At 38.8% G+C, this 112,249-nt stretch overlaps 3 protein-coding genes across 3 annotated transcripts; 1 reads left to right on the plus strand and 2 right to left on the minus strand.

Annotated features, from left to right (window-relative positions):
• The first annotated feature begins 11,260 nt into the window (after positions 1 to 11,260).
• On the plus strand, positions 11,261 to 12,007 carry LOC108981650. Its single transcript, XM_018952883.2, has one exon. The coding sequence runs from the start codon at positions 11,261 to 11,263 to the stop codon at positions 12,005 to 12,007; it is 747 nt and encodes a 248-aa protein (XP_018808428.2).
• Positions 12,008 to 19,334: 7,327 nt separating this feature from the next.
• Positions 19,335 to 19,733, minus strand: LOC108981657. Its single transcript, XM_018952892.1, has one exon. It carries the CDS (start codon positions 19,731 to 19,733, stop codon positions 19,335 to 19,337), a length of 399 nt encoding a protein of 132 aa, XP_018808437.1.
• Positions 19,734 to 31,973: 12,240 nt separating this feature from the next.
• LOC108981803 (14-3-3-like protein D) lies at positions 31,974 to 51,256 on the minus strand. The gene is made up of 7 exons (XM_018953054.2): positions 51,078 to 51,256; positions 50,051 to 50,357; positions 49,874 to 49,961; positions 48,457 to 48,566; positions 48,219 to 48,367; positions 32,480 to 32,541; positions 31,974 to 32,349 (listed from the first exon to the last, which is right to left on the minus strand). The coding sequence occupies exons 1-7, from the start codon at positions 51,139 to 51,141 to the stop codon at positions 32,347 to 32,349; spliced, it is 783 nt and encodes a 260-aa protein (XP_018808599.1). The 5' UTR covers positions 51,142 to 51,256; the 3' UTR covers positions 31,974 to 32,346.
• Between the last annotated feature and the right edge of the window lie 60,993 nt (positions 51,257 to 112,249).

Below are 112,249 nucleotides of genomic sequence, written 5' to 3' on the forward strand. Positions count from 1 at the left end.
ATAAGGTGATATGTGACTGGAAAGAATGGTCTTTAGCCTATTAGCTAGGATTTTTGCAATAATCTTATAGCTAACATTAGAAAGACCGATGGGTCAAAAGTGATGAACTACATGCGGATTTTCAATTTTGGGAACAAGAGTAATATTCGTGTGGTTCATTTCTTTTAGAATTTTTCCATGAATGAATAAGTTTTTGATGGCTTCTTAAAGATCATCCTTTATAATGGTCCAATAATGCTTATAGAAGAGGCCAGTGAAACAATCGGGACCAGGGGCCTTTGTGGAAGGGATTTGTTTGATTGTGTTTAAAATTTCCTCCTCAGTAGGTATTTTGCAAAGAAATTCATTTTTTGTTTCAGAAATTTTGCTAAGTAAGAGGGTTTCAAAGAATATCAGGATTAATGGGGCTATAGATCCTTGAAAATGATTGCAGAATTTTTCCCTAATAATAGAGAGATCCGAGGTCCAATGACTATCTTCTAATTTCAGAAAATTGATATTATCTTTCTTTGCCGAATGATAGTGGAATTATAGAAATACTTGGTGTTAAGGTCAGAAGTTGTTAACCAAGTGTTTCTAGATTTTTGGCACCAAAGGGATTCTTCTCTCTAAGTTGCTCATTAATGTTCTCTTTGGTGATCTCTTCCATGATGATATTATTAGGAGTTGGTTGCACATTTTGAAGGTCATTGAGTTTTAAGGTGAGACTCTTGATGGCAGCTTGGATGTGACCAAAACAATTAATGTTCCAATTTTTCAATGCAAGTTTCTTGGCTTTGACTTTTTTGGTAAGAATGAAAGCAGGAGAACCAGTCACATGTGTTGACCAAGCTGATTTTACCACTTCAAAACTGGAATTGTCTCTAATCCAAAACTCTTCAAATTTGAAAGACTTTTTTCCTTGGTGGTTGTTTGATGTGTCTAGTAAAATAGGAGGATGATCAGAGGAAAGCCTAGGAAGGGTTTTGATGTTTGCATTCGGGAAGAGATTATTCCAATGAATATTAGCAACACCATGATCAAGTCTTTCTCTAATGTTATTAAGGCCATGTCTGTTATTAGTCCAAGTGTAAAGGGGACCAGTGTGACCTAAGTCAACCATGCCTTGTTGCTCCATGTATAAAGGCAGATCATTGAGAGACGAAGTTGTTGCACAAGGCCTTCCTCTTGATTTTTCATATTGTTTTAGGATTGAGTTAAAATCACCAATGGAAAGCAAGGGTCCAGGATAATTTTCAGAGAGAGTGTTCAAGATGTTCCAGAAGTTAGGTTTAGGGCAGGTTTGGGACACAAAACAAAACACAAAATTCTCATCTCATCTCATCTCATCATTACACCTTTTTCAAATCTCCATACAAAATATAATAAACAATTCAACTTTTTCAAATCTCAATACACCTTTTTCAAATCCCAAAACAATAATAATATTAAAACATAATATTTTAAACTTTAAAACAAAACACAAAATTCTGATCTCACCCCCCAAACCTGCCCTTATACTTTTCTGAGCTGGGCAGTAAACTAAAGTGAGTAACCATGGAGTATGAGAGGGGTCAGAGTAGACTAACATAGCTATTACATTGCTGGAAATAAAAACAGTTTCAACATCTACACCATCATGCCTTATAAACAAAAGCCCACCCCATTTCCCAATAGGGGGATTATAAACAAAATGGGAAAATCCTAATCTATAAACAACAATAGCAGTATTTACATCATGTAAGAGGGTTTCAGACATAAATATTGCATCAAGATTATGGGTCCTGATATTGGCCTTAGATTTCTAATTGCACGAGGTCGACCAATACCCCTGCAATTCCAAGTGAGGATCTCCATATTTGTTCTGAGGGCAATTTTGACCTTGCCTCTTCGGTCATTGGATTTCAAGGGAAGAGATTCATGACTGGAGAGTTGAAGGACTTACCTTATTGTTCTACGTCTTCTAGAAAGTAAGGGGAGAATCTGTGCTTCTTTGGGACCTTTCGAGATACCCACATATTTGCTCCAGTTTTCTTGCTTGGCTAAACCAAGGGGGCTTCAGTGCCATCATCCAGTAGCTGGTTTCTTTGTCAAGAACCCAATTATAGAATTGCAGCAGAATTGTGAAACAAGAGAAACAAGAAAGAATATGATGCAAGATGATAGAAAGAAAGAATATAACTCTGGTTTTCAAGGAACCAGTACCTCCAAGAATGCAGAAATTGCATAAAACTCTTCAATGCCTCTTTCATTACTTCCGTATGCTTTTTATACACGTAAAGCTAAACTAATTCTGTTAAATCTGGTATTTCTGTTACAATAAGGGCATCACAGTAATTTCTCACTTAATGACCACATGCTCCTCACATGTACAATTAAAGCCTCTTACGCTACTTCAACTTCCAACTCCTTTCTTCATTCTGCTTCAACACCCTTTACATACCCTTCTCCTTCAAAAGACCTTGCCCACAAGGTCAGGGTATAGACATCTCAATTGCTCCATAGGGACCCATGATGAATCCTCCTCTGGTGCACCCTTCCATTTAACAAGCAATTCAATATGAGGTTTGTTATTCAATGCACGCATCCTCCTTTGCAAAATTAACTCAGGCTCAGTTCTGAATCCTCCATGGGAATCTAACATGGGCAATGCAGATGATAACACAGATGTTGATCCCACATGTTTCTTCAAGGAAGATACATGAAATACTGGGTGGACTGAAGCACTTGAAGGCAATTCTAACTTGTATGCTACATCACCAATACGCTGTAAAACTTTAAATGGGCCAAAAAATCTTGGTGCCAACTTGTAATTAACAGGATAAGCCACACTATGTTGCTTGTATTTATGAAGTCTCAAATAAACCATATCACCAACTTGAAATTCTCGGGGTGTATGTTTTTTATCATATTGTTGCTTCATAACTCCTTGTGCTGCCAACAAATTTTTCCTCAACAAATTAATGATCTCTTCTTGAGATCTCAACTGAAAATCCACTTCAGCATTCTGAGTAGTACCAGTGAACTGAGTAGTACAAATTAATGGAAGAGAGCGTGTTCTGCTGCCCGATGGAGTTTCCTTCCTCTTCTTTGGAACTTTTTTCTTTGAGAGGTGAGGGTTGGCTAGGGTTTTTTCATTTGGGAATTCTGTGAATGATCATTGGGTTGTTTGGGTTTTGTTTGCGAAGCTAGTTTCACTTGACCATTGCTGATCTGCTTGAAAAATTGTTGGGCCATTGAAGGTGTCTTGGGCCATTGGGGTAAAACGCTAGTATGTTGTGGAGCTATTGTTTCGTCGGAGGCACTGGGCTGGAAAGGGGTTTGGGTCGGCTTGTTGTGGGCTGAAGGCGAGACATGCACTGCCTGAGGGACTGAGCAGTAGTGATATTTTTGGGCTTTGGGCTTTATTTGCATGCAAGCTTACACACGCTTTACTTTATTTACATGCTTTACACGATAAAACAGAAACTTTAGAAAGAAAATTCTAAAAAAAATCTGAGAGCCCAAAAACTTTAGAAAGAAACCCAATCCAAAGAGAAATGAACAAGCCAATGAAAACCTGGAAAATAGAAGCACATGAGAGCAATGAAAGGTCAAGCCCTCCACAAGTCCCTCTCTGGCACTCTCTCGCTCTCTAAAGAAAATATCGAATGACGGATTTCACCTTGGCTCCGTGACAGAAACTTCAATCCGAAGTTTTGTGAGTAATTAATAATTTCTTTCTTCTTCTTATGCCTCTTCTTAGATGTTAAATTCTCTCAAACTTCCCATTTGGGTCGTCTTCATTGGGTGGTAATATTTTTCTCTTCAAAATGCATGCCTTTTTAATTTCCTTTCCAATATAAGTTCTAGGTTCTAAATCTTTCAGTCATTCTATGTTAATTTTAGATTATTTCTATTTTTCTTTATAGGTGTCTGAGGTAGTCGATTGGTGATTGATCGGTGTTTGCTCAGAGGTTCCTAGATTGGAGTAGAAAAATATGGGAAGATTTTTTGCTGGGTGGAGTCGAATTCGGAGGTAAGAGTTGGATCGTGTGGGATCCAGTTGTATCGGAGGACCATTTTGTCTAGTTCGGCTTACCAAGTTTTTCATTTTTGGAACTAATTTCCAGTGAACTTGGGTTAAAATCCAAATGACGTCTTCCAATCAGTTAACTAGGTAACCCAAATGCATGAAAAAATAACTGATTGAAAGAATAACGGTCTTTCAGGACACCGATTGAGAAAAAAAAAAATAAACCATATATATCTTGAAAAATTACTTTTCTTTCTTTCACTTTCTTCTCTGCTCACTCTCTCTCAAATCAATGCCACTTCGACCATGAGGCCAAGCCACTGTATATTTCTGCATTAAACTGTGGTTCGGGTGTGGAAGTGTTGTGACCAATTTTTGTTTCAGATGCTGTAATAGTTAGTGATTTATTGTTTCCCAGAATGTTAATTTTGGTTACTTACAAATGCATTGGTATGCATTGATATATGGCAATCATCATACATAGACGGTGATAGTTTAGACATATTGTAAAATCTACTACTTTACTTTTATTCATGTTAATTTATTCTAGGACTTGGTGTGCGAAGTTTAAATGATTTTTTCTAATCCATTTGAAATATGAATGTAGAACACCTTTCACACAGGCAAGATGATTTTGCATTATGTATCGTGCCCCAAGATTGTGGTATTTTACTGTGATTTTTTTAACTTTAATGGCTCACAATGCCCTTTATGAAGTAGTATGTTATGAAATGAACTCCATGTTATTGGATTTTTAATCCTGCTTGAGAAGTATTAAAGTAGTAAATAGTTAGAAATGCAATAAATAGTCAGAAATCAATTTTGTCTTCTGCAATTTTGTCTTTTGAAATCATAGGTTTTGTCTTTTCGAAATGGTTCCCTAGTTCCTTCTTTCAAATAATACATGCAAATTGTTGAAATTGTCCCCAAACATGGGGTGAATGAACAAAGTAGATTGGCTTTTTGTTTCTATTTGTTGGTTTTCTTTTTCTATTCATTGCTTTTGTTATTTAAACATTTTTTTAAAATTATAATTTTTTTTTTTTTTTTTTTTATGTTAGATGGGTTTTTTTTTCCTTTGGGTTTGCATGTTGTGAGGTTTGTCATGGGGTCTTCTCTTTTCAAGATTTTCTTCTGTTCTGCTTCCCTCCTATCAAACAACACCAGTGTTTTACATTTTATTTTTATTATCATTAGCAAACTGTAGAGCTTTTCAACACGTTGAGAGATGGGTAATGGTATCTTTATAATTATTTTATAACCATTTATAATTCATATTATTCTAAAGTACGCTCAATTTGATAGAGACGTTGAAAACTAATTGTAATTTGATCAATTATATTAATTTATGGTCTATACCAATTAATCTTATTAGAGGCAATGTGCCCTTTATGTCTGGATCAATGTCGTCAATACCATATATCTTAAAACTTGCATTTACATGTGTAACACATATCTACAAGTCTATCTTAATGCATTAGGTACAACTTCCTACTATCTTATATCATATTTTCATTCCTAAACAAAGAAGAATAAGAAACCGTAAACAACAAATATCCTTCAAACATATTACAGTTCACTATCATTTTGAGCCTTTTGGAAATTACCCAGTTTACTAATTTTTTGGAAAAAATAAAATAAGTAAAAAAAATTATTTATTAGTACTACATGTAATTTTTAAATATATTATTTGACACTCTTCCATTTTGTTCAAATAAAATATATATTGAAGAAAAAATTATCTTTAATGTGCCTAAATCTCTGACAACGTTGGTGCAACATAAGCCGGTGCAGAAAAAAAGTGTCGTTCGACAATCAGTCGTTCGACAAATTATATAGGCAATAGGGATTCTCCAAGAAATATCTATTGATAAAATGAACTCTTTTATATACGCATTTTACATTTTATATATATTTCATATACATTTTTTTAATAGTTGTAGTAGTGATTATATATAATCAACTATTTAGATTTATAAAATTTAGTATAAATAACAATCAGAGCATTGCGTGGGTTATAGGCTCGTATAGTTTAATGGAGATGAACATTCTATTGATCTGAACCCCAGCGATTACTAAATTTGATAACCAAGATGGAATTTTTTGCTCTTTCCCCAAGTTTTTCAAGAAACCAAGAAACTACAACAATTTTGCTTTATGATTTATCAAAGAGCACGGTGGAATACCATCTTGAGAAGGGCTCCCATTTTCTTATGCTTTGGTGGGGTTCTAGCAACCATTTTGTAGTACTGAAGAAAACCCGAAGTGGATCATAAAGATCTCTCTCTCTCTCTCTCTCTCTCTCTTTTTCTCTACGTTTGTTTTCGAAGTGAACTAGTCAAAAGCTCCCCGGTGAAGAGGGTAGGGGGCATTGAACATGAACTTTTGGTAATAGATCTATTTTGTTCCAACAGTCGACTGTATTATGGGAAAACGAATGTCTAATGGCCTTGGGCAGAGCTGCTAGGGTTCAAAATTTGGGAGAATGAGAGGGGCAGAGGCGAGCGATTGCAATAATTTGAAGGAAAATGAGAGGGCTTGGTGTTCGAGAGAAATGGAGGCGAGCTCTAGGGTTTGAACTTTGAGAGAAAATGAGAGGGATGGGACGGGAGGGAAGGGATTTGCCAACAGAGAAGGGAAATTTTTTTCTTTTTTTAGAAAAAAGGCCTCGTGGCTGGAGCCATGTAAGTCAGGATCTGCCCTCAGGACCAAACGTTTGTGGCATTAGCATTTTCCTTACTTCTAATATAATATATGAGAACAAATAATCTATATTAAGAATAGAATTGATAACTATTAACCTTCAAGAAAAGAAGGAATCTGGTAAAAAAAAAAAAAAATTAGTTTCATATATATCTTGTGTATTTAACTAAAGTAGTATCTTTTATAGATTTTCTTTTTCTTTTTCTCGTTTTACAATGATGAGAGATTGTATAAAACTATTCTTGAGAGAGAAGATAGCTTGAAGAAAATATTTTTGACAACCAAACAAAGAGTGGGTTGACCATCGACACTTGGACTTCTACCTAAAACATTAATTACATGTGTGTCATGGCTTACTTTATTGATAGTAATTGGAAGTTACATAAGTGGATCGTTACATTTACTCGGGTTAGCGGTCACAAGGGGTAACGATTGGGAAAGAGTTAGAGGAGTGTATGCTTGACTGGGACATTGACAAAATTCTTACAATTACGGTGGATAATGCTACATCTAACGACTCTGCTATTGATTGGTTGAGAACAAGGAAAATAGAAAGTGAGACGTGTGTTGCAAATCACGAGTTTATTCACATGAGGTATATTGCACACATTTTAAACCTTGTTGTGAGTGAATGTTTAAAAGATATTGATGACTCAATATTAAGGGTTCTCAATTAGATTAAGTATGTGAAATCTTTTCCCCAAAGACTTGACACTTTCAAGTCTTATGTTGATAGGTCAAAAGCTCCATATTCTAGTTTCCTGTATTTTGACATGCCTACTAGATAGAACTCAACTTATCTTATGTTGTATGTGGTTGAGAAGTATATAAAAGCCTTCTAAGTCTTGCTTGATGAGGATCCTTACTCATGAGTTTATTTGTCTTAAGATGTGTCTAGAAAAAGGGTTTTGGAGCCCCTGGGTCTAATGATTAGGAGACTATTAGAAACTTTATGAAGGTTCTTCATGTATTTTATAATGTCACATTGCATATATATGGTATACAATATGTCACATCGAATTTGTATTTTCAAAAGCTTATTAATACTCATGCAAACTTAAATAGTTTTTTACAATAGTAATCGATGCTTGAGTTCAATGGCTTTTAGAATGAAAACAAAGTATGATAAATATTGGGCGGATCTTGAAAAGATAAACAGGTTATTGTTTATTGCGGTCATATTTTATCCATGGTACAAATTGGTTACTCAAGTATATTGGTTCAATTAAACACTGGGCAATGGGAGGGGTGAGGAATTTGTTGAACTCCTCAAGAGGGATATGGAGTTGTTGTATGAAAAATATGTTACGTTCGGTGGTAGGCGCAAGTGGGTCTACAAATCAACTACAACTCACACTCAAAATGAGAGTAGTACATTAATGGGTAGTAGTTGTACAATTGATCCATTGGCCTTTTTGAGAAACTTTCATAAAGAGCAGAAATCAGAAACCTTATGGACTGTAAGTCGAAGTTTGAACTGTATTTGTTAGAAGATGTTGAGGTTCCTATGGAGAGTTTCAACATTTTGATTTGATGGAGGGTCAACTCCACTAAATATCCGGTTCTTGCTCTAATGACAAGAGATATCTTGGCCATTCAGATCACCACCTTAACATCTAAGTCAGTATTTATCACTGGAGGCCTTGTCCTGGATTCGTTTTGGAGTTCTTTGGCTCCTAGAACTGTAGAGGCTCTTGTATGTGCACAAAACTGGTTGATGTCCACTCCTACATGCTTGATTCAAAGTTATTCGGATACAATTGATGATGCAAACATTAATAAGTTAGACTTTGGTATTATATTTAAAGATTTTTTTTAAGATTTGTTATAATCTTGATTTTTTCATTTTGTGATATAAATTTCTTATATTTTCACATCTTATTTTGTTGAACTAACCACTAGCATTGCGAGTATACTACATGAAGATGGCTGAGGTTTGAGGTGCATTTGTAAAATTGTGTAGTTGTTGTTTGTTCAATTTTGTTTATTATTTTTATAAATTTATGTGGATGTATTTTATTTCCTCACTAACCTTGTCCTCTTTTCTTTAGGCACAACTTGGAATGGCACTTGGAGTTTGGTTCTTTTTTGTTAACTTGTTGGAAATTTGAAATGGGAACATTTAATTTGGTTGGCACAAAAAAAAATTATTTTGTTGTTGGAATGGGAACTTATAAATGTGGGTTGTTGTAGTTGGAAAGAAATAACATTATGATGGATGATGGGTTGGTTGGATAATTTGGGAGACTAGTTATGTTTTAGCACAACTTGGAATAGGAAGAAGCCCCCAATATTTGATTTTGTTTGTTGTTGGGATGAGAACATGTAAATGATTTTAATTTGTGTTGTTGATTATGTAACTTATGTTTTAGTTCTGGCTTTTATTAAAGCATGTCATGATATATTAGTATAAATAGGAGAGAGAGAGGGAGGGAGAGAGAGAGAGAGAGAGAGAGTCATGCGGGCATTAAACCAAGCAAGCATTGCTTGGCTAGCATTAAACCAAACGTGTTACAAGCCCTATAGCTAAGCAAGCATTGCTCGACCAAGCCCTAAAATCAAGTATGCCACAAGCACAAAGCTGAGTATGACATAAGCATTAAACCGAGCATGTCATAAGCATTACACCGAGTAAACATGGTGATAGGCAAGGAATAGTGACAACCAAGAGACTTAGACGACCCAAGAGACCCATGCATAAAACATAGCACGCATAATGATTAATGATTTAAAAAGTTTACATAATTATCTAAATTATTATAGGTTCGGTTGAAAGGTTTGGAGAAATGCACGATTAGCTTAAATTGCACAATGACCGAGGTAAGTGACTATGGTTATGTTCTTCTACACAGTGCTTTATGGTAAACTATAAAGTCTCTTCTCAAATGTATATATATGTAGTAAATGTTTTCAAATGTATTTGTATGTATGTAGGGGTGATACCCACATTGCTTAAGTATAACTATTATATTACATTGACCTCCTATATAAAGGTTGGCCTAGGAGGTCAAGGCAATCCAGTAACTTGAATACAATTTTAAATTTTTAACAAATTGTAAATATCTATGTACAATATATTTATTTAATAAATATTTACATAAATATTTAAATTTAATTTTTTATATATGGGGAGGCAGGGCGGGGCCTCGCTGGGGTCAGCCAGCCCCTATTGGGTATTCTTCCTACGGGGCGGGGGGCCCTGCCCCCCCGCATGGGAGGTGTGAGGCTGTCTGCCAGCCCATGCAGGGGCGAGCCCCCACTGCCCACCCTTATATGCATGGTTACCTACCCCTCGTACATGACAGATAAGATGCGATGCACCTACTGATAACTAACAGTATACAGTATATCATAGCAGAAAGTCAACTTAAGTCAATTTAAAGGAAATATTAGTCATGGTACCGAAACATAAGATCCCAATACTTTTGCATAATTCCAAATAGTCATCATAGTTTATATAAGTTTCTAAAGAACTTCCAAAACAAGGGACCAAACGCTTAAAAATTTAAACAGACAATCCTTTCTCAAAAGTGGAATCGGTTAGAGCTAGGGTCCCATCCTCAAGTAGATGTAAGAATATTCCCCTAGACGAACGAACGTCTATATCAAACCCAATTTCGTGGCTACCTCCATAGCCTCTACAGTATAATTCTTAGCTTGTTCTAAATGTCTTGACACAAAACTCATATCCTGCTTGAACCTAAACATCTTCTGAGGGTCTAGTGACGAAATACCAACATCGAACTCATTGATAACCTTAACTGATATCCTGCTTGAACCTAAACTTAACAATGAATGCAGGGACATGAACTTATACGTATGCACTTAATCTTTCAAAGACTTCGTATAAAAACACAACATTTGATAACCTTAACTTTCATAAACATGCTTTCATCATTTCATACTTATGAGCTCGTATTGTTTCTTGACTTATAACAAAACATAACATGACATTGGATACCTCACGGCTCCACTATGCACCATGTGTTCCCTGCTAGTTACCGCATCAACCACTGGCCACTTTGACCAAGGTGACTACGTCTTGACTTTCATATATGGCAGCTCGCATTTCACCTTCACCGTAGGTGCACCCACTAGCTTTAGGTGCGATCTCGCTCCGGTATCCTTTTCTTTTAGGTACCATTCGAGATCCACCGATAGTACTTCGTCGACTCATGGGTATCCCTCCATTTTAAACACTCCTAAGAGGTCAGAGGAGTTCCACTAGGACATTCCTCCGTCCCAGCATTCAGGGTGGTGATAAAAACCTTATTTTTTTAAAATTACTCTTTTCCTTTCAAAAAGGGTTTTTACAATCCCAATGCATAAGACCTAACAATGGACCTTAAAATTTTCATGAGACATATGAAATACCACAATGCTTCATCATGACCATGAGTGATGAAATGCTCATCATAAAATAAAACATTCATACATGGATTTTTTTGAAAAAGATTGTCGCAATTACATCGATAAGGTGGTGAGAGAGTGAATTAGCGAAAAACGTGGAGAGAGGTTGTAGCGATCCACATTTCCTGTTCGGGGTTGGCCTAGGGCGAGCCCATGGCGGTGCCCTCTACCCTTCCTTCATCGGAAGGGCCTGCTGGAGGAGATGGAGGGGCTTTGTCTTATGTTCAGATTGTTTCAAAGGTGGGGACACCTTCAGCGTTTAAGGTCCCTATGAGATACCCTGTGGATGTGGACGGGGAGCCTGGTTTCGTTTTTACGGAGCCAGAGATGTCGAAGGCTGCAGAGGATTTTCATTTTGCTATTGTTCTGAAGTTTGTGCGGATGAGGCCTACGATTGATGATATACGATTGGCGATTATTAAGTCATGGGGTTTACTGGAGATTCCAACGGTGAGTCTGATGGATGACTATCACGTTTTGGTGAAGATGCAGACTGAAAGGGATTACTTGCATGGTTGGGCACGAGAGGGACAGTTGATTGCTAGATCGGTTTTCAGATTATTTCGATGGACAAAGGATTTTGATTTGCGGAAAGAATCAAAGCTAGCGCCCCAGTGGATTTTTCTGCCAGGCTTGCCTCTTCATATGTATCGGGCGGATTTTCTACAAATTCTAGCAACAAGGTTTGGTCGGTTTTTGGGGATTGATAATGCTACGCTGCATAGAACCAGAGCTTCGGGGGCTAGAATGTGTGTGGAAATAGATTTGACAGATGAACCGGTTCAAAGTTTTCCTATTGTAATGGCTAACAAAAAAATTTGGCAGGAGGTTCGGTATGAAAGACCTGGATTCTATTGCACCAAGTGCTGCCGTCAGGGTCATACGTCAGTTGTATGTTGAGCTAGTGAAGAAGTTGTGCGTAAGGGACGTGATGTGACAAAAGGGGTGGGGAGAAAAATATGGCAAGAGATTCCTAAACAAAAGAGCTTGCAGGCGGTTCTAGGAGATGGGTCGAAGGAAGTCCAGAAGGAAGATGGGGGTTGCAATGGAAGTAGTGAATGGGAAAGAGGTAGTAGTTCCTAGGGAGGAAACAAAGAGAATTTTTAGAGGAGAGCGAGTGAATATTGACATGAAAATGGTGGAGGAGCCCTGTGAGAAGGAGGAGGTGGTAGAGCAACCTTCAATCCAAATGCTGCGGGAGGTTGAGGCTGCTCGGGGGGATGGTTCTGATATGGACTTGATTCTAGTTGATGCTTATAAATCGCCGCGTAGTGGGGGTCGTGGTCAAGCTGAGATGGTCTCTGCGGTGCTTGATATGGAGTGTCATCTACAGCCGGTTACAGTAGAAGAGCCACCAGATTCGTATGGTACTGATGTGGAAGAGGAAGCGAATGTTCTTGATTTGGCCAAAACTAAAGGATATGATTCTGACTCTGTTTCGCAACAGGGTGAAGCTAGCAAAAAAATATATATATATATTGTGCTTCTGTAATCTCAGCGGGTATCCTCCCGTCTCAATAAACTTAATCTATGACTGAGTCCATCATTGCATGGAATATAAGGGGGTTGGGCAGTTCTCGGCGTGTGCTGCGTAGTTTGATTCGAAAAAATAATGGATATATTGTTGCTCTTTTTGAGCCTTTTGCGAGATTAGATAAACTTCAGTGTTTAGTTAGTTCATTGGGTTTTGATGGTTTTTATTCTAATGAGGGTGCAGGGGCAAAATCTGGATTTTGTGGAGAGCTCCATATGATTTTGAGGTTGTTAGTGTGTCAACGCAGATGGTTACGGGGTGGTTTGTGTTAGATGGGACACAGACGTTGGTTTCTTTCGTTTACGCTAAATGTACTCAGTTGGATCGAAGAGAGTTATGGGAGCAGCTGGTTGGTTGTAGGGCTGCTGGAGATCCATGGATTGTTATGGGGGATTTTAACATTATACGAGAGGACCGGGAACGTGTGGGGGGTTGTCCCCGAGCTGCTCAAGCTATGGGTGATTTTAACTTGTGTATTGATCAATGTGGTCTAGTGGAGCTGAATTATCATGGTAACCCTCTTTCATGGTGTAATGGGCAGGAGGGGGTTGCATGAAAGTGGGCGAGGCTTGACCGCGTTCTTATGAATGTGGCCTTCTCAGATCGTTTTAATTTGGCGCAGATGGAGTATATTAAACGCAAGACATATGACCATAGTCCTATGGTGATTCGTTTAACCCTTGTTAATACTAGGTACGGGCCTTCTCCGTTCCGGTTCCAAAAAATGTGGTGTTCTCATGGTTCATTCAAAAGTTGGTAGAGGAGATATGGAAACAACCTACGATGGGATCGGGAATGGTTAAGCTGGCTGCAAAATTGAAGCCACTTAAGATGGAGCTGAGGATATGGAATAAATCGGTGTCTGGGAGAGTGGATACTAATATATAGGAGCTAGAAGCGAGGATGGCAGTACTAGAAGCCCAATTGCAGTCCGGTTTTTCGGAAGAAATTGAAGCCGATTATATTGTCACTAAATTGGAGATTGATATTTGGGAGAAGAGGGAGGAGAGTCGTCTAGCCCAATTAGCAAAGAATAAGTGTTTAAAAGAAGGTGATCAGAATTCCAAGTTTTTCCATGTGGTTGTATCACAGCGTAGGCGTGGTTCGGTTATTTCGCATATGAGGTTGGCAAATGGGACTATGTTGGATTCAGCAGATAAGGTGCACTTGGGGGCAGTGGAATATTTCACTAATTTCCTTACAGATATGCCGCAGATTGAACATGCAGATCTTTCTCCTCTTGTGGGATTGGAAGTCTCCGAGGAAGATAATTCCAGTTTGTGCCGCAGGCCTTCAGAAGAGGAAGTGAAGGAGGCCGTTTTCTCGATTCCAGAACATAGTAGCTCTGGTCCGGATAGGTATGGTTCTTCTTTTTATATTTCTTGTTGGCATATTGTGAAAGAAGAGGTGGTCGAGGCCGCAAGGGTTTTTTTTGCGGGTTCTCTGTTACCAAGGTTCTATACTTCATCTTATATTGTTTTAATTCCGAAAGTGTTGGATCCCAAGAGTTTTGAGAAATTCAGGCCAATAAGTCTATGTTCTGTGGCTTACAAGATTGTTTCGAAAATCTTGGTGAAGCAGTTGACGGGTTTTCTGCCTAAATTAATTTCAACTGAACAGGGGGGCATTTATTCCGGGTTGTAGTATTTTTGAAAACATAACTCTTGCTCAAGAAATGGTTCATGCGTTGAAGAGGAAGACAGCTGGAGGTAATGTGATTGTAAAGTTGGATATGGCAAAGGTATATGATAGGGTGCATTGGGATTTTTTATTAAATGTTCTGTCTAGCTTTGGCTTTTCAAAAAAATTTTGTAGCTTGGTGAAGGAATGTGTGGCGTCCCCTTGGTATTCGGTGATGATGAATGGGGCTTATAAAGGTTTTTTCAAGTCCAAGAGAGGCCTACGACAAGGTGACCCTTTGTCGCCTTATTTATTTATTTTGATGCAAGAAGTGTTCTCAAGGCTTCTTCGGAAAGAATTTGACGAGGGTCGTATTGGGAAGTATTATCATCCTAGAGGGGCACCGTTGGTGTCTCATCTGTTATATGCGGATGATATTCTGATTTTTTTGAATGGCGAAAAACGATCTCTAAGACGGCTGGGGCATACTTTAGCATGTTACGAGCGTTGGTCTGGCCAGCGGGTTAGTAAAGAGAAGTCGGCAATTTTTTTCTCGCCAAAAATTGGTGATGCGAGGCAGCGTGGGTTGGTACGTCTTACGGGGTTTGCATCTGGGAGTTTTCCCATTATGTATTTAGGGGTGCCGCTGATTTGTGGACGTTTAAAAGCTGTTCACCTTGATCACTTGGTTGCAAAATTTCGGGCTAAGGTGGCGGGGTGGAAGGCAAGGCTTCTGTCGCAAGGGGGACGTTTGGTTCTACTTAAACATGTTCTTACTAGTATGGCGTCCCATTGTTTGGCTGTGATGAACGTCCCTCAAGTTGTGCTTAAAAAAATTAATTCAATTCTAGCCACTTTTTTTTGGGGAGAGAAGAATGGGAAAGCAAAAATGAAGTGGTGTGCGTGGTCTTGGATAAGCAAGCCAACGGAAGAGGGTGGGTTGGGTTTGAGGAATTTTCTGGAAATTCTCCTAGCTTGACAGCGTCGACACCATAACTTCCAAGTAATAACACTTGGTAACAGGCCCACTAAAATACCCTTCTGCATTCCTCATTTAGCACACGCCATCCAAGCTTCCACCCGGTGCGCCCAAGTCTTGGATTGTACACCAATGCCCAGCGCTAGTGAAGCACAACGCCAAACCTGCTCTGCAATCTCCCCAGTAGCAAGCACATGATCTAGAGTTTCGGTCTGTGGAAGATGACAGCAATTACACTTTAAAGCCATAACAACTCCACGGATCTGCACCTTAGTGTCTGTTGCTAATAAATTAAATCGTGCCCTCCACATACAAACTGAAATTTTCTTTGGCAAATATTTACTTCATATCCAATCCATCCAACCATGATAAACTCCTCTCACACGAATTAACTCCCATGCGCTAGCTATTGTAAACTCTCCCCCCACAGCAGGTTTCCAGATCAAGATATCTTGCCCAGTGCGCCCTGCACCAATTTCCCTCATCACCTCCTCCACCAACTCCTCACCAATTAGCTGCTGAAGCCTGTCACCGTCCCAATTATTCCCAACCCATACATCTTTAATTTTTAATGAAGGTGTATCAACTACCCCCACCAAATTGCACAAAGTGCCATTTGAAAACCACCTATCAAACCAGAAAGATGAATTCCCCTCTCTCACTCTAACCTTGGAAGCCTCACATACATCCTGCATAACAGAGACAATAGATCTCCAAATTCTTGAACTGTTGTTTGGAGAGCTGTTCGGATATGGCTGGGTATTTTGGCTAATGGTTTGCATGCCAAGAAGGTCTCTAAAGTTGATGCACAGGTCTTGAAGGCTTTGGATATGAATATCCCGGAACAGGTAGCACATAATCCACTGCAAGTTGCTTGGTTCAAACCACCTATGGGATGGTGGAAATTACATGTGGATGGAAGTTGTCGTGGTAATCCAGGGAATTGTGGTGGGGGTGGTGTTTTGCGGGACCATAGGGGGCGGATGATAGCAGGTTTTTCTGCACATTACGGGTTCGGAACGAACAATGAGGCTGAGTTGAGAGTTTTACTTCAAGGGGTCCGGTTTTGTAAAGAGATGAATTGTCTAAATGTTATTTTCGAGTTTGATTCTAAGGTAGTGGTGGATTGGGTGAAGAAGCGAGGTTGTAATTTATGGTATCTTTGGGATTATTGGGATGCTCTCCTTCAAGAATTAGATGGAGTTCAATTCTTAGTGGTGCATCAATTTAGAGAAGGTAACAAAGCAGCGGAATTTTTGGCAAGGAAAGGTGAGGAGGGTCTCACTAGGATGTTCTTACCTGGTGAGTGCATACCGAGGCTATTGAGGGGCATTATTAGGTTAGATGCTTTGGGATGTCCTTCCATAAGGAAGTAATGGTTTCATAGTTTTTCTTTAGTTTTTCCATGGTTTTTGGGGGTTGGGTTTGTGTTTTGTTTTATTTTTGATGTTGGATATTTTTTTATTTGTTCTACGGTATTCCTCGACCATAAGTGAGGTTTTTCTTCAAAAAAATTGGGACGAGGCTGCGTTTAGGGGCGTCCGGCTCTTTGAAAAAAAAAAAACATTCATACATGCAATACATATCCCGTTACGATTTGAAAATATTAGAACATGCAAACATGTTCCCTTATAACAATTCAAGGCATGCATATCAATCAAAGGCATACATTCAAAGTACAAGTTAGGGGTATACTTACAAAAATCCGAAAAGTATTACAATACTAGATAGGATCCTTGCTCAAGAAAAACCCTACCCGTGTTCATGTGTAGTGCTTCTTACACCTTTTTCTTTCCAAGAAAAACCAAGTTTTCGAACAGTTCCCTCTTTGAATCCGAAACTTACCTTCAATAAAAACCCTACCTACAACTTACTAGTGACGTGACCCACTTTCCTCAAAACACCATATTTTTAGAGCTTAAAGACAAGTAGGGTTACATCATCCTTTTTGAAGAAATCCCTAATCTAACCATGTGAGTGTAGGCGTGGTTCATGTGGAATAACTTCCTTAAAGTATGAACTATCTTCTTCTAGCTCAAGTGTGCATGTGTGAGAGCATAAGTTCTATATGAACTTGGCTTAAACCGAGACCTCTCTTCCTTGAAGCTGTGCATGTGTGTGTGGGTAACAAAAGAGAAGTTGGTTTCAAACCTTCTAGGTCTTTCTCTTGCAAGTGTCTCTTCACTTTGTCTACTCAAAAGGTTGTTTGGATGATGAGAAAGTGATGGATACTTAGAAGAAAATAGGGTAGCCGAAACTTACAAGAGCAAAACACAAAAATGGTCAAAAGGTTCTAGGGTTTACGGCTAATCCCTTTTTATAGACAATCAAGGACTTTCTTGCATGAAACAAACTCATGCATGGTTGCCAAGTGGCGTGTAGCCTTTTCACCTATTTCTTCTAGCTCATCATTGGAGTGAGTTGGAAAACCCTAAGACATCTCTTGCATGTGGCGTCCTCTCCCTCAAAACTGAATCTCACTTCCTCTTTTGCCCTTTCTTTTCATGTCTTGGTCTAATATATCTTATGGCTAAAGGGTCTTTTACTAAACTCAATTCTCCCTCCATCTCTTACAAGTGTACTTGTGTATCAAGTGGCATGTGAAGTGTGTGTGCATAAGCATGGCCTGCCGAAACTCTACACTTCCCTAGGAGATTTTCTTTTCACCACACTTTTGGACAAACAAGTGATTGGTCCTTTTTGGCACAAAGTGCCTTGCCGTAGTTGTCTACTTCAAGGGATTTCTTATACAAAGTGTCCTTCTAGAAGCCTTGGGTGTGTAGGCTCCCTCCAAGCTTGATCTTGCTCCTTCCCAAGAAAACCTTTTTACCTACCTTCATGCATGGAAGACACATGGCAAAAAGTAACTTTTTTCCTCCCCCATTGTTGTCGTCCATGGCCTTTGGCCTTTCTTAGTTCCACTTTCCCATATTCCTAATCATTTCCTTCTAGGTTCCGTTCCCCATGGTGACATGTGTCAAAGGCTTCCTTCTACATGCAAAGATCTTCATGCATGCGTGACACATGGTAAAAAGTGCTAGATTTTTCCCATGGTAGGCATGTAAGCCAAAATTCCTAGCTCCTTCTCACCTCCCTTCCCTCTTATTTCCATCTAGATTCATCAAGTCCTATATTTAACCTCATTGGATGTCAAACACCATGCATAAACCTCAAGTTGGGCGTGAGCCCTAATTGCATAGGGCTTCAAAAACCCTAATTTCCTACAAGGCTGAAACTCTCATGGGCTTTAAAATAGAGAAAAAAAATTACACAAAAGCTTAGAAAGTCTTGGTCGCCACATCCTTGCCCCCTTAAAAAAGATTTCGTCCTCGAAATCGGCATCATGTTTATACCAAAAGAAACTTACTAGGGGAATTTGAATCGATCCTCTTTATTACCTCTTACACTAGCGGCTGTGGACTCCTCAGATGAAGATGGTTGGGGTACTTTGCCTTCTCTAATTGTCACCGAATCTTCCGAAAAATATAATATCACATCCAAGTCATAGTCGTAATACATTTTTACTCGCATTTCATTCAACCTATGTTCCATATCAAGCTCAGTGTCTTCAATAGGTTGTCCTTCCTCACAACAACGAATACGATCGACATATGTATATGAGGTTTCAAAAGGCTCATGTCTCGCAACGTGAGTTTTTGGAGCGTGACTGGATTCTGCCTCAGGATTAAGCCTAAGAAGGCATAACGTATTAGCCTCTCTCCATACCGATGGATCATGCGGTCGTTGCCGCTTTTCATGGGGTAGAGCTCTCCTTAAAGATATATTGTTTCGGGAAGCCGTGTCTAACACATGAGTACAATGATGTTCAAACCTCTTCATTTGCTGTCAATGTTCCCTCATCCTTTGATCCCTTCTTATTTGTCGATTTCAGTGACTACATTCACGTCTTGCTCTGATCTGTGCTTCTGAAGATACAGACATGCGAAGGATATTCCTATTACGAGCCATGCCCTGTGTACGGGTATGGTAGGTACACATTGTTATAAAAAAAAATATGGATAACATAAGGACAAACATACACAAGAGAACAAGATACACTCATCAATCATTAATAAGCAAGGTTTGTGAATACATTAGTTCTGAGTTACAAATAAATGAGGGTATTTAGTCATCATCGAATCCTCTCTTTCCCACTTTGCCTCTTGAAAAGCTGGATTGTTCCAAAGAACCTTTACCAACGATACCTTTCGATTCCTTAGTTCTTGTTCCTTGCTATCCACGAACTGCACAGGCCATTCTTCATAAGACATATTCAACTGTAACCGTATGCTACTGACATCCATCACTACAGGTTGTCTTTCACCAAAGCTCTTCTTTGAGGATGATACATGAAAGACATTATGCACTCCTTGCATTTCAACTGGTAGATCCAAATGGTATGCGACTACACCGACTCTTTCCAAAAATTCGAACGGTCCTACATACCTGGGACTCATTTTCCCTTTCTTTTCGAACCGTATAACTCCTTTCATGGGCGATACCTTGACGTACACCCAATCTCCAACATTAAATTCTAAGTTCCTTCATCGCTTGTCAACATAACTCTTTTGACGGCTCTGAGCTGCTTTCATCCTTTCCTGAATCGATTCCACTTGCTTTCGTACATCTTGCAAGTATTTTGGTCCAAGCAACTTTCTTTCGCCTACTTCTTCCCAATATAACGAAGATCTGCACTTTCTCCCATATAATGCTTCGTAAGGTGTTATCTGTATCGTAGCCCGAAAGCTATTAATGTAAGCCAATTCTATCAATGGAAAATGGCTTTCCCAGTTGCCACTTTGATCCATTACACAAGCACGTAGCATATCTTACAGTATTTGGATAGTTCATTCTGTCTGTCCATCTATCTACGGATGATAGGCACTACTAAATTTCAGATTCCTAGCATTTTCTGTACACTTTGCCAAAAACGCAAAGTAAAACGCGGGTCTCTGTCAGATACTATGGACTTAGGTACTCCATGAAGTCTGACTATTTCCTTGACATAAGACTCGCGAGAGCTTTTCCAACAAATCTGTATTAGCAATTGGTAGGAAATGCGCACTTTTGGTCAACCGGTCAACTATAACCCATATTGAATTCTTTCCTGACGACATTCTTGGCAAACCTACCACAAAATCCATAGACACGTCTTCCTACTTCCACTCGGGTATTGGTAATGGCTGTAACTCACATCTCATCCTTACCAATCGAAAACTGTTGTGAAACCCTCGGACTTCAAAATTTTCTGCCGAAGCTTTTCCACTTTATCATCCTTATTTTGTGCTTCGATGATGTCCTTGTCAGTTAATGGCACGCATTGCTAACATAGCATCTCTTGGTGGCTTCCCTATTAGTAGTTCCCTCATTCCTGCCAAAAGTGACTGCATATCGGTCTGGACCTTGCGACTAAGGGCATCATCTACTACCACATTGGCCTTTCTGGGGTGATACTTGATCTCGCACTAGTAGTCACTAATCATCTTGACCCATCTCCTCTGCTTCATGTTCAAGTTCTTCTGACTAAATAGGTACTTAAGACTTTTATGGTCAGTGTATACTTCACACTTTTCTCCATAAAGATAATGTCTCCTGATTTTTAATGCAAAGACTACTGCAGCAAGCTCCAAGTCATGAGTAGGATAATTTCGCTCGTAATCCTTAAGTTGTCACGAAGCATAAGCTGCGACTCATTCTTCTTGCATCAAAACGCACCTTAAACCCATCTTAGAGGCATCACTATAAACTACATACGGCTTATAAGGCCCAGGCAAAGCCAACACAAGCGTCATGGTTAGTCTTCTTTTGAGTTCTTGAAAACTCTTTTCAAAGTCTTCACTCCATAGGAATTTGGCATTCTTCTTCTTCAATGTCGTTAAAGGACATGATAATTTAGAAAATCCTTCAACGAACCTTCTATAATAACTGGCCAAACCCAGAAAACTTCGTATCTCGTGGGCGTTGGTTGGTTTCTATGATTCCATCACTGCTTCTATTTTAGCAGGGTCTACTGCCACACCATCGCTAGAAATGGCATGTCCCAAAAATTTTACCTCTCTAAGTCAAAAGTCACACTCGCTGAGTTTAGCGTATAGCTGGTGTTCTTTCAAGATCTTTAATACTATCCTCAAGTGCTCCTTATGCTCTTCATCGCTTCGGGAATAAATCAAGATATTGTCAATGAACACTAATACAAAATTGTCTAAGTACTACCTAAAATTCAATTCATCAAATCCATGAATGATGCTAGGGCATTTGTCAGTCTGAAAGGCATTACCAGAAACTCAAAGTGTCCATAACGAGTCCGAAAAGCTGTCTTGGGTACATCTTGATCTTTAATCTTCAACTAATGATACTCTAACCATAAATCTATCTTGGAAAATACTAATACTCCTTGCAACTGATCTGAAAAATCGTCAATTCGTGGTAAAAGATACTTATTCTTAATAGTTACTTTAATCAAGTCCTGATAGTCAATGCACATCCTAATTGTCTCGTCCTTCTTTTTCACAAAAAAGGACTGGTGCACTCTAAGGGGATGAACTTGGACGAATAAAACCCTTTTCAAGAAGTTCCTCAATCTGCACCTTCAACTCCTTCAACTCAACTGGGGCCATTCGATAAGGTGCCTTGTGCACTGGGGCTGCAGCTGGCTCTAATTTGATCACGAACTCCATTTCCCAATTTGGGGGTAACCCAGGCAAATCATCGGCAAAAACCTCAGGAAATTCCTCTATTACAAGAATCCCTTCGACTCCTTTAACTCCCTCGGTCATGATAGTCATAAATACTATATAAGTGTTAGCTCCTTCCTTCAGAGCCTTTTTCGCTCGTCCTACCATTAAGGTTGACGGAATCGACTTCACCATTTCCAACATATAACAGATCCTGTCCTTTAAGGGTAACTCAAATATCACCTTTCTTCTTCGACAATCTATCTTAGCATAGTGCTCAGATAGCCAATCCATTCCTAAAATCAAGTCGAATTCCATTAAATGGAAAACAATTAGATCTGCCTTTAGAGTCAATCATGCGACTTCCAACAGACAATCCCTAACTATTCGAGTGCATCCAACTATCTTCCCGATCGGAATAGTTACTAAAACCTTCTAGGATAAGGTTTCCACACTCAACTTACACCTTCTTACGCAGTCATAAAATACAAAGGAACGCGAAGCTCCCGAATCAAACAGGGCACAAACCAATTGTTGCATCAATTTAACCTTACCTACAAAGGTGACTAGGATTACTTGCGGTTTCTTAGCAGCTACCATCCATAGTAGGGTTAGAGCGTTACCAGTAATTACTCCAGCATCAGTAATTTCTTCGGCCTCCAGATCTACCTCTCCTAGCGTGATCACATATACTTTAGCTTTCTGTGGGGTCTTTCCCTTGTTTCCAGGCGTAGATGCTCCTCCTATCGCATGATGTGGATAGTCTCGAATTGTATGGCCTGTTTGACCACATCCAAAACATGCTCCAATGGCAAACTGACATTCACCATTGTGCTCCCGTCCGCAACTATGACAGGGTGGTGGTGTAACAGGCACCACATTTCCGACCATCTTTCCCTTTCCTTTATCCGGAGTGTAAGGGGCCTTCTTCTTTCCGATATTCTTTCCTGGTGAGTAGGGAAGTCCTCTTTTACGATCATTCTGAACTTGAGTAATCAAATTATGTTGCTCCGCCTCTACTATTGAGGCGACGTTCACTAGTCCCGGAAAGCTCTCAATCTGCAAGCAAGCAATCTGGTTCCGAATTCTTAGCTATAACCCATCTTGAAATTTTCTCGCTTGCATTTTCTCCGTGCCAATCAGGGCCTAATTCCATGAAATAGGCTGCATATTGCTCCACTGACATACTTCCTTAGGTCAAGTTCGTAAACTCAAGCGCCTTCTGTTGTTTAGTTGTTTTTGGGAAGAAACAACCGTCGAATTCTTTCTTAAAACGTTCCCAAGTAAGAGCAGATATCACCTAGTTCTTGTGTTAGAAGTTGTCTCTTTGAGTCCCACCATATGTCAGCCTCTGCCTGAAGTAAGTGTCCGACATACTGGACTTTCTGACTCTCGGTACACCCACTGATGTCAAAAGTCCTGTCTAAATCGATGAGCCACTTGTTGGCTTTCAAGGTTCCTTCCGTTCCCATAAAATGTGGGTATCGGTACACCAAAAATCTCTCAAACGCGCATCCTCTATTTTCGCTTCTAGGCAACTCATGTCTCATATTCTACCCTTGCTCCATTTGGTGTCTTACTAACTCAGTCATTTGGCATATGGCTTCTGCAATAGCTTGACCTCCTTCTAATGGAGGGTTCCTAGCCTCCCGTTATTGTGACCTTGGAGATAAGTCGTCACGTTGTCGCACCATTGGTCCTCTTCTCCTGAAATGCACAAACCAATGTGTCAACATTCACATTTCCTAAAGCAAAGTTCTACTCTCTCATTACTTCACAATAGTGTTCAATCGCATACTCGACCTTCAACTTTCTCCTTTAAGGATTCAAACCTATAGCTACAGTGTTCAAGCCTATAACTATCAGATTCCAATCCTATCGTCAGGTACCATGCATTCCTAGGACAACATATGGTTTTACCTAGAAACGTAATCACTCTGATACCACTCGTTGTAGCGCCCCCAGCCCCCACTTACGATCTGACGGAAACTGAAACGCCGGGACATACAACACCAGGGTTACCTGTCCCTCATATATGACAAATAAGATGTAATGCACCTACTGATAACTAATAGTATGCAGTATATCGCAGCGGAAAGTCAACATAAGTCAATTTAAATGAAATATTAGTCATGGTACCGAAACATAAGATCCCAATACTTTTGCATAATTCCAAAATAGTAATCATAGTTTATATGAGTTTCTAAAGAACTCCCAAAGCACAGGACCAAACATTTAAAAACTTAAACAGATGATCCTTTCCCAAAAGTGGAATGGGTTAGAACCAGGGTCCCATCCTCAAGCAAACTTAAGAATATTTCCCATGACGGGCAAACGTCTATATCCAAACCCAATTCTGTGGCTACCTCTTTAGCCTTTACGGCAGAGTTCTAAGCTTGTTCTAAATGTCTTGACACAAAACACATCCTACTTGAACCTCAACATCTTCTAAGGGTCAAGTGACGAAATACCAACATTGGATTCATTGATAAAAGCTACTATCATTTTGAGTCGTTGTGCTAATACCTTAAGCAACTCTAGGGTGGATTGATGACGAGCCTCCACAGTGAACTCGTCTCAATTATTTTGCTGATTCCGTCCATACTCAAGGGTCTCGAGTACCTGGCAAAACTTCTATCATTCCAAGTAAGGAATGATAGTGGGTAAATACAATAGTGAGATTTTGAGAAATCTCAGTAAGTAAACAAATAACGTACAACAGATATCATAAGCATATGAAGGGAACTTAACAATGAATGCATGGATATGAACTTATACGTATGCACTTAACCTTTCAAAGACTTCGTATAAAAACACGACATTTGATAACCTTAACTTTCATAAACATGCTTTCATCATTTCATACTTATGAGCTCGTAACGTTTCTTGACTTATAACAAAACATAACATGACATTGGATACCTCATTGCTCCACTATGCACCGTGTGTCCCTCACTAGTTACCGCATCAACCATTCGCCACTTTGACCAAGGTGACTACGTCTTGACTTTCATATACGGCAGCTCGAATTTCACCTTCACTGTAGGTGCACCCACTGGCTTTAGGTGCGATCCCACTCCAGTATCCTTTTCTTTTAGGTACCATTCGAGATCAGCCGATAGTACTTCGTCGACCCAGGGTTATCCCTCCATTTTAAACACTCCTGAGAGGACAGAAGAGTTCTACTAGGACATTCTCTCATCCCAGCATTTAGGGTCGTGATAAAAACTTACTTTTTAAAAAGACTATTTTCTTTCAAAAATGATTTTTCACAATCCCAATGCATGTGAACTGACAATGGACCTTAGAATTTTCATGAAACACATGAAATACCACAATGCTTCACCATGACCATGAGTATCGAAATGTTCATCATAAAATAAAACATCCATACATGCAATACATATCCCGTTACGGCTTGAAAATATTAGAACTTGCGAACATGTTCTCTTATAACAATTCAAGGCATGCATATCAATCAAAGGCATATATTCCAAGATTTCATGTGAGGGCCAAAACCTTCAAACCCTAATGTAACCAAAAATTGTTCTTATCACATAAAACTCAAAGCACCAATCATCTTAACAAAGAACTTGAAATCTTTGTATGGAGAAACATGCAATCCAAACAGCTTTTCAAGAACTTGAAATCTTCTAATGTATGGAACAAATATTTTTAACAAAGAAACCTCATGAGTACCGAAGCAATTTCTTATGCGCACGAGTGATCCTTTCATATTCTTAGTCCAAGCCGAAATGTAAAATGCAACAAACATATTTAACCAACATAGAGCATACGGAAACCCTACATGGCTTCCTTCTCTCCACATTATACACATCTTCCGTAGTCCATTTCAAGCATACTTTTATACAATCATATCAAAAGTATTTATAACAGATAGAACAACAATAATCTCATAAAAGATCATACAAAACCGAGACAACCACAAGTTCACAAGCCATATACATAAAATATCCAAGTATAAGTTAGGGGTATACTTACAAAAATCCGAAATGTATTTTTATAACAAGCAAGCTGAAAAATCATATACAATACTAGTTAGGATCCTTGCTCAAGAAAAACCCTAACCATGTGCTCATGTGTAGTGCTTCTTACACCTTTTTCTTTCCAAGAAAAACCAAGTTTCCGAACAGTTCCCTCTTTGAATCCGAAACTTACCTTCAATAAAAACCCTACCTACAACTTACTAGTGACGTGACCCACTTTCCTCAAAACACCATATTTTTAGAGCTTAAAGACAAGTAGGGTTACATCATCCTTTTTGAAGAAATCCCAAATCTAACCATGTGAGTGTAGGCGTGGTTCATGTGGAATAACTTCCTCAAAGTATGAACTATCTTCTTCTAGCTCAAGTGTGTGTGTGAGAGAGCATAAGTTCTAGATGAACTTGGTTTAAACTGAGACCTCTCTTCCTTGAAGCCGTGCGCATGTGTGGGTAACAAAAGAGAAGTTGGTTTCATACCTTCTAGGTCTTCCTCTTGCAAGTGTCTCTTCACTTTGTCTACTCAAAAGGTTGTTTGGAATGTGAGAAAGTGATGGATGCTTAGAAGAAAAGAGGGTAGCCGAAACTTACAAGAGCAAAACACAAAAATGGTCAAAAGGTTCTAGGGTTTTCAGCTCTTCCCTTTTTATAAACACACAAGGGCTTTCTTGCATGAAACAATCTCATGCAGGCTTGTCATGCGGCGTGTAGCCCTATCACCTATTCCTTCTAGCTCATCATTGGATTGGGTTGGAAAACCCTAAGACATCTCTTGCATGTGGTGTCCTCTCCCTCAAAACTGAATCTCACTTCCTCTTTTGCCCTTTCTTTTCATGTCTTGGTTCAATGTATCTTATGGCTAAATGGTCTTTTACTAAACTCAAATTTCCCTCCATCTCTTACAAGTATGCATGTGTGCCAAGTGGCATGTCAAGTGTGTGTGTGCATAAGCACGGGCTGCCAAAACCCTACACTTCCCTAGGAGATTTTCTTTTCACCACACTTTTGGACAAACAAATGATTGGTCCTTTTTTGCACAAAGTACCTTGCCCTAGCCGTCCACTTCAAGGGATTTCTTACACAAAGTATCCTTCTAGAAGCCTTAGGCGTGTAGCCTCCCTCCAAGCTTGATCTTGCTCCTTCCCAAGAAAACCTTTTTACCCACCTTCATGCATGGAAGACGCATGGCAAAAAACACTTTTTTCCTCCCCCCATTGTTGCCGTCCATGGCCTTTGGCCTTTCCTAGTTCCACTTTCTCATATTCCTAATCATTTCCTTCTAGGTTCCTTTCCCCATGGTGACATGTGTCAAAAGCTTCTTTCCATAAGCAACGATCTTCATGCATGCGTGACACATGGCAAAAAGTGCTAGATTTTTCCCATGGTAGGCGTGTAAGCCAAGATTCCTAGCTCCTTCTCACCTCTCTTCCCTTATTGCTATCTAAATTCATCAAGTCATATACTTAACCTCATTGGATGTCAAGCATCATGCATAAACCTCAAGTTGGGCATGAGCCCTAATTACATTGGGCTTCAAAAACCCTAATTTCCTACAAGGTCAAAACTCTCATGGGCTTTAAAGTAGAGAAAAAAAAAAATTACACAAAAGTTTAGAAAGTCTTGATCATCACACTCCACATGCCAGCCACTGTTTCCAACCAAGCCCTATCATCTTTGCAGCTCCAGTCTTCAAGCTAGAAGACGCACTAAAGTCAAGCCCAACTTCAGTCTTCCACGTACATTGCCCTTAGTCAGCACATCTACTGGGCGACTCACAACTCTCACTGTACTAGGAGTATCCAGTCTCAAACCGATCTTGGCAATCTTAGCCAAATTTCTCAGGCTTTCATGAGGAATGACAAAACCGACTCACTTTGACTTCCTCACATGTTTCGCACGATCAAACCTGTTTTTTTGCACTCTTGTATTTTCCTGCACATCATTGGACCCTGATATTAAATACAAAGAGTTAGATCTCTTACCATGTGCTAGGATCAGCGCACCCTTAGTGATCTTGCAAGTCCCTCCAGAGAATACTATTGCAAAACCACTGTCATCAAGCTGGCTGTCCCATAGAGATCAGGTTTTTCTTCAAATCACATCTGGAACATGTCTAACTTGCTGTAAAGACCACACACCCCTGTTTGGAAGTGTGATGTACACATCACCCACTCCCACTACATCCAGTGCCTCTCCATTGGCAGCATACATATTTTCAAAATCACCAGCAACATAATTATGCATGATTTCTCGATGTGAGGTGCTACGAAACGAAGCCCCTGAATCCAACACTCAATCATCAATCGAACTGTGCACTGCAAGAAGTAATGCATCATGAATCTCTTCTGCCACTACATTCACAGCATCATCTTCAGAACTTTCATGATTCCTGTAGTTTCTCTTGATGTGGCCCGGCTTGCCACAACTCCAGCATGTGATATGCTGCTCAGATCTCGTCTTACACTTCCCCCTGTTCCTGGAGCTTGACCTATCATGTCCTCTACCCCGATTATCAACATTCAGAGCTGATCCTGAACCCGAGAACTAACCAGAGTCTCTCCTACATACCTCTTTAACAAGGATCATATCCCGTATGTCGTCATAGTTCAGTTTTGTCTTGCCGACTGAACTACTCACAAGAATAGTTATTGCCTCCCAACTATTTGGCAACGATGCCAACAAAATCAATGATTTGATCTCATCATCTAGGGGTGGGCAACGAGTGCCCGCCACCCGTTGCACAGCCCTGTTTGCTCAATCCCCGCCTGGGTGGGGTGGGGGATCCGCTCTGCACAGACAGGGGGCAGGGCGCCCCGCCCGTATGAAAGGGGAGTTACAGAGGCAGGGGACGGAGGGGGCTCAGCCCCTCTCCGTAAATCCCTCGACTCGTTCCCCCATGTCTAAGCCCCCCCCCCCCAATTCCTTTCTCTTTCTTCAGCTCTCTCGATCTCTCACTCTCTCTATCTCTTTATCTCTCACTCTCTCGATCTCGAATTCTCTCGTCCCAACCCAGGCTCACAAACTCTCTCAATCTCTCTCGATCTAACTCTCTCGATCTCGTTTGCCATGGAAGTGGCAGACGTTAGCAGAGGACTCGATTGGGTTTGTTGTAACAGACACCGCTGAGTTTGGGGGAGCCGAGGAAGGGAGGAGGGGGCGAGGGGCAGACAGATGGATGTCCACCTCCGCACCCTGTGCAACAGAAAGGGTACCCTACCCCCGCATGGACGAAGGCAGATACAGGGAAAAAATCCCCACCCCCGTCCATGCGGGGGCGGGGGACGGGGAGGTGGTGGCCCCACCCCGTAAGGGGCGGGTAGCACCCCTATCATCATCAAACTCAATATCTACATAAGACAGTTGATTTGTGATCATACTAAATTCATTCAAGTATTGAGCTACAGACATACCTTTCGACACCTTCAGATTGAACAATTTATTCATCAAGTGCACTTTATTGTTCGCCGACGGCTTTTGATACATATCTAACAAAGTCGCCATGAGATCCACTGTGGTTCTCTCCTTACTGAAATGGTGTGTCTCTATTCTGGACAATGTCAGCTGAGCAAGCCTTAGAACTTGTCGATCTAATAGGGTCCACTCAGCATCATCCATGCTTTCCGGCTTCTTTCCCAACAGTGGAAAGTGGAGCCTCTTCCTATAGAGATAGTCCTCGATCTACATCTTCCAATACCCAAAATCAGTGTCGTCGAACTTCTCAATCCCTGGTGCGATCACTTTATCTCCAGTCATCATTCTCCTTCAGATCTGACCTTAGCTCTTGATACTAGTTGTTGTGAATTATTGTGCAAAATACACACCAACAATAATAGCAAATAAAGTAAAAGCAATCACAATCAAGCACTTGACGTATAATATACGTGGTTCGGCAAATTGTCTACGTTCACAGAACTGTAGAAATCTTATTAACCAGAGGAGATTACAATCACTCAACCTCAACTCACACTCTATAGGGCTTTTTGCTCTCTCACACAATATGCACTCACTAGACAATTGTTCTCTCTCAAAATATATTGAAAATCATCCAACACAAGTCAAATATGACAAATATATAGCAAATAATTGACAAAATCTGCATTCTTCGCTCAAGCAGTGTGTCGAGCGTGTCTCGAGAGAACAGTCAAATCAACATTGGCTCGAGTGGAGTGTCGAGCGGAACTCGAGCCAACACTAGGGTTTGTGTCTCGCTTGAGCTCACTGTCGAGCAGGACTTGAACAAACTCACGGGTTGAGCTTCGCTCGGGCCCACTGTTAAGCACACATTGAGTGAACTCAGGGGTTGAGCTTTGCTCAAGCGCACACCTAGCGCACATCCAGCAAACACCTTTTTCAACTCCGAAACCAGTCTCCTCATACACACCCAACACAAAGTTCCTCTAACTCCCATTTTCTATTTTAAAATCCCTTTGAAGAAAAGCCTCTTTAATTTGAAAGATTAACTCAAGACCTTGACTACACAGGTCAAAGAGATAAAACTATGGGTACTACTGTTGTGAGAAGCAACTATATGTTGCTGTAGATGTGTGTGACTAGGAAAAACTATGAGCTATTGTTATATGTGGGCAGCAACATGAGCTACTGTTATATGTGGATAGCAACATTTTGTGATAGTTTGTATAAATTTTGGATAGCAACTATATCCTTGCATATTCTTTTTCTCTCTTTTAAAAGCTTGTGATTTGATTTGTAGTTGTCTTGAATAGTCTATTTGTAGTTGTGATTTTATTTGATTTGTAAATTTTGGACAACAATAGTGGTAGTGCTGAAAGTATAAATTGTTGGATTGTGAACAATAGTGGCAGTCTTTAAATGATAGTATAGAATTCATCTCCCAGTTTCTATTCTATTTTAGATATGAGGAAACATGAAAATAGGCCACCAACATGTATATGTTTCATGAGGGATTTGCTAGTTTGGTTCAAGAAAATTCTCAATTTCGTCAAGAGGAAGTTAGGAAGGCTTTACTTTCTAGCATGCCTTGTAAATCAAACATATCATATATTCATAGACAAATCATCTATCAACTATTCTTCTCAAATGCAACTAAATTCAAAAAGAAGCATATGCAAATCTCCATTTATGATCTGAAGGCATGCTATTAACTTTGGAGAAAATAAACCTCAATCATTTTTCTTTTGGAACAAGGAAACAATCTTAATCATGATCCTAGAAAAAGCAACCCCAGCATGCTCCTCGCAGACTATTTGTGAGTGGAATATCATTCTTTTCTTTTAGAAGTTTCATATTCTTCCTAAACTTCCTCAATCATCCTGAACTAATTATTCCTTGGATGAGGGATCTGGCAAATGATCAAGAATATGAAACTATATGCTGGTTGAATTAGGATGCTGATTTTCTTTGAGATATATGTGTAGCTGTTGTTTGGACATTTTGGACAACTATATGCTCATGCAAAAATAAAAAATGATTATTGGATTTTATTGGAGATTATCAAAATGAAAATATAAAAATATTTAAAGAAATAAAAAACTGCATTAAAAATAAAAATAAAAAATAATAACATTTTATTATTATAAAGAATGCAATAGCTAATCTAATGTAGAGTTTAAGTTTTAACTAAATGCCAAAAAGTGACATTAACCAAATTTTGACTTTCGAGATAGCTAATCCAGTGCTAATGCTAGAGAGGGCGCGGGAGTGTTACAATGACCCTACAGTCTAATGTGTTTTGAAAAAAAAAAGTTATATTCTTAGTTTTTTGTTTAAATTTATAATAGTATAATTACCGTTTCAGAAACGAAAACCTCCTTAACTGCTCGCAAATCTAAAATAATAATGGTTTTTAGACCAAAAAAAAAAAATTAAGGAACCATACATTTAGGTTTCTATAAAAACAATTTGTTCTTCAAAAAATACAACGGTTATGATAAAGCCACCAAGTATTTTTGAAGATAGGTTGTTCAACAGGCAATCATTCTCGAATGAGGAGAAGATTAAACGATGTTAGCAATATGAGTGAAAACGCAAGCAAGAACAAATTCTCAAAAGCAATAACACCACCACAAAACAATAAATAATATCATACACGGAAAAAATACTTTTAAACTAAAAAAGGTATAGATGATATACAAACAATAGAAATCCTCCATCTGGGCTGTGGCATTTTTCATCAAAACAAGAAAATCACCTTAAGCAATAAGGTCAATCCTCCAATTCATCTACCATCACTACTAGGAAGGAAAAAGTCAGGGTAGATGCACATTGGACCGACCATGTCCAGACATCACACTCAATAAACCACACCAGCATTCGGTAACCCAAACAACAGAATGACAAGAGAACAATAAGAAACAGATAAACAATAAGCCCTATTTTTAACAAATCATCAAGGATAAGGCATCAAGGCATTATCATGATTCATCCCCAGATACATATAGTTGTAAGGCATCACTGCAGTCAATAAAGAAAAAACAAATACAATGAGCATAGTGGTAAGACATCATAATATGCTAACAACAGAAAATAAAAACTAAAATAAAGCATCAGGAAAAAAAAAATGACGAATCTGTTAGAACCCCACCTCTGCATTTTCCACCGCACCAACCTTGGTGGTGCCATTAATCCTCTGGGCGTCTTCTGTAGCTGCAATAGAAGGAAAGCAAACTAAATTAAAAAATTGATAATTGGGAGAGGAAAAAGAAAAAAGAATAGAAAAGAAAATAACACCAAGGATGTACATAAGATAAGTAGTCAAAATTCCGAAGAAAAATATTCATTACCGAGCAAATGCCAATAATACATTACACACATCATAAACTCAATTCTGCTAGCATATTTAAGTAACGAAAGATTGCTCAGCATGTTCCCTATTCCATCGGTCTTACTTTGCATGCGCATTTTGTGCTGTGGTTCGCATTTTTTATATGAAAGATTTTAGGAGTAAGAGAAGGCCCTAAATACTGCTGTTTAAGCTCATAAAAGATTGTGCTAAAAATCAGTTACCACCACTCAAGGGAACCCCCTGGAATGAAGTATTTGCAAGTTCACTTCCATATTTCATTCTCCAAATCTATGGATGTGAAATGCTTGTTGACTTAACCGTTTGTCATTCCTCTATCACATATAGTTTTAGCTTGTATTCTATTTTGGCTGTTCCAGAACATTGTCATGTTTTAGAAGTCAGAATGACAATAATTTACTAACTCTCCTAATATGACCTAGTTTTATTAAAACTAAGAAAGAAATTACAATATCTGAAACATTTTAGGGCGAATAGTATTGAAACCATGTATTTTATTTGAAAGACAATGATTTAAAATGATGTCCCCATAAAAGTTAGCCAACCATCTTAGCTCACAAGCAAACTCAAACTAAGGAATGGAAGTTACGCGAAGGGGACCGGTAATCACAGGTGGAGCAGACTGCCGGTGATAAGCCCGAGGAAGGTGAGGATGACGTCAAGTCACCATGCCCCTTATGCCCTTGGTGACACACGGCTGATTACTACATGTAATAATCCTCCTACATTGATGGGTTACAATCGATGCTACTTAGTCAGGAACAAGACCTTCGTCGCCTCCATGGAGCTACTTACGACCAATCCCAAAGCAAAGCAGCTTTTGCGGGACTACCGCTCAGTTGAAAGCTATGAAACAAGTCTGCCGTAGTTCAAAACTTGAATTTTCTAAACAAGACAAACAATACAAGATGGAGGGGGTCCTTCCTAACAAGCTCTTCAAAAAATAAACAACAAAATATAAGACAGACAAGTGGAAAGCTGTTTTCCTTAAAAAAACTCTGTTCAATTGTAGCAGTCAAAGTCCCGTTGATGTTCCGATCTACTGCAAGGCCTGACAAAAAGGAGGGGAAGATGTCTGTTCAACCCCAACTGCAAACATTGTACAGCTTTATGATTATTTACAAGATTTTAGCTTATTTTTGTTTGAAATTGATAGTAGTTTTTTGTACTATTATGTTATTAGAGCGATACAGCCTACACAAAGGCATGTTTGACTTATTATTCATCCATGGATCTTTTAGCCATCATTTAACTTGTAAGTTATTCAGAGAGGTTTTCTCTTTTTTCTTTGTGGAGTCTAGTCCACTTTGGGTTTAACATTAAGTAACCCTTATCCCCACACCTTCCATTTTGTCAATGGGTATCAAATCAAGGATTTTGCCCAACTAGATGACAAATAACAAAGCTGAAGGAATAATTCTCAACAATGTTGCTCATGGGAGATGAGTGGTGAGGGCGGTGCTTTCAATGTACAGAAAAACCAAACAGTAAACATGCACTGGAAATTTGTGCAGCCAACTTATCGTGGCCTTATCGTGATAGATTGGTGTTACTGGTGTAAGAATAATGGGGAAATGGTGGATCATTCGTTATTACATTGCAAGGCCAGGTTTTCGTGGGATGATCTTCAAGCGGATGGGTGTCGCTTGGGTTATGCCTAAGAGGTTTGTGGATATTTTTGAGTGCTGGAGAGGTCTAAGGGTAACACCTATATAGCTGCTGTGTGGAAGATGATTCCTCTTTTTATCATGTGGTGTCTTTGGATGGAAAGAAAATGGTCGGCATTTTGAAGACAGGGACAGTCCTTGTATGAGCTTAAGAGATTATTTTACAACATGCATCTAGGGCTGCTGTTATTAATTGTAATGGGACTAGTTTTCATGATTAGCTTGTATCAATGTCTAGTTCCTAGTTGTTAGGTGTTTTCTTTTATTCTCCCTGTGTACTTGGGCTAAACCTACTTTGCGATCAAGAAAATTTTATTTTACCTATCAATTATTATGTCGCATTAATAAAAAGTTATGTGAATCAATTGTGAATAATGACAGTTACAAGAATCTGGTGGCAAAGAGACTTGTGAAGTATTCAGAAATCCATATAGAAACTGCCCTAAGGGAAAGCTCATAGAAACTTGCTATCTCCCTATTTCTATTGCTAAACATTATCAACATTATCAGCACACCCGGAGACCGAAAGTGGATGGTTCATCTTTTTCAGTATTAGATCAACAGTGCACAGGGTGGCTCGAGAGGCCCTTTGCATAAGATGAATTGTGCAAAGTAATCCGTGGCATGGCTAGTGACAAGGCTCTAGGCCCTAACGGCTTTACCATGGGCTTTTTCCAAGCTTGTTGGGAAGTGATCAAGGGTGACCTCATGCAGGTTTTCCAAGATTTTCATACTAATGCCCGGTTTGAAAAAGGTCTTAATGCTACTTTTTTAACACTCATTCCAAGGTGGGGTCTTTGCGCTCCATTAGCCTTGTGAATCAGGAGTACAAGATTTTTTCTAAAGTGTTAGCGAATAAATTGAGTATGGTGATGTAAAAGTTAATTTCGAAGCCGCATTTGTCAAAGGCAGACAAATCCTAGATTCAGTCTTAATTGCAAATGAAGTTTTGGATGAACGACTCAAATCTAGAGAACCTAGGCTACTTTGCAAATTAGACATAGAGAAAGCCTATGATCACGTCAACGGGAAGTTCTTACTCTATTTAATTGCAAGATGTGACTTTGGAGAGAAATGGCAGAATTTGGTAGAGTTTTGCATCTCAACAGTCCCTTCTCTATCTTGGTGAATGGTTCACCAATGGGTTTCTTCGACTCCTCCCATGGTTTGAGACACAGGGACTTGCTCTCTCCTTTACTTTTTTTCATTTGTCATAGAAGTTCTCAGTAAAATGATTGAGGGCCTTGTGGAAGCTGGTTTTCTCTATGGTTTCTTAGTAGGGAATGATGATTATGGCTCTATTAATATTTCTCACCTGCTTTTTGCTGACAATACTCTCGTCTTCTGTGGAGCGAATCTCGAGCATGTCCAATCCTTGAGGGCTCTATTTTTGTTTTGAAGCTGTCTCGGGTTTGAGAGTTAATTTCTCAAAGTTTGAATTGGTGCAGGTGAGATTGTCTTCTTTACTCCTGAAGTATCTTGACTTGCCACTAGGTGCTTCCTATATATCAGAGAGGATATGGAATGTCGTGGTTGAAAAGGTAGAGCGCAAATTGACTTCTTGGAAGAGGTTGTATTTGTCTAAAGTTAGTAGGCTCACTTTGATTAAAAGTACTCTTTCTAACCTATCTACCTATTTTCTATCATTGCTCCCTCTCCCCACAAAAGTTGCCAACCGTATAGAGAAGTTACAACAAAACTTCTTGTGAAGTGGATTGGGGTAAGAGTTCCAATTTCATTTGGTAAATTAGTCAGTGGTTTGTACTCCAATTTCTAGGGTGAATTGGGAATTCATAACTTGAGGAAGTTCAACAAAGCCCTGTTGGGTAAATGGTTGTGGTGGTACCAACGCAAAGCCTCCAAGACACCTTCCCTACCATTTTTTACCTCGCACGAGCAAAGAATACAGCGGTAGCTGATCTCTTGGTCTTTTCTAGTGGCTCCTCCCCTCACTGGAATGTAGATTTCATTAGGGCAGCCCAAGATTAGGAGTTGGAGGCTATCACAGAGTTCTAAGCGGCAATGTTCGTAAGCATGACTAAGGGTACCATAGATAGATGAACTGGAGCCCTCCAAGAAAGGTGGATTCACTGTCAGATCGTTTTACCAAGCTTCAACGAGCCCTAGAATGACCACATTCCCTTGGAAGAGCGTATGGCAGACGAAAGCTCCTTCAAAAGCAGCTTTTTTCGTTTGGACAACATCATTGGACAAAGTTCTCACCACAAATAATTTTAGGAAACGTTGGGTAATGGTCTTGGATTGATGTTGCATGTGTAAGAAGAATGGTAAATTAGTAGATAATCTACTTTTATATTGTGAGGTGACTAGGACCATGTGGGATAATTTTTTTGTGGGAATTGGATTATCATGGATTATGCCTCTTAGATTGGTGGATCTCCTAGCCAGCTGGAGAGGCCTACGAGGTAATTCACAAGTGGCAGCAATCTAGAGAATGGTTCCCATATGTATGTATTGGTGTATTTGGCAGGAGAAAAATGATAGAAGCTTCAAAGATCGGGAGAGAACAATGAAGGAGCTTAAAGTTTTCTTTTTAAATCATTGTTCTTATGGGCGGGGGCCATTGTTTGTAATGGGCTAAATGTCCATGATTTTCTACTTTCGGTTGTAAACTCTAGTTAGATGTTTTTCATCTACACACCCCATGTACTTGGGCTTTGCCTACTTTTATGAATAAAACTTTTTGATTACCCATGAAAAAAAAAAAACAAAAAAACTTTCTTGGATCCCCCATAACTTCTGAAACGGAGTGGCAATCAACCAAAACTTCTTAAATGGAGGGACAATCAAGTCAAACCATTGTTAAGTTCATGGTTGGTCGAGTCAAAAGCCAAGCGTGCAGGAGAAATTCTTCATACATCTAATGAAAACCCCTCTTTTTTTAAAATAAGTGTAATGAAAACCCCTCTAATGAGGGCTTTATGTTGCTATTTGAATCAATCATGATTCTTATACACATCCAAGAATTGGAGGGTGTTTCTATTGCAATTGATACCTATTTGTATCTCCGCAAGAGTGTCTTATCACACAACAAAGAACTTTGCAAAGGCCTACATATACCACCAACAGACATGATGACTTCATGCATATATTAAAGTTGTTAACACAGGTGATATCAACATCAAGCTCATTCTTGAGCTTGATGGAGGTATTCTGTCAATGAAATTGAAGGAGAGAACAAGCATGCAAGGTGATGAAAAAAATTCTTACATGCTATTGGTCATATTATTCAAAGAGTACTTTGGTAGTATTGATGTAGACTGTGAAGGAACAATCGAGGAGTCATTCAAGAAGACAACAATTACTTTCCAATGTCAAAGGATTTATGATCTTATTCACTGAGGTATAGTACACTTGCCTTATATATCTAATAATTTAGGAAATGTGATAACGAGCACCAAAAGGTGACCTTGATTGACTATTGTATGTTTACACGGGGTGCATAAAAGGCAATAGCTGATTGAACCAACCAGTTTTAAATGAAGAACATGGGTTGCATCTGAGTTGTTGGAAATAGAATCTCAATGTTAGGGCAAGCTCTACAAGTTTCCTAAAGGAGGATGCCACGAAAACAGCAATACTAATGCTACAGCACATTACTCGATTAACTTTAATGGTTACATGCACCACCACTTTTTCGCAAATGTCTTGGCCAGCAGCTGACATAATCCAAGCTGAAAATTGTGCTCAGAGAATGGCTCAATTTCTGCCATCACTTCTTTTTTCCTAGACAAAGTCACCTCACTTTCCCCTTCAGCCTCCAAGGATTGAAGCTCATCCCCAAGGGATTTTTCTGCTGCTCTACATTCCCAAAAACTTCCTTATTTCATTTCTTCAAATCAGCTTTCAAAGCTTTAAGTTTACTTGTCAAAACAAAGCTAGGAGTCCCCTCAAAATGATAAGAAAGCCACCAGCTTTTTACCTTATCAACGAAGCCCTCCACTTCATGCCACATATTCTCAAACTTAAAATATCGTTTACCCTCATGAATACCCCCACAATTAAGTAAAATGGGAAAATGGTCAGATCATACCCTTGACAATCTTTTTTGGCATAACTTCGGATATTGAGCCTCCCATGAAGACGAGACTATGAATCTGTCCAGTCTTGAGCCACCTCTAGAATTAGACCACGTATATTCACCCCCCACCAGTGGCAAATCCAGCAGTTCCCAGTCAAAAATCAGCAGAGAAAAATCCTCCATAACTGTAGTCATAGAAAATAAACCCTCCCTCTCACTTGGAAAACGAATTATATTAAAATCCCCACAAATGCACCAAGGCAGATCCCACAAAGGATAAAATCCTGACACTTCATCCCACAACATGTATCTATTCCGATCCCTATTGGGTCCATATACACTTGCCAATGCCCATGTCCACCCATCTTCCAAATTTCTTAAAACACAGGCCACCGAGAAAACACCAATACAATCTTCTACTATCTCGACAACACTACTATTCCACATTACTAAAACTCCACCAGAAGCACCCAAACAAGCTAAATATGTCCAACCTACAAAGGAACCTCTCCACAGGCTACGAATTATACTTTGTCAACAAAATACAGTTTGGTTTCTTGGAGGCAAACAATATCAATCTTCCAACTATGAATGAGAGATCTAATGCGAAGACGTTTATTGACGTCATTGATCCCCCTTACATTCCAAGACAGTATTTTAGGCTTCAGTAACAGAAATAAAATCCCTCCCTTTTAATCTGTCCCTCCCCAAAGTTCCTCCTTATTGTCATAATTGATAGAGCATTGCAATCGTTTCAATTCTCTCTCCTTTCTAGCAGTTGACTTCATCGCCATGGAACGACCAGCTTCAATGGCTACTAGAAGGGTCATAAATTGTTCTTCATAACCATCACAAGATAGTCCCACCGAATCTTGAATCTCCTCCACTTTTTTTAACACCCAGTCTAAAATTTCTTTAGACGCAATCTGAGGGGGAACCATCTGTAAAGGTGACGGACTATCTACTACAACTACATCCATCTGTGGGTCAGAGTCTAACCTCTCATTCTCTTCCATGTCAATCAACTCATTCTCAGATTCTACATGAAGATCTACGTCCACCTCCCACTGTCTACTTCCCTCAAAATTCAAAAAATGCTTCAACAACTAGTGCCCTCATCCACCAGACTTGTCTCACTACCCGTAGAAACCAGAAAATCTTTTTAACCTTTAGATATCTCCACGATTTCCCCTTCCTCATTTTCCGGCACCTGAGACACCACCTCTAACCCTCCAGAAGCTTCTACAATAACTGTCGGAACTTTTTGTGTCATACATTAAGAGGAAAGTATTGCATGCAAAGCATTATGCTCTTTTGGATTTCTCTTAGAGCACTTCTACTCACCTGCCTCCTTCCCTCGTACACCACACGAAAAGCGTGATATGACTTTTCTTTTTTTCTTTTCTTTTTTTTCGAGTTAAACATGCGTTTAGATAAAATACCCAAATCATCCGTGGGTTTCGATTTTTTTTCTTATGCCCTATAATCTCACAGCTCCCAGCCATTTCCGTTCAACCTCACAGCTTGCAGCCATTTCCGTTTTTATTATGACAAGTGTGTTGATATGATTCGGCTTCTCGTAACAAAGCATATTGTTTTCGTGCTTTCAACGGCTACGATTCCCTTGGGATCAAGATGGGACAGTTTGTGCTTCATCTGGGGTGTCTGCTTTTGCGTTTGCTTATGATTTTCATTGATTTGGTTAAGCTTCTCTTTGATTTTTACTTGGTTTGCCCATGAGAGGGATTTCTGGTGATAGGTTTCGGGGGGAGGGGTTTCTTCAGGGAGGGAGAGGCTTCACGAGAGAGGGACTTGGAGGTTTCAAATTTTCAGATTCAGGGAGCTAGTTGGACCGGACTTCATGTTGATTCGGTTTGCCATGTAAGATTCGTGTGGCGTGTGATGAGTTAAGCTGGACTATGAATAGATTTTCTCTCTTATTGTTGCCTAGCAAAATTCCACTATTGCTTAATTACAACATCTTAAATCCTTGTAAAAAATCAATCTTTGAGGAGGCGGAAAGGTAGCACCAAACTACTCTTGTAAGATTCTCAGTTGTAATCATAAACACTCGATCCATCAATTTTCTACCAGGGCATTCAACTCACGAAAAATCATGCAAACTAGAGATGATTAGCATACTACGATGTACACATACTGTGGTTTATTTATTCATATAAAATGATTTTTAAACAGAGGAAAGAAGTCAAATCAAGAAGTGTATTCTGCCATAGTGGATGTGATGCCCCAAGATTATACCCCCACTCTCTAGTTTTCTCTCCGTACAGTTTTAGTTTTTTCCTTCTGTTGGTAGTGATTCATCAATGGCTTTTCCTTCTTGAGGGGATTAGTGTATTCTCTGAATCATTAGGTTTGTATTGTCTGTGGGTTGGTTTAGATGGGGTTGTGCAAGGAGGTATTCATTGATCAGAAGTTGTTTGAGTTTAGAAAGGAGAATGCAAGGTGGTGGAGGATTATACAAAGTAGTCATCGTGGTGTGAAATATATTTCAGTGGATTGGGAAACTCTGGGTTGGCTGGGTTCTATGGTGAAGGAGTGTGCAGTAACATTGGGTACTCAGGAGTTTCTGCGATCTCGTAGAAAAGGGGACACTGTGATAATAGTGAGGAAGGGACGTAACTTTCATGGTAGTTTTATCTCCATCTCAGAATTTGGTCGTGATAAGAGGAGAGGATTGCTTGTGATTCCGGAAGGAAGGAAGGGGGAGGGATGGAAGAAGCTTGCTGATATTTTAATGGAGATGGCTGATATCCAGATAGTTGCTGCAAAGAAGAACAAAGGTGAGGGAGGTGCTCCATCATCGTGGGCAGGAGGCGCAAGGTCGTACAGTGAGGTGCTGAAGAAGGTACCGTATAGTGCTACGTTAGACGTGGTGTCAGGTGTAACCATCTCTGAGGACGTGCAGCGGCATGGTGTAGCAGAAAGCAGATTGGCGGGGCTAAATGAGGAAAGCATTTTGAAGATGTTAGCTTGATTGGAGGAGAAGATCGGCATTGTGTTAGATGAAATAAATTATCTAAAATGCTGCGTTAAAGGTAAGGAGGTGGTGGGCCGAAATGGTGGGCTTGGTATGGGTCTGGGCAGAGCGATGGGCTTGGGCAAGGGTCAGGCATCAGGCCCTGTGAAGGCCTGGGGGGCAATGGAGACAGTTGGGTCGGGGAAGGTTCTCAGATCCGAGATATCGGACCAGGGATAGCGGGTGGCGCCGATAAGTTCATTACCGGCAACCCTGCCGGCACAGAAGCTGCCGACAACCTCGGTCGACCCCTCTGGTGAGACGGAAAAGGTGATCCAACTCGGATCTGAGATTTTGGACCAGGGCCATGTTGCTCCTGTGGCGCCGATAAATGCATTATCGGCAACCCTGCCGACACAGAAGTTGCCGACACCCTCGGTCGACCACTCAGGTGAGACGGTAAAGGAGTTCCGACGGGAAGAGGTAGAGGAGGGGGAGTTTCTGGCGTTAACTTCTGCGTCTGTGGAGAATGGACTATCGGAACTGTGTGTGGTGGACGAAGTCCCAGAAGTGGTGCACGAGCAGTTTGGCTTGAGGGATAGCGAGATGTCTCTTTGCGGTGAGGTGTTTTCGCGGGACAGTGACGTGGTTCAGAGTGGTCTTCCACTTTTGGTGATGAGTAGACCTGTTGAGTTATTTTCTGGGGATGATTCTCCTCTTAATAATATGGTTTTAAGTGGTGAAACAAATAAGCTGGATGTTTCGGTGATTCCCAATAACAGTGTTGGGGAAGAGGGGGCTCTTACTCTTTTATGTACACTCCCTCCCAGTGATTATGGGAGTTGTTCGACGAATTGGATTTTTAAAAAGGTAGAGGAGCTACAAAAAAATTTTAGGGTCTCTTTTGGAGGTTATGAGGAACAATTTATGGCCCTTCTTGTGGCTATTGAAGCTAGCCGTTCGAAATCAGCTTCAAAACAAGATAGGGAACTTAAACCCTTAACATGCTCCATCAATTATGATGTCAAGGAGGGGAGTAGTGGAAAGGTTAGATCAAAAGGGAGGGGTAAGTTAAGTTTTAATGAAGCCTAAGATCGTTTCTTGGAATGTAAGGGGTCTCAATGATAGGGACAAACGCCTTCGGATCAAAGCTCTATTGAGATTATGGAAGGGAGATGTGATATGCTTGCAAGAAACAAAATTGGGTTTTATTGATAGAAGTTTTGTGCGTAGTATTTGGAGATGTTCTTATATGGGTTGGTCCTATTTGGCCTCTCAGGGAGCATCAGGTGGAGTATTATTAATGTGGGATAAAAGAGTAGTTGAAGCTATTGAGGAGTGTGTTGGAGAGTTTTCGGTTTCGGTGTTATTCAAAAATGTGAGCGATGGGTGGATTTGGGCTTTTGCAGGGTCTTATGGTCCTAACATAGACAGAGATAGACAACGGTTGTTGGAGGAGTTGGCGGGAATACACTCTTTATGGGATGTGCTGTGGTGTATGGGAGGTGATTTTAACATTACTCGTTTTCCTAGTGAACGATCGGGGCATCATCGACATACTTTGGCCATGGCGGAATTCTCTGAGTTCATCTTTGATATGGATCTTATGGACCTCCCTTTGGTGGGTGGTGAGTATACTTGGTCTAATGGCCGTGCTTGGTCGAAATTTGATAGATTTCTTGTCTCGCCGTTATGGGAAGCCCACTATCCAGAAGTTAGTCAGAAAATGTTAGCTAGAGTCAGCTCAGACCATTTTCCCATCCTCTTAGATTGTGGTGGCATTTAAGGGGGTCGCCGGTATTTCAAGTTTGAGAATATGTAGCTTAAGGTGGACGGGTTTGTAGAGATGGTGAGAACTTGGTGGACTTCGTACCAGGTTAGTGGCACTCCGAGTTTTATTCTTGCAGGTAAGATGAAGGCTTTAAAGCAAGACCTGAAGAAATGGAACTTGGAATTTTTTGGTCACATTGACAATCAAAAGTCTATTTTGATGGAGGAGTTGCAGGAGTTGGAGGGTAAGGAATTATTGGGAAGGGCTTCGGAGGAGGAGTTATTGAGAAAAGTAACAGTTGTGGCAGAGTTGGAAAGGGTGTTGCTGTTAGAAGAGACTTCATGGCGTCAAAAATCCAGAGCCCTCTGGTTGAAAGAGGGTGATAGGTGTACGAAATTTTTTCACAAAATGGCTAATTCTCATCGACGTAATAATGCGATTGAGTTGTTACATTCAGGTACACAGGTGCTATCTTCTTCGGCTGATCTAGAAAGTCACATTGCACATTATTATGAGACTCTGCTTACCGAACCAGTAACTTGGAGGCCGAAGCTTGATGACTTACCGTTTGAGGCAATTGATCCGCAGCTTGTGAGTGTATTGGAGAGACCTTTTGTGGAAGATGAGATTTTCAAGATCATATCTGGTATGGCTAAGGACAAAGCGCCGGGTCCGGATGGTTTCTCAATGGGTTTCTTCCAAACTTGTTGGGATGTGGTGAAAGGTGATGTCTTGCGGGTGTTCAGTGAATTTCATGCTTATCAAAAGCTTGAAAAATCACTTAATGCGACTTTTATTGCACTCATTCCAAAGAAATATGGGGCGTCGAATATTGAAGATTTTCGCCCAATAAGTTTGATTAGCAGTGTCTATAAGATTATTTCAAAGATCCTTGCTAATCGGCTTAGTCTAGTGCTGAAAAATATTATCTCCAAGCCTCAGAATGCTTTTATTCATGGGATATATATACTTGATTCGATGCTCATTGCAAATGAGTGTTTGGATGCTAGATTAAGGGAGGGAAGTCCAGGTATTCTTTGCAAGCTAGATATGGAAAAGGCTTATGACCATGTGAACTGGGATTTCCTTTTGTATTTATTGAAGAGATGTGGTTTCGGAGATAGGTGCATTTCTTGGATGCGTTTTTGCATTTCAACGGCCCGGTTTTCAGTGCTAGTTAATGGCACTCCTGCAGGTTTTTTTCATAGTTCGAGGGGTTTGCGACAGGGTGATCCATTATCTCCCTTTCTTTTTGTCATAGTTATGGAGGCGTTGAGCAAGATGTTGCAGGCTACTGTTAGTGGAGGTTTTTTATCTGGTTTTCAGGTGGGAAATAGCTCTGATAGCTCTTGTATCATTTCACATCTTCTTTTTGCAGACGACATTGTTGTTTTGTGAAGCGGATAGGAGTCAGGTCCAAACTTTGCGTGCATTATTACTTTGTTTTGAAGCAGTATCAGGACTTAAGGTGAACCTTGACAAGTCTGAGTTGGTTCCGGTGGGTGTGGTCCCTAATATACGCAATCTAGCAAGTCTTCTGGGTTGCAGGGTGTCCTCGTTCCCAATGAAATATCTGGGTCTTCCGCTAGGTGCTACTTTCAAGAGTAGAGCTATATGGAATGGGGTGGTAGAAAAGATAGAGAAAATGTTGGCTGGATGGAAAAGGGTGTATCTATCGAAAGGAGGTCGTCTCACTCTTATCAAGAGTACCCTTACAAACCTCCCCACTTATTTTTTATCCCTTTTTCCTATGCCTGCAGGGGTGGTGAATAGAATTGAGAAACTCTTCAAGGCATTTCTATAGGGAGGCTTAGGGGAGGAGAAGAAAGTTCATTTGGTTAATTGGAAGACAGTATGTTCTCCAGTTGAGTATGGGGGATTAGGTGTGTGTAATTTGAGAACTTTTAATAAAGTGTTGTTGGGGAAATGGCTTTGGAGATATCATATGGAAGAGGGTTCTTTGTGGAGGGAAATAATAGATGCTAAATATGGGGTTGATTGGGGTGGTTGGTGTTCTAAAGAAGTGAGAGGGGGGCATGGAGTGGAGCTATGGAAGTTTATAAGGAAAGGGTGGATTATTTTAGTAAATCATATTCGTTTTGTCGCAGGTGAGGGTGACCGAATCAGTTTTAGGCGGGATGTGTGGTGTGGAGATCATGCATTGAAAAGGGTATTTCCAGCTTTATATCGTATTGCAGTTAACAAGGACGTTTCTGTGGCGGAAGTGCGATTATTTGCTCATGGTTCGCATCAGTGGAATATTCTGTTTAATAGAGATATTAATGATTGGGAATTATCTATGGTTTCAGATTTTTTCAGCTTGTTACATTCTTTAGGGTCTACTATGGCGCAACAAGACAGCTTGAAATGGAGGTTCCAGGATCATAAGAAATTCTCAGTAAAAGCGTATTATAAAATTTTGATTTCACAGGATCACACCTCATTCCCTTGGAGGAACATTTGGAGGTCTCGAGTGCCCTCTAGAGTTGCTTTCTTTGTTTGGAATGCCGCCCTTGGGAAGATCTCAACCATGGATAATTTGAGGAAGAGAGGATGCGTTGTACTGGATTGGTGTTACATGTGTAGAAAGAATGGAGAATTGGTAGATCATCTTTTACTACATTGTGATGTAGCAAGAGGGTTGTGGGATGAGATTTTTCGATGGGTCGGTATGGCTTGGGTAATGCCTAGGAGAGTGGTGGAGCTGATGGGTTGTTGGAGAAAATTGCAGGGCAGTCATCAAGTGGCAGCAGTTTGGAGAATGATTCCGTTGTGTATCATGTGGTGTATTTGGATGGAAAGGAATACGCGCTGCTTCGAAGACAAGGAACGAACAATGATGGAGCTGAAGAATTATTTTCTGCACACTTTATTGCTTTGGTTTTCAGCTATTGTATTAAATGGAGATGATATAAATGAATTCCTATCTTTAGTTTAATGCTCTTAGAATGTATCTAGGTGTTCAACTGTATACTTCATGTGTACTAGGTTTATGCATATTTCATTCACATCAATAAAGTTTATATCTTACTTATCAAAAAAAAAAATGCCCCAATGGAGGCTCAAACCACATTGGGGCTCTACTTCAAAAAGACTAGTCAATGGTACAATTGTAGCTCCATTGGAATCATTATAAAGAGCAAGAACTTCTCCTTCCAAAGCAATATGGGATCCCATACACCACTCATTGGTCAATATGGGATATCACAATGGAACACCACGAGATTCTTAATTATTCTGTCTTTCTACATGAAAAGAAAAAAAGGAAAATGATAGTCGCAAATGACACATGCTATAATGAAAACAGATATGGCAATGCCGTTCATCCAATGGAGTTGCATCCCTCGAGGAAAATTAACTTCTACATTGGGGCTTTATGCATAAAAGATAAACGTTTGAATGACAATCGGTCTCCAAATGGTTTTCCTAAAATTTACAATTTATCGTATGACTACCATTTTGTTTGGTTACCCATATAAGATTGTCAGCATGAAAATTCACCCTTACATTTGCCTTTTGTGTTCAAATCAACTTAACCTTGTCTATGTCTACAGTAAATTCGTTCTTCTGGGTATTGATAAACTTACATCTAAATGCTACTAAATCATAAAATCTTGAACTATTCTGTGGATGTCTTCAATACACATACATAAATAAAAAGATAATGTGCTCCTTTTGCTTATGGAGTTTAAAAGATATGCTGTTTTAGCAGAGTCCTGAGTAGAGAGTGGCAATTGTCTTTATCTGTTTCTCCACCCTCCTAAAATGCCCAAGAATGAGGGGTGAAGGATCCGTATCACATAAAACTTTTAAGGGAAATAGATGACTGGAGAAGTCAGTTTTCATGGTTCTCTTTTATTTTGCATTTAAGGTTTCTAAAAGATAATGTCTGACACAAAAAGCAGCCACCAAAGTTTATCTTTTGGTTTAATTTTTAGCTCTCAAAAGTAGAAGTGCAACCAAGTGTATTATAAAGTTTCAGGCAGCTTGGTATAAACTGCTAAGAAGCCATGGTATCTTGATGTAACTGACCCTTCTATTTATTCGGAGTCAGATAACCAAGAAAAAAGAAAGTTCATCCCAACGAAGAGGATGACCAAATTTTTAATCATACAATTATGATATTATGAATTTATGATGCATTAACCATAATTTATCAGACACCAACCAAGCTATTGAAAAAACCCTATGATAAAGTTTATGTTCTTTAAGAAGGCAAGTTAAAAGCAATAAGGACCTATCCTAAAATCATGTCTTCCAGGAATAGATATGATCATGAGAAATCTCTTACTCTTAAAATTTCTCCATATCAACAAAATAATTCACAACACAGGCTCTGATTTAGAAAATATTCGATTCACACACTCAAATGAAAGCAACAACTAACAAGGTTTTTTTTTTTTTTTTTTTTTTATAATTAACAGATAAATTTTATAAATAAGAATGAATAGGCATAGCTCGTGTATATATCTTTATCTTCTTTCTTTATAAGTGAACAAGAACTAGTTAAAAACATATATATTTATCTATATATAAACACATCTATTTGTTATAGAAAAACATACATGTATATATTTCAGTTTATGTCCATACCTCATTCCTTTTAACTTTATTTTTTTGAAAAAAAAAAAAAAGAAGACTTTTCTTTTAAGAACAGATTATTCAGGCCCTTAAACTTCCTGCCACACTTAATAGTATCTTACATAAGTCCAGTAATAAGTTATATTTGTACCGCTACATACGCATGGAAAATATAAGAACTACCTCAAAATGCCATAAAACTCCATTATTAATGGTATATAAAAATCCAGTATTTCGGGCAACTATAAAAACACTCAGATAGGTGAAGAGTCAACACAACAGTACATTCAAAATCCATGAAAAGCAATGATTGCATAGAACGAAAGGCCTCAACCAAAAATATAACTAAAATGGTATCATAATTCTTTATGGCTATGAAAACAATTAATTTGAAAACAATAAAAAGGAGCTAATCCAAAGAAAATACTTTGCACTAAGAACGAAATTGCATAATTATGTCCTGTAATAACCACTATAATCACCTCCATCCTCTGGGAGGTCCGAAGTCCACAAGGTGAGGTTGTCCCTAAGCAGCTGCATAATTAAGGTGCTATCTTTGTATGACTCCTCACTGAGGGTGTCAAGCTCTGAGATAGCTTCATCAAAAGCTAGTTTTGCAAGATGGCAGGCCCTGGAAAACAAAACCAAAGGCAACTTCCATGTAAAACGGAAAATCATAATATATTTCCTTAGTTCAGGCTGAAAATAGTAATTTACAACCTCTCAGGTGAATTCATGATCTCATAATAGAAGACTGAGAAATTCAAAGCCAGACCCAATCGGATGGGATGTGTAGGGGGCAAATCACCCTCAGCTGCAGTGGTAGCAGTCTGCAGAGAGATCATATTAAAATTCAATTTGAAATAAGTCAGAGAAATGCATAAAGCATTCCCATCCAAAAGAGAATCAGAAAAATAAAAGCATATCCAAACAGCAAGTCAGGATATGCTTTTCTGAGTGGGAGCACAATAAGGAAATGGAAAACACTGAAAATACATAATATTAAAAGCAAGAAAGGTAAAAATGTTTGTAGCTGGGGGAAGGAGAGAAAAATCCTTCCCGCAAATGATAAAAAGATCGTTATTTATTACCTACCGCCCAACCAAACTATTTAAAGAACCAATTATATAAGAACAAGGAATTAATAAAATTACCATTTTTGGCATTTCAGAAGGATCTTATAACTAGCCTAAACCTAAAACAAGAGATCAATATGATAAATGAATGATAATCGAAAGCAAATCATCCTTTTTGTGCCTATAATTGCATCGCAATAACAGATGCTGTAATACGGACAAAACAAAAATCATCAATTATAACATCCTGGAAAAAAGATTTCCTCCAATGTCTCCTGAATGAATTTCCATGTGGTATGCTGTAGAATGGCATGGCTCACATTGATTCCATCTTTCTTAGGGATAGTCCTCTGATTTTTTTCAGGAAAACAACCCCGAACCACCAATATGTGAACCATGAGGCCAAACAATTTATCCAAAATCATAGGATATCATGCCAAACAACCAGACCAAGCAACAGAGAACAGCAAGCAAGGGAAAAATAGATAGCCGTTCTTTCTGATGGAAAACATACAGATACAGGAAAACTTAAAGGAATGGACAAAAACATTGACCTTCAGGACCACTCTGACACCTCAAATAACCTTAGAGAAAAAATAAGGGGTTTACTGATCATAAACCTGGGATAGAAAATTAATGCAAAGTAGCAGCCTGTTGTCTCAAGATACCAACCAGCATTTTGAGTCCTGGCCCAAGTCCTTTTTATATCAGCCATTAAAATTTGAACCAGGAAGGAAAACGGCTCAGTTTATCATTTTTTTATAAGTAAAACGTAAGAGAAGAAACACAGTTTATCATTTATTGTTATAAGTTCCCAAAAAGATTAAAAATAGCAACTGTGTTTCCAACAGAACTTTGAACAGCCACATCAACTAGAACAAAGAACATGTGTATGTGTGTGTGTGTAAAGACAATCAAAAGAGGTAACAATCATAATGACCCAAAATGCACCAACATATCAATTTTATAACTTGCCTCAACCAAGGAAAAAACTGAGTGCATTTACTTGATATAATAAAGGCACATATCACCAAGAAAAAGAAGGTTAAAAAATTGCACACCTCGTAAGCTTTCATTGAGTGATCAGCAGCCTCTTTTTTTTCATTTCCAGTCTTGAATTCTGCAAGATATCGGTAATAATCTCCTTTCCTGCAGCCATAAGTATTTCAATAACCTGAAAATGCCCGCCTCTAAGAGCAAGAATTATAAGCTTATGTTCATAAAAAATATAGCCCCACATCTTATGGTAAAACACAGTTGATTCGCCAGCAGCAGCTGAAGGAATAATATGCTCATCAACCACTGTCATTATGTCATTGCAAATATCAGTTAGCTCTGATTCGACCTTTTGTCTGTACTCTTTGATTCGCTTCACGTTTACTTCATTTCCTCTTGCCTCTTCTTTCTGCTCTATTGATGATAGGATCCTCCATGATGCTCTACGAGCACCTATAACATTCTTGTATCCAACAGAGAGCAAGTTCCTCTCTTCAACTGTCAACTCAACATCAAGGTTTGCAACCTTCTTCATTGCGTCCACCATCTCTGTTGATAATTGTAAACGAAAAGCATGGAAAATAATGAAGCTTTTCATTTTCGATGAGTAAACAACTGCTAAACTGAATTTAGTCACAGAAAGGCCAATAAAACTTTAAAATTATGCATAAAGCAAATTTTCCCCGCCGAATGTCAATCTAGATGAATTCAACAGTAGAAAAGTCAAAAAGATAAATAAACAATACGTGTACACACTTAACAAGTAGATCCAGCCATTACGAAACCCAGAAAATATTGAGATCCCCATTCAAATTACTTCACTTAGTCCCTGCTTTGTTTCAATGAGAACTTTATGTGGAAAATAGAACACATAAGGATTATAACTGCCACTGATTAAGTTCCATGAGTTTTTTTTTTTTTTTTGCCGGGCAAAATTACAAAAGAATAGCTGCTCATATTATTATAAGAAAAGTATAACTGCCACGATTTCTTCGCCTTCATCTTAAAAAAAAATGTTCCCAAAAAAAACTCAACCTTATTTTCTAATAGACAAACGGAGGCTTTGCGAAATTAAATTAAAGAAAAGGTACACTGAGATCTCCAACTGAATACACAGAGAGAAAGAGAGAGAGATGCGGTGACCAATCTCAAACTTCACGGATGACTTTACGAAAGCCTAGCAGAAATTCACACATACATACATACGCAAATAAACAGGGGCACAGACATACTCAGAGAAGAGAGAGAGAGACAGAGAGAAACCCTGACCATCGTAGCGCTCGGCCTGCTCGGCGAGCTTAGCGATGTAGACGAAGTTGTCGCGGGAAGCCATGGCCGATCGCTCGGAGATCACAGGGATTTGCAGTGAAGACTTTAATTTGTGTCCCACTCGCCACTCCGACCTAAGACCCAAATCCCGTGGTTGTTGCAGTCGAATTGACGTATATTTGACTTCTTTTCTTTCTATTTAGCCTCGTGGATTTTTTTTTTTTTTTTTCTTCTAGACCTAATTATGACCTAATTCCTCGTATCTCATTATTATAAATTTTTTAAATTTTTAAATAAAATATAATAAATAATTTAATTTTTTTTAATTTTTAAATAAAATTAAAATTAAAAATTAATATTTTAATAATATTTTATTTAACTTTCATCTTATATCAACTCACTATCCAAATCAAGCCTTAGATTGAATTTTCATTCTTTAATTTATTTCGTTTTGGTTATAGCTCGAATAACATGGCAATATGTGAGACAATTTATAAACAACCGGAACACAATACAAAATTAGCAATTAAAATTTGATATAAATAGGTTCAAGTCAAAATGAATTGAACCTATTTGTAATTTATCAATAAAATTAACAGTTGAACACTATACAAAATGAGTTGACTTATTAAGACAAAACTAATAAGCAAGTTAACTCGTTCAACCCAAAATCTCCCACAATAACCCACTTAAGTTTTACTTTAAAATTATAATTTATTATTGTTCGACTATAATACTGATATTTCTCAATGAAAAATGTTAGTTTGCCCCCAGTTTTATCTCTAGATTTCTCGTTTGGATTGGGAGATGAGATGAGTTGAGATAGTTTATGAATATTAGTGAGATTTATGAGTTGAAATTTATTAATAATAGTGAATAGTAAGGAGATGTCTCCCAATCCAAACCGGGTCCAATCGTTAATGTATTTTAACTTTTTTTTTTCTTTTTTGTTGTTTAAACAAGTTATTATTAGTGTATTGTATATATATATTTAAAATATTTAAATATGTTTCAAAATGTTTAAAACAAAATTACAATTGCACTAGGGGGTACGCCCAACTGAGCTTGTTGGGCGTCAGAGTAGCAGGGTTCATTCTCAATATGATTATATTTTTATTATTAAGATTATAATTTTGGACCTATGTTCATATTTTTTATTGTTATATTTGTAATATTCGTTTTATTAGGTTAAGATCTGAGAAATATTAATATTTTTTGTTAGTAGGTAGTCTTACTGTTTTTTTTTAGATATTGTGGCTTCTAATAAATATAGATTTTAACTTTTATGTAAAATTATATTAATCAGGTGAAATGGGTTATGCAGGTCAGTTCATCTCATTTACATAAAACGGATTGAAATGGGTCGTGCCGTGTTAATCGATTTTTAATTAATTATTAAACGGATCAAAACTTGTATCAACCGTTATTTAAATGGGTCATGTTAGGATTTAAAGGTTTGACTCATTTAACTTGATGGGTCGTGTTCAAATTAACTTATATACTCGAATGTTCATGACTTGACATGATACAAATGCAACACGCAAACACAAACTACCACTCCTAATGATGTGACCCAAACCCAACCTCAATTTGAATTTGCAGTATGGAATTAGAAAATATTAAGTAATAAGTTTCATTTTATTTTTTTGATGAGGTAGTATTGCTTATTACACTTTAATTTTTCTATAAAAAAAAAATTATTCAAAGATGATAAATGTGAGGTTTGGATAGTGAGTTGAGATGAGATGAATTGAGATAAAAGTTGAAAGTCGAATAAAATATTATTATAATATTATTTTTTAATATTATTATTATTTTGAGATTTAAAAAAATTAAATTGTTTATTATATTTTGTGTAGAAATTTAAAAAAATTGTAATGATTAGATGAGTTGAGACCAACTCTAAATCCAAACGGAATTGTCACATTTTATGTAATGAGATAAAAATACGATGAAAGTGTCATTGTAACATTACTCGAGTACAACTTATCTAAGCTAGCAGGTATTCCAATAAAAATACTAGTTAGCACAACAAATTACAACTTCAAATGGTGGAATACTAATTATAGCCGCAACCTGAAAAACAAACTACAAAAATAATAAAAGAGAAGTCCCCAACTCTTACTCACTTCAATCATATTTCTAAGCACATATGATTAAGACTGTTCATCCGGGTTTCGGACTGAATTTCTAGGTATACCCGGCCCGGAAACCGGCTTCAAACCCGGGCCGGGTTTCGGCCCGGATACACCCGGGTTATGACTCGGGCCGGAACTCGGGTTTCTACAACCCGGAAATCCGGGTTCCAGCTTCAACCCGGTTTTTTTTTTTTTTTTTTTTTAATAAAGCACATATTATTTTAAATACAGTATGTTCCAGCTTCCATCCGATTTTTTTTTTTTAACTACAGTATCTATTTTTTTCAGAAAAAAAAAATAAAGCATGTAAAATGTATGCAATAATGTAATTCACTACATATTAAATTAAATTACATTACATTACATTACAAAACACAAAATTATAATATATGAAAATTACAAAATGCTTGTAATGGCATCCATCACAATCTTGTCTTTGTCGTTGCTGGCTGCAGATACTAGGGAACCTGTCACCGCACCACCCATCATGGCATTCTTCTGCAATACATCCAAAGAAAATCAAAAGTTGGATATCCATTTTTTTAATTGCCAATCAACGATGTAGGCAAATGATTGCTGCTTTGAAACTATTCTAACCTCAATGATTACTACATCGAGCTTGCAATGAACACATAGCTTTTTGCTTACAGATTAGAGCAGAGTATCTAAGCATGAAAAAAGAAAAAGAATAGAACTAAATCGATGCAATAAATAGAACAAATCAAAACATAAATAATCTGATCAATAAAAGAGTTGGTTGATTATGAAAGAAGAAAGTACTTTAAATTTTTTTCAACATCAATGAGAAGAGAGACTCACAGCATCCTCTGTTGAAAATGAAGCTAGATGATCATCTAAAAAAATATTAAAAAATAAGTTAGATAGATAATAAACCAAGATAGATAGATATTAAAAAAATATTTCAAGTTTCAAACTTACCTTCAAGGTCCATCGACTGTACGTATTCTTCCAACTCCCGAATGTCGACAGGTTTGGTCCTTAACCAATTTTGGGTGCAAATGAGGGCTTCGACAGTTTCCGGAGACAATGAACTCCTAAAAGGATCCAATATTCGTCCTCCAGTACTGAATGCAAACTCCAAGGCAACAGTGGAAATGGGGGTGGCTAACACATCACGTACTACCTCAGCAAGGACAGGATAATTGGCGGCATTAACTCTCCACCAATCTAAGAGAACAAAACCGAGCGAGTTATTTACACACGCCTCAGACAAATACTTATCTAGTTCCGATATAAACGCCATAACATCCTGCTCCTCAAGGAATTCGGTGAACATGATCTGAAATTTGGTTGGAGGCAGTGTTGGCTCATTAGAACTCCCCCCACTAGTAGTGTTTAGCCTCCCTTGAGCCACATTAGAACTCCCTCCACTAGCCACACGAAATGTGTTAGCCTCCCTTTGCACTTTTGCAACCAAAACTTCATTGCCATCATTTTGTATCGTGGATCAAGCACAAAAGCGACATATATCATTAAGTTGAACCTATTTGTATTACCCCAATACTTGTCATACTTATTTCTCATATTTATGCCCATAGTACAAGTGATAATATCACTACTCAAGTACATATCATTTAATACATCTTCAATTGTGCAAAGTTGCTCAAAATATACATTAGCAGTCACATACAAAGAACCAGAAATGTTCAATGTAACATCATAAAAAATTTTCAGCAACTCTACAAAAATCTGTGCATTTTTCCAATCATCACTAGTGGGGTTCACAAAATGTTCATCCACAAAAACAAATTGATCAAATGCTTGTTTATGTTTTTCAGCGGTACTCAACATCAAAGATGTGGAGTTCCATCTAGTAGGAACATCCAAGCAAATCATTCTCCCAATGATCTTTTCCTTTGCCGCACAAACCTTGAACTTCGCAAATCTTGACGGCGACGATTTCACATACCTGATGGCATCCCTAATCTTTGTTACAAATTCATAAACATCCTTCAAGCCGTTCATAACAATCAAATTCAATATATGGGCAGCACACTGCATGTGAAGAAATTCACCACCCAATATAGTACAATCATTGTCTTTTATTCTCATCCTCATGTAATCAACAGCAACATCATTTGAGGAGGCATTGTCAACTGTGATGGTCAAAATTTTATCAACACCCCATTCATGCAATCCCAAGTCTAACACACTCCCAATAGTTTCGCCCCTATGGTCAGGAATTTGGCAAAACTAAAGTATTTTTTTATGCAATCTCCAATTGCAATCAATAAAATGTGCGGTAATACACATGTAGTTCATATTTTGCACCGACGTCCAGGTATCGGTGGTAAGACAGATTCTTTGACCATCCAACAATTTCTTTAATTGTATCTTCTCTTCGTTATACAATTTAATACAATCCATTTTTAAAGTAATTCGGGATGGCAAAATAAATCGAGACTCTAAATCAGTCACGAACTCAACAAACCCTTCATGTTCCACTAGCCTAAAAGGCAATTCACACCTAATAAAAAACTTAGCGGTTGACACCCTAAGTTTTTCTGCATCATACTTCACTATACCTTGTGGGCTACACACTCTTCCCTTCGCATCCTTCTTAACACTAGATTGAATTTTTCCAACTCCTTTAAGTCTAAGAGGGGAAGTTTCACATGCATTCTGGAGGTGATGTAGCATAGATGAAGTGTCATTCTTGTAGTGGCAACTGTATAGCTTAGTGCAATAATTGCACTGAGTTTTTGGGTTATCGTGGTCAATAGGTTGCACTTTAGTAAAGTGTTCCCAACCACCGATTGGTTACTAGGTGTTTTTTTTTTATTTCTTGGGTAAAGGTGGGATGGAATGGGTAGTCTGTTGTGTATATGTGGATGATGAGTTGGAAGCCACATCCATTGGAATAGACGATGAGTCACCACCAACCCCTTGAGTTGTACCAATATTACAACTCACAGAATCTTCTTCCATCTGTTATTGAGTAATAAAAAATACCAAACACAATATAATAAATAATCAAACACTAATATAATCAAACACTAATCCCAACATTAAATCATGATGTTAGTGTATGCTCACATGCAAATAAAAGTGGTAATGGCTAAAGTGGTAATGGATTTGCTCAATTTAAAATTGGGTTTTCTGAAACCGAGTCTTCTATCCAGTTCAGGATGTGATCTGGGGTGGGGTTCGGCTCTGGTTCTTATGGGGCAGCTGCAGGAGGGTGAGGAAAGGATGGCCTAATCAATAAAGCAAACAACCTCCTAATGGACAGATGAATGATCTTGTGTAATGCATCAAAATCTTGCAGAAGCACAACAGCTAGCTAGCTGCATTAACATGTTCTGTAATAATTAACAGAAACTAGCAGCCTGATTATTAGGTGACAAGCTGGAAGAGAAAGAAGCACTATTTCTTATAATAATTGAGAGCTCACTATTTCCAATAGTGGAAGATATGAGACCACCATTGAAAGAGAAAGGTCTTTTCAGTGAGTGATCATGAAAAGCATGCATTACAGATAAAAGTCTCTCACCATTGATGCTTAAGGTTAACAACACATGAATTAATAAATCATTTTGCTTCACACAAAGTACTAGGAGGCTAGGTCGGTCTAGGAGATGATGAATTATCATGCTTATTATAGCCATGCAACAACCAGGATACTTGGTCCAGCTTTCATGACTTGATCCATATATCAAAGCAAAACAATGCTATAAACCAAGACATCTTCAATCTTGCTACTACCATACGATTAGATAATCAGCATGTGGGAATTTTGCTATTTAAAAATTAATCAAACTGATATATTATTTATTGAGAGATTCATTATATTCATAAAAAGAAAAAAAAATTAAAATATCAATACTAACTCCTCTGTCCTTAGGGAGGTAGGATTATTCTGTTTTATGTCATGGTGGTTGAAAGCTATTTGAAAAATGAAGGCGTAGGGAGTTGAATTCGAGTTGATTTATTATTCTCTATGTTTTTAGATAGATTTATTATTCTTGCATAAGTGCAGGACAGGATTGTCTGAATTAGAAAAAAAGAATTAAGAAAAAGAATAAAGAAAAAAGAAGAAAAAAGAGGTTTTGCAATTTAAAATTGGGTTTTCTGAAGATCAAGTGGAAAATAGAAGTTTGTAAGTACTTGTTGGGGAAATTGAAACTCGATGGTGATACACATGCTAAAATGAATATTGGCATTGGTGGAGCAAATCCTTTGCATATTGCTTTCGATAAAGTAAGTAGAGCTGCTCAAAGTATGTATTTTCTTTAGGTTTGTTGCTTAATGTTTATTTGCTTAACTATAAAATCTGTGTAAGAAAATTGTTGAAAATGACAATAAGGATGTGCAATTCTGTTGCTCACAGAAAAGTAAAAATGACAAAGCCTAATCTACTGAAAATGACAATAAGGATGTGCAATTTTGTTGCTCACAGTTACTATTATGGTTATAAGTAATATTTTGTTTCCATAGATTCATATACTAGAACATTCTGTCTCTAGCTCTCCCTATCATTTTAGAAATGATATAAAAAATAAAAATAAAACTAGCATCTCTAGATGGAAAATGATAGGAACGTGTTTAGCCTCAAATAACCATACACTTTTACTTTTGGTGAATACAAATATATATATACATAACTAGTTTACTCCAAAACAAATAATGTTCTGTAATTATAATAACAACAATCACAAGACAACCCTATATAATATTTGATATTATTCGTGAATAATGATAATATTATTAAAATAAATTCACAGCAGATGAAATCATCCACCAAACACAATCCCATTCATTCACATCGAGGCCAAAAGAGATGGGATGGGTGCACATAAACGGTTTATAATAAACCCACCTTACACATATAAATCAATCAGCACTACTTAAGCAGAAGAGGAAGCATCATCCATTAGACAACAAAAGATACTCAAATAATTTTCAACCCAAACCCAGATCAGGCCGAGCCCTAGACTAACTATTGTGAACAACAATTTTTAAGCTACCAGATCATATATATGCAAAAATGACACTTTTCTCTCTTGGAAAGCCAAACCCAGAAATCCAATGGAGAGAGAGAGAGGGAGACAAAGATAGAGAGTGAGAGAGAAAGACTCACGGGGTCACGATGGGGGCAGGGTCTTAGGGAAGGCGACAGAGATGCGGCGATGGAGATGCGGCGATGGAGATGTGGCGACGAAGATGCGGCGGCGGCAATAGGGTCACGGCGAGTAGGCACGGTCTAGGGTTTCTTTAGCAAGAGTAACGAGAGAGAAAGGAGAAAGAGAGATCGAGAAAGGCAGAGTCCTAGGGGGGGGTTTCTTTGCGAATCGTAAAACCCGGGTACCGGGTTTGTAACCCGTATGCGGGCCGGATAGGTCCGGATTTTCCAACCCGGGTTTCAGCCCGGATTTGATCCGGGCAGGAACCCAGAACCGGAATCAAATTTTTCGGGTTCCGGATCGGGCCGGGAAAAAACCCGGCCCAGTTGAACAGTCCTACATATGATATAACATTTCTTAAATAGCCTTCTCATTGCAAGGTCCAACACATATGAAGCCCAAATAAATCAGCTAGTTTTCACTTTTGAGTATAGATGTCAATTCTCTACATTTGGCAAAATCATGTAAGTTTAGTTAAGTTGGTTTTAATTTGATGAGAGAATAAAATTATATAAACACTTCAATAGCCCAGGTTTTCAGCTTGCCATAAGCATGCCTTCTGTGCTTGTGAATGGAAGTTTGAATAAGAGTTACTTTAAGATCATATAGTGTTTGTCAAAAAAAAAAAAAAAAGAGATATTTAAATTGAATTCTCATGGTATCAAGAATTACTCACATTCTCGTATTCTTATTTTCTTATAATGCACTAGTAATTTAGACAGGTTCGACACCAACATCCCCCCTAGGAGAGCCACCAACTCCAACTATAGTCTATGCATGTATGATCCATACTAGATCTGACTTGTCTTTGAATCGTTCATTTGAAAAAATAGAAATCTGAAAAAAATAGTAATGGAAATCTAACTCATGAATTGAACAAGTAATAGGAGAAAAAACCAAAAAATAATGTATTATTGTTGCACTAATCTTTTTATCTTCTTCTTTTTCTTTTACCATTTTAAAATGGTAAGTTAGAGGAAGAACCACCACTTGCGATTTATAAAATTACATTAGCTAAGAATTGAAAATATACCACTTACATGAACAAGAGATTCTCGTATTTACGTCGTGGGTCTCTGGTTCACAACCAGAGAAATGATGTTATGGGTCTCTAGTTCTTGACCCAGAGTGTCACAAACCATAGAAGAAGAAGAAGAAGAAGAAGAAGAAGATCGGAGAAGAAAGAAGGCTCCAAGGAGCTTGGAGGAGAAACGAAGAAGAAGAGTGTGAGATGCACCACAAGGATGAGATTAGGATTTTTTCTTTTTATATAGGTGGGACAGGTGGGCATGTAGGTATCTAGACCAGTGGATATCCAACCTGCATCCTACCTTGCTTTGTCAAAAAAATTTCTCGCCCAACCCCCCTCCCTCAACGATAAACAGGGTGGATTGTTCGCTCGATACTATGCGGGCCAAGAAGGACGCATGGGAGGGGTGAGGGACGAGCCTTGAGGACCTCACCTATCACCTATTCAAAGGGAGGAACTTCATACAAGCAGGCAAATGCAATCGAGAAAAAGACAAGAGGGCTATACTTCAGTGTAAAGCGAGCGGAGTACTAGGCAGACAAACGAGAAACAAGGAATGAATGAGTAATAATATTAAGTGAGCAATCAGATGGCAAGCAAAACATAACAGTGAGCAAAGGCATAGGAGAGGAAACGCAAGTGAGCGAGTCAAGCGTCACCTTAGGTGAGTAACAAACGAGGCAACCAAAGAAATACACATTCTACATCGATCGAGTAAAAGGCATGTGAACAATACGGAAGGCAGGCAAATCCTTAAGGAAACAAAGACACACAGGTGAGCAATAGACAATATAGGATGGGAACTAGAATACCCACAGATAGCACATAAGTGCCCAAAATGTACTAGGTAGTTTATCATTGATGTATTTCGATTATGACATCTCAACTAGAGCACACATGGAAAAAAAGGAATATGGATTCGAAGATCACGCGTCTAACCCTACAATCTAGCTTAACGCCACGTGGGTGATTTTCATAGGCAACAGGGTGTGCTTCTGTAATGACCTAATCCAATATGATCAGGGATAAAATATAGATAAATTTATTGGGCCTAGATTATGTTTAATAAGCCAATACTTTGAGAGATATAATTGAGGTTAGTGGATAACTTTAAATAGATCACGGACTCAAAATTTATTTAAATGGATTATAGAAGTTTTAGTGGGGTCAATAATTTGATTTATGCCCAATTGATATTTTATGGATTAAATAGACCCAAGAATGTATTTATAAGCCCAAAGATTATTATTGGACGAGTTAGACTCATTTTAGAATTTAAGATCGGTCATTAAAATTTTTCTCAATTTAATATCATCACTGATAAAAGTCCCTACACACTCTCATATGCTAAACTATTATAAAGAATTCTATGTCAAATAACTTATTACATCAATTTCTTTTTCCATGTAATTTTTATAAGTCTGGAGCCTTTAATATCATGACTTTTAATATCCAGTCTTTTATTCATAAAATGATTAAAATGTCATCTTCAAAATAATCTTTAAAACTCATATATATTTTTAATCTAAGTAAGACTTTGTGTATAAGAGAAAATAACAATACCTTTAGGAAAAGGGAGCTACCAATTGTCCCTAGTCCATAATTTGTTTCTTGTTTATTTATTTTTCTTGTTAAATAAGGTTAATTCGAATTACTTCAAGTGGAGCGGAATACCCATAAGCTCGAAGCTTTGCTCGTCTTACAGCCCACGTCACTTTGTTGTTATTGCACCTCTACGTCACTTAGAAGACTACTAGAGTCTCCTAAAATAATTACATATATTTCAAGATCAAGAATTCTAGATGGTTGCTCTAGGAAATTGTAGACAGAGATGAGTCTTTTTTTGTACGTTTACTTTTTCACCCTCTTATAATTAATGTATGTAAAACTCTCATTTATAGAATTTTCTAATTGGGTGGTTAATTAGCTTATCTAAAGTTAAATGCTAGTGGTGGGAAGTTAATTAATTGTTTGTAACTTCCCACCCATGTGAACACAACATGGGTCATATGGTACCCACTACTAACATCTCACACTTATCCATAATGGGTGTCATGCCTATTAATAATCTCCTCCTGATGTCTCAATCAATTATTTCTCATACAAAAAATGAAGCGTTCTACCTGATGAGAAGACAAAGTGTTACAGTACTATATTAAGTCACCATCTTACTAATATTGTACATCACTCATGACATATCGTTTATGTCCCAAACTATTTAATCTCACTAGGTCAAGGGTCCTTAATCCTTCACAAGTTTATAACTCAAAGCAATTCTTGACCTCACATTATATAATATGCTCATGATTATATCGATTCAAAATCATATAATCGTCTGGGCTATGAGACATAAAATAACAAATAAGAATCCAAACAATTTTCTCTAAATACTCATGTCAATTCAATTAGATTTGATTGCTTTCCTATACATGCTCTGCAAGACCGTATCATTTGTAGCCCTAACAAAATATGCTAAAATAACGACATCAAGTTTTCATCTCATGTCATAGTTCTAGATTCAAGGGCATAGGAATAGATCATTTATTGATCCATTAAAGCTCACATAGTGATGAATCAATAACCCATCCAATCACTCCCTCATATGGTCATCCATAGAAATGTATGTTATAGCGGAACTCCCACTTAACTGAGCTTGTCACATTTAAATGCCATAGGAATTTTAGTCTAGTTGCCAAAAAGGCGCCCTAATATGAGTTTTTTAGCACAATCACTCATTTAGCGTATGCCTAAGATCTCACATTCCACTTTAATCAGGTTTCATGAAATTGTGCAAATACTTCATATACAACTTTTGAAAGTCTCATCATGGCCAAGCTAGGATGACATTTTTTAAATCTATCTTGAATACTCCAAAAGTATTAAGATATATTGTAGAGATATGTTGTAGGATTACCTCACCTAGCACAATATCCCGAATGTAGTGAAAACTAATATCTATGTATTTGGTTTTGTTATGGTATTTGGGATTCTTGGCATATGCCAAAACTGTCATACTATAACACTGTATATCTTAACAGTTTTATTTGCAAGAGCCGTCATCTCTAGGCGCTAGAAAATCTCCTCAATCAAACAGTCTCTGGTATAGTTACTAAATAAGCAATGTACTCTAACTCCATTGTGAACAAAATAATGCATAGTTGTTTCTTACTACAAAATAAATAAATAAATAAATAACTCCCTCAGTAAGCATAAATGCATAACTAGTCGTGGACTTACACTCATCTTTATCACTAACTCAATCAACATTGTTATAACCCTTAAGTCTCATGTCTCCACCTTGATAACAAAGAAAGATGTATGCTCTCTCATGAAGGTATTGGAAAATCCTCTTAACTGCTTGTTAATGAACAAGTATTGGGTTACTCAGATAACGACTAATCAATTCAACTGCAAAGCAAATGTCAAGTTGTGTACACAACATAGCGTACATTAGACTTCCAATTTCACTTTCATAAGAAACTTTGGCCATCTCTTTCTTTTCCTCATCATTCTTAAGGCAATGTTTTAGGCTCAATGTATAATAACCCTTCTCAATTGGAGTGTCTATAAGTTTGAAATTTTGCATACGAAATCGTTCTAGAATTTTCTTAATGTAAGTCTCTTGAGACAAACCAAGAAATTTCCTAGATCGAGCCTTTGAAATTTTAACTTCAACACACAATGGGTGGTGTATAGATGAGAAATCCATGTAGATATGTTAGTTTTTTGTGACTACGGCCAGTATTGCCCCTATAACTAAGACAATTATAAAATTCCTCAAAAATATTCATACAAACTTTTCTGCCCAACTATTTTACTTCTTTCTATAAAGTCTGTTAGGAAATTAGCTTTGAAGTCTTTATGAAGGTCTTGAATGCAAATTTCTTTAGTATACAAGCGTTCTCTACATCATTTATATAATTTTACAGATAAAATAATTTCAAGTATTTCCTCTAACTTCATATGAAGTCGTAATATTTCATATCTATTGATATTCACAATATATTCCCATATATGATGTGATGTAATTTTTTCAAAAATAGAATATGTTAAGCGAAGTAAAAATTAGAGAACATTCGTACGAAGTTGTTAGGAATATTATGAGAATATTTATTTTTTAGAATATATATTCATTTTCGTGAATTTTGACAGATTATTCTCTACTCTAGATATTCTTAAGTATAATATGAAAATATATACATTTGGTTGGAATAGTTAAACCTCACCAACAATTCATACAAATTTCTTCCTATAATTGTTCCATTTTTTCACTCCATACAATTTTTATGGATCATATTTATGAGATTCGTAATTTCGATACTATGTGAAATTATCATTTGTCCCAAAAACTTAAGCTGATAGGAAGATGTAAATTTTTATTATTTGTATTATATTCTTAACAATTCAACCTTTCTCTATATCATTTACATATATAATTTTTTATTAACTTAAAATATTTTTCTAATTTGAATGAATTTGCAATATCGTCACAGTTTTTTATATTTATAATATCTCCTTATAAATGCTGTGATGTAATGTTTTCCTTTACCAACAAAACAAATTTTTTAAGCCAAATAAAAATTAGAAATAAAATCAGAAGGTGAAAAAATGAGATTATATCATGAGAATATTTATTTTCAAGAATTGTATAAGAATAATCTCAAGATATTCCTAAATTTATAATGAGAATATAACTATTACTAAAATAATTAAAACTTAATCATAAATAAGTCCACTTATTGTAATCATTATACAAAACCAAACTATATCATCTCATCTCATCTCATATAATTATTACAATTTTTTTAAACTCTCACATAAAATATAATAAACAATTCAATTTTTTTAAATCTTAAAATAAAAATTATATTATAACGATATTTTATTCAACTTTCAATAAAACATCTCATCTCATCTCATCTCATCTGTTTAACTAAACGAGGCCTAAAGTTTCACTAATAATCTATACAACACTCTATGAACAATTATTCTACTTCTTTCCATGCGATATTATATATGGATCCTAATTTTGAAATATTCATTGAGGTTCCAAATGCATCATTCTCATTTTTCATTATATTCACCAATTCTTATATCATTTACATAATTTTATATGAACTTCAAAAATTTCCTCTAATTTTGAATGAGTTTATAATATCCATACTTACAATATCTCCTTACTCTAAAAGTATTCCTACGTATCTGACGAGATATATATTTGATTGAAATAGTCAAAACTTTTAAGGCCATTTATTGTAAAGTTTCACCAACAATTCGTATAAGTTCCTCTCCACAATTCTTCAACATCTTATTTCCTCCCTGCAATCTTTAATTATCTGGTAACACCTACTTCCCTTAGATTAGGAATACCCGTTCATATGTAATTTTAAAGCCATGCAAGAGATTTTCATAATTTAATAAAATAAATATTTAATTCATATAAAGATTTATTAAATAAAACAAGTCTTAGAAAAATATAATTGAAGTCTTCAAATAAAAATAATGAGTCAAAGACTACTTAATAAGAAACTCATCATAACATAAACATACTAAATATATAAAGTTTTTCATAAAACATTTCATACTTAGAATTAAAAATCATGATTGTTAAGTATTATATTTTCTAACTAATGTTGTATATCTATTTTATTTTTTAAGTTTCATGTTGATAATTTCTTATAGGGGACATAAACGTGGCAGACCAGGGCAACCTCCATCGAAACAATTCGAGAGAGGACTATTTTATTAGAGCATCAGGTGAAGATTTCTGACTTTCTAACTCTTATTTAGGAGAGTCATTCCTTAACATCAGTCTACAATGATCGTGATTGGAAACCAATCATTGACTAGAAGGACGAAGCATGAGATCTCATTTCTTATATTGACATCGTCTTTAAGTTCTATACAGAGCCCGGTGGTGCCAGCCCAGATGACGGAGGGGCATACACGATCTCTATCCGAGAAGCTTCGGTTAAATTTTTAGCGGATAGATTTGCTGATTTTATTGTTATTCCTCGATTGCGCATTGCATATCCGAATGTGGTGTCCAAAGAGTCTCCAATTTCGGGTGATGGGGAGACGGCTGAGGATGTGGAATCTTATACAAATGAACTTGATGACCTCTTTGATCATGAGGTAAGGCGGTTGGTTGTTGGTCCATATCCTCCTCCCTATGATGGGATGAAGAGCATCAAACAAGAAGATCTATCTGGTTTCTCCAAGATCATGAATTTGATCATCGTCAACAACATTAATCATCGGCAGCACAAGACAAAGATTGGCATGGATTGGGCGAAGTTTATGATATGCGTCGCTCGTGGCATTCCTATCGACTTAGTGGGTTATATATTCGATAGAATTTGACCAGAACCTCAAATACTTATTCAGTTAACATAATTAAGTATCACCCTGGTAAAACTAATATAGTGGCGGATGCGCTAAGTCGAAAAACACAAAAGGATAATTCCACAGGCCCTGCCTCAGAAGTAGAGTCCCTACTGCACAGCATGAGGTGGTTGTTAATCAAGGATCTTCCTGCTGAAGTATCCCTAACCACATTATATGAAATTGTACCTATGGAATGGGAAGAGGTGAAAAAACGACAGATGGAGGATCCCAAATGGGCAGAATTTAGACGGAAGGTAGAAAAGAAGGAAAGACCAGAAGGTTTCACCCTCAAAGATGATGAGTTGTTATACTACAAGAACCGGAAGGTTATTCTAACTAATCAAGAGATCAGGGATAAGATACTAAGGGAAGTGCATCAGACTCCATACACGGCTCACCCAGTGATGGGAACCAAGATGGGCCTAGTCTTAAAGATATGTTGCAAGTTTCAGATGGGCCAAATGCAAGTTCAAGGGCTTAAATGATGAAGATTATGCTTTGATTCATTTCATAAGCTATGGAAAGGGCAACAACATGACTTATAGTCTTTGGGCATTTGAAGGCTTTCTATTTATTTAATTAATTTCAAGGAGCTATTTTATTTGCTTAGAATAATTGGGTTTATGCCTATGTAAGGGCATGTTGGGAAAGTTATTGTTTATTGAACTAGGGTTAGGGTTACTGTAGCCGAGTTACTGTAGCGCGGCACTGTAGCAGAGGCACTGTTCATCCAGGGGCACTTTTGGAAGATGGGGTTTTATTTTGGCTAGGGTTTCATTAGGTTTTGCTTTAAATACTCTATGTAGCCTCATTCTAATCAGTTTATGAAGTTTATGAAATTTGATGAATTTATTCATTGTGAGTTGAGTTTATCTCCTCTTGTTCTTAATTGAACTTTTGAACTTATCAAAGGTAAATCACAACCTTTGTGGCGTTCCTCCTTTGTAATCTGGGTTCTTGAGACGGGTTCTTCAACGGGTCTAGATTTTAATATAATCTAGGTTCTTGAAACAAGTTCTCATCGGGTTTAGGTTCTCCATCCTTTGACTTGATTTTGGCTTTCTTGGGGAGTTTTCAAATTGATTGTGGGTTCAAAGGATTCCATTCCCGCGGGTTCATATCATTTGGTATTCAGAGCAAGGTTTCCAATCAGGTCTGATTCTATCTTTTAATTTTAGCATTCTTAAATTTAATTCTAGGGCTTCATTGTTCTAGGGTTGCCAAAAAAAAAAAAAATAGAAACAAAAAGTAGGGTGCCGAAATTCTTAGGGTTTTGGGTTTGGCTGAAATTTGCATCACCTAGGGTTTCAAAATTCTAGGGTTTCCTGCATCTCTAAGTTTGTCAATTGCTTGGAGTGTCGTTGCATTGATTCTCTTTTACTTCATTGTCCATGCTTGTGTGTTTGAATTCAATTGGTTGGTTTTCACAACTGAATATTGTTGTTTGTGGATGAATTAGAGAAAAGAAAAGAAAGGAAAAGAAAAGAAAAGAAAAAAAAGGAAAAGAAAAAAAAAATTCGAAAAAAAAAAAAAAAGAAGAAGATGAAGAAAAGAGAAGGTAGTATATTCAAAGTTGCTACATAGTTACAACAAAGAGAAAGAAAGAAATTTGTTCATTAAACCTGATGATCAAAGGGGCTGCTGCATACATCACTCAAGTTGGTATCTTGTCTTATTGTTACTCTTTCATTCGTATAACTTCATTGATTCTCGTGTCATTTTTATTCCTTCATGTTTCTCTTGTTCTTGTTTCCTGGATCTAATTACTAGTTGGGATAAAATAAGGTTGGCTTGTCTTAATTGAGTTCATTTAGTTCTGAAAGAACTTGAGTGGGAAATCTCTTGAGGTAAAAGGCAAGAGAGTGTGAGACTATTATTGGGAACAGGCCAATTAAGAGTGAAACACGAGTGCAGTGCCATTATTTGAGTGCAAACACGTAAGGGAGTGTGTGGGGTTTTCCACTAACTTTCTTTTTGTGCAGTACATTATAATGTCTCATCGGAGTAGCTCATCACTAAGGGGGAGAGAATATAACTCATCCATTGTGTTGCAAGCCATGCAACAACAGTTTGAACAATTGAACTTGGTGTTGGGTGAAGTGAGGGATAATATGGATAATCAAGAAACAATGATTAGAAATCTACAAGGTGAGCGAGATAGGAGGCGACGTGAACCTAAAATTGAGAATGGGTATAAGAATGGACAGTTTGGTGAGGATGAGGAAGGCTTAACATCTGAAGTTGGATTGGGTGGACATAGAGGAGTTAGGCATGGAAGAGGCCTTAGGGCAAACTCTGGGGGGTCAAGATGGAGTAGATAAGAACCTTGGGAGCATCAAAATGAAAATACCATCATTCCAAGGTAGAACTGACCCTGAAATTTATTTAGAGTGGAAGAAAAGAATAGAGTTGGTGTTTGATTGTCATAATTACTCTGAGGAGAATAAGGTGAAGTTGGTTGTAATTGAGTTCACTGATTATGCGATTGTTTGGTGGGATCAATTAGTGACCAATAGGAGGAGGAATCTTGAGAGGCCTGTAGAAACATGGAGAGAGTTGAAAGCTATCATGAGGCGGAGATTTGTACCTAGCCACTACTATAGAGACCTCTACCAAAAATTACAAAATCTTATACAGGAGTCTAGGAGTGTAGAGGACTACCATAAGGAGATGGAGGTGGCTATGATTCGGGCTAATGTAGTGGAGGATCGGGAGGCCACGATGACGAGATTTTTGAGGGGGTTGAATAGAGAGATAGCCAATGTAGTTGAGTTGCAACATTATGAGGAGGTAGAAGACATGGTGCACATGGCTATGAAAGTGGAGAGAAGGCTAAAAGGAAAGGGTACATCAAGGTATATTTCAGTTTCTAGTACTCATTGGAAACCAAAGTGGGACAAAAATGATCAAGTTGTAGTAAAGGGGAAGACCGAACCATCAAAGGGAAAAGATTTGGGTGAGGCTGAAACCTCAAGAAAAAGAGAGAATGAGTTGAAAAACAATTGTGAGGCCAAGAGTTCAAAAAAAGAGGAGACTAAAAGAAAAACAGAGAGTGAAAAGAACAAAGAGAGTGAAAGAAAAAAAGAGAATGAGGCCGAAACATCAAAAGAAAGAGAGAGAGAAAAAGAAAATAGAGAGGTGGTTGAGAGTCAAGAAAAAAGAGTGGAGCCACAAGAGGAAAAAGAAAGAGAGATTGTAGAGAGAAATAAAAAGACAAAAGTGAGTTTTTATGCTAAGGTCAGCTTTTATGCTAACGAATTTAACGACTCTTTGCCTAGTGCTGTTGTTTCTTTGTTGCAGGGATATGAGGTCATGATTCCTAGAGGTGTGTTTAGGGGATTGTCACCTATTAGGGAGATAGAGCACTACGTTGATCTTGTGCCAGGTGCCACAATTCCTAACCGACCTTTATTTGAAGAACATGAGTCCTTGGCACACTTAAAGGGACAAGGTAAGTTGTTGAGTAGAATGCATGCTAAGTGGGAGGATTGTATTGAGACTTTTCCTCATGTATTCAAATACACACAAGGTATGGAAAATTTTGTGATTGATGCTTTAGCAGGAAAGTATGTTCTTGTTTTCATTTTAGATGCAAGATTGTTGGGACTTGAATATGATAAGGAATTGCATGCTAATGATGATGACTTTGCACTTGTGTATGGAACAAGTGAGAAAGCATCATTCGGTAAGTTCTATAAACTAGATTGGTACTTGTTAGAGGGAATAGATTTTGTGTGCCTACTAGTTTTTTGCGTAAGTTGCTTGGGTGTGATAGACATGCTGGTTTGTTGGGTAACCTTGGTGTAAGGAAGACTTTTGTTGTGTTGCATGAACATTTGTGGGAATATCATTTGTCTTTCAATGACGTGTTGCATGAACGTTTGTGGAAGTATCAATTGCCATTCATCGATATGTTACATGAATGTTTGTGGGAGTATCATTTGCCTTTCATTGAAGTGTTACATAAACGTTTGTGGAAGTATCATTTGTCATTCATTAACATGTTGCATGAACGTTTGTTGGAGTATTGCTTGCCATTCATTGAGTTTTCATATAATTGGACTGGTCATTTTGGTGTAAGAAAAGCTTTAGGTGTGTTTCATGAACATTTGTGGGAGTATCATTTGCCATACATTGACTTGCTGCATGAACGTTTGCGGGACTATCATTTACCTTTCATTGAGTTTGCATATAATTTGAGTAGTCATTCTGGTGTCATGAAAACTTTAGACATTTTGCATGAACGATTATGTTGGTCTAACATGAAGAGATATGTCAATCGCATTTATGGCAGGTGCATTACATGTAGAAAGGCCAAATTTAAGCTTTTGCCACTGGGGTTGTATACACTCTTACCTATTCCTAGTGAGTCATGTGTAGACATATCTATGGACTTTGTTTTGGAGCTGCCTAGGAAAGAAAGTAATAGAGATTCTATTTTTATGGTTGTTGATGGATTTATAGAGTTTGCATATAATAGGACCATGCATACTACCACTTTATATTCTCCTTTTGAAATTATTTATAGACATAATCCATTTTCTCCTTTAGATTTAATGTATTTATCTGTTGCCAACAGGAGTAGCTTCGGTGGATTTTTTCAAATTCTTGAACAAATTAATGATAATGCATATGACATTAATGATAATGTTACTAACATTTTTCCTTTTGATCCAGGTGGAGATTCGAGGTCGAATCCTTTTGAGGAGAGGGGGAATGATGGGAACCAAGATGAGCCTAGTCTTAAAGATATGTTGCAAGTTCCAGATGGGCCAAATGCAAGTTCAAGGGCTTAAATGATGAAGATTATGCTTTGATTCATTTCATAAGCTATGGAAAGGGCAACAACATGACTTATAGTCTTTGGGCATTTGAAGGCTTTCTATTTATTTAATTAATTTCAAGGAGCTATTTTATTTGCTTAGAATAATTGGGTTTATGCCTATGTAAGGGCATGTTGGGAAAGTTATTGTTTATTGAACTAGGGTTAGGGTTACTGTAGCCAAGTTACTGTAGCGCGGCACTGTAGCAGAGGCACTATTCATCCAGGGGCACTTTTGGAAGATGGGGTTTTATTTTGGCTAGGGTTTCATTAGGTTTTGCTTTAAATACTCTATGTAGCCTCATTCTAATCATTTTATGAAGTTTATGAAATTTGATGAATTTATTCATTGTGAGTTGAGTTTATCTCCTCTTGTTCTTAATTGAACTTTTGAACTTATCAAAGGTAAATCATAACCTTTGTGGCGTTCCTCCTTTGTAATTTGGGTTCTTGAGACGGGTTCTTCAACGGGTCTAGATTTTAATATAATCTAGGTTCTTGAAACAAGTTCTCATCGGGTTTAGGTTCTCCATCCTTTGACTTGATTTTGGCTTTCTTGGGGAGTTTTCAAATTGATTTTGGGTTCAAAGGATTCCATTCCCGCGGGTTCATATCACCCAGGGAGCACAAAGATGTATCAAGATTTGAAGCAATACTTTTGGTGGGATGGATTAAAGAAGGATGTAGCAGAGTATGTTAATAGATGCTCAATTTGTAGAACAGTCAAGGTAGAGCATCAAAGACCCGTTGGAGATCTACAACCACTTTCGATCCTAAAATGGAAATGAGAGGACATATCCATGGACTTTGTGATTGGATTACCGAGAACTTCAAAGGGAAACAACTCTATTTGGGTCATGGTCAATCGCTTGATGAAAAGTGCTCACTTTTTTGTAGTGAAAAATATTGACCCTATGGAGAAGTTAACTCGGCTATTTGTATCTGAAATAGTGTGACTACATGGAGTACTAAAAAAGACTGTATCTGATAGGGAAACATGTTTTACTTCTCGTTTTAAGCAAAGCCTTCAGGACGCTCTGGGCACCAATTTGAAGTTTAGTAGTGCCTATCACCCTCAGATTGGTGGGCAAACTGAACATACAATTCAGACCCTGGAGGACATGCTAAGAGCGTGTGTTTTGCAAGAAAAGGGCGATTGGGAGAAGCTCTTACCATTACTTGAGTTTGCCTACAATAATAGCTTCCAGGCCACCATAGCTTCCACCCTACAAAACTTTATATGAAAGGAAATGCAAATCTCCCTTATGCTGGGATGAAGTAGGGGAAGACAAGAATTATGGTGCAGAGATTCTTCAAGAGATGAAGGATCTAATCCATCAAATAAGGGAAAGGATGAAGGTTGCTCAAGATAGGCAGAAGAGCTATGCTGACCATTGAAGAAGGACCCTCGAGTTCAAAGTTGGCAATTGGGTTTATCTCAAAGTATCGCCCATGAAATGAGTCTTTCGGTTCAGGAAGAAGGGGAAGTTAAGTCCAAGATACGTGGGACCATATGTGATTCTGGAGAAAGTAGGGGCAGTTGCTTATAGATTGGATCTTCCAGCTGAATTCCAAGGAATCCATAATGTTTTCCATGTATCTTCTCTCAAAAAGAGTTTCGAAAAGCATATTCCAACCATTGTAGACACGAGAGATATTTCTCTCCAACTCGACCTAACCTATGAAGAAGTTCCTATTCAGATCACTGATTGGAAGGATAAGGAACTGAGGAATTGTAAAATTCCTTTGGTTAAGGTTTTGTGGCGGAATCATGATGTTGAGGAAGCCACATGGAAAAAAGAAGTTGACATGAGAAGCAAATACCCCTATCTGTTTGGCGTATGATTTTGTTTGGCATTGGCCTTCATCCATTCATGCATAGCATCCGTTGTCATTTCACATGTATGATTCACATCCTTTCTTGTCATTTTCAGTTGCGCCATAGCCAGTAATGGTAGGACCATTCGTCAGACATATATGACCCGCAATCGACTTTGGAGGCTGAGAGCTTAGTAGTGACGGAGACGATTAGGCCGTATGGCCGACGCATTTTGGGCCCAGCAGGAGAGACTGGAGTACCATAGGACTCACATCCTCAACCATGATGGGAGAGGTCATATCCATCTGAGGAGAGCACAGTCACATGAGGAGTGTCAGTGTTATGACCCTGTTCGCTGGATGGGACAAACTAGGCTAGATGGCTTATATGATGTATGAGATCGACTTTCTCAGTTGCACCAGATCAGCTTGAGTAGAGCCAGGCAGCAGAGCAACGTCAGTTCGAACAGGAGCCGCTCATTCTTGACCCCACTCCCCTTGACACATCTGATACTTCTGACTCTTCCCCGAGTGGCGTTTGTTTCTGTGAGGAGGGAGACCCCTGGCTTGAGGTCGAGGAGTGTAGGCAGTGGAGACGCCATGAGGAGAGAGTTAACACATTTTACGATTCAGATGAGGATGAGTACTTTTATAACGGCCAATATGAGACATCAGAGGATGGCGACGAGAGGCCCCCATTGAGCCCTGAGTAGTAGCACGGTTAGTGAGTCACACTCAACTTTTAGAGCACTCTCATTAGATTAGTTAAAGTTAAAGGACAGTTTTGATGAATGTAAGAGAAATTTGACTTTTGACTATTTCATTCACATAAATCTCTACATTGGAATAGCTATTTTTTCATTATATAATAATAAAATAATATAAGATGAATTTGGTTTTGGTTATTCACATCAAATCTCCACATTAGATTATATATTTTTTCATTATATGGTAATGAATAACTAATAATTTCAAAAATATTTAATTTTTTTAATTATTAATTTTTTTAATTTTATCATATTTTACTATTCTACTTATTATATGTTAATTAATAATCATGTTCTTATTAAATTAATATATCACTAAATCAAATTAATATATTAATTGTGATAAAATATGTGATAGAAAGAAATGGAGAGAGAAATAATTAATAAAATATGTATTTGATGCATGTACAGTAACCTTTAAATTTGAAAAAAACTTTTGAAAGTCACTGTAGCTAAATTCTAAATATTTGGAATTTGACTAATCTAGTGTGAGCATATTTTACTCTTTAATAGCTAAATACTCATTGGATTTAGCTTTTAGCTAATCCAATGAAAGTGCCCTTACGTATTGTATGTTTTGTGTTGGCCCCAATTTTGATGACGAAATCTTGTTTTAAGGGGGGAAGATGTAAGACCCCGCTTAAGTAACCATTAGATTAACCCTTAAGCATCCTAGATTAGGCTTTTAACTTTAGGTTATTACTTACATTAAGGTTGATAGTGAGGTTAGCCTTAATCTTGACACTTAGTACTATTAAGCTAAGAATTAGAGAAGTAAGCCCATTAGTGAATTTAGTGAGACTTTCAGGATCTTAGAACATTCATGCGCCTAACCTTAGAAGCCTTGAACCAAGCTCTTAGGAAATTCAAGACTTGGTAGCTAGCCTTGGCCTAAATTTAAGGAAGGCATAAGGCCTTTGGGCCAAACTTGGTGTAGAATGGACCCATGGCCAAATTAGCCCAAGTCAAACCTTTTCAAACCCATTTTAGTGGATCTTGAGGTTTATTTTCAACCCTAAAAATATAGAAATGATGCCCCTCTCATTCAAGCCCAAGAGCCCATAAGCCATGAACCCACACACTTGATCCTTTTAACCCCACAAAGCCCAAAGCCATATTTGGGTTTATTTCACTATTCAACTTGAAAGCCCAATACACTATACAATTGGTTTCCTTAAGTCCAAATCATACCCTAAGTACCCAAATTAAGTTTTGAAAGTTGGCTAAGACCATTAACCATCATACTTGAGGTAAGTGAATTTTATGCCATGCTTTGAAACTTAAATTTTGTTTAATCTTTTCCTAACCTTCTAATTCGTATTTTTCTTGATTGATTATTTTATTTCATCATACTTAGACCTTACTAATACCCTAGCTAAACCTCCCCACATGTCATTAAGGAAAATGACATATCAAACCCCAAACTTACATCAATCAGCTATTGTGTATCACCTTTGAGTACTTGGACTGTTTTGCCCTTAGGTCCAATATTTTTGTGGTTTGACCTCAAGGGTAATATGGTCCTTAGACACCTCATGAGACCCCTTCAAACCCAGAATTAGCCTTCAATGAAAATGGTTCCACAAACCAAACCAAACCAAGAAGCCAAATCGATTGTACCTTAGTCTAGTTTGAGTGAGAACTAGTTGGGTTGGAATTTAACCAATCATTTGCCTAAGTTGAGCCATCACCCCACACCACCTCCATAACCACCGAATCCCAAGAGATCGCATGACCATCATGAGAATTTTGACTCAATTTTTCTCACCCAAAAACCATCCAAAACCGAACTCAAAAACTACGAAGCAAAAACCACCTAAACCCGCCGGTTTGCAAGGGTGGTTTGATTGACTTGTGGCTATCTGAATCATGCCCCACGACTTGGACACCTCTACAAGACCATTGTAGCTATAGTGAGGAGGAAATCATGGTGGTTTCAGGCCACTATTCCCCCTGCACAAGGTGACATAAGCCATGGAAAGAAAGCTGAAAAATTTCCAGACTGGTGCACTGCCCACTTCACCCAATCACCAAGCATCCAAGCCAACGTCTCCCCCCTCTTGAATCCTATAAATACCTCCCTCACTTCCTCATTTCCTCCACACCTCAGCGCCAAGCTTCCTCTTGAGAGCACTTATCTCCCTTAGAGATCAACAGAATGGAACCGAGTGAGTTTTGGTAAGTTCTTGAGTGTTCTTGAGCAAGACTATCTTTAGTGCTTGGAAGGTTACGAAATTTGTAAGTTTTCCTACTCTTTATTTTAGTTAGCATGTCAAACTTTGTTTCCAAGTGTTGGTATGAAATTTGGTTGAGTTTTGAGAATGTTATCATGCTTAGTTCAAAATCAGGTCATTAAAGGGTAGTTTGAATGATTAAAGGATTTTAAGTGGTAATTTAGCTATGACATGTCTTAAGTATGATTTGATATGATTTATTATTGTCTTAGAATGATTATGGAAGGTTTGATTTGTGATAAAAAGCATGCCATGATAGGTTTTAAATCTATCTTGTCTTGATCATCAAGTATGAACCGGTTTTGAATAAATTGGAGATTTAGGATACCATAGCCATGATTTAGTGTTGGGATGAACTTGATTATCCAAGGATTAGCATTCATTATGTCATTAAAGATTTAAGATGTTAGTGATCATTTGTGATTAAATAAAATCTCATATGCATGCATTCATAAGGATCAATAGTTGAAAACATACTTAAACATCAACTAGAGTGTATGCTATAGGTTGGGACTGTTTGGAAAAGTCTCACTCTGATTTTTGAAAATTCAAGGATATAGATGATTTTAGAATGCCAAAAATATGAAGTTCATGAATTTTTGTTAAATTTGAAGTTTGTTTGCAATTATTGAAAATTTAGGGCCTTAACGACAATTTTTTAGAGTCTAGTGGTATTTTTGTAAATACCATTTTTTGAAATCTTTGATTTTGAACCTCAACCATAGAAGTATTAATCCTAACTTAGCTCGCACTTGTTTTTAGCCACTACGACGATTTTTTTCAAATTTATCAAGAAGTTTGTAAGTTGGCCTCTAACTTACACATTGATAGATTATTTGTGAATTATTGATAAATGTTTCATTCATATTTCAATTATCATTTTGAGTATAAAATATCATATTATATGATACATTGAGTGCATACTTACATGACATGTGATTTTTTTTCCATTTTCGCATATTGCATCTATAAATGTCATTTTTGCATGAAAGCTTGTCACATATGCACATGTCATGAAAAATATTTTTCAAGCATATCATGAAAATAATTTTTGTCACGACCCCAAAGGCTAGGATGGAGAATAATTATCCTAGTGAAACTTTTCTGTCCACTATGGAGTATTTAAGAATAGAGTGGTAACCCCTGAGTTGACGAATAACAATCAACAGGCTTTGAATGTGTTTTTTTTTAAAGAATGCAGGAACGAAATCAATATGTTATGACACTTAATACTGGTGTGTGTACACGTTATGATGTTATATTATATTTACCAATGCATTGAGAACGAGTCTATAGACAACGTAGTTTCAACGTGAGTTATACTACGGTCATCATCATGTACTCATAGTGTATATTGAGAACCGTGACGTTACCACACGTTATGATGTTAATTATGAATTGTTAACAATGATGAAAGTTTATGATAAATATATATTTTAAAAAATGATGGCAAAAATGTTTACTGAATGAAAATCTGTGTCTCAATTTTTCTAAAATATTAAGGAATCTAGATGAGAGACATGCATACTAATTTTTCTGCATCTCATGCATTGCATATTTATCATGCTTCATGTTTAATTTATTTTTGTGCAAGTTGGTTATTTAACTTACTGAGACTTCGAGTAAATCTCATCCTCTATGGGACCACTATCATTTCACTCGGAATGATAGAAGTTGTGTCAAGACTTAAGGAGGACGAGATAGATGGAACACTGGATCCGCATGATTGAGGAGAAGCCAGATCTTGAGAGGAAATTGGATTTAATCCTGATGTTTATAGCCCAAGTCCTTTATGCTTTAGATTGCATGAAGAGAATGATTTGACTTTAACTCTTAGTTTTACTAAGATTATGTTACATTTGGTACTTTGATCACTAATGAATTGAGATTTTTTAGATATTTTGGTATAAATTATACTTTCACCTTTATTTTCGCTCTGATTATTGCATACTGTTAGTTGTATACTAGGGTGCATTGCATATACTGTCATATACGAGAGTATGTAACATTGTATTACATGTTCCGACGCTTGAAGTCTCCGTTCCATCCCAAGCAGAGGTTGGAGGTGTCATAATAATAATATATCTAACTAGGTAACGTGTGCTAATGCTAATTTTAGGATTAAGCTACTTACCTCATAGTATTGCTTCTGAATTTTTACTTTGTATCTCGTTACATATACCAAGTACTATAAGTCATTAAAGTTTTTGAAATACGTGCTTTAATACTCTATTTAATTAAATAGATACTATGGAAATAACTTTAATGATTACTAAATTTTTACATAAAATTTAATAAATACTAATATCATTTAAATAATCTTAACATATTTCATTTTTTCTATTTATGACTTTAATAACATAATAAAAATAACATTATTTTCTATTTATGGCTTTATTTAACTATGAGATTTAGAACAAAGTCCAGGATAAAATAAGCCCATCATAAAATTAAGCTCAACGCAAAACAAGTCCAATTTAATATCAGCCGGACGTAGACCCAATTCAAAACATTTGTCCAACGTAGACTATGTGAGGAAAAAAAGTCCAAATGCATTCTGACTTGGGTTTCAAATAAGGGCATAAAAATAATCACACTTGATTGTCTTTAATGCCTTACGGAAAGGCTAACGGCAATGGGTTTAAATGGCATTTTATTGTAAATATCATTTGAAGTTTGAATATGCTTCATGAAGACTACAATAATATTCCATTAAAAATTTGACATGCTTTATGCTGTATGCTGAGGGAGGCTACACGACAATTCCATTGGAAAGGGAACAACATGATGGTTGATTAACCATTTGTAAATCTAAGGGATGTAATCACACGAAATGGTGTACTCCTTAGATTGCACCCTCTCCATGATGATGGTTTCTATGGAGGTGTTGGTTGAGAAAGTGTCAAGGGAGACAACGTTTAACTTGTGGTTGTGTCACTTATTAATAGTTGTGCCTCTTGCCAACTAGTACCTTATGGTCTATAAATAGAGACCATTTGTGCACAATTGAATTACTTGCAATTCCTCTGTCCATCACTAATTTATGGGACAAATATCCTTACGGGAGTGTCACCATTTTGCCCATTTTCATTTTATATTTACCAACATATGTAACACTACTTGTCCTCTAATGTAAGTCTTTGGTATTATAAGAAATGAATTAACACGGAAAGCAACCAATCAAGGCATGTCTTAGGCAAATGAAGAAAGTAAGGGCAGAGAGCTCAGACTAAGGACAAAGAGCTTACCGAGAAAATAGAACCATGCAACAGAGAGAGGAAGGGAGCTTGCAGCGGATCTAAGGGCTGAGTTGGGGTGGGGGCCACTCGGTCTCCTTTGTGCGTGGTGATGGAGTACATAGAGGAAAATTAGTTGTGGTCTTAAACCAAGAATAACAGAGCAGAGGGAGAGAGTGAGGGGTGGTCGTGTGCTCATTGGAGCAGCACAAGCTTGATGGAAGGAGGTCGACTGTCAAATTTTGTGGCTATCAAAGAGCTCTAACGGCTGTTGGCGTTTCGTGGCTATTTCCTACGAGGTGAGTTGGCTGGAAAAATATGTGATGTCTCGGTTTGTGATGGTTTGTTTGGGTGTGGGTGCTTTGTGGTTATCGGTGATCTTCTTTGTGTACAGGGAGCAACAATTGGCTGTGCTCTAAGTTGTGCGGTGGTGTGCGGTTTGGCTACGGTAGCTTGTTGTGGGGATGGATTGCTGTGCTTTGAGATTGCAGAGGAAGAGTTGTATATATAAAGGAAGTGTTCGACGATGTGTTCAGCTCAAAGTCAATCACTAGCTTCCATAGGATAAGGACTCAGTCGATGTTTAAGATTCTAATAATCGGAATAGTTATAGATAAAAATAGTAGTTCATTCCAAGGGGACTCACGGTTATGTTTTGGATTTGTGAAAATAATGGTCTACTGCGGTCCTAGTTACTGAGAAGATAGGGGGTGATAGAGAGTTCAATTTGGACTCGGGTAAGGATCAATTGAGAAGAGAGTTTGAATTTTGAAAAACACACTTTAGCAGTTCATTTAAGGTATGACTCGAGTGACTGAGACTGTGTAAAAGACCTCAATTAGTATTGATTAAAAATGAGGAAATATCTAAATTGATGATTTAACTACTAAAATAATAATATTAGTAATAATAATAATAATAACAAACACAATTCTACTACAAGGAAATCCCCTTAAGTAGAGCACACTGCACTCCCAGTTGACCTGGATTAAAAAATATATATTTTTTACAAACATAACTACTTCTCCCTTTCTCATACAAGAACTCGCCACATAAAATCCTTACGAGCAGAAGCCCCATTCGTTCACCCTTCTTCCTTTATGCAAACAGAGCATACTTTCATTTTTCCCCCTTAGCAGAATGTATTCCTCCCTCACATACTCTCATGACCCCCTGTAGTTCTTTATGAGGGAATACGATGCCCGAGATGCAAGTTGGACATTTAGATCCCTTATCATTCGTGAAAATCTTGTGTCTCGTATGCCAAGCACACATGTGTATTGAAAATCGCAATGGAATATGTAAAGGGTATTAGTCCAAGACTAACACTACTAGTATCAAAAAAATTGTACAATAATCATTCTTTAATGAAAATATCCATAAGTCCATTCCTTCATCCAAAATATAGTTACATACCAACATTAGTTCATTGCCCACATTGTAATATAAAACACTATAAATTGTTCATCACCTAAGTATAATAAACATTTTAAAATTTTAAAATATATTAAACTTAAATGGGTACAAACCCCCGTGGCTATTCCTCAGGTTGGGTTAGGGACCCCGATCTTGTCCCTAACACCAAGGTCCACGAGCTCTTCTTGGTGATGATGGCGACAGAGTGTTCTTGTCAACTTGCTTGGCCTTCCACAAAAGGATGGTGTTTGAGTGATGTGATGATGATGTGTTTGGATAGGCTAAGTGTTTAGGCTAAGGCAAATCAATGTGGGCGGCTAGACTTGTTCTTGAGTTAAGTGCCAAGATGATGGAGGCTAGGGTTGAATGGATGATATGAGGTTAGGGTTCAAGTTGGATGCAACTAGGGATGTCGTGGGCTATGGTAGAATTAGGTTTGGTGTGGGTTTGGAAGATTGACTTAGAATTATAGGTGTTTGATGCAATGAGAATGGCTTAAGGGTTGCTCTTAATGTTTGGGCCACTTGGATGGTGATTAGGGTAGGTATGGTGAAGTGTAGCTAGGGTTTTGTGAGGTGGCTAATGTGGATTTCGAGATTTGGAAGAGTTGGCTTAGAGTTGGAGTTTAGGATGATGCTAGTGTTTGGTTGGCTAGGGTTGTCAAAATGGTAAGGTAAGATTAGGGTTTTGGGATGTTGGATGGCTAAGATGAATGGATTGGGTTGACTTGGTCTTCGGAAGGTTGGCTAGATTTTGGATGATTTGGCAATGGATATGGACATTTGAAAGATGGAAGGAATCTTTGAGGGAAGAATGGAATTTGAATTTGAATTAAGATGGTTAGTCAATAGTTGACTAGAGAGATGTAGGATGAATAATTTAAGGGATTGAATATGATGGTCAATTCCTTAAATTATGGGATTTGAAAGGGGATTTGAATTTGAATGTGAAGATGCCAAGACTCCTAAAAGGAATGAGTTTCCTTATAGGGCTTGAGGTGGGCGGCTAGGGTTTATGGTGGATGACTTTAGGACGGCCGAATATGGTAAGTGGATGGTATGGCTAGGGTTTTATGAATATGATAGATGAAGGGCAATTATGGAAATTTGAACTAATATGGAAAGTAGGGCAACACTAGGGTTGGTTGAATGGTGTATGTGGGTGTAGAGAATTATGTGTATTTCAGCTAGGGCAAGTTGTATGGAGGGGAACAATTTGTGAAAAGTTGACAAACTTATGGAAAGGATGACAAACACTATGGTGGTCGAGTATGTGGTATGGAATGGATCAAATGAGCAATGGAATGGATGAACACTAAGAATACTTAAGAACAACTCAAGAACAATGCACATAAAATAATAAGATCAAAGATAGAAAATGGAAGACAAGAGATGGATTGGAAAATATTCATAAGATTAATGGATCTTTAGGGATTCACGAATTGCACCCTAAAGATGAAAAAGAACAAGATAGATAGATTGAACCATACATATTCACGAATTGCAATGTGTGATTCTCTCTTAGGGGATTCACGTATTGCACCCCAAAGAGCCCAAGTGCCGTAGCACCGAATGATGATCTCAAGAACAAAATAATCTACCCACTAGGAAATTTGCCAAAAGATGTAAATGTCAAGCCTAAGAGTCCTATTTATAAGGATTACAACTTAGAAACCCCCAATAGGTCTATTGGTAAATAAATAATTAAATAAAAATAAATAATAAAAAAATAACATAGTTGGCATGGGCCAATTTGACCCATGGCATGCATGAGCCCATGGGTGGGCTAGGCTAGCCCATGGCATGGGCCATGGGCATGGCTGGCATGGCTAGCATGGCTTTTGGCATGTGGCTGACATGGCCCTGGGTTGGTATGGGTGCTGGCATGGCTGGCATGGCCCAGGTAGGGTGCTGAGGCGCTGGGCGTGAGGCGCTGGGCCCGCATTGGGTGTGCAAGCGGGACTGCTGCGCGCTGCACGCCTGCTGGGCTCGCTGGGCTGCGTGTGCTGCGCGCCCTAGCCATGTTGAACGGGCTGGCTTGGTCCCAAGCCTCCTTGGGCATCCTGGACATGTCTAGGCAAGGCCCATGGCATGCCCATGAGGCTGTTTTGGGGCTGTCTAGTCTTGTCTCCACATGGCTAGTGACTTGGCCATGGGCCACAAAACATGGGGTCCTACCATTCCCCCTCCCTTCATGAAAATCCTTGCCCTTAAGGATTAAATTTGAAAATTTCCATGCCCTCTCCTCTTTTTTTCCTTAGCCATCTCCATGGCAAAACAATATGCCCCCTCATTTGTCCAAATTTCTAACATTGAGACCTTACCCGACTTAGTCTCCTTGGAAGATAAAGTTGCCCATCCATTCTTCTTGGACCCTTGCTTGAATTCCATGGTCCTATTGTTGTAGTCAAGCACTACCCTTCCAAGGCCCTTGAGCTATGGATTACCCAATACAACATCAAGACCTACCAATGGAAGTACATGTAGGTCCACCTCTACTCTTACTCCTTGCACATTCATTTTTACTTCGTTCACTAGCCCTTCACATTTCATTTTATCACCGCTTGCCATCTCCACATCAAATGGCTCTATGGCAATTGCTTTCATTCCAACCTTAGTAACAATGTTGGAGTTGATAAAGTTGTGTGTGGAGCCACTATCTACCAACAAAGGAACTTCAATTGTTCCTATCCAAGCCATTACTCTCATGGCGGTATTCTTTTGGGTCCCAATCATGGTATTAAGGGAAAACTCGGCCTCTTTATTATTTTTTTTCACTTTGGCCTCTTCTTGATCGGACTTTTCACTACATGTTTCCACAAAATATTCATCCTCCTCTTCCACACTCCTCTCATCAACCAACATGTACACTTGTCCCGATCCACATTTGTGCCCTATGCCCCATTTTTCTCCACATTTAAAACAAAGACCCTTTTTTATTCTCTTTGTACCTCTTCCCTTGAAAGCTTCTTCACTTCAATTTGCTTAAACTTAGTAACACTCCCCCTTTCCTCCTTGTCTTTCTAAGGAACATTGGTTTGCAAGGGTGTAGTAACCTTACTCCCCATTTTCTTAGATTGATGTTTCTCCATATTAGTGCTCTCTTCTAGGATCTCCGCTATCCTCATAGCCTCTTGAATCTTAGTGGGTTGTTTCAACTTAATTTCCTTAGCTATCCAAGGCTTCAACCCATCCACAAATGTGCCCACAAGGGCCTCCTCGGACCAACCTCTCACAAGTGTTTGGAGTTGCCTAAACTCCTCAATGTAAGCATGCACCTTGCCTTCTTGTCTCAACTTGGCAAGTTGACCATGATGATTAATGGTTGGGGATGGCCCAAATTGCATTAGAAATTCTTTTTCAATGGCCGTCCAACCCAATCTTCTCCTATCCTTCTCATCTTGGTCCCGAATCCATCTCCACCATTTACTTGCTTTTCCCTCCAAATAAAAACACGTCGTTGACACTCTTTCTTGCCTAGGCACCTTATATGCATGGAAATAATGGTCCACCTTATCTAGCCATTCATATGGGTCTCTCCCATTAAACTTGGGAAAGTCCACCTTTGGCCTCTTAGGTCCCCGGTCATAAGCCTGATTTCACATTCTATCATCATGGTGGTCAACATCATACCCTCTCCCATGATGGTCTCTTCTTCTCTCATAATGGCCTCCACGGCCATAAGGCCTCTCATACTCATGCTCATGCTTAAACTCGGGCTCAAAGGCTTCCTCCCTTTGTGGTCTCTCAAGCCTTACATCTTGATACTCTTCTCTCACACTTGGGGTTCTAGTGGGATGGTCAATATTTGGGATCCACCTTTCAACAATCACTCTATTGTTTTCAACTCTACCCCACTTCTCAACTCATTTTGTGGTAGTTCACGTATGGACCCCGTGACACTTGTCTTGGCCCCATCCACAAAGGCTTTATGAGCTTGCCTATTTGGACTATGTGGGGGCCTTTGACTATTAGTTTCCACCATTCTCCTCTCAAGCCTCTCAAGGCTTGCATTGGTCTTCCTCTTATGGGTCTCCATCTCCCTTCTACTCTCCTCAACTGCACGGTTGGTAGCATTCAAGGACATTGTAAGTTCGGTCAAGGTAGTCTTGAGCACATGGATGAGGTGGTCAAGCTTTAAGCCTTGCCTTTCTATGGCCTTTATGCATTCCCGGTTGGAACCCCCTTATTCCTCCTCTTGAGCCACACGGCTCATGGCTAACAATTTGGTGGTGGGGCTTGCTCTTGGTTCACAAGTCCAACCTTGGGTCCCCACCTTCAAGGGTGGTCGACCCCTTCCTTGCACAAAAGGTCCAACCTTGGGTCTTCCACCCACTTGTGTGGTCGACCCCTACATGAAAACTACTCATTTCTCCTCCTCAACCCCCAAACTTCAATTTCAACAATTCACAAAAAAATAAATGGGATCAAATGAGGGTCTCCCCCAACCAATTCACAAAGCTTGGGTTAACGCATTGTTTACCTCTTTAGAGAAGTGAGAACTTCTAAAAAATGGCAAGCAAGGTAGCCCTCTCAATGAAAGCACCAATTAATGTTAGGGACCCCGGTCTTGTCCCTAATACTAAGGTTCACAGGCTCGTCTTGGTGATGATGGTGACCGAGTGTTCTTGCCAACTTGCTTGGCCTTCTACAAAAGGATGGTATTTGAGTGATGGGATGATGATGTGTTTGGATAGGCTAAGTGTTTAGGCTAAGGCAAATCAATGTGGGCGGCTAGATTTTTTCTTGAGTGAAGTGCCAAGATAATGGAGGTTAGGGTTGAATGGATGATATGAGGTTAGGGTTCGAGTTGGATGCAACTAGGGATGTCGTGGGCTATGGTAGAATTAGGGTTGGTGTGGGTTTGGAAGATTGGCTTAGAATTATGAGTGTTTGTTTGATGCAATGGGAATGGCTTAAGGTTTGCCCTTAATGTTTGGGCCACTTGGATGGTGATTAGGGTATGTATGGTGAAGTGTAGTTTGTGAGGTGGCTAGGGTGGATTTCGAGATTTAGTGGATTTCGAGATTTGGAAGAGTTGGCTTAGGGTTGGAGTTTAGGATGATGCTAGGGTTTGGGAATGAGGTGGAAGAGTGATGCTAGGGTTTGGTTGGCTAGGGTTGCCGAAATGGTAAGGTAGGATTAGGGTTTTGGGATGTTGGATGGTTAAGATGAATGGATTGGGTTGACTTGGTCTTTGGAAGGTTGGCTAGATTTTGGATGATTTGGAACTGGATATGGAAGTTTGAAAGATAGAGGGAATCTTTGAGGGAAGAAGGGAATTTAAATTTGAATTTGAATTTGAATTAAGATGGTTAGTCAATAGTTGACTAGAGAGATTGTAGGATGAGTAATTTAAGGGATTGAATATGATGGTCAATTCCTTAAATTATGGGATTTGAAAGGGGATTTGAATTTGAATGTGAAGATGTCTAGACTCCTAAAAGGAATGAGTTTCCTTATAGGGCTTGAGGTGGGCGGCTAGGGTTTATGGTGGATGACTTTAGGACGGCCGAATATGGTAAGTGGATGGTATGGCTAGGGTTTTATGAATATGATAGATGAAGGGCAATTAATTATGGGAATGTGAACTAATATGGAAAGTAGGGCAACACTAGGGTTGGCCGAATGGTGTATGTGAGTGTAGAGAATTATGTGTATTTCGGCTAGGGCAAGTTGTATGGAAGGAACAATTTATGAAAAGTTGACAAACTTATGGAAATGATGACAAACACTATGGTGGTCGAGTATGTGGTATGAAATGGATCAAATGAGCAATAGAACGGATGAACACTAAGAATACTTAAGAACAACTCAAGAACAATGCACATAAAATAATAAGATCAAAGATAGAAAATGGAAGACAAGAGATGGAATGGAAAATATTCATAAGATTAATGCATCTTTAGGGATTCACGAATTGCACCCTAAAGATGAAAAAGAACAAGATAGATAGATTGAACCACATCTATTCACGAATTGCAAGGTGTGATTTTCTCTTAGGGGATTCATATATTGCACCCCATAGAGCCCAAGTGCCTTAGCACCGAATGGTGATCTCAAGAACAAAATAGTCTACCCACTAGGAAATTTGCCAAAAGATGTAAATGCAAAGCCTAAGGATCCTATTTATAAGGATTACAACTTGGAAACTCCCAATAGGTCTATTGGAAAATAAATAATTAAATAAAAATAAATAATAAAAAAGTAATATAGTTAGCATGAGCCAATTTGACCTATGGCATGCATGAGCCCATGGGTGGGCTAGGCTGGCCCATGGCATGGACCATGGGCATGGCTGGCTTGGCACAGGCAGGGTGCCTAGGCGCGTATTGGGCTGCGCGTGCTATGCGCCCTGGCCATGCTGAACGGGCTGGCTTGGTCCCCTGCCTCCTTGGGCATCCTGGGCATGTCAAGGCAGGGCCCATGACATGCCCATGAGGCTGTTTTAGGGCTGTCTAGCTTTGTCTCCACATGGCTAGTGGCTTGGCCATGGGCCACAAAACATGGGGTCCTACCATTATTCCTCATGTTGGACTGGTCCTTTTTCCTCGAGGTAACCCTTCTGAGCGAAATCTAGATCAAAGTCTAAGGGCAAGTTTGGGGGGTGAGTTGAGAATTTTATGTTTTGTTTTAGTGTTTAAAATATTATGTTTTAGTATTATTATTGTATTGTGATTTGAAAAAGTTGAATTGAGATTTAAAAAAGTTGAATTGTTTATTATATTTTGTATGGAGATTTGAAAAAGGTGTAATGATGAGATGAGAATATTGTGTCTCATCCCACCCCACAAACCTACCCTAAGATTCTAGGAGCAAAACTGTAGTGGAATGACTACGGTGAGATTTCAATGAAACTTCAGTAAGTTAAAACCCATAACAACACTATGAGAGACAATTATAATGAATATGAATGCACACGTTTCATATAAATAAGGCTAAAACCACCTACCATAAGGCGAGGAATCACTAGCTGAATGAAAACATATATATTAAGTAAAGCGAGAATGACCCTTTAAGTAAAACAATATAATCATGACTCATCATACACATCACCAAATACAGGGTGTGGCTAGTAGCTCTTTCTTTTATGATATGATAATTGCTAATGCGCATGAAAATAGGCCAAAGAATAGGTCTCAATTCACAATTGCTTTTTTGTTTTTTTGTACTAGTCAGACTTCCTTCTCATCATATTGGAAAGTTGCACTCATCTCTGATGTATAGGAAGTAGTTGGATGTTCGCCCATGCAAGAATCAATCCACCAATTCGACAATGAGAATCTCTATACCCGGTCAACATGTGAAATACATCCACCAAAACAAAATAAGTACTCCCCCTGATCAATATGGGACTCTCTCTACCCACTTTATCATGTGGAACAGTATGAAAACACCCCAACTCGATCAACACAGGAAATCCCTCTACCAGAGTTAAACACATGGCAACAACGCCGCTAGGAATGATATTGGGACTCCTCAACCTCATTCCATGAGAACAAAGCTCTTTGAAATCACATTGTTTGAATTCACATCATTAAAGTAGTCATAATTATAATGAGAAAACATGCATTTTCATGAGAGAAAGGAGGTGAGAAGTAGAAAATGAGATCCTAGACATACCCATAAATATATGTCCCACATTACTAGCGTAGTTGTAAGAGTGAACCTACCTAGATGGTGACTAAACACTAAAGGTTGATCTGGAGTTGTTGGAAAAGACTCTAAGCTTTTAGCCTCCTTGAAGTCCTGAAAAATAAAGTTTATTCAAGTGAGATGAAGACTATCATCCAAATGCCTTTTATACAGTGGGGCTGCCTATCATGGATCTGACAGTTTTGGCTTCTGATTGACTAAAAGAGTGATCTTGAATCTCGATTGTCCACATGTACATTGAACTGAAAAGAATGGTAGAGATCGAGTGGATAGATGGGACAAGATGTGCACATCCCTATAGCTTGCCTCGAAGATAGGCGCTCAGATTGGGCCTTACTTCTGACATATGGCTTGCAAGTCCATATTCCTCCTTTTCCATGAGTGCTCCTGTTGAGACGTCATCATTGGAATGTGGGCCTCGGTATGCCACCTGCTACCATTTGAGCTCCCTCCATGTTACTTCAAAGTATTACTGGCTCTATATACTGTTGTTCATTGCTCGATACTCACCTTATGTACAATCAACACATCCTTAGTATCCTTGTTTGGAGTAGAGCGAACCTCCTTAGAACCTCCTTAGTCGCCTTATTCTCTTCATGCTGCTTGCGCTGGCCTTGCTCGCTACTACGTGCTACTCACCTTACTTCATTCCCAACTACAAGTTTCTCGCGTGATTGCCCTATTCCCACTAACGTACTTTCCTCAAAGTGCTAATCCAATATTCTCGACATATAATCAATCACTTATAAAATAAACACGTAACTTACATAAATTTCTAATCTTACGCAAATATCTAATTAAGCACGTATTTCGTAATTAAAACCCAAAACACTTAAATAACCTATATTTCCATAAAGCCTAAACCCCTCATAATCCTAAAATATCACCACTCACCAAATAATTGATATCCACACACCCTAAAAAATTTTTTGAATCCAAGATCCAGATGATTGTTCTTCCACTCTCTCATTAAGCTGCTGTGCTTGAAAAATGAGTTATTCGCGTTGAAGTTCATAAGATTTACCTAAAATGTGACACTAAATGAAATGCAATAAATACACATAAAAAATGCCAATATACTATTAATAATCAAAGGTAAACAACTACATATACTTATTTTGGCCTGTCTGGTTGTCGATAAAATGAAGGAAATCAATAATTTTGTAAGAGAAACAACCACTATGAAGGAACAATGAAACCCCAATCCGAAGTTGCCAAACCCAAATAGAAACCCCTAAAATTATAAGCATCCAAAAACACCCAACATAGATGGAAAATATTAGATTTTATCAACTAAAAGAACTGAGCAACATATGGGTGGCTAATAGAGAGATTGAAAGGGAAGAGCTAGAAGGCTTACCTAAGCCACCCGGAATCTAGATCGTTGAAGGTCTCGGTAGAAGGCATATCTTTGGTCGAATAGGAATCGAAGGCTGCAGATGGAGTTGGAATTGTCTATTTGGGAAGAGATTTCATGCTCTACGTCAGTAGGAGCCTAAGCTTGAAGCCGACATGTAGGGCGTGGTCAATGGTGCCAAATAGGACTGCAAATGAACAAGCCACTTGTAAACATTTTGAGTTTTGGCTTATATATACTTGCTCGAACTCGGTTCATTTAATAAATGATATATTCGTAAACAATAATATTGGCTTGAATATTAAACGAACAAAATTGTATAAACTCAGCTCGAGTCGGTTTAAGCTTGTGAATAAAGCTCATATACGCTCAACTTGAAATACTCCATCATAAATCTCTTCCCAATATAACTATATACTTAATCATATGCTTTATTAATAGTTCTATGATTTGTCTAGCTATTTTATGTTTTTAATAAAATTTCTTTTATAAATTTAGTTAATTATGTAATATAACATTAATGTTGTATATTAATTTTCTAATTGTTACATAGATTATTATAGCCTATTGATATGGTAATATACAAATGAGTGAATACACATTTACTTGAAATAATTATCAAATTATCTTTAATTGATTAACTATAATTTGTATATATAATGCACATCATAACATAAGTTGATGATATTTCTTTTTAATTTAAGGAATGATATCATTAACTTTATACACAATATGGTTTTCATCATACTAGATGAATGATCACACATATTGTAAGATATAAATATCATCTATTATTTATAATTGCATATTATTATAGTGTAATATATGTACATAACTTATATATTATGAGTATATACTTATGTCATATGCTTGTAATAAACTGATAAACATAATACTTAGTAATGTATGCTGTAATATATTTATAAATTATATTTAATAATAATATATTATACAAATAGGACTTTTGATTTATTATGTTATTTATATATATATATATTAAATGGTTTAATTTATTAAATTTATCTTATAATTTTTTTTTTCAGGGGCTCTGGGAAAGGAAGGGGGGAGGGGGACAAGGGTGCCTGACGAAGTGAAAAAAAAAAAAAAAAAATTGACGTGACATAGTGCCTTGTGAGATCCCTTTATGTTCCTAATGTTTTCCATATAAATGATCAATAACTTAATGAAAAATAGATGTAACACATTATCTTCCTTTCTGAGCAGTTAGTTATCTATTTTGGATATATATGAGTTGTTGTTGTCGAATGCTCATCACCCAAGCCAAAACAGAAAGGAAAACAACAATCAAACTCCAGAGAAGGAGAACAAATCTGGGAGGAGAGAGGTTGCGACCATTGTAGTGTGAAATAAAAGAATAATATATAGGTATGATCGAGCTACAGTAACATGTCAAATATGACTAAGAGCATTTTTATTGAATTATGCAAATGCAAAATCATAATTTGCATGATATCCCATGATTTTGTATGTGGCTATTCCATTCAAAACATATTCCCATATTGAATTATCTATCTATTAGTCAAAATAATAATAATTTAATAATATTTTTTCCTAACTTATTTTTTTAATATTTTACAATTCTACCAATTATATGTTAATTAATAATCAAATTATAATTAACATGTGATTGGTAGAGACAAATGGTAAAAATCCTTACAAAAGAAGATAGAGATAAAATGTTAAAAATCTTAGTTATATAATTAAAATATGATTGGTAGAGATAAACGTAAAAATCCTAACTTAATTATAATTAACATATAATTGGTAGATACAAATGGTAAAAATCATAATTAATAAGTAAAAGATGCACGAGGGAGATAGCATTTTGAAAGGAAATTGGAGAAAAAGAGGATAGAGGTGAACATTATAGTGGTTTTAAAAAATTGGTTTTAGAAAATTATTCCCTAAAACAACGTAATTTCTGAAAACTCAAAAATAGTTTTTACACTAATTACATTGTTTCCCAGTCAATCAAAGTGCAATGAGAGAGTGTTTATGAGGGAAGAAATAATTTTTTAATGCTTTTGGTCTAGCTACAGTAAACACCAAATATGACCCAAGGACTTGTTTTGCTGTAGCTAAAAGTCATTTTTGTTTACATTTGCATAATCCAATGCATCACATTTTTATGCTCTATTAGCCCAACTTCTCACTTTATTTGCATTTGCATAATTCAAAGGGTGTGAAACACTCTAGCACAAAGCCAATTTTATTTGGAATTGCCTAATCTAATGCTAGTGTTTTTTATGCTTACTGTTCAAATTTTTTACTTTGATAAAGGATGAGGATGCTCTAGGAAGGACAATAGCCAAAAACAAAGGTGGTGGCCTTGCACGCAACTTCTTTTTCTTCTGTTACTCCTTCAAACTTCTTATGTTTATGCTTTTTGGTCTCTCAGGAATGGTTTGGGAAGTGAGATGAGATGAAAATTTTGTGAATAGTAGTGTAAGGGGATTTTCCCCTGTTGAACCTGGCGAGCTTGTGGATGAAAACTAAGGGACTTGAGACCGAAGGTCCATAACAAACAAAGCCTCCAACTCGGCCCATGGAAAGGATCATCTGGATGCAACCTGCAAGAGGAAGGGTGCTGCAAGGGATGAGACTCATCGATTTGAAGGCATCTTGAGTAGTGTCTAGCTCTCAAGTGCTCATCTGCATAACAAGCATAATGTGCGGGGAATCCTCGATCCACTGACAGAAAAAACATCAACGGATCACCAAGGGAACAGTCTGGGATCACCAAGGGAACAGTCTGGGAGAAGGAAATCGGAAAACCATGCCGCATTAATGGTGCCATTACTTGGGGCTACATGCTACATTAATGATGTCGTTGTAGAGCCATGCAACAGTAAAAGACTCTGACATAGGGAACAATACGAAAGGTGCGGACTCCATGGTGGCAGGCACGATCTATGCCCCTAGATTTATAGTATAAATAGCAGGTCTTAGGTACGAGGATACTTTATTTGATCCCTAGACTCATTACTTTATATACAAACTTCCAAGAATACTTATTAACTTAGACATTGGAGACTCCATGACCTCGAGGCCGCCCTCCCCAAGTTGCACTCTCCTTCATCTTTTGTAGACCCATTTCAGAAGACCTGAGTTGTTGGAACCTGGCCCAATGGTGTGCAGAACACGATGTTAACAATGGTGCCGTCTGTAGGATCATTATAGATTTTGCATGTCTTTCTCATGCCTGCCACAACTCGTTCCGGGCAACTTAGAATAGACATGGGGGATGCCATAGAAGCAAGGCTAAAGAACATGGGGGAATGGGTGACAGAATTAATTGATGAAGTGTAGACACTCCGAAAGGAAAGTGAGGAACTCAGAAAACCTCAGCAGGAGCAAGACGGTGGAGTGGAATCCAACGACAGTGACCATGTGGGGTCCTGAAACACGCAAGCTAGACTGAAAAAGGAAGAGAAGCAGAAGAACATGCAGGATGAGCTCCGAAATCTTAAAGGAAAATACGAAGATAGCAAGAAAGTTGGGTACATCATCAACAGTGGACTAGTTGCTCACAAGCACTGGCTAACCCTACATAGAGGAAGTAATGGCGGTGCCCTTACCGCCAAAGTTCAGGGTCCCAGCTATGGAGATATACAATGGAGGAAGGGACCCTCTTGAGCACTTGGAAACTTTCAGAGCTCACATGACGCTACATGGCTTCCTCGATGAAGTAGCATGCAGAGTGTTTCCACTAACCCTGAAGGGATAGTGCGCGTATGGTTCAGGTCACTGGCCCCTGGATCGGTGGATAGTTTTGGCGAGCTGGCTAGACTATTTTTGACTCAGTTCATGTCTAGTCAAAGGAGGAGGCATTTGGCAGCATACCTTCTCACCATCAAACAGGTAGAGGACGAAAACCTGAAGTCCTACTTATCCTGGTTCAATAAGGAGTGCATGATCACTGACGACCAAGATGAGAATATAACATTGGCGGCACTTCTAGGAGGAGTTTGACCGAGGTTCCAATTTATGGCCAAGCTGGCAAGGAAGACTCCCACGACATTACGAGAGTTCATGAACCAGATTGACAACTTCATTAACGCAGAAGACACTCTTCGAGTTTTGACAGAGGCAAGAAGAAAGGAGTTAGAGCGGGTGGAGAAAAGGAAGAAGGCCCTCGCTAAAGTTAAGCCCGTCGAGAAACTGAAGAAGAACCCTCAAGAAAAGAGGCGGGAGAAAGCCCTAGCAAGGGGACCGGGACCTTGGTACAAATGACCCACATTCACCATCCGTGAGTTCGAAACCTCTGCCGCCCGAAGAGAGGATGACCGGGGTATAGCACGTCGCTATTGCACATACCACAGGTCCACCTAGTATAATACCGAGGACTGCTTCTCCCAACAGGGGAGAAGGTTACATGCAGAGCAAGAGAGGCAATGCCACCCCCCGCCCCAGGGATTGGAGCAAGAAAGAAGCAGAAGGTCGAGAGAGAGGAGTAGGGGTCGAGGCAATCGGCATAGGAGGGAAGATAGCCCCTAGCGGTGACCACCGACGTGGGAACCACAACAAGTTCATCCTTGTTCTCCGTTGTGACAAGGGCCTCCTCTTGGGAAAATTCAAACTATAGCAGGAGGATTTGTGGGTGGAGGTGCTTCCCCTTCCAGCAGAAAAGCACCCTCCAGGAGGGCCCGATACCACTAGTTGTACTCAACTGAGTATCATCCCGCCAAGCATCAAAGGGGTAACCCCACCCCACAATGAGGGGGTCTTGTACCCCCATGATGAAGCATTGGTGGTTACTATGCTCATTACCAACTTCACCACACGCAGAATCCTCATCAACAACGGAAGTTCTGCAGATATCCTGTTTTGGGGAGCATTCACCAGAATGGGCATAAATGCCGCTCGATTGCAACCGACCCCCATGCTATTGAAAGGCTTCTCTGAAAGTATGATTCAGCCTGTGGGAACCATCATGTTGTTGGTCCTTGTTGCTAGCAGCCCCTGTACGATCCCTGTCGTGGTCGACTTCCCGGTAGTAAGGACTTTGTCGTCATACAACGTCATTATCGGGAGGCCTACCCTCAATAGCTTGGGGGTCATCACATCGACCTACCATCTCAAGATGAAGTTCCCAAATCCCCAAGGAGTGGGAGAAGTCTGAGGCAAACAGGTCTTGCCGAGCACACCTCGGACGACACTACCAGGAAGGAACATGCAGAACACCACCGGAAGAGCCTTGGCAGGCCTTTCTCTGCAACTCGCCCTACCTGGCTCGAGGGGGAGTATGGGGTGCACGACCCTAGAAGAAAGAATGGACGATAACCTCCCCGGCCGAGAACTCTATTTTCCGTTGTCTTGTAATATCTTTCCTTCCAGCATGTAATTCCTTTATATTTAATGAGAACGTGATTTTTCAGAACAACTCAAACTTTCGTATGATCAGTAAAGTGCCAACGAGACAATTTGCGACTAACAAAATCTACAACGACAAGGTCATCGATGGATTAATGATTACCTCCTTGTAGGATACCATAGGAAAAAGTAGGCCTAAAGGTTTCCTTATTCCTCCCACAGTGGATTGTGGGCCAGCCTTCGGGCGGCCCGAAGATGAAAGCTTACCTTCCTTGCAAGCGTCAACAGGCGGGTGCAGGTCCAGTCACAAACTGTCCGAACAAAATACCTCTCTGCGGGGTACCAAATGAAAAGGAAGGCCTAAGGGTTTCCTTATTCCTCCCACAGTGGAGAGCAGGATTAGCCTCAAGGCTCCCCGAATGAATTACCCTGGAATCTGCAGCAATGAAGAGTGTGATTAGCGCCAGCCTGACCCAACATTTACCTTCCCTGCGATATCAACGAGCGGGTGTGGGTTGTTCAGTTTCAAACTGCTTGAACAACGTACCTCCTGTTAGATTAAAGGGGAGAGCTAAGCCAAAGGCTATTCTATTCCTCCCATGATGGAGAGCGGGTCATTCCTCCTCAGCAACCCGAACAGCTTACCCCGACTCTTATTGCGGCGAAAAGGGGACTAGCTATATCGTTGTCCAAACTTACCTCCCCGCGGGATACCACAGGGAAATGTAGGCCTAAAGGTTTCCTTCTCCTTCCAGTGACGGAGTGCAGGATAGCCCTCAACTACCCGAAATCAGAAACCATACCTTCCTCGTAAGCATCAACAGGGGGAGGGGGTTTAGTAACAGACTGTTTGAACAACTTACCTCCTTGCAGGATACTATAGGGAAATGTAGGTCTAAATGTTGCCTTATCCCTATCGCGATGGAGAGCGAGATCAGACTCGTGGCTCCCCGAATAAATTACCCCGACCTCCGCTGCAAACAAAGAGTGGGTTCAGCACCTGCCTGGCCCAAAATACTACATTTCCTTGTGATGTTAACGAGTGGGAGTGGGTTCAGTAACAGATTGCCTAGACCATTTACCTCCCTACGAGAAACTATAGGGAAAAGTAGGCATAAAGGTTGCATTATCACTCCTGCAGTGGAGAGCGGGATGAATCTCGCGGATACCTGAATGCTTCCCCTGACTCCAATCACGGTGAAAGATAGGATTGGCCTCGTGGCCCTCCAAAGAAGTTACCTCATTAGGGAATCAAAAGGGGGCGGGTTGACTTGAGGCATCCTGACTTCTCCCCAATGGAGTGCGGGCTTAGTCTCTCAGCTACCTGATGAAAACAGAATCTCCAAAAAGGAAAAGACATCACATAGGAAGCTATATAATATCAACAAGCATGATGCGACACATGCCAAAAGACTTAGGTTTGCGACATTAACCATTGTGTCTGAAAAAGTAATGATAACACCCTTATTTGAAAAACAGGGGAGATCAGAACGATGAATGAAGAAAGATGAATATAATTCCAAATGGCCCAAGTAGCCTACATCGTTGCGGATGAAGGAGGCGAATTGAGCCGAAGGCTGTTTTGCCTCCCCATGGCGGTTCGAGGGATCAACTCCTCCAGAAGATTGCGTGACAAAGGAAGAACAAAGTAGGAAAGTAAAAAAAAGCCAAGCGGGGTAAAACTCGACAAGAAGAAGAAAGGAGAGATAAAAACAACCAGCACAAGTTGTCGAGGCCCCGAAGAGACCAGCTGGGTAACAGAGGCCGACGAAATCAATGCGAACATGGAAGCTACCAGCTAGGGGGGTTGTTAGGTATAGGTTGGGTATTGGCGAGATGAGCCGTAAACCTTTTATGGCCAACTCCCCAAGGCTAGCCTCACAAGAAGGGGGGGGGGGGGAATATTAAAAGTAGCCGGGTATAGCCAACTAAGTAACAAGTAAAGCGGAGCACGGCTAAAGCTAGCAGATATGCCTAAATTGGGAAGGCCTCGTCAATAAAAGTCAGAAGGTGGTCCTGAGGACGACTGTCCAATAAAAGCAAAGAAGCGCAGTATGGGCGGAAGAACAGTCGACTGGTGGGGTGGATAAGAGTCCTACGGACTCCTATGCCAAAATTAAATTCCCCTAGGCTAATCACAAAAAAAAAAAAGAAAAAGAAAGGAGAATGCTCGAAAAAGAAAAGACGTAAAGAACAAGGTATTTTCATTGATTAACTTTATATACAAGTCGCTGGGCGACAAGGTACAGGTACATATGAGCAACCAAAAGAAAATGAAAATGAAGAACAAAACAATGAAGCCGTCAAGTTTTAGTGCCGGGAGCACCAGTCTTAACAGCATTAGGAGCAAGATCACCTGGCCCTGCGGCCGGTGCAGGATCAACCGGATCCAGGAAAGCGTCAGACATCTCTTTCCTTCCTAGGTTGCAGCTGAATTTGAAGGCCACTATGTTGGTAGGAATCTTGGCAAGTGTAAGGCCCAACAAGTATTTCGCAAAAGACCTCGAAAGCAACTTCGGGCTTCCCAAGAGATATTCCCACATCAACCTGTGGCCCTCGACAACCCCGTGTCCTCACGCTTCATTACGGACTCTCGGTAACAACTTTAGGTGCATGCCCAGGGAAAGGGCGACTTCCTGCACTTGGGATAAATCATCTTGAAGACTTTAGTTAAGCCACTCAAATTGCTCTTTCCCTTCATTTTCCTCCTCTGCCGCCTTCCTCTTGAGCTTTTTTCTGCAGCGCTCAAGTTTCCTCACCCTCTTGAGCTCGTCCGCCATGTCAAGCCACATCCTTTCTAGCTCACGTTCCAACAACTCTCTATCTTCCCTTTCGCTACGGGCACAGTCAAGAGAAGTTTTAGTCATTGAGTGGAGGCCTAGGTTCTCTTGCACCACAGCCTTTTGAACATCCACAATAAAAGCTGCCAGCTGAGAAGTACCCTGGCGAAAAAAAGGACCGACATGCGATAGTCAATAAAGGGAGACTCAAAAACAAGAAGAAGGGAAAAGGTAGGAAAAAAAGACCAAACCTTGTGGAAGAAGCTAGACAAGCACTTGACGACCTGACTGATGGCTTCCTCGCGGCTCACTACCATTGCCAGCTGGGACAAAGGAGGAAGAATTTCTATAGAGCCCTCGTCTTTAGACGATTGTGCGGCCACTTCGGAAGGAGAAGTTTGACCTTCTCACAAACCCCCTGGGCCGGGGCCAATTACAACAATCAGAAAGGCATCACCCTCAGCTGAGCACCCGGAGGGACGGCTCTTCATGCGAACCCTCACCGGCTATAACATCCAGAGGGGAATCACCCCCACTGGGTGTTCGATTTGGATGAGCGAATTAGTGGCTGGACTCCTCAAATCCTTGTGAACTATAACATCCAAAAGGGATTTGCCTCCCGCGCGGTCCCCCATCTCTGCACAATTGCTAGAAGTAGCAGCTGCCGCCCTCTCGTCAGCGCCCTCGTCCCCTAAGAAGTGGCTACTAACACCAAAGTTAGATGAAGAAAGGGGGAGATCCATGAAGAAGAATGCTGCCTCTCGTCGACTCGCCAAGAATTGCAGTCATGAAGAGGTTTTGGAGTTGGGCGTCCATCTCAACCTCGTCAACAGACATGTCAGCAGTAGTAGCCGGTAGTGACGTCACAGGAGGATCATTGGTTGGTCCACTCGCCGACACCTTTGTCAGAGCTGCCAAGGCAATAGGGCAACTGGCCTCTGGGATAGCTGACTCTCACGGTGGAGAATTCAAAGCTCCAGAAGAGGGCCTGTTGTCAACTCGGGCACCCTCCCGGCGAAGTTTCTTCCCCTTACCTGACAGAGAAGGGTCCGAGAAATGCTTCCAAGCTGGAATAATCCGAGGCCGGCCAACGGTCACCCTATCATCATAAGGAAGGTGACTGAGGGGAGGCAGAGAACATCCTAAGCTCCCCTCGGAAAGAAGAACTTCAGAGAAGACACCTCCGGGGTTACTTTGGACCCACTCCCAGACAACCGCAATGCGCCTCGCGTCGCCTCGTAGAAAGTAGCCGATGGACGCACATCTTTGTCTTCTGGGACCCTCCCCTAGTTCATCCGAATCGAGAACTCATGGCAGCTCACTTGGTCTATCGGGAACTCTCACCCCCGGCCGGACACGAATAAGAACTTGGGAGACCAATCCTTCACCTTGCGGTACCTTGACTCCAAGGTAACCAAGGCGTGCATTGCCCTAAAACTATAGATATTCCCCTTTTGCGTAACACCTTGTGGGTAAGGAGGAACTCACGACCAGTAAGGTCCACATTATCGGGATATGATTCCAGTACGCCGCTAGATAATGCTGCAGCAAAATCAAAAGCCTCCAGGCATTCGGGTGAAGTTGGGAGGGAGCCAAACCCAAGCGGTCGAGGAGGTCACGATCAGGGCAGGGCCTCATGTTGCACGAAAACATGTAAGGGAATAAGGCCACTCGCACGGAATGACCCTTCGTATCAACAGAGCCTTCGTTAGGACTCGGAACCTCAAAAAACGTTGACTCCGGCACTTGGTAAGTAAGGACCAGGGAGGACAAAATCGACATCGTGGTGGATGAACGCCAACAACTGCCCCCAAACACTGGTCCAACGTCAGAGCCACCCACCGGAGACATTGGGATGAGAGGACTTTTCAGAGGCCATCACTACCAATATACGAGATGGTGGAGGGTGGAAAGAGGATTGGGAAGAGGAAAGGAAAACTGAAAAACTGAAATGGCAAGAGGGCTACTGCGCAATAATGGGAATGAAACCCACAACTCCAACTTTATATAGGGAAAAAGGTGATGGTTGGTTTCCTGAGTCCCGTGGTAGAAGGGGGAAGTATGAGCTGTTTCGAATTCTGGAAGTGCAATCCACGAAGTTACGCGAATGTGAAGAGTCGCTTGACACCCTTGCATTAATGAGCTTGAAAAGACGCCATCTAAATCATCAAAAGATGAGCTAATCAAGAATGATGGCGGAACATTGGCGGTATAACCAATGTTCGGGGCTGTGCACACGCTAACTAAGGAATCTTGGCTTCAGCATCAGTGCAGGCTCAAGTAGGCTCAAGTAGTGGTAAATTCCCAACATACTCGTCTAGTGAGAATTAAAGGGATAATTGTAAGGGAATTTTCCCCTGTGATGCCCCAAACCCCTGCTTGGGATGTAACGGAGACTTGGAGCGTTGGGAGATGCAACACAAGGTTAAATACCCCCATTCATAACAGTTAATATGCAATGCATCCTAATATGCAACTAGCAGTATGCAATAATCGCAGCAGAATAAGGGTGATTAATTATAACTCATGCCAGAATGAACTAAAACATCCCAATAGCATTAATAACCATTATAAGTTCAAACTTAAGGATAGAATTTTCTTAATAAAAAATACTTAATCCAAATTCCATGGTTAAATCAACTATTTCATATGCTCTGAAGTTTGAAGAGACAATGCTTATGAGTATCAGAATTATATCTAGTCTTCGCTCATGGTTCGGCTCCTCTTCAACCATCTATATCCAGCGGTCCTTCTTGTTCTTCCTTTACTGGTCCTGACACAACTTCTATCATTCCCTCCGGAATGATAGTGGGTCCACAAGGGAGAGATTTACTTGAAATTTCAGTAAATTAAATAATCAACTTGCACAAAGATAAGATATGCATGATTAATGATAAACATGAGATGCATGCAATGATATGCAGAAAAAAAAAAAAAAACCTTATTTGTCTCCCATTCAGGTTCCTCAACATTTTCAGAAAAACTTTGATGCACTTTCTTTTTCAGAGAACATTTTCACTTTCTCATTTAAAAAACATGACATTTAGAAAGAGAACATTTCATACCTCATTGTTTTAAAAAATCATAGCATTTCATCGTTATTAAAGCTATCATTAACATACGTATGGTAGCAACACGGTTCTCCATATGCACCATGAGCACCTGGTGATGACCGTAGTACAACTCATGTTGACACTACGTCTTTGTCTGCAAACATCGTTCTCAATGTATTAATAATATAACATAACATCATAACATTTACAACTGCCAACATTATGTGTCATAACATTTGATTTTGCTCTGGCACCCATTAGAAGCCAGTTGACTATTCTTCGTCAACTCAGGGATTACCACTCCATTTTTACTCACTCCAGAGTGGACAGAAGAGTTTCATTAGTATAATTCTACATCCTAGCCTTTGGGGTCATGAAGAAATTCATTATCATGCTATACTTAAAAAATGTATTTCATGACATGTGCATACGTAACAAACTTTCATGTGAAAATGACATTTATATGCAATATGCTAAAAATGGTGAGAATTTCACATGTCATGTAAACAAGTAATCAAATGCTCAATGATGTATCAAATGATGTTTCATACTCAAAATGATATTTAATATGAATGTGGCGTTTATAAACTTCCCGAGTTTGGAAAGTTGTAGCATTTGAAATAAAATTCTTACTAAGATAGGATTTATAATACCATGGATGAGGTTCATAATCAACGACTTCAAGAGTGGGTATTTACAAAAATACCTCTAAACTTTCATAAATTGTCATTAAGGTCTTAATTTTTCACTATTTGCAAACAAATCTCAAATTCAACCAAACTTCATGGACCTCATATTTTTCATATTCTAAAACCATATAAACTCTTAGAATTGAAAATTTCAAAGTGGAACTAGCTCAGATACTCCCGACCCGTGGCATGCACTCAAGTTGATGCATTCATGTGTTTTCAACTATTGATCCCTATGAATGCATGCTGAAGCAACTTTCTTTAATCACAAACAATCACTATAGCCCTTAATCATATGATAAAGGCTAATTCTTGGATAATCAAGTTCATCCAAACACTTAATCATGGCTAAGAATCTTAATCTTCATTAATCCTTCATTAATCAAGTTTAATGTTCTTTAACGCAAACCATCAAGGTATGCTTTCAAAACTCATCCAAAACATGAAAATTTCATCCTTATCCCAATCAGAAGGTTTCTATATGCTTAATCATCAAGCCTAGGTGGAATAAAACAAGCTTCATGCCTTAATCACAAAATGCTAATTCTTGGATAATCAAGTTCATCCCAACACTTAATCATGGCTAAGAACCTTAATCTTCATTAAATCCTACATTAATCAAGTTTGATGTTCTTAGTGCAAACCATCAAGGTATGCTTTCAAAACTCATCCAAAACATGAAAATTTCATCTTTATCCCAATCAGAAGGTTTTTATATGCTTAATCATCAAGTCTAGGTGGAATAAAACAAACTTCATGCCTTATTCACAAACTTACTTAAAAACTATGCATGTTTTGATGATCAAAACAAGATAGAATTTAAAACCTATCATGTCATGCTTCTAATAAAAAATCAAACCTTCCGTGATCATTCTAAGACATAATAAATCATATCAAAATATGCTAAGACATGCTATAACTCAAATTTTCACTTAAAAAAACTTAAACACTTAAAAATCATCCTTAATGAACATGGTTTTGAAATAAGCATGATAACCTTATCTAAATTCATCCAAAAATTACTCCAACACTTAAAACCTGAACTTGACATGTAAAATAAGATCTAGGAAAATAATACTTACAAATTTTGTAGCCCACTCAAGCTCCTAGCTCAAGAAGTCACAAGAACTTCTAAGAATACTCAAACTCACTCACCTTTCGGTTTATCTCAAAACTAAGGGAGAAGATGGCTCTCTATGCTCAAGGGGGAGCTGGAGATGAGGTGTGGAGGAAATGAGGGGGTGAAGTTATAGATGACCAAGAGGGTAGAGGTGTTGGCCTTGGTCCAAGGGGATTGGTTGAGGTGGGAGGTGGTGTAAGGGCTGATTTTTTCCAGATTTTAGTCCATCAGCTTATGTCATCTTGTGCAAACCAAAACAATGCCCTAAACTACCATTATTTCACCTCTATAGTTGCTACATTGCTCCTATGGGGCTGGTCAAGTCATGGTGCATAAAAAAAAGAAAGAAAAAACAAACAAACCATGGGGTTGACGGGTTCAAGGTGGTTTTCCTTGGACATATTTGATCATCGCACTTGACTCATCCCTTTGTCTATTCTTCAAGGCTGCTTTATGCATGTGTAAGGTCACTTCTTGAAGGATTTCTCAGGTGGTAGAAGGTGGAGGGTTGGCTGCCAAGTGATCATGATGGTGCAACTCAATGAAGATGATGCAATGGAGGGTGATTACTGAAATGGAGTTGTGCACAAAGGTCATTCGGTTTTAGTGCCTTCTTTGGGTGGAAAAACTTGGTCAAAGGCTCATGATGGCCATGAGGGCTTCTTGGGGATTGGGTGGTGTTGGAGGTGGCATGGGGTGGTGGCTTAACCATGGCAAATGGGTTGTTGAAACTCAACCAAATCAGTTTGCAACCAACTAGCTTCCTATGTGTAATCGGTTTGGTGTTTTGGTTTGGTTCTTGAAACCAAACTCATCCAAGGCCTGGTCTAAGTTCAATGGGGGTCTCATGAGGTAATTAAGGACCATAGTACCCTTGACAAAAAGGCACATTAAGATTGGGCTTAAGGGCAAAACAATCCATGCACACAAAAGGCACACATGTGTGCTGATTGGTGTAGTTTTGAGGTTTGATATGTCATTTCTTCTAATGACATGTGTGGAGGTTTATCTAGGGTCTTAATATAATCTAAGAATGATGCAATTGAAAAATGAAACAAGAAAATTTCAGATAAAAAAAGCTAAAACGATTAAGAAAGAAAATTAAGCTCTAAAATATAGTTTAAAGATCACTAATCATGGGTAAGTTGATTAATGATCTTAACCCAATTTCAAAACTTAATTTGGGTACTTAGGGTATAACATGGGCATAAGGAAACCCATGGTATGGTGCATTGGTCTTTCAATTTGAAGAGTGAAATACAACAAAACAAGGCTTTGGGCCTTGTGGGCTTAAAAGGGCCATGAGTGTGGGTTAATAGTCCAAGGGTTGTTGGGTTTGAATGAATGGGGGGCTTGTTTCTAGATTTTGAGGGATTAAGAGAGGCCTCAAAATCCACAAAGATGGGGCTTGAAAGGCTTACCTTGACATAATTGGGTCATGGGTCAAATCTATACGAAGCTTGGCACGAAGGCCTTATGCCTTCCTCATACTTGGGCCAAGGCAATCCTACCAAGTCTTGCACTCCTATGAGGCTTGTTTTAAGGCTTCTAAGGCTTAGGCCATAAATGTCCTAAGGTTCTAAAGGCCTTAATAGGATTACTAATGGGCTTGCTTCTCTAATCCTTCATGCTTAAATTAGTTGGGCCTAATACCTTCACTCTTACTAAGTTAGGCCCAATGCCCTTATGTCCGTTTCATTGGGCCTATTTTCTAGTGTTTCCAAGATAGCCTTAAAACTTTATATCTCCCAAGTTGAGCCTAAGGCGTTTTAACATCTTAACCTTAGACAATCACATCCTTAGTGCATTAGGGCCCTAAAGTCTTATGTCCATCAAGTGGGGCCTAAAGTCTTATTGCCATTCTTAAGCCTTTATACCCAAAATGCTTAGGCCCCTTAGTAAACCATTCTTTGGGCCTTCTCCAATTCCATCAAATATTCAATCCAAATTGCTTAGCCCATTAATGTGGCAACCATCCAATATGCCATGCGTCACTCCCTTATAGGCCTCTTGACTTCTTATCCTCAAAATTCATAAAACACTAAAAATTCTCCAAAATAATATTACTAACCAATTAAGCTCCAAAAATTTCATTTTTCCTCAAAAACCACTATTGCACTAAAATATTATAATAATTCTTTTAAACCCAAAGTATACAGCCTTTTTGCCAACTCAAGTATCCAAAATTATTCTTATTCTAGAATAGCTCAACTCCTAATTAACTAGAATTAAGGCTACTAAGGTCAAGCCTAAGGAGCTTTTCAGGCAGGGTGTTACACCCCCTGTTGAACTCGGCGGGCTTGTGGATATGAAAGCCAAGGGACTTGAGACCGAAGGCCTAGCCTAAAACAAACAAAGCCTCCAACTTGGCCCATGTAAAGGATCATCTAGATGCAACCTGCAAGAGAGAGGGTGCTGCAGGGGATGAGACTCATCGATCTGAAGGCCCCTTGAATAGTGTCCAGCTCTCAAGTACCCATCTGCATAGCAGGCATAATGTGCGGGGAACCCTCGATCCACTGATAGGAAAAACATTAACGGATCACCAAGGGAGCAGTCTGGGAGAAGGAAATTGGGAAACCACACCGCATTAATGGCATCACGACTCGAGCTACACACTATATTAATGACACCGTCACAGAGCCATGCCGTAGTAAAATACTCTGACATAGCGAACAGTATGAAAGACACAGATTCCATAGGGGCAGGCACGACTTGTCTCCTTAGACTTATAGTATAAATAGCATGTCTTAGGTACGAGGATACTCTTTTTGATTCCTAGACTCCTTACTTTATTTACAAACTTCTAAAAATACTTATTAACTTAGGCATCGGAGACTTCCGGCCCTAAGGTCGCCTTCCCCAAGTTGCACTCTCCTTCATCTTTTGCAAGCCCATTTCGAAAGACCTGAGTTGCCAGAACCTGGCCAAAGGTATGCTGAACACGACTTTATCAAGTAGTAAGATAGTTTGTGAATAGTAGTGAGATAGTTTGAGTTGAGTATTTTTTGGATTTTGAGAAAAGAGATAGAATAAGTTGAATAAAAAATATTATAAAGTTAAAATATTGTAAGAATATAGTTTTATGATATTATTTTTATTTGGAGATTTGAAAAAGTTAGAATTGTTTTTTATTTGAAAGTTTGAAAAGGTTGTAATGATTAGTTTGAAAATTTTGTATTTCAATTATGTTTGGGAATTAGATGAGATAAGATGAAAATTTTGTGTCCCATCTAAGGCCCCAAACAAGCCCTTAGTCGTGAATCGAGATTATGGTAATATGGAGCATGTGTAGATTTGTTGGTTAAGACATAAGACTATCTATCCTTGTTCATTATCTGCTTTTCTTCTGTTTATGATTCTTCCATTTGTTGGAATGGATGGTTCTTTAGCAGATGTACCTGTAGTTTCTTTCATTTGTGCTGGTTTTTGTATATTTATTTCATTTTTTTTGTTGGCATCGGGTGTCTAGAACAGCGTCTCGAGTAATCTGGGGGGTGTACAGGCTCTCAGCAATAATTTTCCAGCAAGTGCACCTTGGGTAATTCCAGGAAAAAATCCCCTAGTCCTATGGCCCTTAAAGATTGTTTGCACCTAAGGAAATTTGAACTTTAAACCTAGGGGGAGCATATCCCTAAGTCCAAGGCCTTTACCACTTTGTTGTTATTATTATTATTATTATTTATTTTGAAATAAACCTCATGTATTCAATATGTAAGATCATTCATTACATGAATTTTCTTTCACCATACCACAAGTTACAAATTTTGGTGCTTCCTCTATCCATATGCTTTCATTTTCAAATTGTAAAATTGCTCTAGCTAATGTGTGTGCAACTGTGTTTTTTCCTCTATGTACAAATCTCACCTCCCACTCTTTTCTATCATAGAGATATTTTTTTATTTCTTGAATGATGTTCCCATAACTGGAAAAGTCTTCTTCGTCGTTGTTAACAACATTAATAATCACTATTGCATCACTTTCTAGTATCACTTTTGGAAAGCTCGAGTCTCTGCATAATTCTATTGTCCTCCATAAGGCTAAACTCTCTACTATAGCTGATTGATGTATGAACTTTCTTTGATCACATGCTGCTGCCATTACATTCCCTTTCTCATCTCTTATAATAATTCCAATACCTACTTTCTTGTTTTTTAAATCCACTGCTACATCCTAAATTGCTTTGACAAAATTCTCTTTTGATTTCTCCCATTGCTGGCTCTGTCTTTCTGATGTGGCTGTGTTATTGACTCCTTTCAAAAACTGGTTAGCTGACTAATATTTTTGGAGGGTTTCCTTTCCTGATCTAGTCACACTATTAGGACTTTTGAACTTGTTTTAAAAAATGAACTCATTCTTTCTCATCCACAAAGCCCTCATTATAGCTGTTGCCACCTCCATTTCTGCTTCTGTTATTTTCTCCTTTAGCTTTTCCCATGAACTAAGGAAATCATCTTCTGCTACTATCCACTTCTGTAATGAATTTCTCAACCCTGCCCAGACATCATTAGCTGCTGGACACTGCCATAACATGTGCATAACAGATTCATCTTCATGGAGACAAATGGGATAAAGAGAATTATCCACAATCTTTTTCTTGAAAAGATTCCTTCTTGTAGCAAGCAGATTATTACTTGCTTTCCAAAGGAATATTTTCACTTACCCAGGGACATTTAACTCCCATATATTCTTCCATCTTCCATCTATCTTGCTCTCCTATTGGGTTTCACCTTGAATTGCTTTTTTCCTCTCAACCTCCACATGATAAGCACTTTTTACAATGAATAAATAATTTTCTAGTGGGCCCCAAACTAATTTATCTTCTGTACTCACACCACTTAAAGGGATGTTACAGATCTGTTCTACCTCTTCTTGTATAAAAATTCTCCTTATCAGTTCTTCATTCCATCTATTATTTTGTTGATCAATTAGATCCTTCACCTTTGCATCTACATTTAAGATCGAAATTGTGGATTGGACTTTTAAAGGAGTAGGTTTAGACAACCACTTGTGCCCCCATATTTTGATATTGTGTCCATTACCCACCCTCCATTTCAGACCCTCTTTCAACAATCCCATAGCACCCCACACACTCCTCCATATAAGTGAAGGTTTATCTCCCATTTTGGAATTTAGTATGGAAGTAGTTTTAAAATATTTTTCTTTGGAGATCATTGCCACCAGGCTGTTAGGGTTCATAATAAATCTCCATCCCTACTTGGCTAACAAGACCATGTTGAAACTCTCCAAGTCCCTAAACCCTAAACCTCCCTTCCCTTTTTCGTTTTCCCATTTTTTCCCAATTCCTCCATTGCACACTACTACTTTTCTGTTGGTTACCCCACCAAAACTTTGCACACATCATATTTAGCACTTGACACAATTTTTTTGGAATCTTGAAGACACTCATGATATATGTGGGAATTGCCTGCAATACTGCCTTTATCATTATTTCTGTTCTAGCAACCGACAAGTAAGCATTCTTCTAGTTGTTTATTTTTTGCCAGACCCTCTCCTTAATGCCTCTAAAAGTGTTATATTTTGACTTGCCTACCATGGTTGGTAGACCTAGATACTTTTCAAAACTACCCCTCACTGTTGCTCCCCCTGCTGCTAATATAGCCCTTTTATCTTCTATTCTAGCATTGGATCTAAAATAAGTAGCTGTCTTTTCTCTATTCAAGAACTGTCCCGAGCCCCTTTCATATTTGAAAAGAATCCCTTGTAGTATTTTTAACCATTCATCCAGCCTGGCCCTCCCAAACAACATACAGTCATCCGCAAATAAAATGTGATTAATTTTTGTTCCTCTCCTTGCTACTGCTACCCCTCGTGTACCCCATAGAGTCAAATTTATTGAGCATGGAACTTAATCCCTCAGAACATAGAATGAACAGATAAGGAGACAAGGGATCTCTCTGTCTTAAGGCCCTTGTAGGAATAATTCTCTCCCCAGGTTTACCATTGATCAAAACTGAATAAGACAGTTGAAACACACAACATGATCATCTCTACCCATTTATTGCAAAATCCCATCTTCCACATTATTTTTTCTAGAAAAGGTCACTCTATTCTATCATAGGCATTAGACATGTCTAATTTAATATCCATACTCCCCTGAGCTCATTTTTTTCCTAACTTTCATAGAGTGCATCACTTCATAAGCCACCATAATATTGTCAGTTATCAATCTCCCAGGTATGAAGGCACTTTGGAAGATATGATTTTTGTCAATACTTTCTTAAGTCTATTGCCCAACACTCTTGACAAAATTTTGTACAAAACATTACACAAACTAATTGGTCTATACTCACTTGTGTGTATGGGGCTTTTTGTTTTTGGAATAAGTACAATATGAGTAAAATTCATTGAGGGATTTAGAAGGTTACCATTCAAGCAGTCCAACATAGCCGAGCTCACCTAATCTCCTATTGTGCTCCAATGATTTTGAAAAAAGCAATCTCCAAAACCATCAGGTCCAGGTGATTTGAATGGGGCTATCTGGTTTATAGCATTTTCTACCTCTCTTCTTCTATAAGTCCTTGACAAGCTAGCATTCATCCAACTGGTCACTCGAATCTCTAGATCCATCAGACAATCCTCCATCTCCACTGAACTTGGCTGAGTAGTAGTAAAAAGCTTTTCAAAGTAGGATTTGAAAGCATCTTCCACCTTTTCTGGCCTTGATAAACTTCTATTTTGATCATCAACTACTTGCTTTATCAGGTTCTTTTTTTATTCCTTTGGCTTGCACAAGCATGAAAGAACCCAGTATTTCTATCCCCATACTGGTGCTAGTTTCTCTTGGCCCTTTGTCTCCATTTCAAATCTTCCTCGTCTAGCTTTGAATTTTTTAGTCCTCTATAAATTATCCCCACACTCTTCAGTTTGTAACTATTTTAATACTTTTGTTTCTTCTCCCAACTCCTTCCCTCCTTTTGCTTTTAATTGCTTGTCCCAACTAACTAAAGCCCCTCTACTTCCTTCCATCAACTTTTGGACTTTAACCAATGAACTTCTTCTATTTGGTTGTTTATTCCACACCCGCTTCAGAACCTCTTCACACTCTTCCTCAAGTGCCCAACTTGGTTCGTATCTAAACAGTTTCCTCCCTCTCCAAACACTTTTACCATCCTGATTTGTAGATAACAGAATGGGTCTATGGTCAGAACTGCTTGCTACTAAATTATTGTTATGGACTTCTAACCATTTTGTATTTGCAACAACCCTATCTAACCTTTCTTTGGTGAAGGAATCATCTTCATGTTTGTTGCTCCAAGTAAATATGTCTCCTCTCCATCCCAGGTCATACAGTTCCCCTCTCTCTAGTGCTTCTCTAAAACTTTTCATCTGTCTTTCCTGTCTTATGCTACCTCCTCTCTTTTTATCATGGGTTAATATCTCATTGAAGTCACCAATTACATACCAGCCAAGTCTCCTATAGGTTTCAGAGCTGCTAATAAGTTCCATGCCTCCTCCCTCTTGCTTGAATCAAACTCACCATAAAACCCCGTCAGCAGCCACTTCATTTTCCCCTCCTCACTAGTATTCCAAGCACTAATATGCCTCTGTGAATAATTCAGCACTTCAACATTTATCATGTTATCCACATCAATGCTAAACCTCCATTTCTGCCTACTAGTTCTACAACAAAACACCCCTCACACTTTAGCCTTCTCTTCACTCTATTACACTTCTCTGTGTTTAACTTAGTCTCCATCAAGAAGACTACATTAGGTCTCTTCTCCTTTGCTATATGACAAAGGTCTTGAACTGTCCGAGGGTTCCCAAGCCCTCAGCAGTTCCAATTTAGTGTTTTCATTGTGATTGGTGGGGCTGTGTGTATGAACATCAACAGTCTTAGTCTTAGTCTTTTTTGTTTTTTTCATATCTTTCAGCTCCTCCTCTTACCCTCCTCCTCCCTCATGTTTCTTTTCCCTGGTGTATATACACTTGGGTTTAATACACTATTGCCCTTTCCTCTTGCCCTCCTTTTCCATGCCCTCTTTAATAGATTCTTATTGTTACTGTCCTCACCTATTGAGAGTCCTGTCTCCACCACTTCACCTTCACTCACACTTATTACATTACTCCCCTTACTCCCTCCCTTCCCTAATCTTCCTTCCCTTCCCTCTACAACATCTATATTTTTACCTTTCTTACATTTTCTCATCCCTTCTACACCTTCCTCTCCTACCTCCTGAAAACCCATCACTATCTCTTCTTTATTGTCTCTTACATTCGTAATCTTCCCTCCCCCCTACCTTCCTTCTCCAGTGGATGGATGTGAACCATCCCACTAATCCCCTCTTTCACACCTCCCTTCTTATCCCCTCCATTGAGTCCCCCCCATTCTCCTCTTGCTTTTTCATTATTATTAACAGGACCTCCTCCTACATTTCTGTGGTACTCAAGCTTCTTTGCTCTAAGGCTTGCCCTAAACAATACCCCATATTGTTTATTCCTCCCTTATTAGTGTTTTCATTGTGATTGGTGGGGCTGTGTGTATGAACATCAACAGTCTTAGTCTTAGTCTTTTTTGCTTTTTTCATATCTTTCAGCTCCTCCTCTTACCCTCCTCCTCCCTCATGTTTCTTTTCCCTGGTGTATATACACTTGGGTTTAATACACTATTGCCCTTTCCTCTTGCCCTCCTTTTCCATGCCCTCTTTAATAGATTCTTATTGTTACTATCCTCACCTATTGAAAGTCCTGCCTCCACCACTTCACCTTCACTCACACTTATTACATTACTCCCCTTACTCCCTCCCTACCCTAATCTTCCTTCCCTTCCATCTACAACATCTATATTTTTACCCTTCTTACATTTTCTCATCCCTTCTACACCTTCCTCTCCTACCTCCTGAAAACCCATCACTATCTCTTCTTTACTGTCTCTTACATTCGTAATCTTCCCTCCCCCCTACCTTCCTTCTCCAGTGGATGGATGTAAACCATCCCACTAATCCCCTCTTTCACACCTCCCTTCTTATCCCCTCCATTGAGTCCCCTCCATTCTCCTCTTGCTTTTTCATTATTATTAACAGGACCTCCTCCTACATTTCTGTGGTACTCAAGCTTCTTTGTTCTAAGGCTTGCCCTAAACAATACCCCATATTGTTATGCCCCCCCCCCCAATTCCTCCCTTACATTCTTGAAAAGCATGCACAATACAACCCCAAGAAAAACAAAATCTCGGTAACTTCTCATACATGAGTGAGATCTAGATCTTCTCTCCTTTCACGCATATTGTTCTCCCTCTCGCCAAAGGCTTTGTTAGATCCATTTCAATGCTGACCCTAAAAAAACTACCCCATCCACTGCCATCCTCCTTCACATCTACTTCTTCCACACTGCCAATAGACTCACCTATCAATCTACCCCTAGCTTCATTCATACAAGCTAGAGGTAAATTGTGCATTTATAACCACATCCTTTCCTTGTTGAAATTCATCCTCTACAGTGGCGTGAATCCTTCAAAGATCCTTATGACAAATAGGTGGTTGTCAAACAACCACGACCTCCCCTCCCAGATGTGAATCTTGTCCACTTGATTAGCAAAGGTGATGACAAAAATGTTTAGGCATACCTCCAAGAATCTTGCTCTCTTACTTATCCTCCGTAGCTTAGCTAGTGTAGCTTCAATCACCTCCTAGTTTATGCTTCTTTTGATGCAAACCTTCCCTACTAGACTTGTTTCCTCTTTATGGTTCAATTCTTCTGTTAAGTCGTCTCCTAAATCAATTCCTTACACTTCCTCTTCTATTAGACACAATTTTCCTCATTCCTCTTCCAGCTCATTCATCTTCCTCCTCCGTAATTCTTCCTTCTAAGTGTTGTTCTGCCGCAACTCTTCCCTCTAGTGGTCACTGTCTCTTCCCACATCCACCCCAAATTCTGCACCCCACCACTACTTACACCTCTTGTGACAGCTTCTGTATACCACGTCCACTAACAGATTCCACGTCAAACCCCAATTCCATTGGAATCTTTGTGGTCCCCCCGAAAAACTTCACCTCCTTTCTAGAGACAAGGGAGAGAAGACTTATAGAGTATATTCTGACCGATGCATGTATTTTAATTTAAGGCCTTTACAACTTGAGCCAACTCTAGGGGTTATTTTTAGTGCTTGTGGAATAGCAAACAAGCTCATTCAGCGAATGACAAGGGTGGAGGGAGCATAGGACCGCTC

The sequence above is a fragment of the Juglans regia genome, chromosome 1 (genome assembly GCF_001411555.2).
Source record: "Juglans regia cultivar Chandler chromosome 1, Walnut 2.0, whole genome shotgun sequence".
Lineage (NCBI taxonomy): Eukaryota > Viridiplantae > Streptophyta > Magnoliopsida > Fagales > Juglandaceae > Juglans > Juglans regia.

Bases quoted from the DNA above. Each gene is read 5' to 3' on its own strand.
- LOC108981650 (XM_018952883.2), top strand. From the start codon at position 11,261: ATGGCGGTGCCCTCTACCCTTCCTTCATCGGAAGGGCCTGCTGGAGGA.
- LOC108981657 (XM_018952892.1), bottom strand. From the start codon at position 19,733: ATGAAAGGAGTTATACGGTTCGAAAAGAAAGGGAAAATGAGTCCCAGG.
- LOC108981803 (XM_018953054.2), bottom strand. From the start codon at position 51,141: ATGGCTTCCCGCGACAACTTCGTCTACATCGCTAAGCTCGCCGAGCAG. The intron at 49,962-50,050 runs GTGGGGCTATAT...TTATGGCTGCAG, and splicing joins ACTGTGTTTTACCATAAGAT to GAAAGGAGATTATTACCGAT. The intron at 48,368-48,456 runs GTTGTAAATTAC...TTTGTTTTCCAG, and splicing joins ATCATGAATTCACCTGAGAG to GGCCTGCCATCTTGCAAAAC.